Below are 128,016 nucleotides of genomic sequence, written 5' to 3'. Positions count from 1 at the left end.
TATAGAGACTAAAAGAACAATCTAGAGACAATGTGGATAGTCTTGACACCTGTCAGTGACAGCTCATGACTCATAATCTGATAACGCTCCAAATCTGTTTGAGAGCTGGATTTGATGAGGTGGTGTTGCCGTACTCTTCTCACACATTTTGTATGCGTTGCTTTTGCTTTTGACTGAGATAGTCGTTGCACAGTGAGCTTGTTTCTTGGGCTTGTCTTGTTGGGCATTCTTCTCATGGGCTCTGTTGGTGGGCTCTGGCCTTATAATGTCAATACCCCCCCGCAAACTCGAGGTGGGAGGATAATCCACACCGAGTTTGAACCTGGGAGAAAAGAAGCTGGCATGTGGCAATGACTTTGTGAAAATGTCTGCTAATTGCAGGTGTGCTGGAATGTGTTTGACGATCAGAGTACCCATAGCAACTTGTTCTCGAGCATAGTGGTAATGCGTTGCAAAGTGCTTGGACTTGGGATGCAGAACCGGATTAGCTGTGAGATGAACAACGGAGAGGTTGTCACAATAAATTTCTTGAGGCTTGTGTTGTGGTGCTCCAACTTCTTTCAACAATGAGGCAATCTATGTTAATTCTGCAGCAGTATCTGATAAAGCTCTATATTCTCCTTCTGTTGATGATCTTGAAACAGTAGGCTGCCTTTTTGCTGACCATGATATGATGTTTGATCCCAGAATTGTACAAACGCCTCTTGTTGATCTCCTTGTTTCTTTGCAGCCTGCCCAATCACTGTCGCAGTAAGCTCTAAGGATTGAGTCTGATTCTGATGTAAGATAGAGTCCCATTTGAACTGTTCCTTTTAGATACCGCAATACTCTTTTGAGCAGGTGAAAATCTGCTACTGTTGGTTGATGCATCTTCTGACAGACTAGGTTTACTGCAAACTGTATATCAGGACGAGTAATGGTCAGGTACTGTAACTTACCTGCCAAGCTCCGAAAATACGTAGGATCAGTGAATACCTCATGTTGGTGAGGCACACGATCAAGTTGCAAAGGTAATGGTGTGGGCATTGGAGCGCAGTCTAGCATTCCTGCAGTCTGCAACAAGTCCATTGCATACTTCTCTTGATTTAAAAAGAGTCCAGTGGGAGTAAACAGAGCTTGAACCCTTAAAAAGTAACTCAAAGGTCCCATATCCTTCATTCTGAACTTCTCATTGAGACCTTTTTCAACAGCCTAGCAACCAGAGTTTGATCATTCCCAGTGAGAATCATATCGTCAACATATAATAATAAGAAAAGAATACTCTTGTTTTCCTGATAAACAAAGAGAGAGGGATCACTAGTACTGCATTTGAATCCAAAATCAATCAGATATGAGCTGAACTTGTCAAACCACGCACGAGGTACCTGCTTTAGCCCGTAGATTGCTTTATGAAGCTTGCATACATAATACGGATGTATTGGATCTTCAAACCCTGGAGGTTGTTTCATATACATCGTTTCAAACAAATCTCCATGTAAGAATGCGTTTTTAACGTCTAGTTGTTTAATATCCCATCTTTCCACCACTACCAAGTGAAGAATTGCCCTTACTGTTGCAGTTCTCACTACAGGGCTGTACGTCTCCAGAAAATCGACTCCTTCCTCTTGTTCATATCCTTTGGCCACCAATCTAGCTCTTAATTTGTCTAAGGTGCCATCAGCGTTTAGCTTAGTCTTAAAGATCCATCTGCATCCCAATAAATTGACATCAGGTGGAGCAGGCTCTAAACTCCAAGTATTTGTATCATGGCAAGTATCAATTTCTTCCCCCATTGCAGCTTTCCAACCCGGATGAGCTAAGGCAGCCGCAACTGTTGTTGGTTCCATTGGGATTCCCTTAATAGCAAGTAGAACATAACGAGGATTTGGCTTGTGAATCCCTGCTTTTCCTCTTGTTACCATTGAATGTGTGTTTATTGCTTCAGGTTGTACATTCTGTTCTTTATTTGAGTTGTGATCTGAGTTATCTCCTGAGGCTAAAGTTTCTTCTTCAGAACTTGAGCTGTCACTGTGAGCATTGACTGGTGCTTGCTCTTCTTAAGAAACTGCAGTCACTGATACTGTATTGGGAACTGCAGACTGTGGGCTCAAGACAACCTGTTCTTCATGTCTGATTGATGCTTCTTGATCCTCTGAACCATCTGACTGCTGCTCAGAGTACCAAGCTGAGAGAAGATGACTGTTTGCAGCTGGTAAAAAATGCTTGTAACTATCAGAGTAAGGAAACCTTTGTTCATCAAATAGGACATGCCTACTGATATACACCCTACCTGTTGGTGGATGAAGACACCTATACCCCTTGTATTTTTCTCTGCATATGGCCTTAAATAAGGGTAGCAAGCACTTCCAAAGACCCTTAATGATGTATAGACCGGCGAGTACCACTTAATTTTTCAAAAGGACTGATGCTCTTCTCATGAACTGATGTTGGTAGAAGATTGATGAGATAATTTGCTGTAAAAAATGCCTCTACCCAGAGATTCTGTGGTAACTTACTCTGAAACAACATGGACATACCAAGTTCAACAACATGTCGATGCTTCCTTTCTGCGAGACCGTTCTGTTGCGGCGTGTGAGGACATGAAACATACTGCTTGATGCCACATTCTGCAAGATGGTTTAGGAATCGAGTGTTGACAAACTCACCCCCACCATCACTCTGAAAAATACATATTTTGTTACCAAACTGATTTTCAGCCATTTGTTGAAACTGTTTGAACATAGAGAAAGCTTCAGACTTGAGTTTAAGTGGATAAAACCAGCAAAATCTTGAATAATTATCAATGAATACAACGTAGTATCTGAAACCCTGAACTGAAACAACAGGAGCAGGACCCCAAACATCACAATGTATTCTTTCTAAAGGTCTAGTAGACTGAAAATTTGAGCTAGAGAAGGAAAGCTTGCAAGTCTTTCCCTACTGACAAGATTCACACATTGACTGAGTAGTCTTATTGAAAGAAATAGCCTTTATTGAAGAAAGATACTGAAGAACTTGATGATGTGGATGCCCCAGGCGCCTGTGCCAAACTTCATCACTTGCACTCTGTTGTCTTGATGAATAGAGAACCAGAAACTGAGGATTATCCAATTGATAGAGTCCATTACGTTTTCGGCCCTGACTGAGAATTTGGTTTGTCTGCTTGTTCTTAATATACACAGTATGTGAATCAAATGTGAATGAGCATGGATAGTCATCAGTGAGTTTGGATACGGAGAGCAATGATTTAGCAATATCTGGACAGACAAGTACATCATTAAGAGGAAGACTACCATTACTTGTTACCGTTGGAATGACTGTGGATCCAAGGTGTGTTATTGGTAGAAAAATCCCGTTACCCACCATTACGGATTCAAGACCATCATACTGTTGTGAAGCTTGAAGATTCTGAGGTGAGTTGGTGATGTGATGAGTTTCAGCTGAGTCAGCACACCATGGATTGTCAGAGTACTCCTGACTGTCAGAAACTTTCATCGCAGGAAGAGCATGGTAAGCTTTATCGACTTGAAAGGAGTGGTCAAATCGTTTGTAGCACTTGAAAGCCGGATGTCCATACTTCCCGCAGATTTGACAGGTCGGACGATTATCTTAGTAGTTTCCTCTACCACTGCTCTGGCCAAACTATTGAGAAAAACCTCTTCCCTGTGTTGAGTAGTTTTTCTTGCCTCGATAACCTCCTCTGTTTTGGCCTCCGTTTCCACGACCAGAGTATCCTCCTCTGTCAGTGTAGAAAGCTTGATGAGGAGTGACCTCTGCAGGGATTTGATACGCTTGCAGCTTATCGTCAAAGTTGGTCAATTTGTACACAACATCTTCCAAACATGGTGCAGGAATTTCATCCATTGAATCCTCAATCACAGTAGTTATGGACTCATACTCTCTGCCTAAACCATTTAACACCCCATAGATCTTTTCTTGTTTAGTGATTGGAGACCCTATCGAGTCTAACTGGTCACAAAGAGTTTTGGTTTCTGCTAGATACTGAGCTAGAGGCTTATCGCCCTTAACTAAAGTCTGAACCCTTCTTTGCAGATCTAGCCTCCTAGTTCCAGAAACTCTATTGAACTTCTTAGCAAGGAAGAACCATACCTCTTGTGAAGACCGGAGACCATAGATACTTTTCAAGATATCCTTCGACAAAGATCCAAAAAGCCAGGCCATGATGAGCTGATCAGTGAATAAACTCTGGATTGTTTGACTCTGTAACTTGATCGCTATTTCGCACCACAACTGTAGGAGGAGGTCTTGGCACAGCTCCAGTGACATAACCCAGTAAGAGTTGGCTTTTGGGAAACTGCTCAAATTGAAGTTTCCAAGAGAGATAATTCTTCTCATTGAGCTTAAGAGTAACACATTGTGAAATCGTCAAAGTAACAGGAGAAACAAAATCAAAAGGAGCCTCCATGGCTCTAATACCATGAAAGCAGAATCAACAATGGAGAAACTTTGATAACTTTAAAACTGCATTCTTATTGCTTTATTAGGTCATTGATACATATAGTGTATTTATAGAGACTAGAAGAACAATCTAGAGACAATGTGGATAGTCTTGACACCTGTCAGTGACAGCTCATGACTCATAATCTGATAACGCTCCACGCTTCCGCTGCGCAGTGAGCTTGTTTCTTGGGCTTGTCTTGTTGTTGTGCATTCTTCTCATGGGCTCTGTTGGTGGGCTCTGGCCTTATAATGTCAATATCTTTTTCATTTTGATGGACACATTTTTCATAATTCCTTGTGATTCCCATACTTCACCTCCAACCATCCAACCATGCATAAATTTTTGTGTCATTCGATTTGAAACACTCCACATATCTCGATAACCAACCGAACATATCATCCTTGAATTTCTGCTAAACCAAACACTCAATCAGTTGGTCATGTCGTGACATTATTCCTCGTCCATGCATGATCACTTGCTTATCCATAACATGTCATGCTAGTAAAGTACCATAAGCGATAAAATTTCAACTAGTCAGCATCAAAACTATGTTGAAAACTTTTAAGTCTTTTCGTTTAGAACTGATTTTCGAGGACACATCAATATGGCATATGCATATGGTGAACTTCCTGTGGTACAATTTAAAACAGTTTGACTTTAAAAATAAAGTTTTTTTTTTAGTGCCAAAACCTTATATCTTTGTTTGTTATGAAGTATTTGTGCCTAGAAGAGCATACATGGCTACATGCAATTTTTTTTTTTTTGAACTAATTTATAAATCTTCGTATCTAAAGGGAACATAAAACAATTTTTGTGCTCACGTGAATCGTTATGGGCGAAGAGATTACCGGAGCGAAAATGTAACAAATTAGAAAAAGAGGCGAAAAAAAAAAAAAAAAAAAAAAAAAAAAAAGAGGCGGCGAGACACAAGGGTAAAGTTGTCATTGTGCTCAGGAGATTATCTTAAACCCTAACTTTTTTTTTTTTTACGCTTCACCACTATAAATATAAACTCGTTTGCCCTTACGATTAAATTCTCTACTTGACCACTTTTCTTTAGCCGCATCATCCATCTTTCTTCTGCGATATTGATTACGAGAGGTTAGCTTTTCATACGATTCTTCGATCTGAATTTTCGTTCTTCGATCGATCTTGGTAGAATCAGTTTCGTTCCGTTGTCCTTTACTTCTTCTTAATCAATTCTATCGGATTTTTATTTGTTATTCACATGTATCTCTCTGATTTCATGCTCGTTCTTGATAGGATCGTGTAGATTCTTTGATTTTGTGGCTTAGCACTTCATCGGTTGAGGGAATTATCGTTCTATAGTGCAATCGCACTGCTGATTTCTTTTTTTTCTTTCTTTTCACTGCTGATTTCTTTTTATTCTAGCTTTTTTCTAAAAAAAATTCCTGTCAGTCGATCTGGTTTTGTGAATTTTCTGTTGTGTGATTGAATTGTTGTTAGATCCATATTACTGAACTTAATTCATCTATTGGTCCATCACAAACGTTTTTAATTGTCGATTTGAATTGTTATTCGGTAGTTCTGGAGCAGCATAACAATCCATTGTTTCCTTCTTCTTGATTCAAAGTTGTGGAAACTCTCTGATTGTTTGCTATTGATCTCCTTTATTACTGATTTGTATGGATTTAGCTCGCTTAGCCCAGCGGTTAGAGCACCACTAATTTTGTGGTAGAAATCGGTTCGACTCCGATAGCGGCTTTTAACAACTATAGTTTTGATTAACATGACTATCATATTGATTATACATGTCTGCTGTTTTTATTGATTCATTATGATTTGATCTTTCTGCAGATTTACTTGACAAGTAACCATGGGTAAAGAGAAGTTTCACATCAACATTGTGGTCATTGGCCACGTCGATTCTGGTAAATCGACCACCACTGGACACTTGATCTACAAGTTGGGAGGTATTGACAAGCGTGTCATTGAGAGGTTCGAGAAGGAGGCTGCTGAGATGAACAAGAGGTCTTTCAAGTACGCATGGGTTTTGGACAAACTTAAGGCTGAGAGAGAGCGTGGTATCACCATTGACATTGCTCTCTGGAAGTTCGAGACCACCAAGTACTACTGCACTGTCATTGATGCTCCTGGCCATCGTGATTTCATCAAGAACATGATCACTGGTACCTCTCAGGCCGATTGTGCTGTCCTTATCATTGACTCCACCACTGGTGGTTTTGAGGCTGGTATCTCCAAGGATGGTCAGACCCGTGAGCATGCTCTCCTTGCTTTCACCCTTGGTGTCAAGCAAATGATCTGCTGTTGTAACAAGGTAACCACATCTTTTATCTGTTCAGTTGTGATATTTGCTTCTTTTTTATCGGTTATGTTCACTAGTCTCATTAATTGGCATGTTGTTTGTAGATGGATGCCACCACCCCCAAGTACTCCAAGGCCAGGTACGATGAAATCATCAAGGAGGTGTCTTCCTACTTGAAGAAGGTTGGTTACAACCCCGACAAAATCCCGTTTGTGCCCATCTCTGGATTCGAGGGAGACAACATGATTGAGAGGTCCACCAACCTTGACTGGTACAAGGGACCAACTCTCCTTGAGGCTCTTGACCAGATCAACGAGCCCAAGAGGCCATCAGACAAGCCCCTTCGTCTCCCACTTCAGGATGTCTACAAGATTGGTGGTATTGGAACGGTGCCAGTGGGACGTGTTGAGACTGGTATGATCAAGCCTGGTATGGTCGTGACCTTTGCTCCCACAGGGTTGACCACTGAGGTCAAGTCTGTTGAGATGCACCACGAGTCTCTTCTTGAGGCACTTCCCGGTGACAATGTTGGGTTCAATGTTAAGAATGTTGCCGTGAAGGATCTTAAGAGAGGGTACGTCGCCTCCAACTCAAAGGATGACCCTGCCAAGGGAGCAGCCAACTTCACCTCCCAGGTCATCATCATGAACCACCCTGGTCAGATTGGTAACGGTTACGCCCCTGTCCTCGATTGCCACACCTCTCACATTGCAGTCAAGTTCTCTGAGATCTTGACCAAGATTGACAGGCGTTCTGGTAAGGAGATTGAGAAGGAGCCCAAGTTTTTGAAGAATGGGGATGCCGGTATGGTTAAGATGACTCCGACCAAGCCCATGGTTGTGGAGACCTTCTCTGAGTACCCACCACTAGGACGTTTTGCCGTGAGGGACATGAGGCAGACTGTTGCTGTTGGTGTCATCAAGAGTGTTGACAAGAAGGACCCAACTGGAGCCAAGGTTACCAAGGCTGCCGTCAAGAAGGGTGCGAAGTGAACTCCCATCCTCAAAACTCTATCCGCAGATGAATCAAACGACTGTTTTAGGGTTTTCACTTTAGTTTTGTATTTGGTCGCTTGTATGTGTTACAGCTTCGTTTCTTCTCCGTCAGAGCTCAATTCCCGGAACTGGGTTCTTGATCGGAGGTGGCGGGGCCACTTGGCACTCAAGCTGTCTGTTTTTTGCTTTTTGAATTGTTTTCGATTTTGAACCTTTTTGGAGATTCGTTATGTTGTCACATTCCCCCGGATATTATCATTTTCCTGTTGTGTCACTTTTGAATTTAATCTCTCATGCTCTTTTAGCTCATACTACTTCACTAATAACGTTGCCACAACAGACCATTACAACTTGATAAAAACATTGTTACCAATTATATATAGATTGTAAAGAATATTAAAATACATTGCTACATAAATAAATTGGATTGACCCATTACTCCACATATTTTTTTAAAAAATAAAACCCCAATTTCGGATCCATTGTTAGTCTAACTAGTCAAGTCCAACCAATTCATGATCGATCTCCGTGATCAAGCTATGATTATAAGCCCAATCTGATCAAGTCTGGTTGATTCATGATCAAACCCAATCCCGTGAGTCAAGTTATGCAAAACCCCCAATCTGGCCATTATCAAATCCAGAAGTTGTCTTATTTAACTGAACTTACAAGCCTTAACACTTCTCTTCATGTAGAGTTCAGTACTGTAGATACTAAGTTCCTCCGTATAATTATATATGTTAATTATGAAATATACGGATCGTTAAGTTAGGAAAGCATCGTATCTATACTAGTATTTTAAATACATTTTTAGCGGGGGACAAAATGCATTTGGATACCGTGGGTATCCACCCGTTTACAAATTTTGGTCATAAAAAGTTTGTTGGGTCGGATTATATTTAACCGAACTCATACACCGGATATTTCATATTTAATAATTTAGATATTTAAAAAAGAGAAATTGTTAAAAATGCCCCTTTTTCAATACCCCTTTTCAAAAATGTCCCCTTTGAGAGTCCATTTTTAAGTTTGCCCTCTTTTAATTTTTAATGACCATTTTACCCTTATTTAAAACAAAATTAGGTCCACAAAATACAAAATATTTTTTGGCGGGAAAAGTGATCCCGCAATTTTCCCGCCAAAACACTTGTAAAAACTTGTAAAACCTTTAAAATAACTTGTAAAATTTTCCCGTAAAAATTTTTCGCGCAAAAAAAAGTGATTCTGCAATTTTTTTGGCGGAAAAAATTTACAAGGTATTTTAAAGGTTTTACAGAGTATTTACAAGTGTTTTGTAAGGTTTTACAATGTATTTTAAAAGGTTTTACAAGGTACTTATAAGGTTTTATAAGGTATTTATAACTTCTAAAACCTTATAAAAAACTTGTAAAACCTTATAACTTATAAAACCTTATAAAATAGCTTGTAAAATCTTATAATATCTTATAAATACTTTGTAAAACCTTATAAATACCATGTAAAAAACCTTTAAAATACCTTGTAAATTTTTCCCGCCAAAAATTTTCCCGCCAAAAAATTGCGGAATCACTTTTCCTGCAAAAGAAAAATTTTGGCGGGAAAAATTTTACAAGGTATTTTATAGGTTTTACAAGTTTTACAAAATCAAAATTGTAATTTTGATGTGTGCACATTCTCATGTTTTCCTTATATATTTGTGATATCTTTTATTAAAAGAAGGGTAATTTAGTCATTTTGTACAAAAAGGGGTATTTTAAAAAATGGACAGCCAAAGGGGGCATTTTGGAAAAGGAATATTGAAAAAGGGGCATTTTTGTGAGTCTCCCCTTAAAAAATTTGATTAAGATTTAGCATTATTCTCCTATCATCTTTGTTTGATTTGTTTGTAACTGTATATAATACATAAGTAAAAAAAAAAAAATTATGCATATACTGTGATTCAAAATTTTAAAAACACATATTATCCAATTGACGAAAAATGTGTGTTCAACATTCCACATCGACTAAAATATTTAGACAATGATTCAAAATCATATCGTAAATAAGATTAACATTAATAAAATAAATGAGTTTTTTGGCGAGACATGTTTGGCGGGAAATGTTTCTGAATCAACAATAATAAAATAAATTAATAATAATTATAAACTATAAAATATGAATGTCTTAGAGAATGATACTATTTGCAAACTTTTATATATAATAAATAATTGTTAAATTTTTAAAATTACTACTTTTAGAAAACAAATCACAGGACGGGTTATATTTTGGAATGGGGTTATATAGAGGACGAGTTTGAATCAATATTTATAATATTTTAAAAATATCATTAACATGCCGTTTTAATACAGATTAAATCTTCAGTCTATTAAAATATAAATATCTTAGAGAATGATATAATTCGTAAATATATATAATAAATAATCATTAAATTTTAAAATCACTACTTTAGAAAACAAATTACGGGATATTTATGAAATTACGGGACAGATTATATTTCAGAACGGGTTTATATGGTAGAAGGGTTTGAATCAATATTTATAAAACTTTAAAACATCATTAACATGCCACTTTAATATGAGTTAAATCTTTAGTTTATTAACAATTGTCATGTGAACTCGTGGTGTACCGTTACTTAATAACAATTGAAAACTATAAAATATTTTATAAGGAGATACAATTTTGTAAAATTTTATATATACTAACTTTAAAAAATAAATCATCCCGTAGTGTACGCGGGTTAAAATCTAGTTTCGTAAATATAAATGCATTCAACTTTATGTCCAAAACGATTTTTGTAGCAGCTGTAACAAATAGATAAATTTTATCGATCACGATATGTAGTGAAGACTAGATAAGCGGATTGGGCATAATACCCGAACCCGAAGAACCGAACCGAACCCGACCCGAAAAATCTGACCCGAACCCGAACCCGAAGTTTTATTAAAATACCCGAACAGGTTCTAAACTTCACAACCCGAAAACCCGAACCCGAACCCGACCCGAACAAGTACCCGAACATATCCAAAATATAAGTACATAGTTATAATATATTAGTAATATTTATACTTGTAATAACGTAAGTGCCTAAATTATTTGGATGTTAAGATATTTTTGGGTGTTTTAGCTACTTTGAGTTAGATTGAGTTAAAATACTTGGGTTTTATAGATTTTTTGAGTATTTTTCAATACTTTGCATATAATCGGATATAAAATTTCTAATATTTTGATACTTTGGGTAAACCCGAATCCGAACCCGAAATACCCGACCTGAACCCGACCTGAACCCGAAGTTTTAAAATACGCGAACGGGTCTTACTTTTCTAAACCTGAAAAACCCGAACCTAAAAAACCCGATCCGAACGCGACCCGAATATCCGAACTAAAAGACTAAAAGCACCTCTAAGATCAATTGGAAAGGTTACATTGGATTACATACAATTATACAATTTTATCGCGTATGAAATATATCCCACTTAGTGGATATCAATTAAAAATCAATTATTTTTATGTTTTCATTTATTAAAATATTATTTTCATCCACTTAAATATAAAGAGTTAAAAAGACACTAAACTTTACACTGAAGATTTAAAACATCAAATAAAATGAAAAAATAAATTCTCTAAAACATTAATTACTATGAAAGAGAGAGAGTATAAGATGCAATTTTATCTATAAGAATATAGTTATTTTTGTCTTGGCAGTAAGCTTTAAATAATAAATAATAAAAGGGTGCAAAGTCTGTATTAATTTAATATTTTATGACAACTTATTTTAATTTGTTGATTTAGTATTTATGATGCATTTGATAATAGTTTCTTAATCTTTATGCAATTAATTAAAATCTAAAGAAACAGAGGGAGTAAATGAAAATGTAAATAGCTTTGGGCCTTTGGATACAATTGAATAAATACCATGGGATTGTGGGCTATAGAATTGTGCTCTATCAAAGTACAAATAAATATTTTCAGTTTAAATTAAAATATAGAGCCCACAGCTTTCAACAAAATGCGTTATATATCAGGACAGTAAAGAGAAATAAAACCCACTCGCATGTGTCGCGCGTAGAGCGCGTTTAGCGAAAATGCGTGGTCTATAACCCACCAAAACCGCTATTTTTAAGTAAAATACGTTTCCTTGAAAAATCCCGCGCGTGACCATATTGTTTTGGTTCTATTGTCCCCAACTCCCCATATTTCCGTCGCATTATTTAAACTTATATACCCGCACGTTGCGCAGGATTTAATTTAAAACTTTTATTTTTTGAATCAATTGAATTAAAAAAATATTATACTTTACTCATGTGCATTATTTTTCCAAAGTAGTAAAAAATTTCTCACATTTTTCACTACAATTTTTCTCGTTATCTTCGATGATTCACTCGTTATCTCCCAACATCTACTCTTTTTTCTCCTTAGCTCGTAACTATTTTCTCCTTCATATCTTTCAATACTCATTTTTTTATAAGTTTCATGATCTTTTTATTTAAGTGAACATCAGAAACAGAAATCTGGGGAGATGTTTGTTGTAATATTTTTTTGACCATATTTTGGTGCACCTAAAATTATTTTATAGACAACAAATCTCATATATGGACTCATTCCTATTCACAGACATAGAATTTCAACATAAAGTTTTGCACTTTTATCTTGACCACTTAAAAATACAAAATCCTCTTTCTATATATATATTTTAACATATATTATGATTCTAGATAGTATTTTTAATGTTGACTTTTCTAAAATATGACACTTACGAACTCATAAAAATTATTCTAATTTTAGAATACATTTATTTTATAAATATCAAAATCCTTCTTATTTCTGATAAAAATTTTCTTCAGTCTACCATTATTATTCTAATTCCAAATAGCATACTCAAATATTATTATTACACATTTTTATTATTCTATAAGATTATTTTGTTTGAATTTTGATGTTTAGGATAGTTTTTTTTGTTTTATTTCAAATCACCTTAGTTTTTTTCAATCTATGTTAATTTTTTAAACACTGACTAATATTACGGGTTTTTTTAGGTATTCATTTTTTTTAAAAACAAAGCACTACTTTTTAACTTAGAAAACATTAATAATATAGAAAATTTTAATAATTTAACTATTTATATTATATTATACTTATAAATAATAATATGTCCTAAATCCTTCTTTTGTTTTAATCGGTACTCACATTTTGAATGTCTATTTTCAAAAATGAATTGCTTTTTACTTTAAGTAAAAACCTTTAAATTTGGTATTTGTTTTTAACTATTATTTTCTTTACTCTACTAAATAATTGTAACTCTTAAAAATAATTGTTGTACCGTTAAAATATATGATAAGTTTCTTTTTTCCTATCTCTAACTATTTTAAAATATTTACTCATATGTTAAAATATAATTATCTAATTTATATTTATCCAATCTCCATTCAAAATTTTCATATTTTAAGTTGTATATTTATTTTTTTGTTTCCTCATAATATTTCATTTAATTTTTGTCAATTATTGTTTTTATTTAATGTGTGAATTAATTTTAGTTTTAATGTTTTTGTTTTAATAAATAAGATATGTGGAGCCCACAAAAATGTAAAGTATGATGACATGAATGCTGATGTTGACACCCTAGATGGAGAGAAGACTCTCTAATTATATATATAGATTTTAAAAATGGATTTACTTACCTGCTGTAAAAAAATGAAATTGACTTCACACCAAAAATAATAAATGAAATTGATTTGTAATTCTGCTTTGAATTCAATGAAATTGTTTGATGAAAAACAAACAATCATTTTAAAAACAAATGTTCTTCTTTGTGAGGTAGTATTCAATTGTTAAAAGAAGAACCGCTCTCCGTTGCTGTGGATTTTCTTGTCCCCTTCGGTTAACCACTTTGTCAAGTTGTTCTCTCATGTGATTTGGTGGTAGGCGAGTTGTTATGGTGTTAGATTCTGGTTTTACGGCTTTTGTTTCTCTTGTCTTAGTTATGTCATTTCCTTTGTGTGTTTGGGATTTGTATTTCCTAAGTTTTCCTTTTTTGGGCTTTAGTTTCCGAGGATATCCCGTTATCCGTCGGCTTAGTTTTCAGTATTGTTCAAGTCTTAACTTGCGGGATCATTTCTTGTATCGCCGTTGTTGTATCTTTTATCATGAAATATAATCTACCACTTAGACGGAAAAAAAAAAAACAAATGTTCTTATAATAGACCCATTAAAGATTTTATGCTAAGAAATATCTGATTTCTCTTAGCCAGTACCAAAGTTGAGTTCCTTCCCATTGACATGATTATTTAAGCTTCTGCAATCTCCTTCAAAAAATGATGTTTGTATATCTTTTTGCCCACAGTATTGCATTGCCATTATTAAAAGCCTGAAATTTGCTTTGTAAAGCATAGGAAGAGGTCGTTCCTATCATTCTATGCCTTGTTTTTTATTTCTATTTCAAGGGATCACGTATAAATCACCTCAAAAGACTACAATTGGACTCGGAAGAACTTTAAGCTGACATAATTATTATTAATATTACAGATAAAAATCAAAGAAATATCATTAGCCTTATAAACTGATATATTTACTGTATATTCAGAGAAATACACTGTAAAAAAAAGATGAGTTACGAAGGTTCATATTCATATGTAAAAGAACTTTTACCAACATGTTTTTTAACTAAACAAATTTTCACCGAATTTATGAAGTGCTAAGAATAGTTTAGTTTGATCCGAGTGGGGAGAAATTAAGACTGAACTAGCGAATACTATTTTTTTTTTCCCTGTCATCTAGAATTAATTAAGACTGAACTAGCGAGTACATGAGTCACTTAAATTGTGTAGTCTTCTTAAAAGATGTGTTTAACTTACGATTTACAGTTAATCAAATTCAGAGATACGCTGATAGAGAAAGTTGCAGACTTGCAGATAAACAGCAGAGAGAATGAATGATACATACAGTATACAGCGAGGGAAAATCAGACTTTGAGAAGATAATATCCGCGGGAATATCACAATATCATATAACCAAATCTTTAAAAAGGTTCATAATCAAAAAACAAAACAAAAGAACCAAACAGGACGCTTGAGTGCCAAGTAACTCCGCCACCTCCGATCAAGAACCCAGTTCCGGGAATTGAGCTCTGACGGAGAAGAAACGAAGCTGTAATAAGCGACCAAATACCAAACTAAAGTGAAAAAACTAAAATAGTCCTTGGATTCATCTGCGGATATAGTTTTGAGGCTGGGAATTCACTTCGCACCCTTCTTGACGGCAGCCTTGGTAACCTTGGCTCCGGTTGGGTCCTTCTTGTCAACACTCTTGATGACACCGACTGCAACAGTCTGCCTCATGTCCCTCACCGCAAAACGTCCAAGGGGTGGGTACTCAGAGAAGGTCTCCACAACCATGGGCTTGGTCGGAGTCATCTTAACCATACCGGCATCCCCATTCTTCAAAAACTTGGGCTCCTTCTCAATCTCCTTACCAGAACGCCTGTCAATCTTGGTCAAGATCTCAGAGAACTTGACTGCAATGTGAGAGGTGTGGCAATCGAGGACAGGGGCGTAACCGTTACCAATCTGACCAGGGTGGTTCATGATGATGACCTGGGAGGTGAAGTTGGCTGCTCCCTTGGCAGGGTCATCCTTTGAGTTGGAGGCGACGTACCCTCTCTTAAGATCCTTCACGGCAACATTCTTAACATTGAACCCAACATTGTCACCGGGAAGTGCCTCAAGAAGAGACTCGTGGTGCATCTCAACAGACTTGACCTCAGTGGTCAACCCTGTGGGAGCAAAGGTCACGACCATACCAGGCTTGATCATACCAGTCTCAACACGTCCCACTGGCACCGTTCCAATACCACCAATCTTGTAGACATCCTGAAGTGGGAGACGAAGGGGCTTGTCTGATGGCCTCTTGGGCTCGTTGATCTGGTCAAGAGCCTCAAGAAGAGTTGGTCCCTTGTACCAGTCAAGGTTGGTGGACCTCTCAATCATGTTGTCTCCCTCGAATCCAGAGATGGGCACAAACGGGATTTTGTCGGGGTTGTAACCAACCTTCTTCAAGTAGGAAGACACCTCCTTGATGATTTCATCGTACCTGGCCTTGGAGTACTTGGGGGTGGTGGCATCCATCTACAAACAACATGCCAATTAATGAGACTAGAGAACATAACCGATAAAAAAGAAGCAAATATCACAACATAACAGATAAAAGATGTGGTTACCTTGTTACAACAGCAGATCATTTGCTTGACACCAAGGGTGAAAGCAAGGAGAGCATGCTCACGGGTCTGACCATCCTTGGAGATACCAGCCTCAAAACCACCAGTGGTGGAGTCAATGATAAGGACAGCACAATCAGCCTGGGAGGTACCAGTGATCATGTTCTTGATGAAATCACGATGACCAGGAGCATCAATGACTGTGCAGTAGTACTTGGTGGTCTCAAACTTCCAGAGAGCAATGTCAATGGTGATACCACGCTCTCTCTCAGCCTTAAGTTTGTCCAAAACCCATGCGTACTTGAAGGACCTCTTGTTCATCTCAGCAGCCTCCTTCTCGAACCTCTCAATGACACGCTTGTCAATACCTCCCAACTTGTAGATCAAGTGTCCAGTGGTGGTTGATTTACCAGAATCGACGTGGCCAATGACCACGATGTTGATGTGAAACTTCTCTTTACCCATGGTTACTTGTCAAGTAAATCTGCAAAAAGAACATTCAAATATTGAAAAAGCAGTAGACATATATAATCAGTATGAAATTCACCTTTATCACAAAAAATATCATTGTAAAAAGCTGCTATCGGAGTCAAACCGATTTCTACCACAAAAAAGATTGTGGTGCTCTATCATCTGAGCTAAGCGAGCTAAATTCAAACAAATCATAATTTCAAGAGAATCTACAGCAAACAATCCGAGAATTACCTTTACTTGAAAACAAGAACAAGGGAACACTGGATTTGTTATGCTGCTCTCGATTACCCAATCACAATTCAAATCTTAATAAAGTAAATCAACAGGTCCACTCGCATAATAGATCCAAACCAACAATCAATAGAAACAATTTAAAACCTCAAAACAAGATCAATCAGAATCGGAAAAATAGTTTCAAGAACAAAATATTGTGTAGAAAAGTTGATATTCGCAATCGACAAAATCTAAAACACACAGAACAGAATATACAAAACGATAAATCACAAAGAGCATCGAATCCAGTCGGAGATACATGTAAAGAATAACAACAAACAAGAGACAAGGATCGAAATAGTTTCAGCAGACGAAAAGGAAACAGAGCGATCTAAGGGTTCGAAAACGCTTTACCTCAAAGATATTTGAAGGAAAGAGTGTAGCGGCTAGGGTGAATAAGATCGATCTATGAAATTAGCAATGAGAGTCGTTTATTTATAGCGTTGAATCGAAACAAAAGTTAGGGTTTAACATAAAATAATAACACTCCTAGAATTACAATTATGCCCCTCTTTCACCGTCAATACTCTTTGTCTTGGCCCTTGGGGCTTGGGTCGGTTGTGTTTCATGAATCCTAGTTGATATAATAGTCCAAAATTTAATTTTAATGTTGAGTGTTCGATCCAAAAGTAGACAGCGAGCTAAAGACATCTTTAAGTATGTTACAAAAATTTAATCACACCTTTAAATTAAGGCAATTCAAACAAATGGTTTAGCTACTTATCATATATATCCATGCTCTTCTCCCAAAAACTTCAATGATTGTGTAGCAAACTCAACTATCGTGGTAATTGGAACATCACTACTCTATATGACACTCTTCTCTACTAGTATTTGTTGATTTCAATGAATGTACATTCTGAAGAGGCACTTGTATCATTTATTTATTCAACACCAAATAAAAAAGAAGAATAATTAACATATATTAACCTCAAAATCTCATGACAATGGAAACGGTTTATTATAATAACAATCATAAGTGTCCCATTCCACGAGCAACCTCAAGCGAGAGCACCTTCCATGTTTAATAAGTATTCAGAAAAACTCCAGAGGACCTGAGATTGAGACCGGAGGATCTATCACTAAGCGGCTCGCCTTCCCTTCTAAGTAAAGCTGAGGTAACGTGTTGGCCTCTTTTGCAGTTACGCCTTCTGCAGTCCACAACGTAACATGTGGCCATTCGTTCTTGGAGACTACCGTCTCTCCGTCCACACATCCGACATTGGCAGTTAGAGCTGCCATCTTGTCGTTGTAGATGAGCTCCGTGAGCTCTACGGGTATCTCTCTGTTCAAGTGCTGACCATAGCTGGCTACAGCTGCTACGCCATGGCTTCTCTTGTGGGCAAGCGTCACATGAGACCGTTCAAGTTTTTCCTGTATGGTCTTTTTCTTGCCCTCTAGAAAAAATCTCATTGTTGGGTTTGCTGCGGCTAACTGATAAGAGAAAACATCTATTATTAACAAAGCCCATACATAACCTTAAGTTCTGATGCATGAGATAAAAGGAAAATATGATGTGTGCCCACTCTGTGACAAATGGGGGCAGGAACAAAAATCCGATTTGAGTTTATGAAATTTTAACCTTTAACATCAATATTCCATTTTAATTATAGTTTAAGAATTTGGTTGGTTACCTTTTCAAGAAGACTGTGAACTTGAGTAGCAGGCAAGTTGATGGCAGCGAAAACAATAGACCCATGTTTTGTTTTCTCTGAACTTGGTGGCTTGTATTCACCCTTTGCGATTTTTTTTAGCTCTTCTCGCACTAGATGAACCACAGACTCAAATGGAACCTGAAAGTTGCAAACCAGAAAACAAAGATATCATATGCACATCCCTTCTTCCTAAACTCTTTTATCATGTGCTGAAGAAACATTGAAGCAGTTACAATTCAAGCACAGATTTGTCGCTTTTTATGAGCCATCAAGGACAAAGGATTTTTTACCTGAATAGAATTGAGATACTCAGAATTCGCAACTAAAGTATCTCGTAGTTGTTTCTCCCATTTGGTCCATTCTGCTGCATATGTTCCTTTTGTCGACTCGAGTCTACAGCAAGAAAAAGTAGAAGGAAAACAGGTCAGAAGAACCCAACCGGAGCTAGAGCTAAAGAGATGAAGTAGAGAACAGCCAGAACAAGAAATATAAAACGTATGTGAGCACTCATGTGTAGGATTTCTCCAGAAACATGATCCAAGTACATCTAATCTAATCACAGGATAAAACAACTGGTGTCTTCCTTGTTAGTTTTTGCTAAATTATTACTATTGCCTTTCATTTTTTACTGTCAGAACAGACATTGTTGTTTAAATTATAACACGATGAACAAGTTTTGCCATACGATGCTCAAAATACTTCGGTTTGACATAAATTCAACAGTTCAAGTCATGTAAAATGGTAGTGTTGGTACCCACCTCCCATGTCTTCTGCTGTGGAGATTGAACAAATCTATGCCCTCCTCAAGAACTGATTTAACAGGATCAGGTAAAGGAGCCCTGTATATGCAAAAAGAAAAGTCAATAAAGTTCTTATAAACCAATTAAATATGAAGTTGCAATTTGTAGCTGTGCTAAGTTCGAGTTTGTTAGCTCGCATGTGATGTCAACAGTATACCTGTCTGATTTCAATAGTGGCATCTTGATGAGGGAGCCAAAGCGCTCAATCAATTCACTCTCAAATTCATTGCGGTTCTGAAAGTTAAAGACAGTTCAATTCAATGTGAGATCAAATCATAGATTTACTTAAAGCAAAGTTGTGGTGCATGTGATAATACCTTTCCCTCATAAAGGTGATAAAACATCAATAACACATAGCCTGCATTTGAAGATTCCTTGTCGAGCTTTCCCTAAAAATATTCATTGCATATGAAAGAAAAGATTGTAAGAGACGTAGGGTTGTGATGAAAGTTGGATGATGCAGTTGAAGATAAACTGTGTATAAGATGCAACTGTATACCGGATGGTTAACTCGTTGAAGTACCCGGAACATGAATACAGCCAAGGCATCAAGTGAATATGGATTTGTATCGGTTCCTGTGCATTCATAGAGGGCCAAAAGTAAATATCAAGTAAAAGATCACAAATAATACAGAAGATGAGGCACGGCAGTAAATTGAGAAAACAAAGCAGAACAATACTTTTTGTGTGTTGTAAGCGAAGTATAGGCAGAAAATTGAGTATCAACCTTAGACTTAAATATGAATAAAACGGGAACAAATTCAGTAAAAGATAATTAATCCTTCAACCTTTCATACTCAAAACGTTCACATGGTCATCATATCAATTAAAGGTCAAGTATTATGGAATAAATTGAATACGACCATATTAAACAGCACACAAGAAGATTGTTAACTGAAATATATCAAAGAATGGATGCATAGTTACATACCTTCAGAATCAGCAACGATTGGAACTGCAGAAGCCCTAGTTCTCCGACACATGTCTTCAATCTAATAGGGAAATACGAGAATAATATTAAAATTGAGACTTGTTAAGACACAAAATGTGGAAATATATCAGGTCAGCGACCTATTATTTATATAGATACTCTATCAAAAGTGCAAAGATTCTGATAAAAATCTACTACTAATAAGCCAAAGCCACTCTTAAAGGACCCATAGGCCATAGGTAGAGCTATTCCAAATGCTAGCTTACACGAGGAGAGGCAGAGAATCATATAAATACTCATTCCTAATAATGTGAGGTTGTAACAGATTCTCAACGTAGGATTAATTACCTGTCTCCAGACATCTTCATTTGGAGCATTTTTGTCAGCCAACATAATCGATTGTGGTTTTTTACGACGTTCATCAGCAACCTTTGGCCAATATTTTCCTGTCCAATATATAGAATATTGCATGAGATGGCATAGCAAAGTTGAGAGACCAGAGCAGTTTTGACCAAAAAACCCTACATTCTAAAATACCTTTGACAAGATCACCCATCAGAGTATGCACTGGCCTATCATCTGCAAAGCCTCCTGGGGCGTTCAATAACTCCTTACAAAGTGCAGATTTAGCACATCCAGGAATCCCTGATAACACAATAACATTGTAGAAATCAGAGGAAACAAGATTAAAGGAAATGTCAAAGCAAACAGCATATACAGAACGATATACCACCATTCTCTTTCAAACAATATGTTGCTCTCACTTCTGGTCAGAAGTAAAAAACTTGACTTTTGACTAATTTCTTATTATCTGAAATGACTAAAACAATTATCTATAATCTATTAAAAGCTGGTAACCACTACCATCAATAAGTTCAATATAAGACATTGCCACAAAAATGAAGTAAAATCAACAACCAGAGTACATGAAATAATATATAAACAATGCAAATGGAATACCTGGAAAGAACACAATTAACCCCTCATCCTTTTGGACAGCTTCCTTCACAGCTGGCTCAGGAGTAGCTGGTGTCACTCCTTCTTTTTTCACAAGATCGCCTTCTTCATCTAGATCACCGTCAACAATGGCCAAGAAGTCCTCAGTTCTAACAAGGTTCCCAGCAGCCCCTATCAAAATCTGATTCATTGGGCTCCGTTTCGCGTACTGCTCCAAGAATGGCTCAGCTTCACTTAAGTATGTTGATGAAGATAGCTGATCATTCCCACACTTTCTTCTTATGTAAGCAGCCCTGTACATTGTGAAGAGAAGAAGAGATGCTAATCCAGATTCAAAAAGCTGAAAAATTATCTAAGGCAGTAGGTTACACATTTGCTCAGGAAATAAGTTTCAACATAAATATATAAGCTTAATCTACATGAGTAGAGTAGTGTGATTCTGGTACCATTCATCAAGCATTTTGCAAAGTTCTTTCTGCTTTCCATCTGACGTACCCCAGATTTTCATTTGTCTGGATGCAGAAACAATAATAATGTTACAAAAATAAATCAAATTAAAGCTTGATCAAGTTAATGAGCATGCAGCAACTAGTCTCCCCGTTTTGTTTTACAATGCAATGCAAGTTAATCAAAATCCGGATTACCAAAAACATCACTATAACATTTGATACATCACTCTATATGTATATATTCATAGGGAGAAAGCAGCTCACCTAAGATAGTAGGTTTTGTAAGCTGCTGGCCCTTCTTTAAATAGAATTGATAGGCCATTACGGATCAAAAAGGTTCTCAACTGTAAAAAAAATGAAGACATGTCCAACATCAGGATAATAATGCAACGAAAGAGGTAGGAAATTGCAACAAATTACAAATCCCTTTAGCCTGAAGACCTTCCTGAGAAAAATTACCTTGTAGGTGAGAAACTTTAATTTGATCATTAAGTTAGCATCACCATCAGCCAAACCATCCTTTTCTCGTTGACCATCATTTTCACTGGCATCTTTGACCGCATTATCAATGCTTTTCAGAGCCATCAGATCCCTCACTTTGTTTGACTTGAACAAATTAATATCAACAAAGAAACCTAAAAAGAAAAAAGAAGATCACTAACTAATATAGTTAAACGGAAAAACAGATGCCAATGATCCATAGTATGCTACCACAACAACCAAACTTGAAACGTCCAAGAAAATTTGATTTCATAACAAAGTTATTTTACAAAGACTATGAGCTGTGGAAAGTGGAGACAAAACTATTGAACTCTAGCAAATGAATCAGAAATGGTGCCTAGTCATGGAATTTTAGACCAAAGCTAAAAAAAATAAGAAACAAACAAAAATATTTACCTCGATATAAAGGCCACAAACTAGGCATGTGCCTGAAACACGGTAAATAATATGGTTCAGTAAATAGAAATCTTCTTAGTTTGATCAAACTGAAAGACATAAGTAACTAGAGACGTCTTTAAAGATAACCTCATCTCTTTTTGGTAACGCCTAAATCCTGAATCACTGTGCACATGGACAACCAATTTATAAAATAGGTTATCAGGTGATATGTCGTCAGCTCTATGAAAATTATGGTAACACTTGAACGCGGCTGGAAGACGTTTTTCCTTCATCAAGCGTACCATTTCCTATTAAAAAAAAAATCAGTTGCTCATCAAAAACACATAAATAATGGAAACTGGTAAATATTACCACATGAAAGGACACTGCAAGTGAAAGATATACATATAACCTATAACTTCAGCGATTCGAAATAAACAAAGACACAGATCTCAAGTTACCTGTAATTTACTAGTTGAATAATCTGCAGGCTGAGATTGCAGGAATTTTGTTATAACAGATTTGTCAGCATTTTTCGGATGAGATCATCTCCGAACCAATCCACTTCACTAGGGCAAAAGCTTGGCCCAACACTCCTTAAAAGTGCTCTCATTTGCTACAGCACCACAAACAAGGAAAAAAGACCCTCTATAATGAGAAATCTTTATCAAGAGATGGCAGCTTAAAGATTCCACTTGATAAAGCTTGTCATATTAAATTTCTTTTAGAACCTGTTTCTCGTTAGATCTATGGGAAGCACATATCTCTCTTAGACTGAGTCCCAGATCAAGATTAGCTGAAATATTAAAAGCCAGGGAAATGATTTAAAAAATCTACACGGACTTGATAGAGTGGATTATCATGAAAACTAAAGTAAAAATTAAAATATGATAAGATAGTGCACCTCCATCCCAGGGTGGTGGAGGATGATCTCTCAAGACATTTTCCATATCTCTTGCACTCTGACTGCTCACTATACGCGCAACAAGACCCTCTAATATCTCACCCTGCACCTTAACATGGTCCTTTGAGGCTGCTTATTTTCATCCAAGAAATAATTCGTCGGATGAATTTAATCAAGTTCAGTTCCTTGAATAACTAATGTGAATTCTACACAAAGCAAAAGTGAATACAAAATTAAAGAAAAACATTACCTGGGACTGATATATCAGCTACTTCATCAAGAGCCCTACAGACCGAGGTTGCTATCCCTTCTTCACAGAGTGCATCAAACGCGGCGAAAAAAGAGGTCACTGATTTCCTTCATAAATTTTTCACAAAATACATGCAACCACCATTGTTAAAATTTTCATTTTCCTCACGACAAGCTGTCTAATAAAAATTCTATGGACAGTGTGTGCATCCAAACATATCAGCATATATTTCCTCCTAGTAGGACCAAAAAACCTCAAAGGTTGAGACTTCATGGATTTAGACCAGTATATGCATCAACCAGATTCTATCAGCACATTCTTACTATAGTTAGGGAAATGTATCTTTCAAGCTTTACAAGAGAAGCACTAAATTCTTAAAACGAAATATTAGCTAAAAGTATTTCAAACTCTTTCTTCGTTCTCTATTTAAATCAACAAGGCCTTAGGTAAAATAACAATTAAGGGCAAGATCACCGAAGATGATAGTAGCAATGAATAGAAAGCGGTTAAGTTACCTTGTGGAAAACAGCCAAACATGATTTGTTGGTAGACGCCATTTCCGGCAAAATGCAATTATTTCGGAAGTTGAATAGAACTTGGGCTTACCATTACCTAACTCGGTAACGGCCGTCACTACCACTGCAAGATGCGAATCAATATTTTTTTTTACTGAACAGCTTTAGCAGACTTATCTGACTTTCAATATTAAGGAACATCATATAAACAAAAAACCTCACCATAATCATCCAGTGGGCGTTGACCATGATCTCCAAGAACAGCTGTTACCAGTTCCATAGATATGCACATGCGATTTTTCTGGGAGAAAATGACTTATTGTGAGCTAGCTTTTTCTGGCAATTGATTGTGAGCTAGCTTTTTCTGGCAATTGATCAAGCCTCGAGCAATTGAGAATTTGGGTTGTTTAAAGTTCTGTCCATGGAAATACCTCAAGAAAATCATTGAACTCTACTTCTTTCTCTAGAGACTTAGTTCCCCAAGCCTCCCTGAACATCCGTGAAAGAACAAAAACACCAACCGCAGTATAACTGCAAATGAAATATTTGGTTAGCATATGAGAAAACTGATTGGTCAAAATGTTTCCTGAAATATATATGTATTACACCTTATATATGGTGTGGAATCTTATCCATAAACGTAACATCAATACCATCGGCAAGCAACAAAACTCCAGAAGGAGAAAGCATAAGATATATCGTTGGGCATGACAAACTATGAAACTAAAATGTAGAAGTAATCTATGTTCTAAGTTAAAATGAATGAAAAGGGAGTTTGGGTTTATTCATTGGGGTTTTTTCTAAAGATTTTTTGTGAAGAGCTCATCAATAATCAAGGAAATTGTAACTGAAGCTAAGAATAAATGAGCTTACATATTACCAAAACTGTTCTTTGCATATGCTCCCCCCTTGTGACCGGCGTACATAAAGAGAGAGCCTGAATGCTTAAGAGATACCTATAAAAGGTGCATTACAACAGGTCAGTAGACGGTTAAAACTTCAGAGTGCCAATAAAAAAGTATACACAAATAGAGTGTATAGACGTTAATGATACCTCTAGCGTTGCCAATCCTTTAGATACCATCTCAATCATTCTTGTTCTTATCTACCAAAACCAAGATAAGCGCAACATGAAATAAAGCAAACTAGCAATAAGTGCTACAAACGACAAGTAGTCACAGAAAGGGCACTATATAGTATACCTCTTGGTCAGTCTTTTCGTTCTCAAATTTTGGATAGAAAGTGGCTCTGATTTGAGCATGACAATAAGTTGATTTGTCGACCGAAAACTTTTCCAACAAATCACCTCCGAAAATTTTGCTCAGATTGAGACCAACTTTTGCATCTCCAGAAGAACCTGCCTGTGAGACAGACGATGTTTTACCACTAGCAGTTCCATATGACTTAGGTTTCCATACCAGATTTTGAACACTATGGTTAGTTGTAGTTTGACTCGGTAAGACTGGAACATTAGTGTTGCTTTCCTCAAGAATTAACCCACCAAATTGGTTGTTTACAGCTTCTGCAACAACGGATACGGAACGATCAGCGGCTTCAGATGGAGCATCCATCTTTGGCTTTACTTGCCACTTGTGCTCAACGTGAGCTTTCTTTTTCTGCCAACAGAAACAAAAATAGTCAAGTCCTGTATATACCCAAAAGCAACAAGAAACTCTCACAAACCAATACTTAATGCATAAAGTTTCAATGTTTAAAGAAAAAAATTCAAACTCGTTTCCAGATAATCAAAACTCCATAGTCATATCACTGCACGACAAACTAATACATTGTGAACGAAGCAATCAAAACCCAGAAAGTGCACATCTTGGAGAGAGTCATATCATATAAGAGAGGATTTAAAATTTGACAATCGCTAAATCCCGATGTATATACCCAGATTGAGGAAAACTCAAAAGAAAGTTGCAAACCTGCTTCTTAGGCATATCTGAGGATAAAAATCTGATAGAGGAGTTAAAACAGAGAGAGCGAGCTAAGGTAAGGTAAGGAGAAGATGATCGGAGAGAAAGATGAATGTTTAAAGCGAAGAGAGTTGTGTGTGGAATTAACGACATCAACACGTGGCTTAAAAAAGGTGTGAACCACGTAATAACAACGAGAGATGGCGGCGACCAAGTTAGTTCGACGTGCTTGCTGAGTCACCAACAAGCTGTGAAACCGGCGGGACGACGACGGAGTTAGTGGAAGTGTTATGGTGCGAGAAAGACCACTGTAACAAACAAAAAATCTACAACAAAATTTACGAAAACACCCAGGGGCTTAGGAGGCCTATATCTAGGGGCTAGGGCTGTTAATCTGGGCTATTTTACCCAGCCCAATTCCAGACCATCAGAAACTTGTCCACCAAAAACTCAGCCCACACAAAAACCCATTGGCAAACTTGGCTATTCTCGACCAAATTTAGGAATAAATAATTTTAAATGCAAAAGGGCATTCGGTCAAACCCGAAAAAACTGAACCGAGGAAACCGAATGTCTCGGTTCTCGGCACCGAGGATTAGAGAAGAGCAAAACCGATCAGCGAAATTATTTTGAAAATTCGGTTTCCGTTTCGGTTCGGCAAGCTAAAACCGATCGGTTATTCGGTTTTTTCCTTCTTCACTCTTTTTTCACCGTTCTGCTTCTCCTTCACCGGTCTGTTACTCTGTTCTGTTCTTCATCATGCCGCCGCGTGAAACAAACGATGAAGACGATAAACAAAAACCCTAATATTTAATATGGCTGGGCTTTCAACTTAAAATTATAAACAAACAACAATCAAAAGCCCAGCCCATATTATTATAACTATTTTTAAAAAACCCATCAAAACAAACTTACATTTAAAATTAATAAAATAGTCCAATAACTTATTAAATACATAAACCGAGTCCAATTTTTATCGAAGAAAACCTAAATCTAATAAGCCTTGTCTTCTTGCAGCCGCTTCTAGATCTAAGCCTCTCTCTCCTCCACTTGTAGTCGATTACTCTTCTTTCTCTCCTAGAACAAGACACTGCTTTGCATCAATGAGGATTTGAATTTCTAATCATCCTTCTTGGAACGTCGAGAACCAGATCCTTCAACGTCGAGAACCTCCTCAAGTCTTTAAAGGTTCCTCTTCCTTATACTATTGTTGGTTTATGATGATGATTGATAAATTTATGTTTATATTGATGGTTTATGATGATTATTGAATGGTTGTGAATCTGTGAAGATTGAAGGAGCCTTGCCATTTCAAACCATGTCGTCTTCACCGTCGGCAGCCTTGCATTTGATCGAAAAACTTAATTTTTAATGTATTTGGGTTTGTTGTAAATGTGACATTGGACTTATAATTTTCCTGAGCTTGTTATTTTAGTTGTAAATATGTTAATTGGCCCACATAAATTTTTATGTGGGCTTGTTTTTATTTTCGGTTAACCGAAAGAAAACCGAATAAACCGAAGTAAATTAAATTTCGGGACAATTCGGAAGAGATTTAAAAACCTATAACCGAACCGAATAAACCGAATACCGAATCGAATTTTTGTTCGGTTCAATTCGGCAGGATTTTGAAATAACCGAAAAACTGAGAAACCGAACCGAATTACCTGACTAAACCGAACGCCCAGGCCTAATCAAAACCATCAATTCCACACAAAAAAAAATACTATCAAAAGCCGATTTAAATTGTGGAGCCATTGATCATCTGTTAATTTGAAAACCTTCAATCAGTGTAGACAATATTACTCTTAATAAGAAGATTCAGAACATGTGATTTTAATTGAAATCGTTTCTCACTTAATTGGATGTCTCAGAAACATACCTTGTAGGTCAAAGATTACTGACTCAGTATCCAGTCAAGCAAGGGCTCTTCGACCGAGTCTCTATCTCTGAAACTCGAGAATTACGAACTCGGTCTCGGTATATTGAATCAATCCCGAGTTTCTCTGTCTATGTCTCTAGAATTTCAGTGTCTTCTAAGGTGAGAAGATGATCTATTGATCTCCGGAAAAGTCACTGCTATCGGAGAGGATGAGATAGAGCACGAGTTACACGATTTAGGGTTCTTACGAAGATTCGAAGAAGCACGACAATTTAGTTACAGAAGATTAAAAGAAACACACGATTTACTAACATGAACACGACATCGTTTAAATAAACCCATGCCCACCCGCCCACTTATCAGTATTTTATCTATTGGGCCATATTATTCCTTTCATAAAGCTGGGCTTTGAATTCTTCTAACGTTCAAGGCCCTTTTTTTTATCAATTGGTTTCTTTCTGCTCATAACACAACTTTGAAAGTTGATAAATTGTCATGTTGCAGTTGAAGACACTGAGACATAACATAATCAAGGTTCACAAGAATCTTCACAATCATTGTCATAGAACCTGTGAATCTTCGCATTCACGCATTAATGTTGAGTTCTGTGAATCAGAAAGGTATAGGATTTCGATCAGGCCAAGACTCGATCTTCTGGAAGTAATCGACAGGCACTACACCATCAATGCCTTCAGTCAAAATCACTTTGTTGTCTGAAATGTAGAATGCAATCCCATCTGGATGGATCAAAAGTACTACTAAAATGTTGAATCTTTGGAGGGCATAGCACTAGCTTTAAGACACGGAATTAAGGTCTCATACTGAAGTGAATTTAGTAAAGTCATACCTTCAAGAGCTTTCTTGTTGTCTGAGGAAGATCAAAAAATTGACGTTCCTTCTCATGCCTTAAGCAAATCATGTAAATTTGGAACAAGATTAATGTGCATATGCAATATTGCAGGAACAACAATAGGATCAAAATCTTACCACTAACCACTTCACCATCTGTTGGCAAGCCACAAGAGAAGTGAATATGCAGTCTATTCATGCGCTTTAAGCCCGATGATAAGATGGATTCCAAATTCTTCTTATAAGTTCCATGCACACACACTGCAATCACAGAAATTCAAATGAATATGAACAACCAAGCAAGACATAACAGAAGTCACAAGTATGTGTCCTACTGCTTTGTTACCCGGAGCTTCTTCTGGTGACAGGATTGGTTTAAGTAACTTCTCTGACTCAACCGTCTGCACACAAAGACAAAAAGCTAAAGCTTAAACTACAAAGCATATTGATCAAAAATAGGGAAATAAAAATCTAATCATAGTGCTACTGTGTTTAACAGAAAAAAGACATGGCAAGCGCAAATTTTGCTGCAAGTAAATGGAAAGGTCTCAACTTTTCAACACAAATTAAAGATGAAGAAGAAAATGCTGTGAATTGTTTCAAGTTCTTTTTACCGTGATCGAGTGGCCTTGGTTTGCGTCAAGAGCTCTCTATTCTCATCTATGAGGCTAAAACGTTGTTTATTGTCCCTTCTCACAGCCTTCATGTTTAACAGTCCCAAACCAAACCATCACAAACTCATCTCAAACGCAACGCTCGTTGAAAAAATCATAGTGAAACTGACCTCTCTGATTTCATCAACCGTATGTGACTTCAATTGGATATTTGCGGACGTTTTCAAATGCATCTTAAGTAAATCTTCAACATTAATAAAACCACCACCGCGCATAGTCAAGCTCAGCTCAGTAGCCATATGTCTCTCAAGATTCGAGTCCTGAACATCCATCCAAAGTAAGCTAAATCAGTACAATACATCTCAAATCAGTAATGATCGCTCGCACTTACAAGAGTCTTCCAAGTGCATCGATTTTATCATTTCCGCGGCGGCCCTGAGGTCTCCTTCGATCGTTCTCTCTCTCATAGCCTCCTCCTCCTAAGCATTAGCAAACGATTTGGATCAGAATTGCAAGAAAATAAATACAAGGAAAATTTGGGACCAAAATTTAAAAAAAAAAAAAAAACCATCTTATTCACAAATCTTGTCTCAAACACACAGAAATTGGCTATACTGGAATTATCGAATGGTAGATGAAACATCAAACATACATTAACCGAGATAACTAAAGCATCGAGGTCTTCGAGCAATATACCCAATCGGATCTCCGTCGTGATAAGCTCGCTATGATCTCAAGAAAGGAGATATTTGGAGGAGAGAAGAGGGACAATCGGAGAGAAAAATCAGCAGAGAAAGAGATTGAACCCGAAGGTTCCCAAAGAGATGGGAAGATTTGGAGCAGAGGTTCAGTCGTCGTCACACGACGTCGTTTAGTATTATTTTTTTCTAAAACTCTGCGGTGGTTTAGAACCGGTTTAATCCGGTGTAGTTGGCGATTTGTGTCTAAAAACCCCACCAAAAAAAAAACATTGAAAAAGCCGGTCAAAAAAAAACAATTTCAAAAAGCCTCCTTTACTTTTCTTTTTATTCATTACAATGACGCGTTAAAGTATAGTTTTGGACATATGAATCATCTGAAAATTCACCGTATATTACATTTTTGTGTGCTAACTAACCCTGAGTGAGGGTACTAGAGAGGGCTTTAAAGTGAAGTAGTCAAAATCTTAGCAATGATCAACATGTCCAAAGAGGATCCCACCACAACATTGATGAGTTGGTGTTGGAGTTGTCTTCAAGGAATCCCAAATCATTGCTCTCAAAGGACAATATATTATCTTGTTCTTGGTTCTGTTGGTCCATTTTATACAGTAACTCTAGTAGATTTGATCTTTGAAATTGCATATTCACAATTTCCACTTGAGATTTTGCAAGTTGTGCTTGGAGCTCACTCACTTGTCGTTGTAGATGGTATATAGCACCTGCACATCCATACACTGGATCTCTAATTCGAGCTTCGGCTTCATAGACCATGCTGTTGACCGCATCAGTTCTTTGTGATTCTGGAAGTTCCTAAAAATATAGATAAATAATCAACCATATGTTCGTTCATAAAGATAAGGATTTTCATATTTGACCAAGAGGAGTGAAAACCAATTTTCTACAAGACTTTTTGAAAGGTGAATGAAAAAGAAAATGTTGACAATGACACTATATGCAATACTTTTTTTTTTTGGTTATGTGGTGCAGCTTTCGTGAGAAGAAGTTATTGACATTATATTACATGACAAGTAAAGGGGCCAATTTTCACATGACCTATGAACCCACTTTCCGAAACAACCATGTCACTATCTTCCTAATAAGAACAAAGAAATCATTCCCATCTATATCATTAATATAGTCGGATCTTTCTTCTATTAGATCTTTCAAATATTAAAAGAGCTTATATATAATTATTACACCAATAGATAGATAGTTTAGGTACCTGCAAGAACTTAATGATGTTGCTGGCTCCAAAAACGCGGTGGGCGATAGTGAATTTGGCTGGATCCGTTGGAGGGAAGTACGGTGCCAAAACGCATCTCTCTGCGCAACGCCGCCGCAAGATTTTGCAAGCAGCGCATGGGCTGAGTACCACCCTCGGTGAAAAAGGTGGTGGAGGAGAAGAAGAAGAAGAGATGATTGGAGTGGTGGCGGCGGAAGCGTCACTTTTACTCTCCATACCAACTTAAAAATTGTGAATTATCGGGAGGGAAAATGGGAAATGGGCAAGTAGGAGTCTTTGAGAGGTGAAGTGCTTTTTGGTGGGGAAAATAGAGAAGTGTATATATATATAGGGGAGAGACACAAACTGATGTAGGGAAGGAAGTGACCACCCTGACGTCGAAAGCTCGAATTCTGACGTCAGTTGTTTTAGTTAAAATTGAAACATATTTCCACGTTACGGTGGCTACTAAATTCCTCCACGCTTTCATGTTTCAACGGTTTGCTTGACTTTGGCACAATTAAATTTCTTCTTAAACAAAAAAAAAAATCTTCTTTTCTTGATTTTTCTCCTTACGTATTATTTCTATTATATTAGTCTCTAAAAAATCATTAATAGTCCATTGGTATTCTACTCTTAGTCTTACTGATTATGAAGATTCAAAGATTCCAAAATCACTGGAAAATAAAAAAAAAACTTCTTTTCTCTTTGTATCTTTCATACTTTCATCGTTAGTTATATTGAATTGGATAAATTGCACCTGTAAAATCGTTGATTTAGATAATAAAAGAATATGAACCAAAAGATTAAAATTTTGAGAATTTTCTTACAATGTACAGTATGTAGCATGTGCCTTGTTTTTGAGATTAATTCTACAATTTGGGAGAAACCATGGTTAAAAACCTCAATTGAACTGTGTATTACGGTAGGTGGTTCGATAGGTCTTTGGAATAACTAGATATTCAATTGTAGAGTACTTGATGCTCTTCTAGATCTCTCATAGTGAAGTATGATTATCATCTGTATTCAGAGCTGACTTGTAAGTTCTACTTAAGTACACAAAAGGCCAAGTTATTTATTTTAGGTTGCCTAATTTTTGCTGAAACGTATTTTGTTTTTATTAACCATTATTCTTGGGACTCAATTTATTATATCTATTGTATAAGACTTTTCTATTTAAACGACTTATACATACACATTTTTTTCCAAATTAAATTAACCATTTTACACGTATATATATGCATGCAGAACTGCGTTAAGAGTCGTCTTTCAGAAAACAGAATTCCGAGCGGTCCCAAAAGCATCATTTATTCAAATAGAGGGTCTTCTTCACGTACCAACATTGAGAAGAAAATTTCGGAATCAAATAGAGGGAAGACACGTAGCCAGTTAGATTGCTAAACGAGTTATTGGGGGTGCTAGCTCTTGCTTTCACCTTCGACAGATTGCTCTCTTTATTTTCCTTAGAAAAAGTTGTGATGTTTACAAAAATCTCCCGAATTATATTTCTAATACTATACGTTAAATATAATGTATAGATATATAATTATATAGTAGTGGAAGCCCCCTTAGCCCATTGGTTGACCAAGGGTTGATTAATTCTTCTACACAAAAAAGTATGGGGTTCGAGTCCCGGGTATTGCGATTTATTAACAAATTTGCAGATTAATGGAGGCAAGTGTGCAAGAGATCTCCAGCAATGTACAATTATAGCCGTTCGCCAGGATTCTACGCAGAGAAGGAAGTGTCGCCAGATCGTGGATCATTGAAGGTATTCATCAAGATTACGAAGAAGGAAGTGTAGTCTGTCGTGAATCTAGTAAGGGTCGGAAGGAATTGTCAGTTATAGAATTGTCTATGTAACAGTTCTCATAATTTACAATTAATAATAAATCTAGACGACAAAAAAAAAAAATATAGTATCATCATCATATATATAGTCTTATTCATTTAATCGGTCAAATTAAAGATTTGTCGTTTGCATCGTGTACACTGGGAGATTGTTTGTTAGTCTGATTTCTCTCGATAAATAATGTAAGTCTAACAGTATCGTCATGATTATCCTCAGATCAAATCATCAATATAACTTTTCCTCCAATCATATTCTTGGGCCTTTTTAAAAAACAACTCTAGTGCAGTTAAATTCTATCAAATCGTTAAGTGATAAGATTCCACTAATGTTGGAATGGAGACAAGAAAATTGGGGTCGTTACGTGTGCATTTGAAAATTATGCTACCATAATACCATTCACTAAAACGTAAATATATATAGTAAGCAAAAAAGCATTCACTAATTAAAAAAAAAAAAAGTGAATTGTGGTATGCAACACATTTCTTGCGTTAATTTTTTTTTTCTTTCAAAATACAAGTTAATACCATCGGTCAATACAATTTTATTTTTTAAAATTCAACAAATCAAAATGGGCTCATACATTTGGTCTTTGAGAATCAATCATATCGATTAAAGAATTTGTAAGCGATTCCCTCTGGAAAGGGGAAATACATTAGAGGTTGCCAAATGTACGTACGCCAAGGGATTATTGATTACAATCATCTGCTCAAATTTAATCGTGCATTTAATCTGATGATGTAACCTAAGTTTCAATGCGTACCGAATAAATGATATATTTGACTCATTGACTTTGATTTCAACGAGTCATATATATATGCAGTATGTCTGATATTACCCCAGTTCTAAATTCAGAATTTATCCAACGATGTAAAAAAAAAAAAACATAAAAACTTCACATTTCTGATTTCTGAATAATTTCAAAGTTATCATAGAAATAAGAAAAAACGTTAAATAAGTAAAAATAAAAATACTTATCTAAGTAACTATGTATTCTTCTAAAAGTCGTCACATCTTTTTAAAAAGGGATTATTGTTGATTTCAAAATCTTTTGAAAATATTATTTTTATTAAAATCTTACGGATTTGCTATTTTTAACACTTAAAATGTACGTATTTACGATTTTTTTGGCAAAAATATGTATTTTATACTTAATATTAAATCCTAAGAACAAATAAAACCGACTAAACTCAAACATAACGGGTAAAACGCATATTAAATCACATTTTTATAGTCTGAAAAGAGACAAAATCCTCAAACTATTCAAAAAAGAGCGAAATTCACAAATGCTATTCAAAAAAATGACAAATTAGTAATTGATTTTTTAGAAAAATGTATTGGTACGTCTAGGACTAATCGTAAATATTTTTTTTTTTAACAGTATTAGTAATAATTATTCTACTGTCTTTATAATTATATCTATAGCATTACGGCATTACCTTTTTTATTGTCTCCCACACTCTCCTTTAGGCTTGGGCTTTCGGTTAACCGTTCGGTTATCGGTTAGGTCTATTCGGTTTCGATTCTTTCGGTTTCAAAATTTAGTATCCATTCGGATATTTTAAAATTTCGGTTCGGTTTCGGTTCGTCCGGTTCTTTCGGTTTTAAAATTTAGTATCCATTCGGTTATTTTGCTTAGAATATTTTCGGATATTTCGGTTATTTTTGAGTATTTTTAGATATTTTTGGATATATTTCGGCTATTTTCGAGTATTTTAACTATTTTTACATATTTTTCAAGAATTTTTGATTATTTGGTCTATAAATAACTTATTATTTGAAAATATAATTGTATTTCGGATATTTCGGTTGCCCGAAATATTTCGGTTCGGTACCGATTCGGTTATGGTTAGTTTGGTTATTAAATTTACTATCCATTCGGTTATTTTCAAAATTTCGGTTTATTTTTTTTTTTGTTTCGGTTTCGGTTCGGTGCATTCGGTTCGGATTATTGGCCTACTCTCCCTACACTCTAACTTAAGACAGCTAATTTGTTTTTTTTTTTTTTTTTTTTTTTTTTTTTTTTGATATGATGGTGTTTTTATTCTTTTGAAGCTATAGTTGCTTTGAATTTCTTTTAAGACAAAAGTAAGAAAATATTATATAAAAAGAAAAGAGACCCACACGGAATGAAGGAGGAGCTCATTAAATGTTACAGCCAATATCCCACACAAATAAATAGAACCGCTTCCACTAAATGGTGTGAATGTGTTTCACAAAAAGTCACTCCACTCTTCGCTCCAATCTCATCTTTTCTAGACCACTCAAGATTCAAGAGGGTCCTAATTGCAGATTCGGTTCATTTCAAGATACAAATAGATAAAAAGCCGGTTTAGAGAAGCGCAGAGGCAAGATCCTTCACCTAAAAAAGGAGTACTGAATAGCAATCATTTGAATAACACTCGACTTCGAGCTCTTTATTCCCCTGGCCGTGATCAAGTCTCCAAACACTTTGGTAATCATAGTGACATTATAAGCCAGAGCCATCTGTCCTCAGCTCACGACCAAGCATCGTCTGATCAACATCAATTGAATCTGCCTATTCGGACACCACATCATTTCATGCTCTTGCATGTGGTGATGGGAAAATAATTTTGGATTGGTTTATGCGTACTGAACTAAAATTTGGTAAGTTTACCATTGATCTTGTGTAAATCTCGTGGGAGCTCTTCAGTTACTACATAGGCAAATACTTCTGTTTAAAGATTTGGCTGTTTGTCTTTGTCCCTTTATATAGGCAATTAGCCAATTTATCTTCAAACTCTTAATCCAAGTGCTACTGCTATTCTATCTACAACCCCCATTCAATCCTTTTATCAAGAAGTTAACAGAAATGGAGTCGCACATCTTGAACACAAAGCTATGAGATTACTTGTATCTCATTGTTTTGTTGGGTGGAGAGCACTACAGGCTAAGCATATGTGAATGGATTTGAGGCATAAATATTGAGATAAATTAATTTTATTAAATGTCTAACCAGCAAAAGCGCAACGGATGTGTCAAATCACAACCCACCGAAAAACAAGATACGCAAATCTGAGAGTACATTAAGCAATCATATGATAAAGTTCAAATGCAATGCGACCCCTCCAGCCCCCAACCAAAAACAGCCATGACTCTCGGAGACACACACACACACACAACATACGTCACAGCTTAAGCATCAGCAAACCTGCAATCAACAGATACAAATTCAAATCACACGACTACATTAATATTTACTTTCGAATGATTAATAGATTCAAGAGAAGTACCCAAGCTCAGAAAGCTTCATGTGGGCCTCGGCATAATCAGCGAAAAAGGCATCTTCATCCTGTTCACAATGTCACAAGAAATCATGAGCTCTCTCTCTCTACCAAGTGAAGAACAGGGAAAAGAGAAAGGATGCATACAGCAGCGTATTTCTCGACTAAAGGACGGAAAACAGGGTCATCCAATAGCGCCTTGTCAGAGACAAGCTGAAGAAGGCCTTCCTTCTCTCCGCTCAAGAGTTCCCTGATCATATATAATTTTATTAATAACCATATCAGCCATTGAATCTTCCTACAAGGGAACTTGGGATACTCACTTGAAGTAAGAGTTGTCGAAGATTAGAGGGTTTGAAGTCCAGGCACCTTCGAAGCCAGACCTATCCTTGTGGCATCTTCCCTGCGGTTTCATATTTTGCAAGTATTCATCAAAATTTGTAAGATTGGGGCAAAAAATTAAGTGTTTAAGCAGTTGGAGAGAATCAAACCAGAGTGTGGGCACCAGATAAAGCGACAATGTCCTTGTCAGACAAGCCCATCTGCTTAGCAAAGACGTCTCTCAAGTGATCACAACCCTTGGTAGCATCAGGAAGACGACCCTCAGGAGGTGGCTGGGGCTTGTCCTGAAAGCAAGATATGCATGTTAGAAACGAACAATCAAGTCCCACGGTGTTTCCTCCTTCAAATTCTATCTCGTGTTTCAGTATTACAAGTATTGAGAGAACAGCTACATTATCAATCAGCCATCTCTACAAAGAAAGCAAAACACATTCTCTCGACCAAATTGAGTACATGGTAACCTTAGAGGCGGCAAACAAATCTACAGCAATGACTAACCTCTCTTCCAGGGTGGAAAGGAATTTCAGGGCCACCAGTAACTTCAACGGCCACAACACCAGCAAGCTGAATGATCAATTTCACAGAAAAAGGTCATCATGAGTAAGATTCCAAACACAGGAGTAATCAACGATGCGGTTGTTTTCTTTTCTAAAGTGATGACAGTTAACCAAATAGTTCTTTTTAAAATCTAAGATCATGTACCTGATGGAAATCAGCAAAAGAGATGGTAGGGAATTGCTCCCTGATGGGGTCCAACAACCTAAGAGCAATGTGGAGACCACTGTTGGCTCCATGAGCTTGCTCAGCATCAAACCTCATTGTTCCGAATGGACCTCCAGTCCTCGATTGACAATCGAAAGTTCCAGCAGAATGCCACCTGCAGTTTAGCCAAACAAATCAACCATGATAAGTGTTGCACATCCTAAATACTTTAGAAGAAACCAACCACACGCTGATATAGTTAGTTACTTACGCGAGTCGGACCATGATGGGTGCACAGTTCTTCTCAGCGATCAAACCTCTGAGCTTCCGCTTGCACTTCTCAATAGCTTTCTTGTAATCCTCGCTCACGGTTGGGTAGTTCTTCGTCATCTTAGCTAAACTCTAAAACCAATACACAGATATATATATGAGCCTCACTAGCAAATAAACACAGATCAAATCCAAAACACACGAAATCCAACAAAACCTATGGATAACAAGCTGATAATCATATGAATGAAAAAAAAAACCCTAAATCAATCACTATTATATAGCTAACTACATCAAATACAACACACGAGTGAGCTAAAAGACGCCAAATCTCCCAAAAATTCCACAGATTCGTAAAATTAGCCTAGAAGCCCAGCAATATCGAACCACAGAACATAAACGAGAGAGCTAACGATACTAACGCCGATCGCAGCAACAAATAGCGGAACTACTGCGATAAACACATCATTAAACTCAGATCAAGCCAAGCATAACAATGATCCGATCGATTGAAGATAAAATTGGAAGCAGAAACGACGGATCAGAGAGAGAGAGTATTTCCGTTATACCTTTTTCCGAGAAAGGATAATAAAATCTGGAAAAATGCGAGTGGCTGGCACGAGTAAGACACCAGTACTTTTTGTGAGAGCGTTGTGGAGAAGAAATGCGTAATATATAGAGTCATGAAAGAGAACGTTCTAGTAGATCTATAGATGCCGTTAGATGACGGATATCGTGTGGTCAAAATTTGCCAATATAAGCAACGGTCTTGATTAAACGCACGGCTTTAAAATGGACGTTCGGATCTTAGGGTTGGTGGTATGTAGATGGGAAAAGAATAATCTTCAATGTTATTAGGAAATAATTGTCAAGATGCTATTGGAGGAAACATGCTTCGTGTGGCGGGCCCACTACTTTGGGAAAAATATCAAAAAAAAGGGGTCGATGTTGAATTTTCTTGTGTGAATTGACGAAATTAGGCATCAGAGGACTGTTATTGCGAACACGTTGGGCAGTGGTAATTCCGTTATTTCGGCCGCTGCATGTGTGAACGCGTCTTACGCACAAGAAGATCCCAATTGGACTAAGGATATGATAAAGTCACAGCAGCGTGTTGTTAGGTTTCTCACCCATCATCCTTGATTGGCGGGTGACGGTGAGAATTTATTAGTGCAAGTCATAAACCAATGCGGTTTAGACCTAGCAACGCACGGTTTGGTTAAATGTCCGCAATTACGTCTGGTGTTTCGGAGTTTTGAATCGGTTATTAGAAAAACATTGGTTTATTTATGTTTGTAGTTTTGTACTAGGTTATGAATGTCCTCTGTTTCATGGGCTTTTGATTGGATTGTCGAAAGATTCAAGATTCGGTCTTGTGGCCTAATTTTATTCTTCTTTAACATGATATCCTTGTACTACTACTGATTTTGAAGGTTGAGCATGGTCTTAATAGTCTAGTTGTTTTTGGTTAAGGTTTGGATCATAATTGCAGAGATTGAAAAAAGCTATGTGAGAGCCTTCTAAGGGGAGAAACTGCATTGTTTCTTAGTATTTTGACTCGTAAAATGCTGAAGGTAATTTTGAACTATTCATTGATATTTTTTGTGGTTCCTGAGCCTGATTTGTTAGCTTCAGCTGCATAATTCTGTAAGAGAACTGTATGGTTTAATCACCTTCTTTTGATCTTTAATGTGTAAGGAATTAAAAGATGGGACAATCTGATCGGTAATGTTGGTTTTTGAGATGGTGAAAATGAGTTCAGAGGTGTTTTAGTTTCACACAGGCTCTGTTTACTTAGCGCACAAGAATAATCTCGCTTTCACTATGCTTTTTAGTTTTTACTATTGGTTCCTAGGGACCCATTGATCCACAAGGGGAGAGCTTTTTCTATACTATACTCTACTTCTCTTTTCATTTCTTTTGAAATTTTCTTTAACGATGCAGAAGTCAAGGTTAACCTTGTGATAATAATTCTCATTCAAATTTCAAAGTTCAACGGATCAAATAAAAAAAGATTGTCTTTATTTGGCCCACCAAAAGCAAAAGGTTCCACCATTTTCTCTCCTCTTGCTCACTGTTTTGTCTTTTTAACGGCAACAAGAGCTACTTGAGAGAATGAAACAGTCTTTAAAAACTTGTTTTCTTTTTACTACCTTAAAACTTGTCTTGATCCGAGTTCTTTCAAAGAAGAGATGGAGAAGATGGAAGATGGTGGAATCTTGACATATGATGGTAGATATGTTATGTACAATGTACTTGGTAACATTTTCGAGCTATCTTCAAAATACATTCCTCCTATTCAACCAGTCGGTCGAGGTGCCTATGGTATTGTCTGGTAAGTCTTTATCACTTTCAATCAAAAAGATACCATTCTTGAATTCAATCTTAATCTCAATTCCTTTTTCTTGATTGCAGCTGTGCTACAAACTCAGAGACAAACGAAGAGGTTGCTATAAAGAAGATAGCAAACGCGTTTGACAACAGAGTTGATGCTAAAAGAACTCTCCGAGAGATCAAACTCCTTTGCCACATGGATCATGACAACGTACTCTCTTCTTTATTATTCCCATTTCTTTTGATGTACACTCACATAGTTAACTTATTATCAGTGTTCACATTGCTACACAGGTTATCAAAATGAAAGATATAATTGAGCCACCAGAGAAAGAAAGGTTCGAAGATGTGTATATTGTTTATGAGTTGATGGATACTGATTTGCACCAGATCATTAGATCCACTCAAACTCTAACCGATGACCACTGTCAGGTGATGATCAGTGGACACATTCATAATTAGATCTTTATCGTTTTTTATCTGGTCACACATTCATAATCAGATCTTAATCGTTTTGTATCTGGTCCATTTACATAATGTTTTACTAACATTTAGCAATGTTTGATATTTTTTTTGTCTATAGTACTTCCTTTACCAAATTTTGAGAGGCCTAAAGTACATACACTCTGCAAATGTACTTCACCGCGACCTGAAACCAAGCAACTTGGTTCTGAATACAAATTGTGACCTTAAAATCTGTGATTTTGGGCTAGCAAGAACTTCGAATGAGACAGAGATAATGACTGAGTATGTTGTGACGAGATGGTACCGTGCACCTGAATTGCTTCTCAACAGCTCTGAATACACAGGAGCTATTGATATTTGGTCTGTTGGTTGTATATTCATGGAGATACTCATAAGAGAGACACTTTTCCCCGGTAAAGATTACGTTCAACAGCTGAAACTTATCACTGAGGTAAGCAAATTGAAACCTTAATCCAACTATAATTAATCATTTTGGTGTGTGTGAGTGTTAAAATGCATTTCTCTGTTTTTTGGTTTATTTTTAGCTCTTAGGGTCACCAGATGACTCGGATCTCGACTTCTTGAGAAGCGATAATGCGCGAAAGTACGTAAAACAACTCCCACATGTTCAAAAACAATCATTCAAAGAAACGTTTCCAGACATTTCCCCAATGGCTTTAGATCTTGCTGAAAAGATGCTGGTTTTCGATCCTTCCAAACGCATCACAGGTATCACGTTGTTTTATATATGTTTGGATACTATATTGCTATAAACGAAATGTGGAGTACTAACAAGATGTTTTAATTTGATAGTGGAGGAAGCACTGAAGCAGCCGTACTTGGCAAGTCTCCATGAGATCAACGAAGAACCAACGTGTCCTTCGCCTTTCAGCTTCGACTTTGAGGAGACAGCCTTGGATGAACAAGACATCAAGGAGCTTGTCTGGAGAGAGTCTTTACACTTCAAGAATAAGTAATCTCCCAAATTCTCACTCTCCCTACAATTTAAGACATTTGCAAGCTTATTTTTCTAAGTTGTGGGGGCATAGTTTACATAGCTCGTATGTGTGCATGTGTTTGTTTTGATGATGGTTGTGCAATGGGAAGAAAGTGCTTGCCCAATCAAACCCTAAGCCAATAGCAAATAATTTCATCCCGACCAACCTATACAAGACCAAGCTAATTCGACCATACTCTGCCTAAATCGATCTAATTTCACCAAATTCCTTAAAAGTCCCAAATCGATTAGCTAAATCGTTCTAAAGCATTTTTTTTTTTTTTTTGAACAAAGCAAACTTTTTTTTTTTTTTTTTGGACAAAGAAACAAAGCAAACTTTCTAATTCACAATCTATATATATAATAAGAGAGTTTTCTCTCCATCTAGAGTGTCCACATAGGCGACACATCAGCGTACACGTCATCATACATTTTTAATAGGTATAAAATGTTACCAAAAAGATTCGAACCCCTTACCCAATACATTTAATAGGTGCATTTCAAACCAAATTGCCATTTAAATCGTTTTGATTGATATCAAAATTTAAATTATATATATGACTTTATAAAACTTCCACTCAATTTATTTATTAAACGAAGAAACATTAAAAAAAATTTCACATACTTTTATATTATCATCTTTTAATAAAAGAAAATATTTTTTCATAAACAATAACATTGTTTAATATAATATAAACGGCCATTTTCAACCCCAACTATTTGGGGGCGGGTTTTTCCAACCCAAACTAAGACCTCCCGTCAATTTCTACCCAAACTCAAAACTAATTCAAATTCAAAACCTAAACTAATGAAAATTAGCCGATTTCAACACGACAGAAGACGGTGTTAGCTCGGGATTTAACGGCTGCTGAGTCAGCGATATCGTGGCATTGACGTGGCGGGAAAACAGCCATTTTCAACACCAACTATTTGGGGGCGGGTTTTTCCAACCCAAACTAAGACCCCCCGTCAATTTCTACCCAAACTCAAAACTAATTTAAATTCAAAACCCAAGCCGCTGCTATATTCATGTAATCTTGTAGTTGGGTTGTGAGAGAAAAACTATTTATATATCGAAGGTGATCTATCATTCGATAGTCCAACTGTGTATTACTTACCATGTGATGGATCTTGGGGTTGTATGATTTCTAAAACAATATGGTATTGTCTCCATTTGTGTCGAGTTGAAATTTTAATGAATGGCAGTGTGTTACCATAGCTTTAGAGTTCATGAACGTGAAAAGAGATAAAATGTCGCGAGGTGGACGACTGCATATTAGAATATGACGAATAAAATGACAGCGAAATAATTTCAAGAGAAATTGACTAAATTCAAAAAGATGTATGAACATGACATGGTCGAGATTGTATTATATTTCTCTGAATTTTTTCAACTAATTTTTTACCACGTGTTACCTAAAAATTTGTTGTTTTTTTCAAGAGAAACATTATTCTCAATAAAATCTATGTTATATATCATTTCATAAATAGGTTTATGTCATTATAGATTTATCTTTTAAAATTCAATATATATATTTATATTCAGGGCTTATATTGTTAATAGTTTATAAGTAAAATCCCGCGCATTGCGCGGGGTCACAAATCTAGTGTATATAATGCTAATAGAATGTCGAATGGTAATTTTATAGTTGTATATATCGCATAGACTATTGATAATTTGGTATTAGATAAATTGAATTGGACCAAGCAAGTCAACATCATCATTGCATATATACTTTTAAGTTTTAATAATTAAACGTGAAAACATCTCCAAATGAAACCGTATTGCTACAAAAGCCAAACACGTCTTGGTTTATGGATGCTGGTTCCAAGGAATTAATAAGCAATACCTTTGTTGAACCAAACATTTTTTATAGATTATGTTCCTTTCTAATTTAAACTCATTTCAACCCATTGTTGATTAAAAATTTGAGATATATATAAAAATCCATTTTTAATAAAAGGAATTGACTAGATTTGTGTATGCTGCCCAACACAAAGGAAAGTCCACTTTTGTGTTTATTATAAATTACTGAAATAAATCTCGAAATAATAGTATGAAATATTTCAATTATAAATCTCGTTGACAAGTCATTTTAATAAAATTACAATTAGGAGACTGACAAACCAATATCATTACAATTTTATATAAACCAACTAAATTATACTCATCGTATTAAAAGGAACCTTCATTTTATCTGTAGTTTTAAATTTAGCAAACTAATTGGCAATGGCCAAGAGGTTAAATGCCTCGTCAGACGTTGGGCCATCATGGGTTTGGAGTAAACTGAAAATGGAATATCAGTGTTAAACAAATTTCTTGATTACTAGAATAATACAAATAAACACCAAAAACTCTTTATGAGTAAAAACAAAAATCGTAAACAGTCGAATAACAAAAAATTATCTTTTGTTATCTTTTCTGTCTAAAGTTACACTGTTTTTCAACAGAGCATATAGCTTTTACTAATTTTGCCAGCAAAGGATGGTCTGTCTCATTAAAGTCATTTACGGCCTAAAAGGTCAACGTAGTTTAAATATTTTAACAAGAGTTGTTAATGTACCCTAAACCTTATAGGTAAAAGAACTGTAAATGAGAGATTAAATAATCTTTTTCTTTTTTGTCATCAGAGATTAAATAATCTTCTGCGAACAACATTGATTTTGTGTACACGTGTCGCTATCTGCTGAAACGCGTCGCAGTTAATCACTGTACTTGGAACCATAAAACAAAAAAAAGCATGTTATTAATCAATCTTTTTAAAAAAACATTCGACAACAAAGCGCGTGGAGTAAAAACGTAGGACCCAGAGTGACGTCCTTTTTGTTTTTGATAAAAACCTCTTTTTGTTTTTCTCACCTCTTTTAAAAAATTTCCAAAACGGCGAGTAATTGGCCGTCGTCACCCGTAAGGTGATTGGTGACAGCTACAAAAATGTTACAATCATCAGACTATTTTCAATCAAATAATCTCATTTATCAAAATCTAAATTAATCTACCATACCTGCCAGCCAAACAAACCATCGAGTAAAAAACGTGTTTAAAATATTTAAGACTGAAAATGACGGTCTTGTGTTTTTGTGGTGCTGCAACTAGAAGAAAGATGTAATTTATTCGTATTCATAAATCATATACATATACACATTATACTTTAGAATTTTACTGATGGTTGGTCAACATAAAAAAAATCTACTGTATTACTTCGCCTACTCCATGATCCTACAAGATTGGCCATTTTAACGAATATATAGAGATCTCTTCTTCATAAGTATTCAATTGTACAAGCATATAAAAAACACAATGTTTTAATTTAGTGACAAGACTGATCATTGGTTCAAAAACTCTCTAATGGTATGACATACCGTATCAGACCACATTAGTTCGGATAAACGGTCATATATTGGTTTGAAGATCAGTCTCTTAACTGAACTACATAGAATTCTATACAGGAACTCATGAATATTCATGATGATTGAGAAAATAGATACTGTATAAAAGAGAAGCCATTTTGAGAGAAAAAAAAAAGACTGTTAATAATATTTCGGTGATAAAAATAGTAGTATAATTTTATATATCATGATAAATGACAATCAAGTAAAAGTGATTATTTTCTGTAAGTGATAATTTTAAGTTTGGTCTAAAATCTAAGTAAAACAAATAGAATAAGATTTTCTAATATTTTTGAAAATCAAGAAAATTATATAATATATTTAAATACTAGTTTCATTATGATTTTTTTTTTTTTGGTAGGAATGGGGGAGGCAATGCCTCCCCTAATTTATTAAAAACATAAGAAAAAAGAAATTACAATCGAACACTCCGCGGCCAGGAAGACCCACGAGCATCGTCTAACAAAAAAGAAGAAACACTCTCCGGGCATGAGTCCAACAGCTGCAAGCCCAAAGGTCGATCAAATGCATAGTTCGCTAACCCATCAGCAAGATGATTAGCCTCCCTATACACATGTGATATACGGACTAACCAGTCCTTTTGAAGAAAGCCATAGCACAGTCGTACTAGGAAGGACAAAGGATGGGTATCACTTATCCCCGTCGTTAGGAACCCTACCACCGTCTCCGAATCCACTTCCAACTCCAACCTTGCAATCCGCTTGTCCCAAGCTAAGTAAAGCCCATAATATACTCCCCATAGCTCCGCTAACGGTGCCGAGCAGAAACCAATATTCAAGGTGAATCCCTGAATCCATTGGCCCTCTCCATCCCTGATAACTCCACCCGCTGTTGCCAAACCTGGATTACCGCGTGAGGCACCATCCGTGTTCAGTTTGACCCAGCCAACCGACGGAGGAAACCAACCAATCATCCTATCAACCCGTGTACTTTGCTCTGTCCCGCCATCACTTAAGCACCACGCTTGATAAACCTCTTTGGCTAGATCCCTCACAAATCGAACTCTATCCCGACACTTCCCATTTTCACCAAAAACATTCCCACACCTCCACTTCCACCCCCACCAAGATGCCATACCAAAGAGAATAGCCCACGGTGTGCCATCCCTCATTGTAACATCACTGATATTACCATTAATCCATTCAAGTAAGGACTGATCAAAGAAAACCCGCCTCTTACTCGCTGGAACAATGCGGTCCCAAATACTCGACATCGCGGGGCAATCACGTAGGACATGTAATATTGTTTCTACACCACCCTTACAAACCTGACAAATATTGATACTAGTTTCATTATGATTGTTGCTGTAAACCAATTATGATAGGAGTTTGTACTGTTGATTCGCTGTATGAAATCAAGAAGTGACATAATCCCTATTCCCTAATCAGGTTAAATCACCCAAATCCAAAAAAAAAAAAAAAAAAAAAAAAAAAAATCACCCAAATCCATAGCTCCATTAACCAAACGGTAACGCCACGTCAGATCGGCGGTGCTTGTTTCCGGACCGACGGACGATGACAAATTAAAAGTTGACCAAGCTCAAGTGCTCTTTGCCTTACGTGGCGTCTTCTGATACGTTGTCTTGAATAGTAGCCGTACGTTTCTGTTCTCCGCAGGAAGAAACATTTGTCTAGACGTGGCCGGTTTTAATTAGACGCGTGGATGTAATGTACCGTGAACCTTGTCGTAGACGATAATTGTACGTTTCTCTCTCAAAAAAAAATTAAAGAACTTTTGATTACGCGATATAAAAAAGGCGAAGAAATAAGCTTTCTCTGTTTGTCACTAAGCTCTTTCTCTCTCTCTCTTCTTATTTTTCGCAATTCTTCTTTCTTCTTCGACTTTTTTTTTTTTTTTTCTCTCTTCTCTTTGATTATTCGTGTTGGGGTTTTATCTGGGTTTCTGATTTTTCCAACGAGGAAGGAAGAAGAGAAAAGATTAAAGGGGACAAGCGAATAACTCTTTTCTCCTTCAATTTCCAATGGGTTGTTTCGGATGCAGTAAGAAATCGAGCAAACGATCGGAGACTAACAAAGATACTGTCATAAATAGAAAAATCGTCGGTGGCACTACGAGCGTCGTGAAGAGCGATAAGCGAGACGATCAGGCTCAACCCAGTTCAGGTATCGAGTGATTTTGACTAATTTCGTTGTTTATCTCTCCTCCACTAGCTCTCTTGTGTATTTGTTGAACTGTTTGGATCCGATTCTTATATTTAGGTCTTTCTGTTTATGTTACATTTAGGTGAGCCAATTCATTGAGAATTTGTATGATTTTTTCCCGGAGAATTTTGATGCATGTTTACTGTTCACCATATAATTGATGTTGGGTTTTGAATCGAGCTAGGTTTTTAGGTTTTGTCTTCTCATGGAGGAGACAAAGGTCAAAATTCAGCCTTTGGTATTGATTTGTTAACTGTGTCTGTTTTTGGTTAAGTCACATGATAACTGGTAATCGATTTTGTTGTAGATTCAACCAAAGTCAGTCCATATCGAGATGTTAACAATGAAGGAGTTGGGAAAGAAGATCAGTTATCTCTGGATGTGAAGGGTTTGAATTTGAATGATCAAGTCACAGGGAAGAAAGCACAGACTTTTACCTTTCAAGAACTTGCAGTAGCTACTGGAAACTTTAGATCGGATTGTTTTCTAGGTGAAGGAGGTTTTGGAAAAGTTTTCAAGGGAACTATAGAGAAATTGGATCAGGTACTTGCACAAAAAAAATCCTATCTTCTTTGATCAATTGGCTGTGATTTGTCATAGTTTTGAACGGTTGGTGAAACTTGGTTCTGCTAGGTTGTTGCGATCAAGCAACTTGACCGTAATGGGGTTCAAGGTATCAGGGAATTTGTTGTTGAGGTACTGACTCTAAGTCTTGCTGACCATCCGAATCTCGTGAAGCTTATTGGGTTTTGTGCTGAGGGTGATCAGAGACTATTGGTCTACGAGTACATGCCGCAAGGATCTCTTGAAGATCATCTACATGGTATGTTCTAAGATCAAAAGTCCTATCCTTTGCCTCTGTATTGTTTGTCACTCAGCTTTCCCTTTTCTCTCAAACCTCAGTACTTGCTTTGTTGTTTATCTAACTTTTACTGTTGTTTTGACTGTTTCAAGATCTCCCTTCTGGTAAAAAACCTCTTGATTGGAACACCCGGATGAAAATAGCAGCTGGTGCAGCAAGAGGTTTACAGTATCTACATGACAGAATGACGCCCCCAGTGATTTACCGAGACCTTAAATGTTCGAATATTTTGCTTGGTGAAGACTATCAACCGAAACTATCTGACTTTGGGTTGGCCAAAGTAGGACCAAGTGGGGATAAAACCCATGTCTCCACAAGGGTTATGGGAACATACGGATACTGTGCTCCTGACTACGCTATGACTGGTCAGCTCACATTTAAATCCGATATATACAGTTTTGGAGTCGTCCTTCTCGAGCTTATCACCGGAAGGAAAGCAATTGACAATACAAAAACGCGTAAAGATCAAAATTTGGTTGGATGGGTATGTTCTGTCTCTTGGCTTTGTCTCATAATAATCTTTACTGGAAAACAACACTCATTTTTTCACGGGTTTTTTAACAGGCACGACCGTTGTTCAAAGACAGGAGGAACTTCCCGAAAATGGTTGATCCATTGCTTCAGGGACAATACCCGGTTAGAGGACTTTACCAAGCACTAGCAATTTCAGCAATGTGCGTTCAAGAGCAGCCGAGTATGAGACCAGTGGTATGTGATGTAGTATCGGCTCTCAACTTCTTAGCCTCTTCGAAATACGATCCGAATAGCCCTAGCAGCAGCAGCAGGAAGAACCCTTCCTTTCACAGAGATAGAGATGATGAAGAGAAAAGACCGGACCTCGTCAAGGAAACCGAATATGAAGGATCTTCATAGGAGATCCAATAAGAGAATGGTAAAAAATCAAATCTAGTTTTGGCTTCACCAAGAAATTGGGGAAAAAATATAAAATCAACTCAGGTACATTTTTAACATCTCTTGTGGATGTAAATCTTCTTGACTCGGCTTCTTTGTACGTAGAATGTTTCTGTTCTGTAGAAAAAAAAAAAAAAACCATTTTGTTTTGGGACATATATACATATATTGAACAAAAACAAACATCTTTGGACATAAAATTCTGGTAAATGAGATTATGTATAAAAAATCGTAATGATGAATGGCAAAAGTCGTAAATATGTAAAATAAATGGGACTATGATCACTTCACATCACGTGATGCAACTTTTCCCGCGTGAACCCGTTAAGGATTTTTGCCGTTAAATAACCAAAACTAATCCAAGAAGGCTTCACAAATCTCTCTTATCTCTCTCTCTACTGGTTTTGTGATTCTTGAAAGAGAAACTACAAGATACGACAACAATGGCGGAAAGATCATTCTCTCAGCTCCCGATCTCTTCTTCTCACATTGGCAGGAAGACGCAGAACTCGCGGAGAGGGATTTTTCCGGTATCGGAGTACTGGATCCACGCAATTCCCGTGATCGTTTTTCTCTGCTTCTTCACCCTTTGGATTTTCTCCCACTCAGGTTCCTTAATTCTTTAATCTTTCTCGCTTTTTGTTTTTGGATTCAAGAACGATTTTCCCGAGAAAATGGGTCAAGAATCTTTCTGATATTTGTTTTTGATTGGGTTTATTCACAGTGAGCGTCATGAACGATGGAGAGATAATGTCGATACATCGTCTCGAGAAATCCATGGCCGTGAGAAACGAGTCTCATGTCAGTTTAGCGATTCTTGCTTCCTCTGCTGTTTCACCAGCCTCAGGTCTCGTCGTCTCTACCAATCAAAATCTGACAACTCCTCACAACGCAACCCAATCGCAGCAAAACGCAACCCAATCGCAGCAAAACGCCACTCAATCGGTGAACAAAGCAAAGCAGCCACACGCCGTCTGATCTCTGACCGGAGAAAAGTTTCTTCACGATGCGAATCTTCCTTCAGTTTCTTACTGATTTCTTTCATGAACAGAGATTTTTAGGAATTGAGATTTTTTTCTTTGTATAAGAGTGTTTTGGTGAGTTCAGATTGAAACAATAGTTTTGCATTTAGGATTGAAAATTGTTTGTGAACAATACACAGAATGTTTCCAAAAAGATCTGCATAGTCATTTGAAGAAATCTTCAGTGAGTATATCTGAATGCTAATGCTGAGGATGTTCGAGCTCACTGATCTCTCCGTCTGCGCAATTTCCGACCCAAATATACATCGTTTGGTTTCTCCGACTCGGCAATACTCTGCAACAATCCCTCCTCGGTGACTGCAAACACAAAATTTTAAGATCATGTTATTTTAAAACCAGTTTATTATCTGATCTCAGCCGGTTGTCTCTGTCAAATTTCATGTAATTCCAAAAACGAACCGGTATGACTAAATTTGATGCAAGTTGTTAATAAATGAAGCAATGTGGACTAACCTTGTGCCATCGGAGGGGATCAGGTCGCTTGAGAACGACGACTGAATCGATCTTGCCAGGCGAATCAAGCCTCCATCGGCAGCCTGGAATCCGCCTTGTCTTGTCCAAGTTGTAGTATCCAATTACTTGGCGACGTCCTTCATCATACTTAGCTGAGTTTAAGTAAAACACGAATGGTCTTTGGCACGGATGTCTCGATACTGGTCTCGTGTTAAACGCGTAACCAATGTAGTCGGCTTTGCGGAACCAGTTGAGGAATGTTCGTGAAGGCATCTCAAGCTCGCGAGGGGAAATGATGCCTCGGATTATCTGGACTACGAATCCCCATGAGACCGAAATGGACCAGAACCGGTTCTGGTCGTAGCAGATGGACTGCTGGAATATGCTGGCTGGGTCAAGAACTGCTGACGACATCAAGTGTCGGAGCGCACGTGAGCGCTTCATCTTCGGGAATATCGGCTGCACCACGTCGATATGGTGCAGCGACACCAAAGGAGCCACCGGGTGTGCACCTAATAGCCCCAATAAGTCCCCATAAACATCATACTGCATACATAAAAACACTAAAATTAGACGAATTCAATCCATATAAACCGTTCTGATCGGAACCGAAACCACACTGAAATAATGAACAAAAATCTTAAAATGGATTAAACATAAGAGGAAAATTAGAAAATGACGACACCTGGTGAAAGCCAGGTTCTTTGGTGAGGGGTACGCCGAGCTCGGTCATACAGGCTTGGATGCGATCATCACTGCCGTAGAGACCAGGATACCGTTGGATGCAACGGTCCTGCATCCGCGAGAGCTCGAGGGCTAGAGCGTAGCTAATGGCGAATCCACCGCCTCCAAATGCCATTGAATATGAGAAGAAGATGTTCTGAACGTGAGCCTCAGAGGAGCTACCAACGTAGTAGAACTGAGTGTGGTCGTACTTTGAAAGGACGTTTACCACATTGTCCACCACAAACACTGTGTCGTCGTCTCCCATCACGAACCACCGTACACCTTTTTTGCCTAGCCGTAGCGTCTCTGTCACTACCCGAGATATCCTCACTGCCGATCTGTCCCCTACCGGATGCGTGTACCTAAAACATGACATCTTGATTTGAATAAGGTTTCTTGTAAAACACTTCAGATACTGTAGAGATGGAGAGTAAAGTACCTGAAACGTGAGGTGTCTTGGGAGATTCTGATTTCGGGAAGAGGATCGTTTCGGTAAGTTCGGACTCTCTTGTCAATCCAGACTACGCCTCGAGTCTTACCAGGTCGCCACCATGATTTGATGTACTCTTTTCTTGTCTCCCACAGAACAGAGGACGCGGCGATCCCAAAAACGATGTGATCAAGCGTCGTGTTGAACATCCTTGGTCGCTGTGGGTAAAGAGCGGGGACGCGTGGAGGCACATTGTCGTCTTCTTCCTCCTCAGAAACAACAGAGGAAGAAGAGTTTGTTTTGTCGACAAGGGACAGGTGGCTATAGGTAGAAGAAGAGGGACGGCAGGTCTTGCGTCCGCCACCTCCTCCCGTGGTAGAGATGAGAAGCAAAGGGAGGAAGAAGAGGAAAATGAAGAGCCATGGCAGAGGAGATCGTAAGAAGCTTAGGTGAGAGGACCGAGCAGAGTTGCTGTGGTTTGGTGGCTGGTTTCTTGGGTGGTGATGATCTTCTAGAAGTCTGTTCTTAGGATTGCTCAGATTGGTGTTGTAGCTCGAACTGTTTCCCATGGCTAATGGGAAGAGAGAAGAAAGAGATTGATACTTACTATCTTTTGTTTTCTTTTTTGTTTTCAGTCAGATTCGGGTACATCTCTTTTTAAAAATGATAACGAAGTTTCAGTGGTAACAAGCTAAATTTAGCTAAAGAGAAAAGGTCTCTTCCGAATTTTACTGCAAGAGCATGACCATGAACCAATACTAAAACTGATAACTGAGTTCTCACATTTCACCACTTTCAACATTTAACTAGGATCATAAAAGCAAATCGAAAATTTGGATCTTTTTCTTGGCAACAAAATTGGTGCACTGAAGCAGCTAAAGGAACCACTGGTGTATCCATATCAGTGCCTTGTCTGCGAAAATTCAACAATACATTGTCAAACAAAGAAGAAACTGGAAAAAAAAATACAAAAAAAAAACTGATAATACAGTTAAAGTATTTGAGAAACCCAATAATAGTAAAAAAAGAATGAATTACCTTTCTTTTCTTGAATTGTCCTCCCCTTTTATTACGGCCAAAGCTTGGCTTTTCACCATCCTTATCCAAGAACTTGATGTCATCGTAAAAGTCTTCGGTCAGTTCAAGCAACCTGATTCAATTGAACATGAGTTCATATCATCACATAAGGACCAATCGAATATCATACACTTCAGTTTCCAACCAAAGCAAACACGTACCCGCTGCTTGATTTCAAGCGCTTCTCTCTCTTCTTATCCTCTTTACTGCGAGGTGCCCGGGTAAACAGCTCTTCTTCTGCCCGTTGTTGCCTTTCATACTGTGCCATAAACCTCTTCTGCTCATTGCTCGCAACCCCATAATAGTCCCTGATCTGTTCATATTCATTCACCCATTTAGTTCGAACATGAAATTAATCTCTACGCATATCAACTGCAAAGTAATTTCCTTCCAACCCACCTCTTCAGGCCTGTCCTCCAGATCGTCCAACACATCTTTCATGTATGTATTTCCAGTGGCTTCTCTTAATAAGTGTTTCTCTTTTCTGGCAGCATCTCTTTCCTGTTTTGACGTCTTATCATCCATAGACATAGGAGCAAATTTCGGGGGTCGATAAACATCATCCTACATTTACACAGACAAACAGGTTAATGATAATAACATGCAACATATTTCTCACAAGTGTTGGGGGGTAGTAAGGTTCACCTCTTGGTCATCCCCATTTTTGTCAGCAAGTAAGTCTGGTTTAGGCTTATAATTTGAAAGATCTTCAGATTTTTGGGCATCACCCGATCCCTTTCCATCGGATTGAGCTAGCTCTGTCACAGACCCACCGGCTGTGGTGAGCTTCTGAATCTGGTACTGAAGTTTTTTGTCTATGGGACGAATCTACACAAAAGAAAAACAGCTAAACTATTACTCCATGACTTGTTGTTGGTGGTATAAAGTGGACAAAGACAGAGATACAAACCTTTTCCAGAAACATTCGTATCTCTACAAGGCTTCTTACAACAGGATGGCCATCAATAGATAATCCTTTTGCTTTCCTTAGCAGATAATATACAATATCCTGGCAATAACTTAGAAGTAACAGATGCTTGGCCTCAAGATAACTTATCCCATCCGCTGTCGGAAAACTGTTTGCTCTTACCTACGATTTGCAAAATTAAGAAAGTCAGGATGTCATGAATGACCCATTGAATCTCTGAATGGTAACCGACATACAATAATTTGGTTAAATCCTCAAGGAGAAGCAAATTGTTCTTTTACATTAAAGTCATCAACTCTACTTATACCCAGTTGAAACAACACATGTTACAGACGAGACCAAATTGATGTTAGTAAAGTAGAATCCAATAACATGTTACCAGATTACGTACCATTGCAGTCAGAGCTTCAACTTTGCTTCTAACCCCATCTAGACCATTCTTCATATCTCTCAACACGGATGCTAGCTGTGGAGCTTCTCTGAGACATTTACAATAACAAAACGAGACGAGTTAAAACATGAGGCATATATCTAAACACACAAGTTTATTTTTTACTTTTGATTGTGAGAATTGAAGTGATTCATTGGTTATTCAAGCTATACTCTTCTTTTTTCTTGGGGCTAAAACAGAGAACAATTTCATGATGGGATAAGAATAACTCACTTCTTAATTATTCCAACAAGGACAGGTTTGGTGATCTCCTCCATGATTCTTGTTCAGAACTTGGCAGAAGATAAGTCTGTGAACAAAAATGGAAAACAAACCTAAAAGTTGAGAGACTAACCCTTCGAATTTGAATACCAGATAAAAATCCTCAGATAGATTGATAAACTAATTCATAGAAACCAACATTCACGATAACCAAAAATGCTAATCAATATTCCACAAACAGAGCGAGCAACTATCTCTCCGTGTTGACCTCGATTAATCGAGCTCAGTGGTTGTCGGTACACATAATCTAGCAGCGGAACAGACACGACGAAGTAAGAACTCACCGGAGATAGTGAAATTGACGGCTACAGAGAGCAACGTGAGAAAAGGTCACGGCGGCTAGAAAGGAAAATCAATCGAAACCCTCTCTACCGATTTCCCGACGATAAAAAGGTTTATGGAGACGCGAGATTCTTTCTCCCTCCTAACTAATTTTAGGGCCCAATTAGCTTTTGGGCCCAATTAGCACTCGGGCCCAATTATTATTATCCAATGATTTCGCGCAATTTCGGTGGTTATTCATTTTGTTAAATCAGTTTCGACAGCTTTTTTTTCTTCTTTTTTTTGTAATCGAATAATCAGATTATATTTTGTTTCGTTCTTATTTGTTCAGTCTCCTCCAGCTAATGCTTTGATTCTCCTCGGTTCAACAATAATATCACCTAAACGCCACATAAATAGCCGTATATCTTTCTCTCCCGTTTGTGTTGGTCTTAACTCTTAGGAGAAAGACAAAGCTCTGAATCAACTGACCAACTTGTGTCTTAAAAAGAAACATCAACCATAGGTTACAGGAATGTTTATATAGATACCACCAAACATTTTTCTACTGCCAGACACTACAATGACAATCACTAGACCAGCTCCAAAAGGACAAAATACCAAGTCTTCTTCAACCTCTTGCGTTATTTCTTACTCCCAAAAACTAGACACCTCTGCGAATAGACTCGAGCTTACTGCTAGGTTGCCAAAACAAGAGCCAATGGGTCACATACCATTTACCATTCTCTTCATCTCGGCTGATCTTCTAGGATCTGGTTCTTCAATCGCTCTCTCTGTAAGCACATGCTTAATGCGGCACATTGATCTCCTCACCTATAAATTGAGATGCAAACAAAAGTTGACATTCATTAAATAATAATCTTCTCCTTTGGTAATAAAGAACATAACCATTCCATGAAGAAAGGATTCATGTTTCTTCTCATAGTTTCTATCAATTTGTCAACAACTTAATTGAATAGAGAGAGTTGAATGAAGGCAACTTTGTATCATTACCTTTGGAATGCGTTCAGGGTTTGGAAACTGCATGTTCTGGGCTTGAAGCATCTGACGCTGAGTCATCAACATGTTTTTCTCTTTGAGAAGAACGTACCACAGCTTCTGAAGATCATCCCATGACTTGAGACGCAGTTCTGAAGCTTTCCAACCTCGACCTAACACCAAATCATTACACATGTTCCCCCATTAACAAAACAAAACAATCCTTAAATCCAAATATTCCATGGCATAAGAGGATAACCAAGTTAAGAAGACAAACGAACGATTAGCAGGCTTGACTACAATCCTAAGCTACATTGAATTACTTTACTTGTTCACTTAGTACATTATATGAACAATCCACAAGTAGCTAAGAGCCTGGATTTGGGAAAACAATGTAAACTAGCATTAAGCAGAGATAAGTTACCTCAAATCAGCTTTAATACACATTTGATAAATTTTGGAGTATCATAAGAATAAAGTCTACCAAAATGAAAATGACAAAAGAACGCACCGTAGACAACAGGTTTATCTTCATCCTGGCTTCTGTCAAACTCAAAGAACTCTTCGAGTGGATTTTGGGGCGTCCGAATCGCTGAGGCAGCTGCTGCAGTAGTGGACTCCGATCTCGCCGATGCAGCCGCCAAGAATCTCCTCCCGACAAATCGCGTAAGAAACATTGTAACAACAATTCCCTTTGAGCTTTCAGTTATCTAATCTGACCAACCAAAGATCATCAACAACAATTAGAAAGAGATCGAGACTGGATAACAAATTGGTAAAATGTTAATGGAATGTTGTATATAATTCTCAGGCTTCCAAAGAAGTAAGAGATCTTCTACACAGAAAATCACAATCTCTCGCAAAAGAAGAAATAAGAACTCACCGGAGATACAGAACAGAGAGCAAGTTTACGGCGACGGTGACGGCCACAGAGAATGGAAAACCCTCTCTGAACGTTTTTCCGAGAGCAACAGGTTTACGGAGACGCAACTTTTAGGGCCCAATAACTAACTCTGAGTGGTATTGAGACTATTATGGGGCCAGATTTCTTTCTCTCTTTAGGGCCCAATAAAACTGCCAAAGACGAATTATGTGTTTTTTTTTAGCAATGTTAAATCGTGAGAAATCCACGTCAGCGATCCATCTATTACTGTTAACAATGTAACAGCCATTGGATCAAATAATCAACGGTCCGTATGAGAATCACACGGATCATCTCTGTTTTATATATTAAGACATTGATTGGCAATTTCATATCGTCAAATTCGATTACTCTTCTCTCCAAATCAAATTATCTCAAGGTATCTACTTCTTCTTCTGCTTGTTGGTTTAATGTTCGATTCTCAATTCAATTGATTGCTCTGGAAAATCTAGGGTTTCTGTTGATTATCATTTGCTGAAAAAAATTTCTTTTGTTCATCTTCACAGATCTTTGGGTATCAAGTGAAAGTGTGAAGAGATGTCAGGAAGAGGAAAGGGAGGAAAAGGATTGGGAAAGGGAGGAGCGAAGAGGCATAGGAAGGTTCTGAGGGATAACATTCAAGGTATAACCAAGCCTGCCATTCGTCGTCTTGCTCGCAGAGGTGGTGTCAAGCGTATCAGTGGTCTCATCTACGAAGAGACCAGAGGTGTCCTCAAGATCTTCCTCGAGAATGTCATCCGTGACGCCGTTACCTACACTGAGCACGCCAGGAGGAAGACGGTGACTGCCATGGATGTTGTCTACGCTTTGAAGAGGCAAGGACGCACTCTCTACGGTTTCGGCGGTTAATCTGGAGATTAGCAAGTTTGGGAATTTCTTGTTTCTGAGATGTGTGTTTTAGGTTTGATTAGTCAAAAAGTAAATCCAGGAGTTAGTTCGTTTTTTTCTTCTTGTTGTTGTTGTTGTTAGCCAATGTGATGTACTAGTTCAAAATCTTTGCAAACTTTCTGCTAAGAAAATCTAATGCGAGTGATCCATTTGTTCTTTTTCTTTGTCTCTCCCTCTTCGGATTTGGCACTAAACAAAATGTTTGTTGAAAGCAATCAGCTAACTCTAATTCTCCATCTTCTATGGGAAGCAGCTGCAAATTCTTTCAAGCCAAACTAGCGTCGAATCTGCTATGAGTTCATTTTGCAAGATGTTCTATGGTATCATAGACTTGGAAGCAGTCAGTTTTATTGCAGAAAATGTATCCAGCAGAGGATACGGATTTCTCTCACAGGGAAAAAAGAGATTGATTGTGTATCTCTCATCTGATAGAAATTTTACCCAAAATAAATTGTCCATTAATCATTCTTCCAACGAAAACCCAAATTGGTCGACCATAAAAGTTTACAAGTATAAAGACTCAAGGTTTGGTTGAAACATTCATCTTTCTATTACGGGCTGTGTTGGAATACCCTTGTGGCCATGTCCATGAACCAAAGTTAGAAACATTTTTTCATCAAACCAAAAATTATCGTTTAGAGAATTAAACTGCAAGGCTGAGTAAAGCAACAAAGTTAATTTCAGCTAAAACTAACAGTCTAATAATAATGCCTTTTGAATTATTTTCTTACTCCTCCTTTTGCTTAGCGGAGCGAGTGCGGGGTGAGTAGCGGTAGCCACTGGTGCACCTTCCTACAAACTTGAGCACTTCATCTATCAAAATCACCGGCAGAGACACAGCCAGCACTAGCAGCCATTCGTTCAAGCTCAGCGGCACAATACCAAACACTTGAGCCAAGAATGGGACGTACAATATCACAAAGTGGAGCCCGAATGAGACCGCCATTGCCAGGAGCAACCACGGGTTCACCCACGGCGGCATTGTTACCAGGCTGCCGTCTTCTGAGAGTGCATTCAGAGAGTTGAACATTTCAATGGCCACCAACACCGAGAGGGAGAGTGTAGATGCTTTGATTTTACCCTGCTGGAAGTACTCGCATGGGTTTGAGTCGAATGAGAAAGTCTGAGAGCCTGCTGTGAAAGGAGACACTTTGAAGCCTTCCCACGAAGAGCATTGGTCCCAGTGTGCAAGCTGTGAATAACTCACAAGGCTGTGGCCATCTTGGCTCAAGTCTATTCCCATGAAGCTGTTGTGAGTGTACCATATGATGAATACCCCCACCGTTGCTACTCCCACATACATACCAATCACCTGTAGGTAGGTACCCATAATAGTCAGTTAGAAAAAGCCCCAGAAGATGAACAAGTGATACAAATCGGTTTTTGAATACCATGTAGCGGAAGAGGATCCAGGCAGTTATAAGAGAGTCATCACTCCTACGAGGAGGCTTCTTCATGATGTCTTTGTCAGGGGGATTGAATCCCAGAGCCGTAGCTGGAGGACCGTCTGTTACAAGATTCACCCACAGAAGCTGAACCGGGATCATGCCTTCTGGGATTCCCAGAGCAGCTGTCAAGAATATCGATGCAACCTCGCCGATGTTGGAAGAGATCATGTACCTTTTATTCATTCATCATAGTCAGATTAATATTTATAACTCAAGCCACCAATGCAAAGATGGGTATATATATCTACGTAATATTGAAAGACTCACCTGATGAAGGCCTTCATGTTGTTATAGATGGACCTGCCTTCACCAACAGCTGCAACAATGGTGCTGAAATTATCATCTGCCAACACCATGTCAGATGCCTCCTTTGCTACCTACAAAATGCCCAGAGCTCTAGAAAGCTGATAGAGTTATTATCATCCGTGGTTGAAGATGAGAGAAGAGACACAATACCTCTGTGCCGGAAATGCCCATAGCCACACCAATATCAGCCAACTTCAGGGCAGGAGCATCATTGACTCCATCTCCAGTCATGGCAACTACTTCTCCATCTTCTTTAAGTAACCTGACAATCTCTTGTTTGTGTTTTGGTTCAGCCCTTGAGAACAAGAGCCCTCCAGTCTGTCTTAGATGATTCTTCTGATCTTGAACATCCATAAATTCTTTTCCTGTCAAGCTTCTCGAGGAAATATCTTCATCTGCTTCAAATACGCCAATTTCACGGCAGATTGCTTCCGCTGTGCTCTTGTTGTCTCCGGTGATGACCATGACCCGAATACCTGCTGTTCTGCAGTCTGCAATGGCTTGGCGCACCTCTTTCCTCGGAGGATCCTTCAATCATTGAAAAGGTAGAGCATGAATAACTATTAATGAGGAAGCAGAAAGAGCAAAAAATATCATGGTGACCGTGACTCACCCTTAAACCTACAAAGCCAGCGAATGTTAGATTGGACTCGATAGAAAAATAATTGGACGGGTTGAGAAGTTGCTGGTGAGCAGGATGGTCTTCACTGCCATCGTAAGTGGTAAAATCGGATGGAACATCTGAGTACGCAAATCCAAGACATCTTAATGCACTTAAGGACATATCACGTAGGCTTTGTAAAATAAGATCCCTTGAGTATTGGTCAAGTTCTTGAACAGAATCATCAAGTAACTGAATACGTGTACTCCTTTCCAATACATTTTCTACCGCACCCTGAAAAATTCAAAATCAGTCAATTAGATGCTGAAAAAGGGGAACATTGTTTTCTCGACTAATAATATGCATCCATGAGAACCAAAGAACATTAGAACAAGCCACATAATCGTAGACATTCTAAATGATGAAAAACAGACCTTGACCAGTAGCAGTTTCTTTCCTGAGCTGGAATCCACCATAACTCCCATTGATTTCCGATCGCGGTCAAACTCAAGAGTGGCAATCCGTTGCTCTAGTTCACTCCATAGCCGACTACAACCTTCAATAATGTTAAAAAGGTACAATACATGAGTTTAGAATCTGTAAAAATCTACAAACATGAGTCACAACTATGATTCAGAATACATACTTAAGACATCGTCATTTGACGGAACTTTATTCAATCCTTCAGGAAATCCCATTTTCTCAACCAAAACCTGCTCAAGGAAACAAACACCAATAGAAATTGGAGGACAACGAACAGAATAGGTCTTTTTAGTCAATTTAGTTAAGAAAAGAAAGGTGCAAGCTAGTGTAGTAGACTGTTTTACCTTCAAAGCTGCCTCAGTAGGCATTCCCCTAGACACAAATTGCTGCTCAGATTGCTCAACACCAGCATCGTTGCAAATGGCAGCAATTTTGGCAATCATCTGAAGATTTGCATCCATCCGACCTGTTGGCCAATCTTCAATCTTTCCATCTCGAGGATCAAACGAGGTCCCCTCAACATTGAAAGATCGAAGAGTTCCGATCCTCGAACCCATAGCGACGAGCTTTGAAACAGCCATCTGATTGGTTGTCAGAGTTCCAGTTTTATCAGAGCATATCACGGTGGTGCATCCAAGAGTCTCCACACTGGGTAACTTCCTAACCAGAGCATTCTTCTGAGCCATCTTCCTTGTACCAAGAGCCAAACATGTGGTGATAACTGCTGGCAGACCTTCTGGAATAGCAGCAACCGCCAAAGCTACAGCAATCTCAAAGTAATATGTGCACTTCTCGAAGGAGAACTTAAAGTTTCTGGGCCAGCCATCAACATACTCCCATGACAGAAAGTATTTGACATTGATGAGCCACACTAACGCGCAAATTAACCCAATGATCATAGTCAGAACTTCCCCAAACTCGTTAAGTTTTTTCTTCAGAGGGGTATCTTCCTCATGTTGTGCAGCTTCCTGGATCTGTGAGTGAACCCTTCCAATCTCAGTATTCATCCCAGTGTCTGTAACTAAGCATATGCAGTTCCCATTCACAACAGTGGTTCCTGCAAACACCATGCATTTCTTTCCTTGAATATCAGCATTCTCATCCACATGCTTGGTGGTTTTGCTCACTGCCTCACTCTCTCCTGTTAAGGAACCTTGCTCGACCCTCAGAGTTGAGCTGATCAAAGCAACCACACGCATATCAGCAGGCACCTTATCACCAACCCTCAGTTCCACAATGTCACCAGGAACAAGCTCCTTAGCAGGCAAACTGGAAACCTTAGTCCCATCACGCATGACAGTCGCTTGCTGAGACTGAATCTCCTTCAAAGCTTCCAATGCCTTCTCAGCATTAGTTTCTTGCCAGATCCCAACAATGGCATTAACAATCAAGATGAGAAAAATAACAAGCGGCTCAACAAATGCGGTGATACCCATCTCACCACCTTCGTCGCCATCAAAGAAGGCCAAGACAAAGGAAATAACGGCAGCCGCCAAAAGAATACGAACCAATGTATCATTAAACTGCTCCAAAATCAACTTAAAAATAGAAGTACCCTCAGGCTTCTCTAACTCATTCAAACCATAGATCTGATGCCGCTTCAACACCTCATCAGTACTCAACCCTTTCTCACGACTAACACCGAAATGCTCTTCGCATTCCGCAACATCTTTAGCCCAAGCAGGAAACGTATCCGAATTTACGGGTGTAGAATTTAAGCTTTCCTTCTCCACAAGGTCTTCTGATCCTTTCCCCATGAATTCCCACTCGTAGCAAAACAGATTCGTCAAATTCTCCCGGAAAATCGCCAAAGCTTAAGGTTCGACTGCAACTATTAAAAAAAAAAAGTAAATTATTTTGAGAACGAAAATATCCATGATAGATCCTCTGAATTACTGAGAAATTATAAAAACTTCACTCTAAGAAACTAAATAATTAAACTGAAACATCATCATCATTATCATCTCAAACAAACTATGAAGGATGAAGACTGGATCGACGAATCTAAAGAGAGAATCTCAGTCCCAGACTAAAATTCAAAGATGAGCTTAAATTTAGATCTGAATCAAAAGAACGATTACATGGTAGGAGAAAATCGCAATCAAGGAAACAATCAATGGAGTTGAAGATTGTGGAAGTAACATACCAAAGCAAATCCGCGGGGCTAGAGAGAAAGAAACTTCCCGCTGCAAGCTATCGCAGGGACGTTCTCTGACGTCTCTCTGATAAATTCTCTTTTTATTAAAACTGGTGATTCAAAAAGATGCTGTTGAAGCCCAATGGTCCACTATTTCAGTATGAGTTCTACTACTACTCATGCTAATATGGGTCTTCTTCTTTGGGCCTATAAATTTTATTAGACATATATATTGTCATGAATTTGTTATCCACAATCGAGAAATTAGTCTTGGTCCGAAACGTTTTGGTTAAAATGTTTATAAATAAAATAAGTTAATTTGATATAAAACCGGATGATGGCAAAATCTCAAGATTGTCGATACCATTTTTTTTGTGCTCAAGTCGTTTCTATACAGTTTCATTTTATTGTTTAGTCGTGATTATAAGTCGTACATAACATAACAGAACAAATTGTCGGGTATAGTCTCTAGTATTTTTATCAAATATTCTACGACGCAGCTTAGAATGTCTGAATTTAGAAAAAGAAATGGTGAATGTTATGTAACAACTGAATACAAAATTATTAGTAATAAATAATTACAAGTTATTAAAAATCATCCACATTCTCCGTGCCAATACACGATCGGATCAAACAAGCCGAAGCCGTGACCATAACCGCCGCGAAAATCGAAGGCACAAACAAATCAAAACGTGATCTCTTCACCATGTTAGCCGGCACGCATATACTCTCCCCTGCAAAGTCCATCGGAATCTTCACAAACCCATCTCCTCCTCCGCAAGAAGACGAAACCGTCGACACAAACGCCATCTCCGGAGCAAACGAAGCGACCGCAACAGTAAACATGAGAAGCACCGTCCACGTGGCAGCCTGAGCGATGACCGGCCAACGGTCAGAGACTCTCCGGAGAAACGGCTCCATTAACGACGGAAGACGGTGATACATCTCGATCAGAAGAAACGGGGTTGTTTTAGCGTGGATCAAAAGAAATTAGGTGTTGCTTGCGAGAAAACGAAAAGATTGTGAGATCGATGAGCAAAACCAACGCTTGTTTGATTGGTGCGGTTTATATGTGTGTGTTTGGAAACGGAAATGAAAATGGAAAGGCTGCTTCTTTGCACGTTTAACTAACTACTCTTCTTTCTCATAGTCATAGAAACACACACACACAGTTATTAATTACGTAGTTGCCCTTCCCTTTGAACTCTTCTCTTCTCTTATCTTTGCCCTTCCTTTCCGGGTCTTCTCCTTCCCCCTTTGACACTCCCACGTTTTCAGCAATAACAATTTTTGTTTAATTAAAGGCTGTATTATTTGGTTGTTCAGAAATTTCAGACTCGTTCCAGAAGAAATTTTATTATATGATTATGGAGTAATGACAGTGATTTATGCTTTATCTTGGTTCACCAAAAACCCATCACTGAATTTAAGTGGGTTCACCTAAATCTGATGCTTATAGCCTGCTTGTGACACGACGATTACGATAGGTGAACTCAACAACTAATCTTCTATTTATCCATTTAAATGTCTCCAATCATATCAAAATTGGACTCTGTTCGTTAAGGAATGTAAGAAAGCAACAGCATTGACGCAATTACTCTGTTCGTGTAATAAACACTAACTAATGCACCAAAGACACATTTCCAACATCTTCAATTGTAAAATTGAAAAGAAAAAACATTATAATATATAATTCATCATTGAAATTCATAAAAAGGAACAATCATCTCTTCCTCCTAGTTTACAGAGCCACAAAATACGAACTTTAAGCAGAGAAGCATCTAATTTCCTAGATAGTACTAAAAACCAAACCGAAATTGAAATCCCTGAAAACCCTAACCGGGTCTCTTCAAGAGCTAGTAAACTTGGTCACCGCCTTGGTACCTTCAGAGACAGCGTGTTTAGCGAGTTCACCGGGGAGGACGAGTCTAACAGCCGTCTGGATCTCGCGAGATGTGATTGTCGGCTTCTTGTTGTACCTTGCGAGCTTCGAAGATTCCTGAGCTAGCTTCTCGAAGATGTCGTTGATGAAGCTGTTCATAATCCCCATGGCTTTGCTCGAAATCCCGATATCTGGATGAACTTGCTTCAACACCTTGAAGATGTAGATCTTGTAGGTTTCGATGTTTTTCTTCGATCGCTTCTTCTTTTTGTCGCCGGCCTCCTTCGTCGGTGGCAATTTCTTCCCCGCCTTGGGTTTCTTCTCCGCCGGAGCTTTTTCGGCGGCCTTGTTCTCTTCCACCGGTTTCTCAGCCGCGGGTTTTTTCTCGGCGGGCTTCTTCTCGGCTCTTGGTGCCATGGTGAATTTTGTTTCTGATTTTCACGGGAAAAGGAAGTTGAAGTAGTTTAGTGGTGAATGGTGATGATAGGTTTCTCGAGGCTTTTAGACTTTATAGAGAAGGAGCAAACGTAGTTTATTGGATTAGAATTTTTCACGAGGATCATTGACGTGTATATTAACCCTTCGTTAGATTGATCGTTTCTCAAATTAGATCTGACGGCTGAGAGATACGGCTTGAATGGTCGTGACGAAGAAGCCCATTGGGCCTTAAATGGAGCTTAAAACGCAGCGCATAACACATTTCATTTGCTTTCTTTTATTTTCTCTAGTATAAAAGGTGATAAGAAAACCCTAGCACACCTTCTCTTCTTCCTCTATTTGCTTTTCTCCGTCACTGAGTGCCCCAGCCTCTAGAGCTCCCAATCTTACGGTACAATTGTCTTCGCTATACTTTCTCAGAGTCTGATCTGCATAGAGAATATTCATAAGTGAGCTATAGCTGCTAATAGGTCTTGAATTTAGGATCTTAAGAGCATTTTTTGGTTGATGTGGTGAACTTAGGAACGCTTGCGAATTAGTCAGTCTTAGCTTTGTTTTTGTCTGTGTGTGAATTTTGTGGAGTTTAACCAAGAGACCCTTTGTTTCAATTTCCTTAAGTGATTTCATTTTACATGTTCAAAGCTTGATTTATTCCCATTGAAATCAATTTCATGATGCGTAATTCTGTGCATTTGTGTCATGAACTACTTTCAGTAAGATCGTTTTTGTTTTGAACCAAGATCAGAAGCTAAGATTCTAAGTGCTTTGTAGATTTTGTTGCGTTAGTTATTTGACTTTTTTTTTGTAACTCAAGCTCTTGTTTCTTGTTGGACTTGTTTAGTAGAGGATTGAGCTTAAGGCAAGATGGTGAGAATCAGTGTTCTTAACGATGCTCTCAAGAGCATGTACAATGCTGAGAAACGAGGCAAGAGGCAGGTCATGATCAGGCCTTCCTCAAAAGTGATTATCAAGTTTCTGATTGTCATGCAGAAGCACGGTATGATTTTCCCACTAGTTTTTATATATAGAGATCCCTAGGTGTTGTTCCTTTAACTGTGTGGTTACCAATCAAATGCAGGTTACATCGGCGAGTTTGAGTATGTCGATGACCACAGATCTGGCAAGATCGTTGTTGAGTTAAATGGAAGGTTGAACAAGTGTGGTGTTATCAGCCCACGTTTTGATGTTGGTGTCAAGGAGATTGAAGGTTGGACTGCCCGTTTACTGCCTTCTAGACAGGTTCGCTCTTCTTATACACTTTTCTAGTTACAGTGGCCTTAGAAACTATAAGATCAAGCTTTGGAAATGTCGTAGAATCACTCTGCATACATCACTGTTAGTAGTTTGTCTCAAAATTTAAGGCTCGTGAATGGTATTAATGCTACTGAATTGTGCAGTTTGGGTACATCGTGCTGACTACATCTGCTGGCATTATGGACCATGAAGAAGCCAGAAGGAAGAATGTAGGAGGCAAGGTTCTCGGCTTCTTCTATTGAAGTTTTATTTATGGGGAAAGAGATTTTCATTGAGTTATTTTTAACTTTTGTCCTCCATTTTCTCTAAAACTACCTTTGTCTTTCTTTCGAATTTTGTGATAACTTTGATGGATAGTTTTTAAATTACTCCTTTTGGTTTGGAGCCCTAAAAGATTGATTTGAATCTTGAATTATTCCAAAAGTCTCTTACCTTCTCTTTTCACCTGCAACAAATCTCTAAGATGCGGACATACATCATATAGATATTTTTTTTGAATTAAGAACTCATGTATGTAGTATTAGTTCTAATATACAAAATCATGAACGTGATGTTGTGTTCACTTATGCAATGACCAAATTCTTTGTTTACCTATCTATACAGTGCGGCTTAAAGCAAACGATACGATTTAGACCAGCTGAAGTACGGAAACCCTCAACATCATTAGAAATCTTATACCTGATTATGTATGACATAGAATCATTTAGAAGTTATTAAAAGTCAATTGTTAAATTTTGTTAACCGAAGAAACCTTCTACATAAACTGTAGAGGAAATTACAACAACGGATCGATTAATACAATTTTGCGGGAAAGTATAGATATTTAAGACACAAAAACTGTCGAATCATCATCAAGAAACGTGAAAACAAAAAAAGAACTCTTCAAGAACAGCAAGAAACAAGAACACTGCCAAAGGAACATAGTTGCCCAATTTCTAATTCTAGTTTTCTCCCATAAAATGGATCACACCTTATTAGAAAATGGTCTACGGATCACACTTCCCTCTCCGGCCAAATCTTGACCGCCATCTCATCTCTCTCCGTTGCCGGGAGCTCGAAAGTACCTTCATGTGTTTAGATATGTAAGAGAAAAGAGGGAGAGAGGAAGGTTTGATAAGGAGCATCCATAGTTGATGGCCTTTACGACCTCATCAAAGGAGAAGCCAAGTGAGAGAGACGTTTCATTTTGGGTTTATAGACCAAAAAGGTGGTCATTTGAGAGAGTATCTTCGAAAGCATATGCTTTGAACCATTAACTAAGCTGACCTGAGACCCATTATTACTACTTTTGATTTTCTTCTGTTTTTTTTTTTCCCTCTTTTGTTAGAATATTAAAGTCGACATAAATAATTAAGGCCAGTAACATGGGTTGCTTCCAACTGTTGGATCTGTCAATTTGACGAGGTTACCAAAACTGGTTCAGTTTTGTTATTTACTTGGGAATTAGGTTATGTTGGTAGGCTCTTCACCGAACACAACGTTTCCATTTTCTGAAACAACACTTTCATGTTCAAAAGTTTATAGATAATTAAAATATTTACATACAGTTCAAAGATTTAAAAAAAAACACTTTAAGCAATTAACATTCTACCATTAGCTGTCCTGGTTTTTATTATGAGAATGTTTGTACCATGTGGCGGTCGACTATCACTTTATTTGTGACCTTGTACAATTAAAGTTCTTTTCAGTTTCAGATGTATTCTTCTCTGTATATAAAACGTGCGTATGCTCTTACCAAGTCATTGTCTCAAGCTAGTGGAAGAGACACGTTACTAATCTTAGAGTTGTTCTGATTTGTATTTTTTATCGTTTTAAAGCAATTTTTTGTGTTTGTGTTTACATGAAAAGAAATTAACATTCCACCAACCATCAATTATGCAAGTGCTATTGTTCTGATTTGTATTTTTTTATCGTTTTAAAGCAATTTTTGTGTCTGTGTTTACATGAAAAGAAATTAACATTCCACCAACAATAAATTATGCAAGTGCTATTAAATACAAGAATTAGGTCGGTTGTCTAATGCAGATGGGACTTGCAGCCATTTTGTAATTAACTAATTATGGTACTAATAGGATGGATTTGTAATTAAAACTTAATATATGTTCCGAGTAGCCATTCAAGTGGCTGTAGTTTAGTGGTAAGAATTCCACGTTGTGGCCGTGGAGACCTGGGCTCGAATCCCAGCAGCCACAATTGATTTTTTTTCCTTTTTCAATTTTTGTTTTGCATGGGCATGTGATTGGCTTTCTGCTAAAAAGCCCCTTAACAAATGACATTGATGGGCCTAAGTCTTAAGCGTTAGAAATAGCCAAAATTAAACACATATTTATTAACCATGTTAAACTAATCCTTAACATAAATCTTTCAACTTATCCTTCACGTTGCTCGTTGGATTAAATAAAATTTTACAACAGTCTGGATTAAATAAATATTACTGGATAATCCTTAAAAAGAATAAGAAAATAAATATATGATCAGCGATTACCTTAGATAAAAACGTACGATAACATTAGATAAGATTTTTGAATTCATCCCTTAATCTTATCTTAAAGGTAACAAAAAAGGAAAACATAATCTAAAAATCAGCAAACTGGAAAGAAATATGGTGATATATTGAGAAAATATTTATAACAAATATTCTAATGATTCGATTTGACCAATAATATAGCATTTTTAGTAGTATTATTGAAATGTCTTAATAGTATATGAAAAAAACGAAGAACGTGATGGATAAACAGAATTATCTTCTGCCAAAGGCATCTTTATTTGGTAGTCAAAATAAATAAATTATAGAAACGAAATAAATTAATAAGATCGTGGGCATAAAGAAATGGATAAAATTTGGATTAAAAACACTAATAAATGAGAATTATCCAGAAGTAAATCGTAACGCAATCAAAACGCTTTGTTATCGCCGAATCAGTCTCTTTTGTTAGTAACGGATTCACCCTAAGCCTCTCCTATATATATATATATACGTCTCTCGCATCTCTTTCACATCACACATCAGAATTTACTACTCCTTTACCAAAACCTTTTGTTCTTTACTCTTTTCCATCGTCGAGAAAAAATGGAGTTGGATCTTTCACCGAAGCTGCCGAAGAAGGTTTACGGAGGAGATGGTGGATCTTACTTTGCGTGGTGCCCAGAAGAGTTGCCGATGCTCAAACAGGGTAACATTGGAGCCGCTAAGCTTGCTCTTGAGAAGCATGGCTTCGCTATCCCTCGTTACTCTGATTCCTCCAAGGTCGCTTATGTTCTTCAAGGTTCGTTTTTTTCCTGATTTTCTTCGAAAGTTGTCGACTTTAATGCGATCCATGTGTTTTTGTATAATGGGTTTGATCGATTTCATATCTCTGCTTCGATCAAGTTTTTTCTTTTGAGGGTTTTTGATCTTTTCTATGTTCTGATCTTTTGTTTCTTCAAAAGTTGTCAACTTTATGGTGATTCATGCAAATTGACTACTCTGATTTGGTTTATTGTGATGCTGATTCTGTGATCTATTAAGCTGATCTTATTCTTGTATGATTCTGAAAAATCTGTAGAAAGTGAAAAATATGATAGTCAAATAGATCACGACTACTGTGTGCAGGAAAAAAGTTGTCTTTTGCTGTTTTTGTTTTGCTTAATCACGTCTTAATCGTTGATTTGATCAACCTCGCGTGTAAGGAATTGAAAGCTTGTTTATTTGACTTTTTCAAATTCTGTTTCAGGATCTGGAACTGCTGGAATTGTTCTCCCAGAGCAGGAGGAGAAGGTGATCGCAATCAAGCAAGGCGATTCGATTGCTCTTCCCTTTGGTGTGGTCACATGGTGGTTCAACAACGAGGATGCTGAGCTTGTTATCCTCTTCCTTGGTGAAACCCACAAGGGTCACAAAGCAGGACAGTTCACTGAGTTCTATCTCACTGGCTCAAATGGTATCTTCACTGGTTTCTCCACTGAGTTTGTAAGCAGAGCCTGGGACCTTGATGAGAACACCGTGAAGAAACTTGTTGGTTCTCAAACCGGTAATGGTATTGTGAAGCTTGATGCGAGCGTCAAGATGCCACAGCCCAAGAAGGAGCACCGTGATGGGTTTGTCTTGAACTGTTTGGAGGCTCCTCTTGATGTTGATATCAAGGATGGAGGCAGAGTCGTTGTCTTGAACACCAAGAACCTTCCTTTGGTTGGAGAGGTTGGGTTTGGAGCTGATCTTGTGAGGATTGATGGACATTCCATGTGTTCGCCTGGTTTCTCTTGTGACTCTGCTCTTCAGGTGACTTACATTGTGGGTGGAAGTGGAAGAGTCCAGGTGGTTGGTGCTGATGGGAAAAGAGTTCTTGAGACCCATATCAAAGCTGGTTCTCTCTTCATTGTTCCAAGGTTCTTTGTGGTTTCTAAGATTGCTGATTCTGATGGCATGTCTTGGTTCTCCATTGTCACCACTCCTGAGTAAGAACTTTTCTCTGCACTTTACTTTTTGAGTTTTGAAATTGAAAGAAACTAATATGTTTGAAACTTTGTTTCTGTGTGTTTGTAGTCCGATCTTCACACATTTGGCCGGAAAAACATCAGTGTGGAAAGCTTTGTCGCCTGAGGTTTTGCAGGCGGCGTTCAATGTGGCTCCGGAGGTGGAGAAGTCCTTCCGATCAAAGAGGACTTCAGACGCCATTTTCTTCCCTCCATCCAACTGAAGAAGTAGCAGAAATGAGAACAAGAACCAGCTTTTATCTTTTATCGTTTATCTTTGTTGCTTTCCCTCAGAGATTTTTGAGGGTTTCTTTTCTTGTGATTCAAGGAATATTCTTAGTCTAGTGTTTTTAGTGGTTCGATTCTCTTCCTGGACCGGTTCTTGTTCTCTTTGTTAAAAAATAAAACGAAACCAACATTTCATAAATTTTTATTAGTCTTCCTTGCTTTTAAGCTTTTGAGAAAATTGAATCAGAAGAAGTTCGTCTTCCTTCAAATAAAGATTTGATTAAATATTAAAAATTTGACAAGTTGAATTCTCACTTTCATACTAAACTTGAAAATTATGATGGTTCAAAAAGAGAAACAAGAAAACGTTCAGTGTGGAAAAATATGTGAAAACGGCCAAGTCTTTTTTTTTGTATTGTTACTATGTTATCAGTTTATCAAACGATCTATATATATGAAAACGAACACTACTGTATTGAAGTAGGTTCATATAACGATGACATGATAAACATTATAACATGTGATTTTGATAATTGTACCATTAAGAATTATTTTGTAAATATTAAAAACTTTGACAAACGGGAACAGGTACTCCACAAGCTTCTAAAACTTGTTTAGCAGATGTCATATATGGAGCAACCAATGGGCTTTTCCAGTACTCACAAAAACACGACTGCTTTTCTTTCAATTTTGTGCAACATTCTGTCGACGGTGGGCTTCCGCCTTGTACTGCTGGCAGGCATGCTATAAGATCAGTCACGACACATGGCTCTTTCTCCTCTGCTTTAGTCGGAGTTAGGGAGGACAGAACAAACGCGATGAAAACTAATGTAGTGAACTTCATCTTCATGTCTTGTACCTTAGTATCTCCTTCTATCTAATTTCTAATCTTTTATTTTTGCTTGGGAAATGTTTGAAATATTGATTATGAGATTTGTTTAAGGATGGTGAAGCTATATATATAGATATGGAGTAATGTTTTGCAATAGGCAAGTGTGTGTTTTCTGTCTTTTTGATTAAACTTTTAGAGCAATTCATATCTACATGTGACACATATTATTGGAATTAAACTATCAAAATTTGAAAGCATTGCCTTTTATATAAGATATCTACTAAAATTTTTGTCCAAATATACCTTATTTTGGTAGATTGGTCAAATAGGTTTTTTAAAAAATCAAAACCCAACTTTACCCTCATTTTCTCTCAAAATTAATTTAAAATTGATTTATAAAATAAAACTTCCTAATTTATTTACAAAAATTAAATAGAAATCTAAAAAGTCAAAATCGGTTACAATTACGGGTTCGTGTCTTTGGTTCTTGGTTTATTGGCTTACAATTTGAACCCGTATGGTGTGGCTGTGAATCCTTATGAGATTAACATAATGGGCACGAAACAAAACTTTATTTTGATCAAGTTCTTAAGTAGCGTGGCTAGTGGGAGCCCTAAACCTAACACGAAGAAGAACTCATCTCTCTTGTGTGCTTGCTTCACAAGTAACGGTAACAACGTTTAGGAAGCAAGTTTCAGCCTCTGTCTGCTTGGGAACAAGACAAGGGCACTATGTGCTGGTGATTAGAGCTCATGATAGTAGTGGTCGTGGTAGTACGTTGGTAACGCCACCGTCATCTCCGGCGGTGAAGGACGGTGGCGGAGGGAAATTAAGCCGGTGGAAATTGGCGGTTGGAAATGTGATTGGGTCAATGATTGGAGCGTTTCTGTTACGGTTATTGGTGGTGGGGATGGTAGTGAAAGGGAAGAAGAAAACGATGAGAGAGGAGATGGAGAGGAGAGCTTATGAAGAAGAAGCACTTTCGGTTTCAATGGTGGGTCATGTTAGAGCTAATCCTAATGCTTCAAGAACAAGAACGGTTCCAAGATTTGACAATACTAGGTACAGTAAGTCAGTAACAAGTAACAACAATCGTAAATTAGGTAGATCGTCCTTCTTGATATAATATTTTCCATTTCTAGTGTTAATTGAACCTCTCTTTTTTCTATTTATGTTAGATTGTAAGTTGTAAGATTTCATTATTTAGGAGATAATATGTGGAATTAACTGTATTGAAAATGTCGGTTTAAATTGTTTTGGGCTAGTTGGTTAATTACATACATTTTGAAATCGAAAGTGATGGCTTAGCTTAGGGTTTAGAAACATTTTGGTTTTAACTTTTTCTAAAAAAATATAGATAACGATTTCTGAATTATGTAGATCATAATCTAAACAATTAATATCCATATAAAACGTAATCTACAATAAATATTTAGTTTTCTTTTCTGAAAATTTACTTTCTATATTTAAAAAATTCTAAAATTTTCAGAAAACCAAATCTACAATATAGTAGAATTTACATTCTAAAAGAAGATTACAAATTCTAACGATGGCAGAAGATGTAGTAATTAGTATAATAGGTATTCAAAAAGATTTAGAACATAGAGTAGAGCGTAGAATGCATGTTCTAAATATTTTAGATATATGATTTTCGGACTTCTAAAATTTTTAGAACAAAAAACTAGTCTAAAATTCGTAGAATATGTATAAAAATGTAGAATACACACTCTAACTTTCGCAGAACTCTAGAAAACATGTTGTAACAAAATTAGACGAAACCTTATCTATCAAAAAATCAATTTTTTTCCAATCAAATCTAAAAAATTTCACTTCAAATCATCTATACTCTTGTATATCTACCTATTCTTGTGATTAGTTTTTTTAAAAAATGTTTAAAATAGGGTGTAGGGGTAGTTTGGTCAAAAGTGACAATTTTACCAAAAAAGTATATACGGACAAAAAAATTTAGTAGATATCTTTTTTTTTTCAATTTTCCCAATATTTATTTATAATGAAATAAAATCCATCAATTGACATGTAATATATTCATTTTGGATATGTACAAATGATATCAAATCTATGAAATTCTTCAAAGATTTAATTATAAATAGAACAAAAATAAATAACAATATCTGCAAATCTATAGTACTACAAAAAAAAAGGAGAAAATGATTTTTATACATACTTACAGTTTGGTTTAGGTTAACCGGGTTTTGGTTTAAAATTGTGGTTAACCGGTGATTATTTAGAGTCTGGGACATGACAATGGATGGGATGCTAGTTGGAGGTGTAAAACTGGACCACTGGTGCCGCGCCTCTCCAACATTTGAGAAGGAGTACTCCATCATCAACGCATGTTTTCAAGGTTTATGCGCCTCTCGTTTGATTCTAACCTTTTTCATGTACTCGTTTTCTAGTTTCAATTCTGTTTAAATTTGCTATCGTTTTTTTTCTTTTTTGGACCGATTTTTTGTTAAAAGCAAAAATTCATTTCTTGTAAAGTTTTATATCTGTATACTAGATTACCATCTGCAATGTCTCCGAATTCAAACAGATACCACACACGGATGTACAATTTCTCGTTAGGATCTATGTATGAGCCTTTTAACTAGAGAGTACGCACAAGGCCTTATCAAATTCATACGATTTTCCACCAAACGTGAAGTTAACGAGTATTTTTAAAACAATATATATAACTCAAAACGAACACCATACTGAATCAAGTTAAACCATCATCACATTATAGACTCTCAATGATCAACATTAATTGTTACAACATGATTTTGATAACTTCAGTTTTAACATTGATAATTATTTTATAAACATTTTAAAATTCAACACCTAGGATAAGGCATACCACAAGCCGCAAAGACTTTTCTAGCGGGTTCAAGATACTTCTCAATCGATGGGTTTGCCATGTAATCACATAGACATGACTGTTGTATTTTTAAGTTTTTGCAACATTCCGTTGATGGTGGGCTTGGGGTTTCTAACGCTGGTTGGCATACTTGGAGATCTGTCTCGATGCAAGCTACTTTCTCCTCTTCCCTCGAAACTCTAATCGCTTTGGTCGGAACCAGAGACGACATGACAAAGGCGATGACCACTAATGCAGTGATGAACTTCATGTCTTATAACTTTAGCAACTTCCACAACCTAATTCTAGTTCTTCTTCTCTTTTTTTTATTTTTTTTGCTTAGAAAACGTTTGAGATCTTTTTTTTTTATTGTGAGATGTGTAAGGATGGGAAAGTTATATAGATAGAGTAATGTTCTTCAATAGGCAAGTGCGCTTTTAGGAAGTGAATTTTCTCTTTTTTAATTTAAATTTTAGAGCATTTCATACCTATGTGACACATATTTTCTTGTAATTCAAAAAAATTTACATGTTTATACACATTAAGATTTTGTTAATTTTTAGCACATATAATTTCTTCCAAATTTTGATATGAAACAATGATGACTTGCTAAGAAGAATTCTCCTAAATTAAAGTTCCAAAGCAGTCTCCTTAATTTGGTTATCATGTTGATTGATTTTAGGGCTTATTTAGTTAGCGTTACTTTTAAGGAATTCATAACGATAGGGCTGATTCCTCTGTAAAGGCAACAAGTAAATTCAGTCTAAAAGATCCTCTTTCTAAAATTTCAGAAGAAATTGATTTACACTTTCGCTATGCACCAAAGACAACAGACTTGTGATTTAGAATCCGTGTTCAGGAGAACCAAGTGAATCCAACCCACGAATTCGTACAAGATCAACTATGCATGCTCTCGACTACAATAACAAATCCTCCTGTTACAAAATCTCGAGGATGGAACGGCGATGTATCATACTTTAAACTGAGTACCAAGTCTATGACTTTTACCTCTAATTCGTGGGATTTTGTTAGTAAAACTAGAGATTGGTTCATACCACGGAGTAGGAGTCGGAGTCGTGACATGTCGTATATGTGAATTGTGAATGGGAAATACTTACTAGGTTTCTTTTAGTCAAGATGGGCATATAATCATTTCTTGCTCACCTATGTTGAATTATATACCTAGTGATTAACTCTTCTTTTCTATATGTTAGTTGATATGTTTGTTTTTGTTTTTACTAATGTATATAAGAAAAATGTTCATTTTATTGAATCATCTGAATAACCATGACATGACAAACTCCCAATTATAAACATTATCAAATATGATTTTGATAATTATAATATTATGAACAATTAGAAAAAGGTATACCACAAGCCGCTATGAGTCTTTTAGCATTTCCAATATACTGACTAATCGATGGACTTATCACGTAAGCACACAAACACGACTGCTGTTCTTTTAGCTTTCCGCAACATTCTTCTGACGGTGGGCTTCCAGCTATTATCGCCGGCTTGCATATTTGGAACTTTGCAAAATCGCATGCCGCTTTCACCTCTTTCCCCGAAATCATTGTTTTGGTCAGAACCAGAGACGACAAAACGAAGGCGATGAATACTAATGTAGTGAACTTCATATCTTGTAAGCTTCGTAGCTCCTTTTTATATAATTCTATTCCGATTGCTTGAATATCTTTGAGATTTTAATTATGAGATGTTCAAAGGAATAAAAGATGGTGAAGCTATATATAGAAGATATTAAGGGATGGAGTAATGTTTTGCAATAGGCCACTGTGTTTTGTTTTTTTGTTTTTGTTTTTTGTAAAAGCAGATGTGATTTTTAGCTAGTGTCTTTTGTCTTTTTGATTTTTACTAACTTATATCTGTGTGATACAATATTTTTATGTAACTGTGTAAACACGTATTTAGATTTGTGTCACATGTTAGAATTTTCTTGAAAATATAACTAAATAAAATTACATAGATTATGATAAACTATCAAACTTTTAAAACAAATCAGTTTTTATTAATTGTAAATATTTCTTTCTGTATATTGAATTTGTACAATACTAATTTATATAGAAAATATGATATGAAAAAATGTTAATAAAACTTTGCAAATCTTCAAACATTAACTTTAATTAATGAAATAATAATTGTAAAGTGAATAAATAATTTTTTTAAAAAAATGGAAACATATTTGCAAATCTTCAAATACTTTCGCAAATTTCTCAAATATTAGTGCACACTTTTACAAACGACAAACTTTATGATAGACAATAAAAAAAAAAAAAAAACAATGCCATTTACTTACATTCTTTGTAAATATTCAATTATAAATATTTGGATTGTACAATAATAATTTAGATATAAGTTTGATATGAAACAATGTTTTAAAATTTTGAAAATCTTCAAACATTAATTGTAAATAAGAAAATAAGTTGTGTAACAAAAAGAAGAAAAATATATGCCAAGACCGTTGGTTTAGGTTAACCTGGTTATTGATTTAGATTTGAATAACCGGTCTTCAGAGCACTTCCATCAATGGTGTCTCCATGAGACATCCATAATAAAAATAAATCAAAAATAAATAAAAATAAATTTTTAATCAAAAAAGCTGAGACACTTTGAGACAAGTTTCTCATTTGAGACATTTTGAGACACTCTCTCTCTCATACACATGTCACTCTTATATTGGTTTAACAATTTTTTTTTAAAATTCAATTACTCTAAGATTTATAATATCAATTAAATAGTTATAAGTTACTATTTTTTATTTTTTATTTTTCTACAATTCATAAATAAAATTATCTATATATCAAGTTCCATTATACCAAAGTTTAAACTATTTATTAATATAATTTTTAATTGATATTAGTTAAGTTTAAATTAATATTTTTAGTTAATAAAATATTATAATATTAGAATCTATATGGCAAAAGTTTGTCGCATCCTCAAGTGAAGAGTAAAACATATATTATCTATTTTGGTTTTGTATGTTTTTATTTGCATTTTAATTTATGTTATCATGGTTTTATATGTAATTTTGTGTTTAATTTATATATCTTTATTATGGTTTTATATGTTACTTAAAATTCAATTTATGTTTAATTGTGGTTTTAAAAATAATAGTCTCTTTAGTATATTATTTATAATTAATGTTTTAAAAATTATTAATAATCATTATATTATTTACTTCAAAAAAAATATAATTATTTTGTTTGAATGACTATATTTAAGATATAATTTGATATGTTTAAAAATATTATTGAAAAATTAAATTTAATATAAAATATAAATATTATATTGATGAGACACCCATAGAGATATCTCACTAATAGAAGTAGAATTTTAGTGTGAGTTTCTATAAATAAAGTAAACATAAAAATATTAATATTATATTGGTGAGACACTCTGTGGATGTCTACCATTGGAGATGCTCTTAGAATCTGGGTGGTGAAAACGAACCGGTAACAATTAAAGATCTTTTCCAGTCATGAATCACATTCGGGTGGTGAGATGTAAAACATGCACCTTTTAAACATAGGAGAAGGAGAAAAATCATGGAGGCTTGTTTCCGAGATTTATTCGCCTCTTAGGATTCTTACAAGTTCTATTCTACACCTTCCTCTTCTTGTACCTCATTTTTTCGGTTTTTCGATTCATTTGGAATTCGCATGTTTTGAGTGCAAAAAGACTCTGGTTGGCATATAAACATGTGAGACAAAATTTCTTAGTCCTTTATTAATGATACTTCACCTCATTAGTTTTGAATTCGGGAGTGTGATGTTTGAAATTTAATCATGTACGCTTAAGGTGTTCGAAGGTTTGCAACAAATTGATAGAAATTAGGAATATCTTGTATTTAATTTGATTAGATATAATATATTATTAGATTATAATTAAGGGTAAATCCCTCTAATCATGTTTCTGTACTCTATATATTCTGCTAAGTAAATATTTACTCAAATCAATTTTTGAGTTTTGAATTTTACATGTTTGCGCCTTTGGCTTTCTTCAAGGTATCACTCATGATTTCTTTGATAAAACTTCAGTTTTTTGGACATGGTTGAACGGTATATATGGAACTGTTAGATGATCTACACCGTATAGTTCTTCTATACATGTCCAGGTTATAAGAATAGGAAGATTATATTGAGTCATGTTAAATCATGACAACATATTTATAGATTCCAATGATCAACATTAATATTATTACATATGATTTTGATAAATTTTACATTAATGACTAATTTATAAATATTCAAAACTTCAACATTTAGGATAAGGTATTTTACAAGCCGCTAAGACTTTTTTACCAGCTGTAATATATGGACTAAACTGTGGGTTTTGCAAGTAATCACAAAAACATGAATGTTGTTCTTTCAATTTTCTGCAACATTCTGTTGATGGTGGGCTTTCGTTTGTTACCGCTGGTAGGCATGGTTGCAATTTTGTTACGATGCATGCCTCTTTCCTCTCGTCCCACGAAACTTTAACAATCCCTCCGTATATTGGAGCCACCGACGATAGAACAAAGACAATGAATGCTAAAGTTGTGAATTTCATGTCTTTTAATTTTAATAACTCTTATCAACCTGTAGTTTTTTGTTTTTCTTAGAAAATATATGTTTGAGATTTTGATGATGAGATGTTTTTGAGGAAGGTGGAGCTATATATATAGATATAGAGTAATGTTTTGCAATAAGCCAAATATAGGCAGTCTTTTGGGTTAAATTTCAGTGCATTTTATATTTATGTGACACATAATTATTTTCAATATAATCTATAAGAAAGAAATCATGTCTAAAACAAGTATTTAGATTTTGTTACATGTTAAAATTTCTTTTAATAAAGTTACAAATATTATAATTAAACTATCCAAAATTTGAAAGCAAATCATTTATAGAAATTGGAAATATGTAAATTATAAACCATCAATGAACACCTAACTTTGGATATGAAAAATTATTTCAAATTATCAAAGATTTATTATAAAAAATAAAACAATATTTGTAAAGTGAAAAAACAAAAGGAAGAAAAATATCTGTAAATCAGCTTTTGTTGGTTTAGGGTTTACCGGTGTGCGGTTTTTAGATTGGGATAAACCGGGATTCAGGGTCTGGGTTGTGAAAACGAACCGGAGGCTAAATGAATTGTTCTTTTCCAATTTGGGGCAGTGGAGGTGTAACAATGGCGCCTCTCAAACATCTGGAGAAGGAAAATCCAATCATCGACGCCTGTTTCCGAGATTTCTGTGCCTCTCATGGAATTCTAACAGGTTCTGTTCTACATCTTCTATTCTTCTACTTCGTTTTCTCGTATCGATTTCCATTGTTTGCCTGCAAAAAACGACTGTGGTTGGCATATGAACATGAGAAACACAATGGCTTAGTCCAATTAGTGTAAGTTTACTTTAAAAAGCTTCTAATTTCAGTTTTCGAAGAGCTCGTATTCTGGAATCTGGATAGTGTGCTGTTTGATCGTTTATGCATTAAGTGTTCGACGAATTGCCTCTTTTTTTTTTTTTTTTTTTTTTCTATTCTGGGTTCTAGTAATGAATTGGATTTTTGCATACACTATACAAATCATGAATCGAGTTTGCTTCTAAGTGGATTCCTTTTTCTATGTTTGTGTTGATGGCTTTTCTCATCTATTAAAATTGCAGTTGAGGATTTCCTTCTTCATGATCTCTACCAACTTGCTGCATTTTCTGAACGACATACAAATGCAGATAGATTGAAAGAGGTTAGCTTTTACTTAAGGTTACTGTCGATTTGCTCAATTCAATTCTTGAGGTTTGACTGTGTGTGCTCAAAGGTACATGTTTTCCTTTGGATTCTTCAGGGTATCACTCTCATGCTTTCTTTGATAGAACTTCAGTGTCGGCCATGGTTGAATGGTTTAGAACTGTTGGAGGATCTACAGCGTAATAAACATGCTCTCTCCACCGGAGACAAAGGTACGGACTCATTGCTTCAAGGTGGATTCCGTGAGGGTCAGCTGACAGAACTTGTTGGACCTTCCTCTTCTGGTAAAACACAAGTATGTGTTTTCTGTTAGCCATTTCATTATTCATGTTTTTGTCTTGTGTGTGAAAAAAACATTATTCATAGAAGAAAGTGTTGTCTTTGCTTAGGCTTTTTTGCGCTCTCTTTAATTTGTGTGAGTTCTCATGAATGAATAGTTTTGCATGCAAGCTGCTGCGAGTGTGGCAGAGAATCATCTTGGTAGAGTCTTGTATTTAGACACAGGAAACTCTTTTTCTGCCCGACGTATTGGTCAATTTATCTGCTCCAGTTCGGATGCTGCTCTAGGACAGGTTGATTTACTGACAATTCTTGTCCCCTAGCGTATGACTCAGTTCTTTAGTCAATCACCAATCATCGATTCTTCATCTTTTTAATCTTATGGACAAGAAACGTATATGTGCAGACAGTCATGAGCAGAATATCATGTCACACGGTCTATGACATCTATACAATGTTTGATACGCTGCAAGGTCTAGAGGTTACTTTGAGGTCGCAGGTATTAAGCTAGCTAGAAGATGCATTTTCCTCAATGTCACTTTAATGTCTATATTCTCAGTGTTAACCATGAGTTATCTATCTCTTTCACGTGCAGATGAATGTGACTGAGTACAGGCTACGGTTGTTAGTTGTTGATTCAATCTCTTCTCTGTTAACCCCAATCCTTGGAGGCAGTGGCTCACAGGGTACATGTCCTTGTATGCCCATCACTTTTTCTTCACCTAAATGGTCAACCGTTGAGCTGGTGATTATGAAGAAGGACTCAGAAATTTGGTGTGTGCAGGACGCGCTTTGATGGTGGCAATTGGATATTTGCTTAAGAAGCTGGCACATGAACATAGCATCGCTATACTGGTATTAATGAAATTTCAGGCCATTAAGTGTGTCATTGTTCTTTATAGTTAAGTTATTTTTTGTCTCTCCTTTTGTATTGAAGATGACGAATCACACGGTGGGGGCTGGAGGAGAAGGTGGTAAAACCAAACCAGCTCTTGGGGAAACATGGAAAAGCATCCCACACGTGAGACTTATGCTATCACGTGACCAAAAGAACAGCAACTGCACCATCTCCATCTTAAAACACACCTCCATGGTACTTTGCTCACCAAACAAATGTTACCCATCTCCTAGTTCAGATTCGTCTAGTTAAATTTTACAGTTTCTGTGCGTATTTGTTTTCCTTATAGCCTTCAGGCCAGACTGTGAAGACATTGACTCGCAAGGAGAATCAACAATGTTTATAAACCTCATTGGCTATCTACGCCCATCATCTGGATCTGCAAGAAGAGAACCACCCATAAATGAGGATAGAAACAATGATCAGATGGATTCTTGTTTTGGTTTTCAAATGTAGAACTATACTGTAACAACGGAAACATGGAAGGAGTCGATAGCGTTTTTTTTCAAGATAAAATATGTAATGCTAAAATTTATTTACCAAATGTGTAGAAGGAGAAGGACCCATATTTATTTGATAATAACACAGGAAATTAATAAAATATGAATATTAAAGCTTTTTTGACAAAATAAAATAAAAAAGCTTTATTCCGAGTTTTGCATATTTAAGCTGAAACAGAGCAAAGGAAGAAGACGAAGAGAACCCGATGCGTAGAAGACTATCTTCCGTTCTAATCAACAATCACTGCATCGCGTCCCAACGCCATTACCACACATCTCGACCTGAGAAACCCACAAAGAAAGCCACCAGCCATGAACCAACTCACAAATTCACCAGGAAGCCATGGGAGGAGGTTCCATTTCTCACCGATCTCAAAGAAATTGAAGACCCAGAGGAAGCTCTTTCTCTCTTCCACCAATACCAGGAAATGGGTTTCCGACACGACTACCCATCTTACTCTTCTCTCATCTACAAGCTTGCAAAGTCCCGTAACTTCGACGCTGTCGATCAAATTCTCCGCCTTGTTCGCTATCGAAACGTCCGGTGCAGAGAATCCCTTTTCATGGCATTGATTCAGCATTACGGGAAAGCCGGTTGGGTGGATAAAGCCGTCGATGTTTTCCACAAACTGACCTCCTTTGATTGTGTTCGTACGATTCAGTCTCTGAACACTCTCATCAACGTTCTGGTCGATAACGGCGAGTTGGAAAAGGCAAAAAGCTTTTTCGACGGAGCAAAGGATATGCGTTTGCGTCCCAATTCGGTCTCTTTCAATATATTGATCAAAGGGTTTCTTGATAAATGCGATTGGGAAGCTGCATGTAAGGTGTTCGACGAAATGCTTGAGATGGAAGTGCAACCGAGTGTTGTGACATACAATAGCCTGATTGGATTCTTATGCCGAAATAACGATATGGGTAAGGCGACGAGCTTGCTTGAAGATATGATTAAGAAAAGAATACGCCCCAATGCTGTGACATTTGGGTTGTTAATGAAAGGTTTATGTTGTAACGGAGAGTACAATGAAGCAAAGAAGTTGATGTTTGATATGGAGTATCGTGGGTGTAAACCGGGTCTCGTTAACTACGGGGTTTTAATGAGTGACCTTGGAAAGAGAGGGAAAATCGATGAGGCAAAGATTCTACTCGGCGAGATGAAGAAAAGACGGATCAAACCAGATTTTGTCATCTATAATATTCTGGTAAACCATCTTTGCACTGAGGGTAGAGTCCCCGAGGCTTATAGAACACTGACGGAAATGCAGATGAAAGGTTGTAAACCAAATGCAGCTACATATCGTATGATTGTTGATGGGTTTTGTCGTATTGGGGATTTTGATTCAGGGTTGAATGTTTTGAATGCAATGCTTGCAAGCAGACACTCTCCCACACCTGCAACGTTTGTACGTATGGTTTCTGGGCTGATAAAAGGCGGTAACTTGGACCATGCTTGCTTTGTGTTAGAGGTGATGGGAAAGAAAAAATTAAGCTTTGGATATAGTGCTTGGCAAAATCTACTTTGTGATCTCTGCATCAAGGATGGAGGAGCTTATTGTGAGGCTTTGTCAGAAGCTATTTCCACCTAAGCATTAAATGTAAGATTCTCATACTTATCTATTCCTGTCAGTTAAAATGTTACAGGGTTGAATTTCTTCTTGATTCAAGAAAATTGCTGAGGGGGAAATTTGCAGGATAAGAGACCTATAATGTTAGATCTTTGGTTAATTCACACATTGGAAACATTCAAGATCTTGTGGTGAAGTTATAGCTGAAGTTTTCTGGCTTTTTTTCTTTTATTTATGTTTCTTCTCTAAACCGAACCACCCATATAATGGAAAAGTTGTCAGTATGTCACCTACTCTGTTTCATCAACTACATCTTCTTATATCACCAACATAGCTTCATTTTATATATAAATGCTCTTCTAGAATCAACCTATATAAGCACACGAGAATTAGAAACAATTCAACTCAAATTCAAATTAACAATCTTAGTCTCTGATCTTTCTCCTTGTCAATGGCAGGCTACAAAGTACTCGTATTCCTGATATTAGCTCTCGCCATTACTTTTGTCTCAGCTGGTCGGCTTCTTGATGAAGAAGAAGATATTGGGTTGGTCCCTTTGCCTACCACAAGTCCTGGTCCTTTACCAACGGTTGGTTTAGGCCCCTTTCCCTCTGCTAATTCAGGTTCTGCAACTGGTATCGCTTCAGGTACAGGTCCAGCCTCAGGTGGTTCAGGTCCCTTGACTACCAATACTGGCCCCGGACCTCTACCAACCACTGCTTCTAGTGCTTTACCGGTTGCTAGTTCTGGTCCCTTGCCTACTATAGGCTCTGGTCCTCTACCAACCACTGGTTCAGGTCCCTTACTGGGTGCTAGTTCGGGTATCTTGCCTAGTGCAGGTTCAGGGCCTTTGCCTACTGTTGGTTCAGGTGCTGCAGCTACGGGTCTGGGCGCAGGTGCCGGGTCAGTGATTGGTGGTTCAGTTCCCGACAACACTTTGGTTTTCTTCATGCATGATATACTCGGCGGCTCAAATCCGACAGCCAGGGCTGTGACTGGAGTCGTTGCAAACGCAGCCCTCAGTGGCCAAATTCCATTCGCCAAGCCCAACGGCGCAAACCTTCCTGTTAGTAACGGTGTTCCAACAGACAATAACAACAATGGAATCCTGAACAACAACAACGTCCCGCTCCTCGTCGGGCTTGGCGGAACCACTTCCAACATTCTACAGAACAATGGAAACAACATGTTGAACGGTCTCCCCGTGGCTAACGGCGGCCAGCTCCCATCGGGTTCGTCTCTTCAGATGCTCATGTTTGGGACACTGACGGTGATGGACAACGAACTAACCGAAGGGCACGAACTCGGGTCCGGTCTGCTGGGTAAAGCCCAAGGCTTCTATGTGGCAAGTGCCATTGATGGAACCAGCCAGACTATGGCTTTCACGGCTATGTTTGAGAGTGGTGGATATGAAGATAGCATCAGTTTCTTCGGTGTGCATAGAACAGCTGCATCCGAATCTCATCTTGGGGTCATGGGTGGTACTGGTAAGTATGTGAATGCGAGAGGCTACTCCATCGTCAAGACTTTTACGGGTTCCTCCGGGACCCAGCAGCAGCAGCCGCACCAGTTCACAGATGGGCTTGAGACTGTTCTGGAGTGTACCGTTTATCTTTCTTACTAGTTTTTATTTTCCTCTTCTCTTTATGTTTTTTTTGTCATCCTGAATTGTAAGAAAACGTGAACACCTATTAATTTGACAACAAATCCCTCGTTAATTCCAACTTGTACTCTTAAAGAACAAAAACAGAGGAAAAAGTTATTTGCCACTATCCATTTAACAAACTATACCTCTAAATTAAGAATTTCAAAAGACAATGATGAATACATGCATATGTGTTTTATCCATACAACTTCACACAACCTATAAATTTCAGTCTAAATTTAACACAAACAATTTGTTGTACCAAAATCAGACTATACAGCTATTAGCCTTTTACTAGCCCGATCGATAATAGATTTTCGTATTTGAAAACAAAATGAGAGAAATATACGGAAGACCAGCGTGTACATTTTGACGAACTTGGACCCAACGGCTCCAACAACAAAAACAATCACCGGAACAACAAACCAGAGATGCTAAATAAATACCCCAACACCTTAAGACGCATTTCTTCAAACCCAAGAAACGATGGTGCTCTTGAAACCATCTGCCTTAACAAAATCCTCTAAGCTCGGGCCGCAACAGCAACAAGGCTTCTCTGAGTCTCTAATCGGCGATAGTGTGGAGGCAGCTGACGCCTTCATATGCCAATGGGTTACTCCGCACCTTTACGACTCTTCTTCTTCTTCATGCAGCCTCTCTTCCCTCTTCTCCGCTCAAAACCGCCTAGAAGGCAGACGCTTCCTCGAGGTTCTCGGCAGGTTACAATACGCCATTCAGAGTACCGTTGCTATGAATCCGGACTCCGCTAAACTCGCTCAAGGGCAGGATTTGATGCGGAAAGCTATGAAGCATTTGGAGAAGGAGTTTTACCGGGTTTTGAAATCGAATCGCCGCATTCTGAGTCCAGAATCCGTCTCTGGTTGGTCATCTGAATCCAACACACCTTCGAGATCAAGTGGAACCGCTTCGGATTCTTCATCAGATGGAGAGCTTGATTCCGAATCTTCATCGGAATTAGGTAACGACAGAGGAGGAAATTCTGAAGCTATTGTGGATCTGAAGATGATAGCAAATTGCATGATCTCTTCTGGTTACGAGAAGGATTGTGTTAAAATCTACAAGAAGTTTCGAAAAAAGATCATCGTCGACGCATTGTCTCATCTAGGGTTCGAGAAGCTAACCTCTACGCAGATGCAGAAACTGGAATGGGAGATTCTGGAGAAGAAGATCAAAATATGGGTGAGGGTTGCGAGAGTAGCAATCAACACTCTGTTCAACGGCGAACGAATCCTTTCCGATCACATTTTCTCCTCCGCCGTCGCTGAATCTTGCTTCGTGGAGATTACGCTACAGAGCGCGTTAAACCTCTTCATCTTCTCACTAACCGTAGCTAAATCCAGAAAAACTGCAGAGAAAATATTCCCTACGCTTGACGTTTACCAGACGATCTTGCATCTGATTCCCAAAATCGATCAGATCTTCAGCTACGATTCAACCGCTGCCGTTAGATTACAGGCGAATGAATCTCTAGAGAAACTATCGGAATCGGTGAATGCGATGATGACGGAGTTTCAATCGTCGATTACGAAAGAATCGTCGAAATCGGCGATATCTGGTGGCGGAGTTCACCAGCTCACGAGGTATGTGATGAACTTCATCGTCTTCCTCGCAGACTACAGCGATTCTCTCGCTACAATTCTCAAGGAGTCATCGTTACCTTTACCGGAGGATTACTTCAGCAGCAGCGGCGAAGAAAATCCAGGATCCGGTGGTCGGTCTCCGATGGCGGCGAGACTCGCGTGGTTGATTCTCGTCTTGCTCTGCAAAGTCGACGCCAAATCTCGGCTCTACAACGACTCGGCTCTCTCGTATCTCTTCCTCGCCAACAACCTCCATTACGTTGTGACCAAGGTCCGTACATCGAACCTCAGAGTCGTACTCGGAGACGATTGGGTAGCGAATCACGAGGTTAAAGTGAGTCAGTACCTCGAGAAATACGAGAAAATGGCGTGGGGAGACGTGATTACGTCGATCCCCAGAGATTCAACGGCGGAGACGGAGAGAGAGGAGTCTCTGAGACGGTTCAACGAGGCGTTCGAAGAGGCTTACAAGAAGCACAAGACTTGGGTCGTACCCGACCCGAACCTGAGAGGCGAGATCCAAGCCTCCGTAGCGAGAAAGCTCATGCCCGGGTATACGGGTTTCTATAAGAAATACCCGGTCGGGTCATGTGAGATTGTCAGATTTACCCCTGAAGATCTTAATAATTACATAACCGACCTGTATATTGGTTTAGAAAGATCCGTGCCCGTATCCAAAACTAAGAAGTATATGGTTAGCCAAAGCCATGCGACGGATTTGAAGTAATAGCTCTATGGCAACGAATCATAGCCGCCTGGTCCTAGGCTAAAAAATCCAAACCAATTTTAGGCTTTAAGAGTTCAAATTATAGGACCCTAGATATAAAAGGCCACATTCCATTTGCTATTTCCAGATGAGTGTGTGTACTTGTGCTCGCTTGAGTTTTATTGAATATTGATCTCATCTTCTTGTACGTGTTTGTTCACACCCATAACGTGTAGTTTTAAGCAAATGGCTGGTTTAAAAGAATTTCGTTACTTCGTTAATGTTATGGTATGGGTGTGGACCGTGTGGTCAAACACGCACTTTGATGTTAACATGGTTTAGCCATGCGGCGGATTTGAATTAAGTATATTTGTTGAAATAAACATATTTTTACTAAAAGGAAAAGGAAAATTTACTGAAAGCAAAATTTATGAAAATAGTACTGTTGAGATTGAGTTCTTGATTAAACCTGCAAAAGAGAAAAGCTTCAAGTGAGAAGAAGATGAAGAAGAAAAGAGAAGATGCAAAAGCAAAGCAAAAGGAGAAGAAGTTGTCGAAGAAGAAGAGTCAACAGAAGAGAAGAGAAAGTCAAAGATGAGGCTATTGGGCTGGAGTGAAGCCCACATAGTAATTGTGTGTTTTGGTTTGTAAATGGGCCGTTAGTAGAGTTGAGCCCAGATTATGTGTGTATGGTGTGCTTATAAATAATTAAGCTAAGCTAGAGTAGCTAAATGAGAGTGGTTGTAGTCTAAGGTAAGGTTGCTTGTAAACTAGAGCCTAGAAGAATGGCCTAGTAGAAGTTGTTATGTCTAGAGTCCAAGTAGAAGCATGGTGCAAGTGTGTGTAGTAACTAGTAAGTAGAAGTAAAACTAGTATAAGAGTGTGTGTGTGATGTTGTGTAATGTTATCCTCGTAATCCAATCAATTATCAATGTAGAAGATTATAGTAAAATGGTTTTTGTTCTTTCTCTCTAAAGACAATGAAACCGTAAATGAGTGTGAAAGATAGAGAGATTGTGAGAATTTCAACATGGTATCAGAGCCTACTTGTTCTTGGAGCCTGTCCAAGGAAGAAGAAGCTGTGAGGAAGATGGAGACAGCCATCAACAAAGAAGAAAGCTGGCCGTAAGAAGAAGACGGCAAAGATGAAGAGATGATGCAGCCCAAGAAGCTGCTGTAAGTGAGACGGCAAAGAAGCCGTGGAAGAAGAAGAAGAAGAGAGTGAGACCTTGAGTGGACCTGAGCTCAAGGCAAGAGATTTAAATCTTGAGTGGATCTGTGCTCAAGACAAAAGAAGAGAAGAGCCTGCACAAGAAAGAGAAGTGTAAGGCTGAGGGAAAAGAAGAGCAAAGCTGAGATTATGTCGGAAAAGAAGAGAAGGAAAGAGATGTGGTGACAAGAAAGAGCACCACCAACCTACACAAACTCTTTCCCACCGTACCTTAGAGAAGGAGGGCTTCAGGTGCATCCAAGTAGACGTGGAGATCTTCTGGAAGAAGCAATGAAGACAACGGTGTGGAGATGGTGTTGTGAAAGGTGATGAATTCAATCCTTGTTCGACATTGTCTTGGTGAAGCTCAAATATGCTCGATGAAGTGGAGATTCCATGCGATTCTTCAGCTGAAACGAGGAGAAAGAAGAAACCTTGGTTAAAAATACCAAGAGGATTCGGAACTAGAGAGGAGATGCCTGCAGCAGAAGAAGCTGAGGCAAAGAAGGAAGAAGGCACCAATGTAAGCTTGGTTGCAACCTCCAAGATGAAATGTAGACTATGTAGTCTTGCGTCAAAGAGGAAGCAACTAAGGTGGCAGCAATGGTGTCGAGAAGCTCCAATCCGTGACTAGGGTTGAAATCTGAGTGGATCAAAACCTGAAAACGAGAAGGAGAATCCAAGGTTAGAATAACCAAAGTGGTGGTGAAGGATCAAACAAACCAAGTCGGAGAATGCCGAGGTTGATGATTCAAGAAACCAATCAAGCTAGGGTTAAGAAAACTGAGGTGGAGATTCAAAGAGCCAAACAATCTAAGGCAAAGAAAGCAAGGATGAGACTCATGGAGAAACCTAAGAGACTACGGTAAGAGAAGCCGGGTGATGGTGCCAGAGTCAAAAGTCCAAGGCTAAATGCTAAGGTGATGGTTCGGAGAATGAAAAAAAAGAGAACAAGGCTGGTGATCACAGTTGAGACCAAGCAAAGAAGAAGCTCACCACAGTGGGAGCTGAAGCCGGTTGCAATGTCAGCCGAGCAAGAGACATGACGAGTGGTCATGGTCTCATGGAGAAGAAATTTAATGAGAACGTGAGAAGAGCTCACGAAGGAGAAAACTTGGAGGAGACATGGAAGGCTCATGGCAAAGAGTTGAAGTGTTTCCTGCAAAGAAAAGTTTTTGGTCAGGAATTGATCAAAGAAAACAGAGGAGATTGCAAAGAGAATGAGCCAAGAGATGGCAAAAATATTCGCAACAAAAATGGAAAGAAAAGGGTTGGATCCATGGGGATTCAGCTTAAGAGGGAAAGCCAACATACGGAGAAAGTGGTGGTTGAAGACGCGGCGGAGACTTTCACCGTGACGGTGACTGGTGATCTGTGAGAGTTGTGACCTCTAGCTGTCGTTGGAGAAGCTATGCACCACGATAGAGAAAGAAGCTCTATTAAAGGAATAGAAGCAAGAAGGAGATGCTCGCCGAAGAAGAGAAGAGAGGCGATCTATCGAAGAAGAAGAAGCCATGGGATTGAAAGCCCTAAAATTGAAATTGGGGATTTAATCGAAGAACTCAAGAGGGAGTGTTGAGATTGAGTTCTTGATTAAACCTGCAAAAGAGAAAAGCTTCAAGTGAGAAGAAGATGAAGAAGAAAAGAGAAGATGCAAAAGCAAAGCAAAAGGAGAAGAAGTTGTCGAAGAAGAAGAGTCAACAGAAGAGAAGAGAAAGTCAAAGATGAGGCTATTGGGCTGGAGTGAAGCCCACATAGTAATTGTGTGTTTTGGTTTGTAAATGGGCCGTTAGTAGAGTTGAGCCCAGATTATGTGTGTATGGTGTGCTTATAAATAATTAAGCTAAGCTAGAGTAGCTAAATGAGAGTGGTTGTAGTCTAAGGTAAGGTTGCTTGTAAACTAGAGCCTAGAAGAATGGCCTAGTAGAAGTTGTTATGTCTAGAGTCCAAGTAGAAGCATGGTGCAAGTGTGTGTAGTAACTAGTAAGTAGAAGTAAAACTAGTATAAGAGTGTGTGTGTGATGTTGTGTAATGTTATCCTCGTAATCCAATCAATTATCAATGTAGAAGATTATAGTAAAATGGTTTTTGTTCTTTCTCTCTAAAGACAATGAAACCGTAAATGAGTGTGAAAGATAGAGAGATTGTGAGAATTTCAACAAGTACAGTTGACTTTAAAATATAAAATAAAAATAAATCATGATAGAGGACCGACAAAATAATATGGCTCGTTGCTAAAAAAGGCCATGATTCGCCGCAGGGAAATAAAAAGAATTGTGGTTGGAAGTTAAGTAGTTAGATGAACAAGTCTTTAATGATGTTGGATTTATTTTAGTATTCCGTATGCTAACATAGGAGACGTATACCAGTTTTTTCCCACGATATTATCTGCCATTGTCTTAAATTTTTCAGTGGCAACATGCATGTTAATTTAAATTCTGATAAAAAAATCAAAAACATGTTATGTTAACATCTCATTATAAAAAGTGACTCAATTCAGAGTTAACATCTCAACATGCATACTGCTTCTTTTTGTCCATGTTTTGCCTGCATAAAAAATATTACCATCCCATATCTCACTGTCTTACAACAAAGCTAGTAGTAATTATTGTATTTGGCCTACGATCTAGGTTTGAAAGAAATGTTCTTAACACACGTACACTTAATTTGAAAGCCGTTTATCAAAAAAACACACAATATATATATAAAAAAAAAAAAAAAAATTTTAGACAATATACAAGGACATTTAATCACTAAGCTAGCCACAATGAAAGAGACATATGATTAATAATTCAATCACACGCAAATGATGAACCAGTGTCATCTCCCCATTTGCTAGAAATCGAATTGACAAGTTTGGTTTATTTGGATAATTTCAAGAAAAGTCAAAACTTATAAAATGAAGTGACCAGCTAACTAAAAACACCGGCAAACATTAATTCCTCCATTATTAGAACTAACCTCAAAACTACTCTTAATTAACGCTTTCGCAAAGTGTTTGCATGCAATCCTCTCGACCATTTTTATAAAGCAAGTTGACACGCAGTAAAACGCGTGATCGTTATTGACATATATATATATATATATAGTGCGTCCAAATAAATTCAAATATGTGTATAAAATAATACTCCCTCCGTTTCGTTTTAGTTGTCGTTTAAGGTTTTTGCATATAAATTAAGAAAATCATTAAATTTTTTGTTTTACCCTTTATTAATATATTTTATAATTTTTTCATTGGTCAAAACATTAGAACATTAATGACAAAACATTAATTTTCACCAAACATTTGCATTGAAAACCTAAAACGACAACTATTATGAAACAAAATTTTAATCCTAAAACGACAACTAAACTGAAACGAGCTAGTAAGTCTTGTAGAATTAAAAGAGATGGTTATGAATTTAAATCGATCAATTAAGTAAGAGAAAAAGTAAATGACGTAGTCGCACGCGGATAGTGTGAATAAGCGTTACGTTGATGGCTTTGTAGTAAAAGAGAGATACGTAATTAGGTTGGTGGAAGTTGAGATGAGAGCTATCATCACAACACTCTCACTTATATCCAAAAAAGTTTCTTAAACCTGTATATTGCTTCTTTATACTCACATTCTCACCAAATCTCTTTATTGCTCTTTCATCTACAACCTCAAATCTTTTATATACCATATAATAAAACATATGAATTAATTTTGATACCCAATATATCTAAACTTAAAAACTTTGGTCCAACAAACGTCAATCGATACAGTCGTGTGTTTAGCTTATGAAATCCTATTTGACATCATGAATTTGTGGAAATAATTAATTTTGATATTAAATAAATGATTCTTTTTTTTTACGGACGATCTTTAAATAAGTGAAGATGAACACTAATTTTAATTAGAAATGTCTTTAATATAGTTAATGTCACAAAAAAGTATAATATAATTAATTTCACAGAAAAGTCAGAAGTTCAGAACAACGTACCAAATTTTTCCGCGTGTATTAAACTTAATAAATAGACACAGGCGAAGTCTTAGCATTGTACTACTAATACACATCCACATCAATGTGTCATCTTTGATGTATGACACAAGTTAGCATGACAATCAGTGTTTGAGTATTGGTGGTTTAAATGGAATGTTTGAGAATCGAATACAATTGGCGGTCTGCTAATGGCCAGAATATCCCCAAATAAATCGCATTTCTTGGTGCAAACTTTTACTTTGCCAGTCCTAACTTTTTACTACCCAAACTCCAATCTCTACTAGGTTATTCTGTTATTTCATTAATAGCTTTCACATCAAAATTACATTAATATTTGAACCGCCAGATACTCGAAGTTATTTTCTATTTACTGTTATAATCAATCTATTTATTTCTAGTTTTGAAGTCCATAAAAGAGCACCGCTTTTCCGCATCATTCAAGTTCACATATATACTTTTCTACATATCGGATATACAGTTCTTGAATGTCCTCCTAGTAACCCCATACATTATATCTATCCACAATAACTCGTTGGTGCATGTGTGTGTAAAACTTCCTGACTTTATCAATAAATACTTAAATAGACAGGCCAAGTCCTCGTCCACTTTCTACACCAAACATCAATGTGCCATCTTATTGTTTCAAGTTTCTTACCATAAATTTTGTCCTTGCATGTAACTTTTCCAATTAAATTTAAGTCTCCTTAATTTATTAACCCCGGAGAATTTACCAAATGATATTGACATAATCTATTGGACGGAATGAGTTGTCAAAAAATGAGAGCTGTCTTTTCCTGCTCCACTGTCCTCTTATATATCCCACAACACTCTTGGCTGCATTTTTATATCACTTCTCTCTTGAACTCCAATAAAAACAATAATGGATCTTCTTGTTATGCTCTCCTCTCTTCTCATCTCCTATCTCATCTTCAAGATCTGGAAACACATAGACTCCAAGAGAGATCAAAACTGCTACATCTTGGACTACCAATGTCACAAACCTTCCGATGATCGCATGGTGAGCACTCAATTCAGCGGTGATGTCATCCTTCGAAACAAACACCTTCGTCTCAACGAGTACAAGTTCCTCCTCAAAGCCATCGTTAGTTCCGGTATTGGAGAGCAAACTTACGCACCAAGGCTCTTCTTCGAGGGCCGTGAACAGCGTCCTACGCTACAAGATGGGATCTCGGAGATGGAAGAGTTTTACATAGACACAATTGAGAAAGTCCTTGAGAGAAACAAAATCTCTCCTTCGGAGATTGACATCCTCGTAGTCAACGTCTCAATGCTCAATTCAACGCCTTCACTATCTGCAAGAATCATTAAACATTACAAAATGAGAGAGGACATCAAAGTCTTCAACTTGACGGCGATGGGATGTAGCGCCAGTGTTATCTCTATAGATATTGTCAAAAACATCTTCAAAACATACAAGAACAAGCTTGCTCTTGTCGTGACCTCCGAGTCACTTAGTCCTAACTGGTACAGCGGAAACAACCGGTCGATGATACTTGCCAACTGCTTGTTCCGCTCCGGTGGCTGCGCTGTTCTCTTGACGAACAAGCGAAGTCAGAGCAGGAGAGCCATGTTCAAGCTAAGGTGTTTGGTAAGGACGCACCATGGAGCCAGAGACGATTCATACAGCGCTTGTGTCCAAAAAGAAGACGAGCTAGGCCATATCGGTGTCCACTTAGACAAGACTCTTCCAAAAGCGGCGACTCGTGCTTTCATCGACAACCTCAAAGTCATCACTCCCAAGATTCTTCCCGTAACCGAGCTCTTAAGGTTTATGTTGTGTCTTCTTCTCAAGAAGCTTCGTAGCAACCCTAGCAAAGGCTCAACGAACGTGACTCAGGCAGCTCCAAAGGCAGGGATTAAAGCAGGGATTAACTTCAAGACCGGTATTGACCATTTCTGCATTCACACTGGAGGTAAAGCGGTTATCGACGCAATCGGTTACAGCCTCGACTTAAACGAGTACGATCTAGAACCGGCGAGGATGACGCTACACCGGTTTGGGAACACGTCAGCGAGTAGCTTGTGGTATGTTCTGGGATATATGGAGGCAAAGAAGAGGCTGAAGAGAGGAGATAGAGTGTTCATGATCAGCTTTGGGGCAGGTTTCAAGTGCAATAGTTGCGTTTGGGAAGTTGTGAGAGATCTTACTGTTGGGGAATCTCTGGGGAATGTGTGGAATCATTGCATTGATCAGTACCCACCAAAATCGATTTTGAATCCATTTTTTGAGAAGTATGGTTGGATTCATGAAGAAGAAGATCCTGATACTTTCAAGATGCCTGAAGGATTTATGTGATGTTTTCTTCGAATCATTAAATGTAAACATATACAGCTACTTCAAAACTGCAAATCCACACAAAGGTGACTATATAGTTTATTTTCATTTTTTAAAAAAAATTTGGATTCTGAATTGCTACATTTTACTTCTTTTTTTTCTAATTGGATGGGAAAGAAAATATGAATGACAAAAGATACTGCGATATAAACGTGAAAATTTCTTTTTTTTTTTAATAAATAATTTTTTTGGGTGTAATAATCTATTTATTGTATTCCTTTGGTAAATAATAATACCCCGAAAATTTTAATATTATGCTTGCTGTGACATATTTAGTTACTAACTAGAGCTTGTCACGCTACATGTTCATGCCACTTTAGTTGTTAAAATAGAACATTATCGTTTGTATCTTTTTTTCTTGCAACGTCTTGTAATTTGTTTTATTCATCTTAAAAATTACGGTGTATTATTGTATTAAGCAAGTTTATTAAGGTTTTTGTTTCTTTTGGATTTTACTTTTTTTTGGTTAAAATGTAAAATGAAAAAGGATTTTGCTATGAAAAAATATGGAAATTACAGTGAAATAAGTGGACATTTATATGAGAGATAATAAATCAGTGTTCATGATTATGAAAACTGTCTTAATCTGTGCTCGACAGCTGTTGCATATATGCATTTTGACTGTTTTATGAAAATTAAAAGATTATGTGTCAGCATTCGATTGGTGGGAAAAAAAGAAAGGAAAAGAGAGTTGATTTGGTAGGATGTACATTAAATTCGCATTGATTTCACCACCCGATTCAGGTCCCATATATTCACCAAAATAATTAATGTTTTTCACAGGTCAGCTTAATTAATCAAATAATCCAGCCGCCACAGTTATCTAAACCAATGATGATTTTATCAGTACACTAAAATTTATATTATTTCATTTCAAACCTAAAATTAGCAAAATTAAAATTGCTTTCTTCAGTTGATGCTTACTACTTGTAGATCGTTTTCTTTATTTTTTTCAGCTGTTAGAATAGGAAAATATTGTTTCGGTTTGGATTTCACTATCATAATCTAAATTTAACGGTCCACAACAATTTTGACCCCAAAAAGGGATCCACAATAATAATTAATCCGTAATCCCAAAATTATCTTTAAAAATTGCTTTCACACATATTTAACAAATTGATCTGATAAAACTTATTATATCATGCCGTCTATCGTCATTCTAGAATAAACCACATTTGAAGCAGCAGAGCAGTCAAATAGAGATAATGCACCATGTCCTGTTGATTGTAACCAAAAAATTTCTTGGATTGGCTATATATTTATTATATATAACATGGTGGTCAATAAGTGACTGAATTTTTGAGAATTAGAAGACTAAGGTTACAGAAATAAGAGAATAGTGACAGAAGATTTTAGAGAATTGCACAGACCTGATGATGTATACCATTACCAATAACATAAAAGCAGCATATTTAAGTGGTTATAATGAATTAATGGTGTCTAGCTACTTGTAGGCTTCTTTATTTGCTCTGTTTGTCACTCACTTTTACTATCCAATTGTCTTTGTTTTTTTTTTTAAATGAATTTCTATTTATTGCGCCGAACCAAAACCATTTATTATTTGAGGTGGCGCCGTGGCGGAGAAGTTTACATTATTTATTTGGGTCGCAGTCTCGCAGACTTCTGTTATCTAACGTTTCTGAAATTTAATGTTAGTTTTTCTTTTAGTATTGATTAGAGCAAATGATAAATCACTCATTTTAATGGAGTTTTGGAATGGATTGGTGAAAGAGCATGACAAAATTTTAATGAGTAATGTGAATACTTAATGTCATATACAATAATTCAGTTTTAAATATTTACATATTTATCTACGTATACATTCTTTCAAATATCACCATAACTAGAACTGAATTCAAAATTTTCTTTATGGGCTGAAGTCTAAACTGTTCCACCTTTCTGCAACAATTGGATTTCATTACTCGTCACACACTCTTCACCAAATATTATTCTGAGGGAGTTTTGTTTTGATAAATGTTGATGACATTATCGCAAGCAATATCGATACAAAAAAAGAAAAAATGAAGAGACATGTAACAACTAAAAAAAGCTAAAGCGCACACGAGTGTGAAAGGTCAAGCGAGTGGATAGTACCAGCAAAAATGAGCGATTAGAAACTTATTAGCATAAACTGTTTTAAATTTTATTTTTAATCGCCAAACCACTAATATATAGAAACGATCATACATCAAAGCTAAGAAACGAATCTACTTTACTTTCTATCTTTTAAACCAAACAATTTTAAAATAATAAGTAGAGATTAAAAAGAAGAAAACATTTTATAAGCTTGAAGGGTGTCATGATCACTACCTTTCAAGAAAGTTGCACAAATATTTATGTTATAGATTCGTTTTCGTTCATTGGCTGATGGATTCACATACAAAAGTGATCGACGTTGCTCTACATGTGCCTCTCATGTCCAAATTCCATTTTCTTATAAACCTTTATTAATCTTGTTTCTTCCACTTTCTTCTCTCTTTCTACTTCTCTTATAGTCTTTAACAAGAGCACCAAGCTTTTTTTTTGTCATTACATTTTATCGTATATATTCAAAGTATCATCCACAAGAGCTATCTCACTGTAATATATTCAAAGTACATTTTCTTGTATATATTCAAAGCTTCTTCATTGGAGAAGACCGACCATTCGAGCGAGACCTGGTATGATCAATCATTCTTCTTTTTTCTTTTGCTGCTTCATAGATGTTAAATCGAAGGTTTTGCTTTTATATTTTCCGCATGAATTGGATTTTTTTTCTTGGAGATGAAACGTATTTCGATCAAACTTTGATGTTATTCAAAAAACTAAAATGTTTTTATCGTTACCTATGATGATCATCGTAGGCCAATAATAGTAAATAATCTGGGTGAAGGATATGAGAGGTAGAAAATCGAGCTCAAAGATTGTCTGCATAACCATAATCAGAATGTGCAGTTTATAATCTGTTTTTTTTTTTTTTTTTGCCTTGTAGAAAGAGATTGATTGATCGCTTCATGGAATTATTTTGAGATAAGAGGTTCTTAGGGTTTTGTGGTTGTATCCAACGATGGAAGGGGAAGAAGACACCAAGGCGGGTTCTGGCGTGCCATCAAAGAAAATGGCGAAACAGCTAACCGGAAAACGCGAAGACACTCTGCTTCATTCAGCCGTGAGAAGCGGAAACAAAGACAAAGTTGTTGAGATTCTTATGAAAACCAGAGAGTCTGAGTTGAATGAGCTGTTGGGGAAACAAAACCAATCAGGCGAAACCGCACTCTATGTTGCAGCAGAGTATGGTTACGTAGATATTGTCAAGGAGATGATCAACTGCTATGATCTTGCTCTCGTTGAGATCAAAGCAAGGAACGGATTTGATGCTTTCCACATTGCTGCAAAGCAAGGAGATCTCGGTACGTCTTAAACCCTTTGAAAATCGCCATTTAAAACCAGTCGATTGCATCTTGAAGGATTAGCTTTTTCGGACTTTTACAGATGTGTTGAAGGTTTTAGCAGAGGCTCATTCAGAGCTAGCGATGACTGTGGATCTATCGAATACAACAGCATTGCACACAGCGGCAACACAAGGACACACTGAAGTGGTTAACTTTCTGTTGGAATTGGGAAGCAGCCTTGCTGGAATTGCCAAGAGCAACGGTAAGACGGCCCTGCACTCTGCATCAAGGAACGGGCATGTCAAAGTCATTAAGGCTCTCTTGGCATCCGAACCCGCGATCGCAATAAGGATGGACAAGAAGGGCCAAACAGCCCTTCACATGGCGGTTAAAGGAACAAATGTTGAGGTCGTGGAGGAGCTTATCAAAGCGGATAGGTCTTCTATCAATATAGCCGACACGAAGGGAAACACAGCGTTGCACATTGCAGCCCGAAAAGGCAGATCTCAGATTGTTAAGTTGCTATTAGCCAACAACATGACAGACACAAAAGCTGTTAACCGATCAGGCGAAACCGCACTTGACACAGCAGAGAAAATTGGGAATCCAGAAGTGGCTCTTATCTTACAGAAACATGGTGTTCCCAGCGCCAAAACCATTAAGCCATCTGGGCCTAACCCTGCTCGGGAGCTGAAACAAACCGTAAGCGATATCAAGCATGAGGTTCACAACCAGCTTGAGCACACACGTCTGACCAGAAAACGTGTTCAAGGAATTGCCAAACAGCTTAACAAAATGCACACAGAAGGTCTTAACAATGCAATAAACTCGACTACTGTTGTAGCTGTTCTTATTGCTACGGTTGCTTTTGCAGCAATTTTCACTGTCCCGGGGCAGTATGTAGAAGACACAAGTAAAATTCCAGATGGACATTCCCTTGGGGAGGCGAATATTGCATCGACGACTCCGTTCATAATATTCTTCATCTTTGATTCGATCGCACTCTTCATCTCCTTAGCGGTCGTGGTGGTTCAGACATCAGTGGTGGTAATAGAGAGCAAGGCCAAGAAACAGATGATGGCTGTGATAAACAAACTCATGTGGCTTGCCTGTGTTCTCATCTCTGTTGCCTTTTTGGCTTTGTCGTTTGTTGTTGTTGGTGAAGAAGAGAAGTGGTTAGCCATTGGGGTGACTGCTATTGGGGCAACTATAATGATCACGACGTTAGGGACGATGTGCTACTGGATAATACAGCACAAGATCGAAGCTGCCAATTTAAGAAACATTAGAAGATCCTCCAACAGTAAATCTGGACCCTGGGGGATTCCCCAGCTTACGGATTCTGATATTCTCCAGAACGAGTGTAAGAAAATGTACGCAATCTGACTTTGACGATACTCGATCCGTTTTCACATTTATGTACACGGCAAGAACTTGATGTACCTTTTTCTGACTTGATTCAATGAGTTGATCCGGGTGAGGCACTGGTATTGAGGAGTTACCTGAGATGCTTTGAACAGGAGAAATCAAATAAGGATTAGAGCAGAAAGGAAGAGAGTAACATTACTGTAACACCGATTCTGAATGGGGGGGAGAAATATGCATTGTTTAATCTATAGCTTGAAGAAATTTCAGCTATATATGAACAACAAAAGTTGCCAGGAGTTAAATAAACCAAAAATCTAAAATCCGAGAAAGATACATGTTGGATACTGGTTCCTGTTCTATGGATTTCCTAACCAATGGATACTTTGGTAGGAAAGTTACATTATAATACTGAAGGCGGCATAGTTTACACTCAATGTTGAGAATCTTGAGATAGGGATGGTCTTTTTTCCAGCATCTCGTAATAGAGAACAAAATTTTCCTGCAAAGAGATAATTTTTGGGTATTCTTCAGAGGCCAAATGAAGAAAGATACAATCGATGAGCAGAACTTGGATGTACTCACCTTTTGAACGATCTCAAATGAGTTTGGATCAAAACAGTGATATGATCCTCTTTCATACACATTTGTTTTCACGAGAGGTTCCCCGATTCTAATGAACCACAACCTGTGTTCTTTGTGGTAGAACCAACCCCTATTGTAACTGCAAAACAATAAGAGTTATGCAGCTTTCTTCTTCAGTGCATTGCAATCTGATACCAAACCAGGAAATTAAGACAGAAACCCATTTTCAAGTCATGGAGAAGAAAGATGGAATCAAAAGTTGATGTTTATCTTGCATATTCCCTTTCTTCTTCAAATGTGAAGACAAATTCATCTTGAATTTATATTCCAAGTTCAATGAAAATTGTGAATTAAAAACTCCTAAGAAGTATTTTCATCTTTACAATACTAGAGAAACAAAAAAAATATATTATGATGAAAAGGACATACAGTTCATTTGCCGCATATAGTTGCGCCTCATCTTTCGGCATGCTGCACGACAAAAATCGTTATGGTTCTTTTGACAAGAGAGTGAATCAACAATAAGTAGTTTCAATTCCAAAGACATATACCTATAGAATACGTAAAACAATGTTTCTACCAATAATTTTGCAAAGAGCCCTTGCTGCATCCACCAAAAAAATATAATAATTAAAAACAGGTAATGATAAGAAAACACAACCCCAGACGGACAAGTGAATGATGGTACTGATTAGAGAGTAGAGTGAATTACATGTAGAGGTGGAGGATTTTTTGCGTAGTAACACTGCGGTACACTGAATTCTGGATCACCTTTAGAGGGTTCATTGGACCAAGGCGAGCCAAAAGTCTTATGAAGATTTTCTGTTGAGTTCAAATTTAACCCCAGTGTTGTCAGATCAATACCAAGGGCCAAAGACGTCAAGTCAGGGTCGCTCAACTTTATCACACTGAGCAAACCGAGCAAGCCAAACCGATCAGGATTTGACTGTGTCGCCTGCATTGGTTTTAATCCCCCATCTCTGAAAGGTTGGCTAACAGCTGACATCTGCTGCAAGCGATACTGGGATGTGTTCTGTTGTTGCTGATATTGCTGGATGAGCTGCTGGTCATAAGTACCCATCCCAGTGACAGAATTTCCAGAATTCATAGATCTTAATCCAATAACCGGAGGTCCACCAGTCTGAAACCAATAAAATATACTTTAGAAAGCACAGTAATGTTGGTTTCATGAAATTAAACCTCAAATGATCTCAGCCTGTTTTCAAATATTACAGACTAAACCGTACCTGCGAGTGGTAAGACGGATGCGAAGATGAGAAGATGTCAGACCCATGTAAGGAAACACCACTACTACTCACAACTTGAGCATGTTGTTGCTGTTGTTGAGGACGGTGTGATGCATATGCTCCACCTAAGTTAAACCCACCAGACCTTCCCATCTGCAGGTAGCCGCACTAGAGGATAAGGTAAATGTTTTGAGGAAAAGTTTCAATGGAAGAGAACTAAACCCAATGACATTTTAAGACAAGCTGATACTCACAGATAATTGTTGAGATTGCATCATTAAAACTGAGTTCTCATGGAGTTGTTCTTTATGATGCAAATCCATTGGATAATCAGCATTACTACCTGTAATAAACCGATCAATCTTATCATGACTATACATTAATTCGAAATCTGTTTATACGGACAACAAATAAACTAAATGCAGACACCATGAACGTGTTGGAAAATTTAATAGGCGAACTCTGTACTAGTTTTTTGATGAGAATCAAAGATGGTAACATCACAATGGATCATGAAGATGATTAGTAATTCTGCTGGGTTTGATCAGAAAATCACTCTCTAATCTCTCAACACCAAATATTATGCCAATGTGGAAGGTGGATGGTTCCTTTTGGGGTGTGAATGTCAAATTCCATAATGCACACAAATAGGACATAAATTGAGAAAAAGTTGCAGATCAAAAGGAGGACCTTTATATCCTGGCAATGCTGGAAAATCTTCACTTTGGATGCTGAACTCTTGGTTTTGCTGAACTATAGGGCTGATTCCAAGCCCTTGTTTCAATCGAGACCCTAAGAAGTTTCAGAAAAGGGCGGAGTATAGTTTTGCTTCAAACCGATAAAAGAGAGAAGATAGAATTAAAGGGTTTTTATTACTTACCCAATTGTCCTTGACCGCCGGCAGAGGTGGGGCGGCTTGTGAGCTGAGGAAAATCATTATTAATATCAAACGGAGAAGTGTCGTTGGAGTTCATATCATTCAGCAACCCCATAGAGCTTAGACTGTTCATTGCTTGAACATGATTTTGGGAAAGTCCTCCAGCTGAAGGGTAAGAATTTCCTAGCATCGAAAGAACCTGCGGAGATCCTGAAGAGAAAGGAAAGAATATAAGAGTTTACAGTTTTCATAAACGATGAGACGAAACGCGAATTTTGGAAAAATATGAGGTTATTTATTTGGTTACTGGGGATAACTGGTGTGGAAATCCAAACAAAATCATGTGTTATTGGATCATTGATTGTAAAATCTTTGTCAAAATCATATGTTATTCGATTAATGATTTCTAAATACTAGTTGAAATCCGGTGTTATTTATTTAATGATAAAGGGTTTGACATCATGTTTACTAACGGATATGTAAATCAACTAGAACCATACAAATGACTTATTTCAACAAACAGCAGAAAAGGATATAAATCATGAAGTACCTTGTGGCAAGATCCCACCCATCATGCGATTTTGTCCAATATTTCCGGATCCGCTATTTACTGCCAGATTTAGCCGTGAACCAAGACTCGGAATCGATAATCCTCCACCAGAGCTCAAAGTCCTACCCATTGTGCCTCCACCAACCATATTCCCCATAGAACTCGTCATTCGAGAACCTGCATTTCCCAAAATTGGAGAAACTCCCAATCCTGGTACAGTAAACCAATTACCAATGGTAGTAGAGGTAGGAATAATTCAGGAATAGAACTACCATAACCGATTAGTGTTACTACTGAATTAAGGTTTCCAAGAGTATTTATACCTCCTCTATTAGTGAGTCCTGAGTGTCCATGGGAGCTACCGTGAGATATCTGCAAATAAGAATCCAAAAGCAAACTTTTAAGCAGAGCCAAAACAAGGATTCATTTTTGCATTATATTTCGAATACCAACACATAAGCATGACTGCACCTGAGAGAGTGCAACCGGAATATTACTGGATGCAAATCTTCCATTCGAAATACTTCCATTTTGTTGTTGGACACCAGCAGAAGGAACACCGTTTAGACTTGAATTTCTCGATCCAAGACTTCCCGCCAAGTTGGGAACATTAAAGTTTCCATGAATATTATGAAGGCCTTGAATAGATCCTATAAAAAGAAAACAACCAATATAAGTTCAGAAGAATTACGACAGAAATAGCGCGGGAAACGTCTACCCACCAGCATGATGGAAAGCTGGAGAAGCTGCCCCAGACTGACCGGAGAAAGAAGAAGTAAACGTTCTCCCTGAACCGTCTGACAAATTCGAGGTAGACCCGTTTATTGAGGACTGAGGATATCATTGAAACTATCACTAGTCAGAAGGATTGATAAACATTACATATCCTAGAAGCTACATTGAAAATATTGCAACACACTGATATAATGTGGCAGTAGTACATTAAGTAAACTTGACATTTGCAGATATTATTCAACTCCACAAGCAAAAGTTCATAAGCAAACCAAGCAGGAACCCTTCAGTGAGCTCAGGACGACTGAGAGATTGCACTCGTAAATGGTTTAATTAGCCTGAAACGAAGGATTAGATGGTGAGACAAGTAAATACATGGAAAGGGATAAACTTTGAATACATCACAGAACTATAAAGAGTAAAACTTCGACGCATCTGAATCATATACACTACAAACAATCAAAACCCTTTCAAGAACTGGATTGAACAGTCTAATGCCAGTAACCAGATTAAGGGTTCAAGAGAAAGATTAACCATTGCGAAATCGGCAAAGAAGGATGCCCCAAAATAAACAAAAACCCTAAAGCATTCAGATTTATTATCCTGTCTGCAGTCAAACGAATAAGAACCTGATAAGAATATGGACTCAAAGGATGAACAAAGAAACTCAATCTTGAAGCTCCAAGGATCGAAATTCTCCAAGGTGGAGAAGAATTCGGAGAGAAAAATCTGATCTTTTTGTAGAACTGACCGTTTTAGTCGAATATGTTTTGGACCCGTCCTCGGAGGCGAACAAATTAAAGGGACCTTTTTTTCTCTACATTAATTTCAGGGTTTATTAGTAATTAAATATGTTTATAAGGTAAACTATCAATAATTATAGTAACTAGGAATTAGGTTTAAGGTAAATTGTCAATAATTATAGTAACTAGGAATTAGGTTAAATAACTATAGTCAATGTTAAAAACTATAATCTACATATACATTTTTATAGTACTTTTTTGCTTTAATTCTTTTGGATCCGGGTTTGACCCGGGTTTTAGTCTATTCGGATCTTGGATTAGCAATTTAAGGGATGTTGTCTTAATTTCAAACTAATAAATGAAGCCATGTTGTCTTAATATCTTTCATATTAATGACCCTAATAAATAGCCGATTTTAATGGAAAATCGTTTTCATATTTATGCTCATAATAAATGTCCAGATTTTAACAATATATACATATATTATGAAATTATAAAGAAAAAACGTATTTATTTTTTTAACAGTATATATATATATATATATATATTATGTTAATAAATTTGTTTAATATTTTAATAATAAGCTATGTCATTTTTCTTTTACAATAACAGATTAAATATAGGCAATTGCCCATTTAAATTGCAATAAATTTAAAATCAAAATAACAATCTATATATATATTTTTGCAGGGGTTTTTTGCTTTTAATAATTTGGATCCGGGTTTTACTCGGTTTTATTATATCCGTATCTTGGATAAGACATTTAAGGAAATCTAAAAAAAACCGTCATTAATGTAGATAATTACACATATATTTCGGTATAAGCATATTCCAAAAATCTCTCCTAAATCAAAGATGTTACGTTCAAAAATTGTTGCCAAAAATCTCTACCATTGGCTGTCATCCCAACTAATTACTCATAATTATCTTTCCTATATTTCTTTTTTTTTTCGAGATTTGCAAGAAAATTACTCAATTCCAAAAATAAAAGATTTTGAAGATATTGTTACTTGATCAGCAAGATTTTAGGAACTCACTCACCCAAAACCCTATAGTATTCTCAAAACAATATAAATACCTTTCATTAGTCTAATAAAAACTCACCAGTTTTACAGAAAATGTGAAATCGCAGACGTGATGCAATCTGTACGGACTCCGGGAAGAGCTAGGAGACAGTGGTGAACCGGGATCTAAACCTCGCCGACGATGTGAAGATGGTGACGAGGAGGAGATCGTAATTCTTTAGGTTTCGATTGGCAAAACAAGACGATCGGCGATCCAAAGCTCCACCGCCTGAAACGCAACATCGAATTGATCACACCGAATATCTTCAGATTTCGGATATGCTTTTCCGGTGGTAGCTTCAAAATACACGCCGAGAACTCCTTGATACGCTACACGGAGAGTAGATCCATGCGTTTTGCTGTAGCTTTGAAGAAACAAGGCTCAGATCGACGGAGCCGTTACTGTGACCGTTAACGACGGAGTTTGAACTTTCCGTTTCTAAGTTTTTCATTTTGGGTATATGAGAGAGTTGAATAAAAACAATTTGGGCTCTGTAGGTCTTTACAAAATTGGTAGACATGATTCTTTGTTATTGGGTTCTAATACTCTATGTGTTTATTTTTTCATTATGTGAACTAATGAAAGTTGCATACTTAATTTTTTTTTCATGGCAGTTCTAAACATATTATTTTTAATATTTGTGATTATATAACAATAATAGGTTAGTGTTAATTACATGGATCATTAAGGTTTGAATAGTGATAAAATAATTAGAAAATACAAATAAAATAACAAGGCCGGTGCAAAACTATTAATTCAGACCTTAATTATCGGATCAGTTCAAGCTTTAACCCATGTCTTTTTTCTGAAATTGCTAAAAATAAGTAATGTTCTCAAATAAATTCAAATATCAAATCTTCATAAATACATTAAATACATAAGATTTAAAATTATGGAGCAATCTTTTCTAATTAAATTCAAAAATTTCTAATTCAAAAATTTCTAATTGATATATTTAAATTTTTTGGCTTTTGTTTGCCCATTTAGCTATGGTTTTTGAGTTTTTATAAAATAGTCTTAAATATTACGGGACGAATTGTATGACACAGGTTTGGTTAGGATTGATATTAATATAAATTTAAAATATCACTAATATATCGCTATAACACATATTAAATCCTCATTTTATTATTTAAAATTTAGCATACGGTATACCGCGGGTAAAATTAGTATAAGACGGGTTAAATCAGCATCTTATTCAAAATCATACAATTGAATCTATTGTTTTTATACTACGTCTATCTATAAAATTTCAATTTTTGTAATAAAATTTCGTCTCACGGTGTATTATACATTTAAATTAAACAAAAAAATAGTATATATCTATAGAGTATCTTAAAACAAAATTTAATAAATTTTTCTAATAAAAATATAGACCCGCGGTGTACCGCGGGTTAACATCTAGTTAAAATATAAAAAAAATACAGTATACAATTTAATTTTTTTCACTAAAACTTGATCCTCCTCAGTTTGGTACATCTCTTTGTCAAATAGGATTTGATTATCATACCATATGAGACAAGTTGCAATCTAGTTTCAAGATCTTGGGACCAAAAGATACTTATCAAGTAACCAAAGTAGTAAGCTAAGTACGAAAGCTATCACTGCAGATTTTGCACATGAATATGTGGGTTATGAAGACATAAAGGCAAACAAAAATAGAAAAGAGATCAAAATGTTGCATCTGTCTTATTCAGTATGACATCTTACAAGAAGAAGGATGCTTTGTTGTTCAATATAGTTACATCATTTTCAATGATTTGGTAAAGATAACCGAAAGAATGCGGTTTAATATATCTAATGTGCTTCAAGATTCCGAGGATGTATATTTGAGAATAGCAGCGTCGATCCTCTCCTTGTCTCTAGTCGCAAATGATTCTAAGAGAACTCCGTTTTTGTAGAAGTGGAAGAGAGGAACCGCCTGTAAGATTGTAGTATATCAAACTCACGATTCGGTTTTTTAGTGTTGTTAGCGACCAAAATTCTAAAGAGGGATTACCTTGATACGGAGCCTTTCTGCGACTTCAGATTGTTCATCATATTCATCTACCACCTGCAAATAGCATTTGAGCTATTAATGGACTTTTTCACTACTTCTCGCTTGTTTGAATCGAAGATGAGAAATCAAATACTCACATTATGCTTAAGGAAGATAACAGGAGCTTCTTGGTCACCAGATTGCTTGCACAGTTTTGAGAAGCCCTGCTCTATGTATTTACAACTCCCACAAGCAGTGCGATAAAAATCAACCACGACCAGAGAATTAGTTTCTTTCGACTTTTCAAGGACTCTAAGCAATTCATCATCGGTCTTGAACTCAGTGACACACTCCACAGGACATAGATCATCGTTTTCATCAGATAACTCCACTACGTTTTCCTGACTTAAGCTTTTTGCTCTCCCATGCTGAAACGTACAACCCATTGCAATGTTTATACTCATGGATGAAGACTCAGCTCTTGGAAACGACAACCTGACTCCACCGCTGTGCCAGACCCATCTACAGTTTCCAACAGTTATACCTCCCCTACTAGAGAGTCCTGAGTATCCAAGAGAGCTACAGTGATATATCTGCAAATGAGAATCAAAAATGAAAATTGAGAGGGAGAGCCAAAGAAAGGGGTCATTTTTGCATTATTTTCTAAAAATAAACGTTCTCCCTGAACAGTCTGATAAATTTGAGGACTGGAACTACCACTAGTCAGAGGAATGATAGACATGAATAAATCCTAGAAGCTAGATTGGTAATACTGCAACACATTGATATAAAGGATATGTGGCAGTACATTAAGAAGACTTGACATTTGCAGATATTATTCAACTCCACAAACAATAGTCAGTCTCATAAGCAAACCAAGCAGGGACCCTTTAAGTGAACTCAGGCCTGAAAGATAGCTCCCGTAAATGGTTGATTGGCCTGAAACGAAGGATTCAATGGTGAGGCATGAAATAGCCAAAACAGATATATGACATGTAAAGGCAACAACTTTGAATCCGAGTACAACACAGAATTATAAACAGTACAACTTCAACGCATCTGAAGCATAAATTTCAAGCAAAATCTAAACCCTTTCACCAACTAGATGGGAATTAAGACAAAACTGGAATGAACATTCTAATGTCAGCAATCAGATTGAGGATTCAATTGAAAGATCAACCATCCCCAAAATCGGCAAAAAGACAAAACCCTAAAGCAATCAGATTTGTAATCTACAGCCAAACGAAGCAGGACCTGTCAACGCTATGGACCCAAAGGATGAAACCAAAAAAAAAAAAAAAACAATCTTGAAACTCCAAGGATCGAAATTTCGAAACAAAGTTGCGTTCTTTTGTAGTACTAACCGTTTTTCTCGAGATTTGCTTGGACCGTCCTACTTGGGACGGAACTCGGAAGCCAGACGAACTTGGTATCGATTTTGTCAGCCATGCCAAAGAGCCAAAGACCACCACATGACATACAAATTTTGACTTTTTTTTATTTATCGTGTTGACCTATTTTCAACCACAAATCCAAATTTCGTATCTTAGTTAGATTAGATAGGCCCATGCAACAAATGGCGCTACTGCGACGTTAAATACTTTATTTTCAATAAATAATTATATAATTAGAAGTAGAATATAATTTGTGTAGAATATATATTCATTATTTTCTTGGGCAATGTATCTAATAAGAATTCTATTTTCGGAGATAAATATTCAGTTTAGTATGTATATGTTTGTTGTGTTTGTACACAGAGATAACACTAAAGATAAATCTTATCTCCTTAATTAAGATAAAGATAAATGTAAATAATATTTTAAAGATTAGTGTAAATATTTTAATTATCTTCAAATAAAAATGATCTTCTACATCTTTTTTTTTCTTGTTTTTTTATATCGACAGATATTCCAATGTCAAAAAAAAAAAGAAAAAAAAAATCAATTTCATTGTAATCAAACTCATCACCAAACCAAGTTTTGAAATTTGTTAATCAAATTTTATTATTGAGTTTGATACTGTCCTTACAATTCAAGATTCGTAAAAGAGCAGTAATTCAATATATGTACACATCGCAAATTCAAAGCCATAAATAGAATTTACAATTCAAGATTCGTAAATGAGCAGTAATTCAATATGTACACATCGCAAATTCAAAGCCATAACACAGAATTAAGTGATTAACTAATAAAAAATTCACACAAAATAAATCTTTGAGCTCCCAACGAGGTATTGATAGCGATGATATGTTTAGACATGATCCTCTGCTTTAGAAGTCTGGTTTTCCAATGACCCATTAGTTTTTTCAGTAGCACTACCTTTATACAACAACAAAAATGTATTAGCAGGTTATTTATTAATAACTTAACTAATCTATTGTGAATGTAGTAAGTTACCTTCTTCAGTACTTTTTTTTGTTTTGTGTCTGATACATAAAACTATAAAAAAACATATAACACCGACGATCGCAATGAAAACCACAACTGCTGCGATGATGATTCCGATAAAGACTCCAAGTGCAACATTCAATGGTCCTATTTTAAAGCTCTTATGTTTCTTTGTCAAACCTGCAATTTTATCAAGTTTGTTTATTATATCAAAATTAATGTACTTAAAAGAATATATATGATCGAAACAGAATAACATGAAGCTATCAGCATCGATCCAGTGCTCCTATTTTCTTACTCTTTTCTTTCTTCTTCGAACCTGCAATTTAATTAAGTTTGTATACTGTATCAAAACTAATGTACTAAAAAGAATATCTGGTCGAAACATAATAAAATTAAATTAAGCAATTTTCCTTTAGTTTAGGAAACCTTTTGTTTTACTTTTGCTTGGAGGGCTCTTTGAAGCTGATTTGTTCACAACCGTTCTGGCTAGAAGACGACCTTTTACTATATCTTCAACAACGACCATCGATGATTCTTGATCACTCGTAGCCATGACATATGAATCATCGTCTTGTCTAAAACAGAGAGAAAGCAGAAGAACAATATGTTTGTATTCAGTTGCAGCAATATGAAAAACAAGTGAAAACAAATAAAGAAGGATTTAGAGATGTTCTTACTTTGAGACAGCATCTCTCAAAGTACGAGGAGAATATCCACAAGTTAAAGAGAGAGACACAAATACGAGGAGGACGATGAGTACAAGATTAGAAGCCATTGAAGTCGTCTGCCTTGTGTTTTGTCTATATGGAAAATATACGAATAAACATGAGATAATACTCTACTATGTATAGTAATTTCTCTATTTGCATATTTGCGTCTGCTCACCTTTTTTATTACCAACTGATAATTGGATAACTCGAATAGTTGTTGGATGTGCTTTGTGGACCGATCGGTAGGCTGTCTTTTTTTTTTTTCTTGATTATTATAGCTTTAGGCTGTCTCGTTTGACTAGAAAAACTCCTCTAATTTTAAAATGTAAGGATTTTTTTTTTTTTTTTTTAATACTTCAAGTAGCTAGTAACAGATTTCCAGTAAAAAAAAAAAAAAAACGAACTTTCAATTTCTACAACAATAATGCAAAAACAAATCTAATAATTTACACAAACTATTTTTTTAAGAGTTTGACAATACCAATAAGTTTAGGTCATTAAGGTCCTGTAGTCTTATCGGAGAGGAGATATATAATAGTATTCGATTCCTGATTAAATTGATTGTTGTATTTAAAGGTGTATTGGATTAAGATTTTTGATGAGTTTGATCTTTTTAAAAAATCTTTTTTTATTCAATTGATGATTAATAGTTATCTTCTTCTTCTTCTTCTTTTTTAGTTATCTTCTCAAATCTGATGTTATTGAATATATAATCTACTTACATTTTAGTGTAATGTTTAAAGAAGTTTTTGAAATGCATGTGAAACTTTATATATGTACATATTTAGTTAAAAGAAGTAGACTAAATTGACACCTATCAATCTTCTTTCTAAAATCTAACTTCTTGGATGTGGTTGTGGAATTCTTAAAAACAAATATCAAAATCTTCTGTTACTGGATATAAAATTATTTATAACTAACACGTAATAATTTAAAATCCCCCATTATTTCAATTATTGGATAAGTTCTAATTAAAAAAAAATTAAAGATAATAAAGTATTTAGTTACACAAGCTTTTGAAACTATGTGTAATGTAAGGACGACAACAGCAGAGACGATCATCATATCATCTATAGCAAAACAAAAAATAAAGAAAGAAATCAAGAGAAAGATTATCAGATCGAACGAGTTCAATTATTGTATATTTGTATCAAACATTTCTTTTTCTTTTTGGTATCAAACATTGGTGTCACCATTTGAAAGCTTTCCTGCTGGAGCACCCATGGTCATGGCAACTGTTTTCGTCTTCTCATCCATTCCATAGCCCTTCCCTTTAGCTCCCACTTGTCCTATTAAATTTTATACACTCTTCAGACTATTTCAATAAATAAAAAATGATTGGACGACAAAAATAATTACATACACTCTTCATATTTTTAATATATTCTTTAGACTTTAGTTATCCTAATTAATCTCGATAACCACTACGATATTAAACTATTTATGACCACACGTCGTCCGTTGCATGTTCTAACTCGTGTAGAATTAGTGTTTAAATTTTCCGGACAGATCCGAGTCCGACCAATAATTCGGCCCAATTATGTAATCATCAGGCCCAAATACAAAGTCAATGATCTGACAAAACCCCGCAATCCAGCCGGTTTACGAGTAATTAAAAGAGTGATTGAAATTATTTGTTTGGTTGGAAATTGGAATTGTAACGTTGTATCATATTACCTGGAGAGGAGTTAACAATAGCTGCGTTGATGGCCTTTTGTCTTCGGACGCAGAAAAACCAGATTCCAATGGCGACAAAAATAAAAAAGAAGAGACCAAAGGATAGGTCTATAATCGTCACGAAACCGTTGTTTGCACCGTTGCCTCCACCACCAGTAGTTTCACAATCAAGAGTGATCCTACCAAACTTGTCTGCATTGTCCAAATTTCGTTGCGCTTGTTCGTCGTGCAAGTCTTCCCAGGTGGGAGATGAACCACCACACCCCGGTTCCCCTAATTTGTGAACGTAAGTTAATTTTTAATCAAGTGAACTCATTTTCAGTTCTATGCCACATATTATAGGGTACAAATGCATATATTGTTTGGTAGATGTATCAAAGTGATAAGAGTAATACCGTTGATGGATCCAACAATTGCTATCAAAGCAAAGAGAAGTATAACAAGAAGGGTACGGAGCGAGAACATAGTTAGGTCTAGAAAATATGATAAATGATCAGTATTCTTACGTTAACCGGAGAATTTGTATGTGTATATCTATATATAGAAAACAATTTAATGTAAAGTGTGCATAATGGGCTGCAAGTCATTGTTGGTGTCGGATCCCGCACCAGAAGTCCGAGACCAACCAAAGATTGCCACGTAGTCAAGATAATGGCCCATAAGGGATAAAGCCCATTGGACCCATGAGCCGAAGGAACGGTCGAGGTGGTTGTCACCACCTCGAGAATTCGAAGTGGCTGCACTGAGACACGAGTTCGGTGTGAAAGAAGCGGGCAAGTCGGTTTGGGGACGCTTGGGCCAGAAAGGCGAGGCCCATGAAGATCAGAGTCAACTCAAATTCAAACGTTGAGCATTAAAGTCAAAGAATCAAAACGGACACATTTAAGAGGGAATAATTGTACTTAATTATTCATTTTAATGTCAATTCTCTATGTATAAATATAAAGGCCAATGACCATGTAAAGGGATCTTCCTCTCAAGAAAGAAATATTATAGCAATTTTTGTAACAATTCACAAGCTTTTACACATTCATTTTTGTCCCTCAAGAATAATCTTTCCCACTTAATAAAATACTTGAGTGTGTGAATCCGACATCCACATTTTGGCGCCGTCTGTGGGGATAGATTAGGATTCTTGAGTGGTCAGATTTTTCCTTTATCACATTTCCGAGATAAGCAACAATGTCCGGAGGAGACGCCGTTGAGACATCATTGGCTGAAACCCTCAAAGCTATGCAGCAAACCATGTCGGACATATCACAAAAGTTCTCGGATGTGGAAAAGGCCGTCGATACGTTGCAAACATCCCAGGTATCTCTTAGTCAAAACGTCAATACTATACAAACTCGTGTTCGCTCTTTAAGTGCAGGAAACCCGGTGGGAATCCGAAGAGGGATATTCAACTCGCCAAGTTCCGCTGCACGAAATGAAACCAGCGGACAAACAACCCCCGGTGCTACTAATAATGTAGCTCAGACGTTGGAGGAAGAGACGCAACTCGGGGATGAAGAACAACTTGCAGCTCAGTATGAGCAGGAGAACCTCGACCAGTTCGAGACCATGAGGAAGGTTAGCCAGGAATTAAAAGAAATGAAATCAAAATTTCATCAAGCTACAAGTTCAGAGCCAGACATCAATCGAGTCATTGAAGAAGCTAGGCGAACACCTTTCATCTCGCGAATTGCGAGTTTGAGGATCAAAGATTCCCGGAAACTCAAATTGGATCCTTACAGCGGATTGGAGGATCCAAAAAGCTATCTCGCAGCTTTTCTGATCGCTGCAGGAAGAGTCGAATTGGATGAAGCTGATGAAGACGCAGGCTATTGCAAGCTGTTTTCGGAGAATCTATGTGGCCAAGCTCTAATGTGGTTCACCCAATTAGAGCCGGGTTCGATCAGCAATTTCGACGAATTATCAGCCGTATTCTTAAAGCAATACTCCATCCTTATGATAAAAGCGTTTCGGATGCCGATCTTTGGAACTTAACGCAAGGATCTAATGAGTCACTTCGAGTTTTCATCACCAAATTCAAAGGAGTGCTGTCAAAACTCCCAAGAATCTCACAGCAATCAGCTTTATCTGCCTTACGAAAAGGATTGCGACATGATTCAAGGTTTAAAGAAGACTTAATACTTCATAAACCAGACACAATTCAGGATGCACTCTTCCGCGCGAACAACTGGATGGAGGTAGAGGACGAAAAAGAAAGTTTTGCCAAAAGGAATAAACAAGAAAAGTCCGCAATCACCGTCCCTACCAGGAAGTTCGAGCCTAGGGAGAGCAAGGGACCAAAGATGTTTGGGTCGCAACCCTTCAACAATACCGTCGGGAAGCAATTCCAAGGGAAAGGAAGATCAAACACTTGGGTCCGTGATGAAAGTCTATATTGCGACATTCATAAAGTAACCGGACATTTAACCAAGGATTGCAGCGTTCTTAAAAAGCATCTCGCAGAACTTTGGGCTAGCGGTGATCTTTCTAAATTCGATATAAAAGATTTTGTGAAGGAATACCACGAAGCAAAGGAAAACTCCAAAGATCAAGATTCCAAAAGACCAAGGTTATCCAACGAGGAAGAACAAAGAAGATCGAAGGGTAAGATCAATGTGATTCTAGGAGGTTCCAGATTTTGCGGAGATTCAATAAGTTCCATCAAAAAGCATAGACGAAATATCTTACTCAAAGCAAGCTTGAGCGAAGAAATTGATTTTCAAGGTGCCTCAATATCATTTAACGAAGAAGAAACGCGGCATCTCGAAAGACCGCATGATGATGCTCTAGTCATTACTCTTGATGTCGCTAACTTCGAAGTGTCAAGGATCCTTATAGATACAGGCAGTTCGGTCGACTTGATTTTTTTAAGTACTCTAGAAAAAATGGGAATCAGCCGAGGAGACATAGTAGGACCCCCATCTCCGTTAGTTGCGTTCACAAGCGAGTCAGCCATGTCTCTCGGAACAATCAAGCTACCGGTCCTTGCCAAGAAGGTATCGAAGATCGTGGACTTCGTTGTCTTCGATAAGCCCGCAGCTTACAACATTATCCTCGGGACTCCCTGGATTTACCGAATGAAAGCAGTCCCCTCTACATATCATCAATGTATCAAATTTCCAACATCAAATGGGTTGGAAACAATTCGGGGAGATCAAGAAGCTTCACGAACGTGTTACTTAGCTAGCCACCGTTTGAAGATCCAATAGCAATTAACAAAGCCCGCAAAAGAAGGACTAAGGCAAAAATTTCCTAGTGGGCAGGAAAAAGAGGATGTGGTAGTCGAAGTGGTATTGGAAGAAGACAAACCAGATCGGAAAGTTCGAATTGGAGCAACTTTGACTGGTCAAATAAAAGAAGCTTTGATCGAACTCTTAAGGAAAAACAAAGCATCATTTGCATGGTCAGCAGCGGACATGCCTGGCATAAATCCGAGTGTAATTTGTCATGAACTAAACGTAGATCCAAGCTTCAAACCGGTGAAACAAAAAAGAAGAAAACTCGGAGTGGAGCGAGCCAGAATAGTAAATGACGAAGTAGATAAACTTTTGAAGATAGGATCCATAAGAGAAGTGCAATACCCGGAATGGATAGCAAACACTGTCGTTGTCAAGAAAAAGAATGGGAAAGATAGGGTTTGCATCGATTTTACAGACTTGAATAAAGCATGTCCCAAAGATAGTTTCCCGCTCCCGCATATAGATCGACTTGTGGAGTCCACCGCTGGAAATGAGCTGTTAACGTTCATGGACGCCTTCTCGGGTTATAATCAGATAATGATGAACCCCGAAGATCAAGAAAAGACATCATTTATCACAGATAGAGGTATCTACTGTTACAAGGTAATGCCTTTTAGTTTGAAAAATGCAGGAGCAACTTACCAACGGTTGGTGAACAAAATGTTTCACAATCACCTCGGGAAGACTATGGAAGTCTACATAGATGATATGTTGGTTAAATCGTTGAAGAAAGAAGATCATGTTAAACATTTGGAGGAATGTTTTGATATTCTCAATAAATATCAAATGAAGCTGAACCCGGCGAAGTGCACATTTGGAGTCCCATCCGGAGAATTTCTTGGCTATATCGTGACAGAAAGAGGGATTGAAGCCAATCCAAATCAAATTAACGCCTTTCTAAACATGCCATCTCCAAGAAACTTCAAAGAAGTACAACGATTGACTGGGCGGATTGCGGCTTTGAATCGTTTTATCTCGAGGTCAACAGATAAGTCGTTGCCTTTCTACCAAATTCTAAAAGGGAACAAAGGATTCCTTTGGGATGAGAAGTGTGAAGAAGCTTTTGGGCAGCTTAAGGCATACTTAACCACTCCGCCTATACTGTCCAAACCGGAAGTGGACGAAAAACTTTATTTGTACGTATCAGTTTCAAACCACGCGGTTAGTGGAGTCTTGGTTCGGGAAGACCGTGGAGAGCAGAAGCCAATTTACTACGTGAGCAAGTCAATGACGGATCCGGAAACCAGGTACACAATGATGGAAAAGCTTGCACTCGCGGTGGTAACTTCGGCTCGGAAGCTGCGTCCATATTTTCAGTCCCATCCGGTTGAAGTATTGACTAACCAACCACTCCGAACAATACTTCATAGTCCAAGTCAGTCCGGACGTTTGGCGAAATGGGCGGTGGAATTAAGCGAGTACGACATAGAGTTCAAAAGCCGAATCAGTATGAAGGCTCAGGTCTTAGCAGACTTCCTGACCGAACTACCAATACCTGGAACGATAGAGCAACCGGAGAACCAAATTTGGAAATTACACGTAGACGGGTCTTCAACAAAACAAGGATCTGGAGTGGGAATCAAGTTGGAATCTCCAACATCAGAAATTCTAGAACAATCATTCCGATTGTTATTCAATGCTTCCAACAACGAGGCAGAATACGAAGCCCTTATTGCCGGACTTCGACTAGCACAAGGACTTGGAGCTAAGGAAATATTGGCTTATTGCGATTCGCAATTAGTAGTTAACCAATTTAATGGAGACTATGAAGCCAGAGATTCAAGAATGGAAGCGTACCTCGAAGTGGTGAAGGATTTATCTAAAAATTTTTCGAAATTCGAATTAATCCGCATACCTCGGGGAGAGAATACAACTGCGGATGCACTTGCCGCATTGGCGTCAACATCAGATCCCGAGTTAAAGAGAGTTATTCCAGTGGAATGCATTTCGGAGCGAAGCATTCAAGACAGCAAAGAGACCCTCGTCATTACAAGATCTCGAGCAGCGGCACGCGACCGCGGCGAACCAGATATCGAACCGCCTTCAAACAAACGAAGGAAGTCAAAGGGATCAAATACATCTAACAAGGAACCCGTTGTCTTAGCTGAAGAAGTGATTCCAGAAACGATGTTAGAAACCGAGCCATTAATCGAGGAGAATATTCTTGAACCAAACGAACATCCCGAACCAGAGCCACGGATATTTCACAAAGTTGACCAAATTCCGGCTAAAGACTGGGGGGCTGACTGGAGGGAGCCAATAAAGCACTACATCATGACAGGTGAGCTCCCAAAGAATAAATGGCAGGCCAGGAAAATGAAAGTCGTTAGCGCGAAATTTTGTCTGTCAAAGGATGCGTTGTATAGACGAGGTGTCAGTGACCCTTACCTATTATGCATTTTTGGGCCCGAAGTCGAAATCGTCATGAGCGAGGTGCACGAAGGATTATGTGGGAGTCATTCATTAGGAAGAGCTATGGCTTTTAAAATTAAAAGAATGGGGTATTTTTGGCCCACTATGATCACAGATTGTGTTAAGTTCGCCCAAAGATGCAAGCGCTGCCAGCTCCATGCACCATTGATCCATCAACCGTCGGAATTATTCTCCTCCATTTCCGCCCCATACCCGTTTATGAGGTGGTCAATGGACATCATTGGACCATTGCACAAATCAACTCGAGGTGTACAGTACCTTTTAGTCCTTACGGACTACTTTTCGAAATGGATTGAAGCTGAGGCGTATGTTGGTATCAAGGATTCGGCGGTGAAGACCTTTATTTGGAAAAACATTATATGTCGACATGGAGTTCCGTACGAAATAGTCACTGATAATGGACCACAATTCATTTCACACGAGTTTGATGCCTTTTGTGCGGACTGGGGAATCAAAGTTAGTTATTCTACTCCACGATATCCGCAAGGAAACGGACAAGCTGAAGCCGCGAACAAGACAATATTAAGCAATCTCAAGAAACGCTTAAGTCATCTAAAGGGAGGATGGTATGAAGAACTCCAACCCATCCTGTGGGCCTATCGTACAAACCCTAGGCGACCTACAGGAGAAACTCCATTCTCTTTGGTTTATGGCATGGAGGCGGTAGTACCAGCTGAACTCAATGTGCCCGGACTTCGTCGAACAGAAGCACCGTTAAATGAGGAAGAAAATTCAGCAATGCTTAACGATTCACTAGATACCATAAATGAAAGGCGTGATCAAGCTCTAATTCGGATCCAGAATTACCAACAGGCAGCAGCCCGGTATTACAATTCAAAGGTTAAAAGTAGGCCGTTCTTCGTGGGAGATTACGTATTAAGGCGCGTCTTTGACAACAAAAAAGAAGAAGGTGCCGGAAAACTCGGTATTAATTGGGAAGGACCTTACATTATTACCGAGGTGGTTCGAAACGGTGTTTACAGGTTGAAAGATTTAGAAGACAATCCAGTCAAGCGACCTTGGAATGTGATCAACCTAAAGAAATTTTATGTTTAAAGCTACATGCATTGTTTATGTACATGAACTACGGTGTGGCTTGATCCCGAAATGGGTACGTAGGCAGCTCGGAAACGAGTTCAGCTATTAATAAAAATTTGTTTTATTTCTTTATTAAAGGAAAAAGGTTCGATTGTGCGAACAAGTGAAGCAAATAAAGGTTCGACTATGCGAACATACAAGAGATTGGAAATAGAGCGTTATTTAAAAGACGGAATGCCCCTCATCGTACATTTCGGACTATGAAAACCTTGTTGACGAGCAGAACACTTCAACTCCTTGACCAGCAAGATCGAGGACTGGCATCATGCAATCCGGAATGCGAGCAAAGTCTGAAATTCCAAGCTCAATCCACTCTCCGGGGTGAGATTCAAGGATGTGAAGATCTCTTGACACCGTAGTAAGCCTGCGTTGCATCCGGTTAATCCTCTTCCGAAGTCTCCTCTTTTCCGACATAAGCTTCCGGTGTTGAAGCTCGAGTGCCTCTATGAACGCCGTCGCTGTTCCTTGGTCTCTGATTGGGAGATCCCTGATCAAACCACATGGGGCTCGGATCTGGGATCTCAAGAAGCCGCGAAGTGGAGGAGGCTGCATGCTTGGCTCATTTGGAACATCTTCGTTTATCATTCCGATTCTGGAGAAGTCGGGCATAGATTCTGAACAGCGAAGATTGAACTCCATACCTACTAAAATGAAAAGAATGGTGAGTAAAGGGAAATTGAGACAACAATTTATAGGAACGTCATATCCCTAACAAGCTGCGGATTCTATCCAAGGAATGGAGTGATTCACGGAGGGATTTATGCCCTCGAACAGATCCTGCATTAAAAGGCGCATCTCCGAGAGTATTTGAAAAGAAAGGAAAGTCGCAAATATTTCCATAAATAAAAAGGGGCCGAAGCCCATTACGAGTTTAAAAAAAAAAAAAAGAAGTGAAGAAGTTAAAGAACATTTATGGGAGAGGCTCAGGAACAGGCTCCTTCATCGCCGGTTTAGTCTTCGAAGTGGACGCCTTGTTCTTGGCATCCACTTCGGAACGATCCCGAACGCGTTTCCGACAGTTGCTGGCCTCCTCCTCCAAATCGTCTTCCTCTTCACTGTCAGATGGAACGGCGCAGACAGGGGCGTTCACGGGACCCGGGACTCCTTTAGCGCGGAGATACATCCGAAGCATCTTCGGGATCTCAGCGACGGAGTCGAAGTTCCGCCACTCCCATTGAAAGGGATCACTCTCCAAGGCCCGTATCTTCCTCTCCACTCGAGCAATGCGAGTCTCGAGTGTTTGCCTTTTAAGGCCCAGCCGTTGCCTCTCTTCACACAAGCGACGGTGCTTGTCGACAACCTAGCATAAAGATGAATGAATAAGATGAAACAAAAAGTTTTTAAGTCAAAAACTTTAAATATTTACCTTGTCGATAAAGTCGCAAGCCTCTTTCTTCTCCTTTGAAGGAAAGTGAAAAACGGCGTGAGGGAAGAGAACGCCGGCCGGTTCAAAGCCGTCGCCGGACAAGAAAAGTGGGCTGCCGGGATCAATGGGGGCTACTGTTTCGTTTTCCATTCTCGAAATATTTCTCAAGTAAGATTCTAAAATCATGTTTAAATAAAGCTTAGAAGTAGGTAAGCCTTTATTTATAATGAATTAGGGTTTGTCTTGGAACCATAAATCCAATAATGGTAGCGTGTCCGAGTGGTTTAAACCATTTTTGGAAATCGAGAAAAGCAGTTATCGCATTAAAGACGAGCCGTTTTCCTTACTTATAAGAAGGGAAAGTGCAACCGTCGCATTAACTACAAAAGTTTCTAAGGCCCAAGCCCAATAAGTTTATCGAGTTGACTAAACCCGAAGTGGGGAACTCGCTTTAAGCCGAGCTCAGTTCTCGCATTCTAAAGAGAAAGGTCTGATCAACCTAAAAATCTCAAAAGCATAACCACAAGGCCACAAAAGGTTAAAAGCGGACTTTGCAAACCCGCGTATAAATTTAACCAAACCCCCTTGGGTCACAACCTAGAAAGGTTTAAAAGCCTCCTCAGGCAAATATCTTGTTCAAAAGAAAATAATAAAGCCTCCTTAGGCAAAGACAAGTTCGAAATTAAGTCTTAAAATTAAAGGGACAATTCCCAATTTAGTCTTAAAATAATAAAGCCTCCTTAGGCAAAGACAGTCGAAGCCTCATTCGCCTCCTTGGCAGCCGCTTGGTCAGATGAAACTCCTGATCCACTCTCCACGGTACAACCAACCTCCGGAGTGACCTCCGGTACCATAGGAACTACGGGCGGGACAGCGTCTTCCGTCTCACTTGAGCCTAGGAATAATAATTCCAGTCAATCAAAGGTACAAGGTAAGAAAAGGTAATAAATATCAGGAGCCAAGCATTACCTGCCCAGTCTAGACCTGATTCACTTATAGGAGGCGATTCAGTGAAGAATTCCTCGAAGTCCTGAGGGTTGAAGGTCGAAGTAGGAAGAGCTACCAAGCGACTCCGCTTTTCAGAAAGATTAGCCGACAGTTCGGTTCTCTCTTGCTCCTCGGAGAAATCTGTGTCATGGATTTGATCCAGCAGGATCAGGTTGCTCTCGTGCTCCTTGATGTCTGATTCAAAACCAGACCTAGCCTTCTCAGTCTGCATGAATCGGATGGCCCCTTGGATCAACTCCATCCCGCGTCCCTTAACCTCTTTTCTGGCTTTTGATGCCGACCTCGCCAACTCGGAGTCACGCAATTTGGCAATCGCCTTGTACTTCGCGTTAAGCTCGATGAGTTGGTTGTTCAGGGAATCAGCGTTTGATTCGGACTCTCGAAGCCTACCCTGGACACCAGAAAACTCTTCCTGGAGCTTGAAGTTCTGGTCGTACTGACCCTGCAGCTCCCCCTTTATCTGCGCAAGCTCGGATGTTAAACTGTCGACCTTGTCCTCCAGATCATGCTTGGAGCCGGCAGAAGAACTGAGTTCAGCCTCAAGGGCAGAGAGTTTCTTTTTCCACATGTCAATCTCCTTCTCCCGTCCAATGACCAACCCTTCGTAATGTTCGATCATGTCGTTAAATTCGCTATGAGCCTGGTATTATACATGAACCCGGGATGGCGAGTCAGTTTGCAGAATGGCGTAGCAAAAAAAAAAAAAAAACGAAACTAACCCGAGATGAGTGATGCGCGTGAAGCAAATAGCGTTCACGAATCGCAGGGCGCCATTTGTCGAAGTTTGGCAAGATCGAACCCGATCGGGTCTTGAAGCATCGGAAGACGCTGCCCTCTTTCTCCATAGCTGCGAAGAAAGAAGAGTTGTAAAAATCGAAATCTTAATGGAAATAAAAAAAACGTTGAAGACTGTATGAATCACCGAACCTGAAAGCGATTTGACTTGAGGGACAAGAGCAGGTTTTAACCTCGAGGAAGCATCTCGAGACTCAGAATCCCCCTTTTTCGGAGACGCACTCCGGGCAGTCTTTCCACTATCAGGCTGAGAAGAGGAAGACATATCAACCGGTCGTGGAGGACCCATTGGTTCAGGAGGAGGGGATGATCGAGGTGAGCGGTCAGTCCGGGCCCTTGACTTTTCCCTCCGCGGGGAAGAATCACTGCGAGAGGACTTGTCTCTCTTCCGGCGAACCAAGTTCTTAATTGGTTCGTTACTAAAATCATCTCGGGGAGGACGAGGTGAGTCACGGCGAGGAGATTGATCCCTCCGAGGAGAACGTGAGTCGCGACGATCGCGACGAGGAGTTAATCTGAAGGAAGCGACAGATCGAGCTCCCTCGGTGCTGTCATCATCAACCAGCAAGGTCCTACTGTAGTCCTTCTTGTCTATAGAAGTCGCGAGAAACTTTTTCTTCTCCTCGCAAGCCTCAGCCATCGGCTTGGAAAGCAACTTACGCTTGGCCGCAAGGGCCCGAGATGACATTCCCTGAGTTGAGGGAGGAGGCGGAATCTGGTGAAGATGACCAGGTGGACTCATCCTGAGTCTGTGGTTAGCTTCTAGGAATCGTTCAATAGTGAAAGAATTCCAAAGGGTTTCCCCTTCAAGAATTATTTTGAAGAATTCGATGAACTCTTCAGATGGGAGAGTGGAGGCGACGAAAGCTGCGAAATGAAACAACGGTGTTAGTCAATAAAGATAAAGAAACAACCGGGAAAGATACGGGCGACCTAATCACTACCGGGTTTCGCAGACCACTTCGAAGGGAGAAAATCTGCAAGATTTCCAATCGAAGCGGGAGTTTTCTTAATCAGAAACCAAGGATGATGCCAATTTTCATCCTTGTTCGGAAGATGTGAAATGATGTTCCTGTTGGCATTAGGATATGCTGAGAAATACCCCGTTTTCTTCGATGAACTTCTCACGCTTAGAAGCTCATTTAGTTCAGTAACTCCGACAACGTAACCGGCCTCCGCCGCGATTGTTATAATTCCAAGAATAGTACGGAGGAGATTGGGGGTTAATTGAGGAAGAGCGATTTCAAGAGCCGCTAGGTATAGAACTAGGGCTTCAGGAAGAGGAAAGGTCAGCCCGCAACCCTTGAAATAAATCTCGTACACACAGAAGTAACCATCGCGATGGTTCTCTGGGGATTCTGTGGGGGAAGCTATTTGTGCTTCCGCCATGATTTCCGGCGGAATCCGGCAAAGCTCTCTCAACCGCTCGAGGGATTGAAGAGTACAAGTGGACCTATAGTGCGGACCGGCAATATCATCAGAGCGGGTGCACTCATCATTGCTAGAACGCCTCTCATCGAAAGACGGAGACTCGGGTCTATCAGAATCGGAAGTCATTGGGAAGAAGGAAAAAATTCAAGATCCGGCGAAGAGGGGTTTTTGTGAGGAAACAAAGAGAGAGGTTCCGATTAAAGTACAAAAGAAAAAGAAGAGAGTAATGGTGAAAAGAAGTTACCTCAAGCTAATGATGAAACCGCCTCGGAAGTTGTGTGGGAAGTGGGAAGGTTTTTTCCCGTTTTAATAGTAATTAATCAATATACGGTCATAATGATGACAGATGTCACTGGGTTAAAAATGGCTAGTGCCGAAATTAAAGGAGTGATGAGATTTTCGGCGGGAAATCAGAAAGATTCTCGAGCGCAATCTTTGGCCACTTGAGCATTTAAAGTCCTCCGAATTGGAATAGCACTTCGAAGAACTTGGGGGGCTAATTGTTGGTGTCGGATCCCGCACCAGAAGTCCGAGACCAACCAAAGATTGCCACGTAGTCAAGATAATGGCCCATAAGGGATAAAGCCCATTGGACCCATGAGCCGAAGGAACGGTCGAGGTGGTTGTCACCACCTCGAGAATTCGAAGTGGCTGCACTGAGACACGAGTTCGGTGTGAAAGAAGCGGGCAAGTCGGTTTGGGGACGCTTGGGCCAGAAAGGCGAGGCCCATGAAGATCAGAGTCAACTCAAATTCAAACGTTGAGCATTAAAGTCAAAGAATCAAAACGGACACATTTAAGAGGGAATAATTGTACTTAATTATTCATTTTAATGTCAATTCTCTATGTATAAATATAAAGGCCAATGGCCATGTAAAGGGATCTTCCTCTCAAGAAAGAAATATTATAGCAATTTTTGTAACAATTCACAAGCTTTTACACATTCATTTTTGTCCCTCAAGAATAATCTTTCCCACTTAATAAAATACTTGAGTGTGTGAATCCGACATCCACAGTCATCAACTTCCCGTATTTTATCCATTCTAAAGCTTGATCCAACTAAGAGTTTATACATATTTAAACTTTTGTGTGATAAATAACGCTTTGTAGAACTAGTCCAATATACGGTACTCTTTTCGGATGAAATTCTTAAGAAAGGCAAGATGAGATTTTGATTTATGAAGTAGTCCAATATATATATATATATATATATATATATATATATGTTGTGAAGTTTTGATGTTTAGAGTCTTTAGTATTGCGTGTAAAGATGTATTGTTTGTTGAGTACCTAAATGATATGTACTCATTGAACAAGTTGTATAAGCTCACGACTCCGAAGAACTATAGATTAAGAAGTTGTGTGTTTTTCGTTATACAAATGCATATTGGAATAATGGGATGCAAGTTATCAACTTTGCCTATTTTATTCCTTCTAAAATATATAATCCACCTACACACTTCGTCTATATACTTAGAATTTTGTATGATGATTTTATAGTTTTCAATATAGATTCAGTCCAAAAATTAATATTTATAATACTATAGTCCAAAAAAGGAATCAAATATAAGTGAATGAGATATAAAAAGTAAAAGAAATAAATTTTGTCTTGCTCATTCTTCAGCATAAAAACAGAGAGATATTTTTCTTCAAAATTTCTCTATTTTTACTAGTATATTCAAGATTAATAGATATTACCAAAATATAGATAGTTGCTTTATTTGACATCTTATCTCTCTAAGTAGGCAACATATACACTTTTCTATTAAGTTCAACTTAAAAATTTATTATTTAACTACTATATTTGTCATTCAACTTGGCAAATGAGGAAGATAATACTTTTTTCAAACTAGATTTCTGACTTTCCATTTAAAGGTCAGATTCAATGTGAAAAGCAACTAGCTATTCATCCTTTAACCAATGAAATTTGACCACGTGTCATTATTGGCGTGGCGGAGCCAGTCCCATGTGATCGCCGTGTCCACGTGACGTGGCAGATCCCATCGACGTTGGAATCTTATTTGCTTCTCCGAAAGCAAATATTCGCACATTTAATGTACATCTACACTTGATAAAATCTTATTTAAAATTGTCAGATCATCCCCGACATATAATATATTCACACTTATAGTCCCTTAAGTAACAGTCACAAAACGAGGGACTTTACAAAAAGGCAAAAAGAAAAGGACTTAACTGCAATATCTTATCAGATCGTGTTGCCGTCACTTTCCTGGAAAGATACAAGCCATTAAACTCTAAAAGAATATAAATATAAACAAATAATATTATTCAACATTGAATATATATATATATATATATATATGTAAAGGCTTCCTTATAGAAGTAGAAGAAGAAGAAGAGAAGTATCTGGAGAGAGGCGTGCAATTTCCGCATCGAAGAAACAGTACGGAGTTTTATTCCCTCCGATTCTGGTGAGTTTTTTTTTTTTTTTTTTTTTTGCGATCTCGTAGTCTGTGTTCTTCGCTTTCTCGGAATTTGAGTGTTTTGGATTCTTCGCATGTTATCTGTTGCTTTGACATTGATCTCTGATTTGTTTTTATGCGGCCACTCGTAAATTCTCAGATTTTTCAAATCTGATCGTTTACTATTCAATTTCAGTCTCTCAATCTCTATTTCCTCATAGTGTAACTTGAAGCTTACAATTAGAATGTTCTTCTGGGTGTAATACACTCTTGATGATTTGATCTCTTTGATAGTGGAAGATAATGGGGAAAGGAGGTGAAGATTGCGGGAATAAGCAAACTAATAGTTCTGATACTTTTCCTGCTTGGGCTAAAGATGTTGCGGAATGTGAGGAGAAGTTTGGTGTTAGTCGTGAGAAAGGGTTGGGTACTGATGAGGTGTTGAAGCGGCATCAGATCTATGGTTTGAATGAGTTAGAAAAGCCCGAGGGAACTTCTATCTTTAAGTTGATTTTGGAGCAGTTTAATGATACATTGGTTCGTATTCTTTTGGCGGCTGCTGTTATTTCCTTTGTCTTGGCCTTCTTTGATGGCGACGAAGGTGGTGAGATGGGTATCACCGCATTTGTTGAGCCGCTTGTTATTTTTCTCATCTTGATTGTTAATGCCATTGTTGGGATCTGGCAAGAAACTAATGCTGAGAAGGCATTGGAAGCTTTGAAGGAGATTCAGTCTCAGCAAGCGACTGTCATGCGTGATGGGACTAAGGTTTCCAGTTTGCCTGCAAAGGAGCTTGTTCCTGGTGACATTGTGGAACTGAGGGTTGGTGATAAGGTACCTGCTGATATGCGTGTGGTTGCTTTGATCAGCTCAACCTTGAGAGTCGAGCAGGGGTCCTTGACAGGAGAGAGTGAGGCAGTGAGCAAAACCACCAAGCATGTGGATGAGAATGCCGATATTCAAGGAAAGAAATGCATGGTATTTGCAGGAACCACTGTTGTGAATGGGAACTGTATATGCTTAGTTACAGATACTGGGATGAATACTGAGATTGGAAGGGTTCACTCACAGATCCAGGAAGCTGCACAACACGAGGAAGATACCCCTCTGAAGAAAAAACTTAACGAGTTTGGGGAAGTTCTGACTATGATCATTGGGTTAATTTGCGCGTTAGTGTGGCTCATCAATGTCAAATACTTTCTGTCATGGGAGTATGTTGATGGCTGGCCCAGAAACTTTAAGTTCTCCTTCGAGAAGTGCACATACTACTTTGAGATTGCTGTTGCATTGGCGGTTGCTGCAATTCCTGAAGGTCTGCCAGCAGTTATTACCACATGTTTGGCTCTTGGCACTAGGAAGATGGCTCAGAAGAATGCTCTGGTTAGGAAGCTACCCAGTGTGGAGACTCTTGGATGCACCACCGTGATATGCTCTGACAAAACTGGAACTCTTACAACCAATCAGATGGCTGTTTCAAAGCTTGTTGCTATGGGTTCTAGGATTGGAACCCTTCGATCTTTCAATGTTGAGGGGACCTCGTTTGATCCTCGAGATGGGAAGATTGAAGATTGGCCAACAGGTCGGATGGATGCAAATCTTCAGATGATTGCCAAAATTGCTGCCATTTGCAACGATGCTAGTGTTGAGCAATCAGAGCAGCAATTTGTGTCTAGGGGAATGCCTACTGAGGCAGCTTTGAAGGTAAAACAGTCTACTACACTAGCTTGCACCTTTCTCTTCTTAACAAAATTGACTAAAAACACTTCTTCTGGTCGTATTCCTTAATTGTTTTTTCTTTTTATTGGTGTGTTTATTTGAACAGGTTTTGGTTGAGAAAATGGGATTCCCCCAAGGATTGAATGAAACTTCATCCGATGGCGATGTCTTACGTATGTATTCTGAACTATATCTGTTACTTATGTTTATACAGTTTTACAGATGCTAACCTCCTGCACTTTTCCTTTTTCTAACATTATTGAAGGTTGTTGTCGGCTGTGGAGTGAACTAGAGCAACGAATTGCCACCCTTGAGTTCGACCGTGACCGGAAATCAATGGGAGTTATGGTGGATTCGAGCTCAGGAAAGAAGCTGCTACTGGTCAAGGTCTGTTTTTTTTTTATCATTGATCATATCCTGCCTCCTGACTCCTGTGGTCGAGCTTGGGAAATCAAGTGGCTTCTGCTTTGGTTCTTGTATGTTATTAGTCGAGAAAACCTTTGTCCCCTCCTTTTCAGCACCTAAGAGACCAATTTTGAAATTATGCAGGGTGCGGTAGAAAATGTATTGGAAAGGAGTACACGTATTCAGCTACTTGATGGTTCCATTCGAGAGCTTGACCAATACTCAAGGGATCTTATTTTACAAAGCCTACATGATA

At 37.7% G+C, this 128,016-nt stretch overlaps 33 protein-coding genes, 2 long non-coding RNA genes, 1 other non-coding gene and 1 pseudogene across 56 annotated transcripts in view; 17 read left to right on the top strand and 20 right to left on the bottom strand.

The window, feature by feature from the left end:
• The first annotated feature begins 5,442 nt into the window (after positions 1 to 5,442).
• LOC9325739 (elongation factor 1-alpha 1) lies at positions 5,443 to 8,010 on the top strand. The gene is made up of 3 exons (XM_021015179.1): positions 5,443 to 5,542; positions 6,260 to 6,740; positions 6,833 to 8,010. Exons 2-3 carry the CDS (start codon positions 6,279 to 6,281, stop codon positions 7,718 to 7,720), a joined length of 1,350 nt encoding a protein of 449 aa, XP_020870838.1. The 5' UTR covers positions 5,443 to 5,542; positions 6,260 to 6,278; the 3' UTR covers positions 7,721 to 8,010.
• A 6,632-nt stretch (positions 8,011 to 14,642) lies between these two features.
• Positions 14,643 to 17,110, bottom strand: LOC9325738 (elongation factor 1-alpha 1). Its single transcript, XM_002889628.2, has 3 exons — positions 17,010 to 17,110; positions 15,912 to 16,392; positions 14,643 to 15,819 (listed from the first exon to the last, which is right to left on the bottom strand). The coding sequence occupies exons 2-3, from the start codon at positions 16,371 to 16,373 to the stop codon at positions 14,932 to 14,934; spliced, it is 1,350 nt and encodes a 449-aa protein (XP_002889674.1). The 5' UTR covers positions 16,374 to 16,392; positions 17,010 to 17,110; the 3' UTR covers positions 14,643 to 14,931.
• Positions 17,111 to 17,554: 444 nt separating this feature from the next.
• Positions 17,555 to 26,172, bottom strand: LOC9325737 (tRNA ligase 1). Its single transcript, XM_021012125.1, is given in 28 exon segments — positions 17,555 to 18,089; positions 18,290 to 18,448; positions 18,601 to 18,703; positions 19,069 to 19,149; positions 19,268 to 19,344; positions 19,428 to 19,499; positions 19,610 to 19,686; positions 20,042 to 20,102; positions 20,390 to 20,487; positions 20,579 to 20,686; positions 21,002 to 21,291; positions 21,445 to 21,510; positions 21,712 to 21,791; positions 21,907 to 22,082; positions 22,345 to 22,376; positions 22,474 to 22,634; positions 22,788 to 22,873; positions 22,876 to 22,942; positions 23,058 to 23,122; positions 23,231 to 23,359; positions 23,481 to 23,587; positions 23,996 to 24,119; positions 24,218 to 24,296; positions 24,427 to 24,526; positions 24,869 to 24,951; positions 25,050 to 25,100; positions 25,198 to 25,611; positions 25,924 to 26,172. Coding segments are annotated over 28 exon segments (3,489 nt in total). The 5' UTR covers positions 26,068 to 26,172; the 3' UTR covers positions 17,555 to 17,690.
• Positions 26,173 to 26,287: 115 nt separating this feature from the next.
• On the top strand, positions 26,288 to 27,364 carry LOC110224814. Its single transcript, XR_002329298.1, has 2 exons — positions 26,288 to 27,102; positions 27,206 to 27,364. It is a non-coding gene; the product is annotated as an uncharacterized LOC110224814 (long non-coding RNA).
• Positions 27,365 to 28,209: 845 nt separating this feature from the next.
• LOC9325736 (tRNA 2'-phosphotransferase 1) lies at positions 28,210 to 29,671 on the bottom strand (the record flags this gene model as incomplete). Its single annotated transcript, XM_021013357.1, is given in 9 exon segments — positions 28,210 to 28,533; positions 28,644 to 28,665; positions 28,667 to 28,701; positions 28,784 to 28,906; positions 28,992 to 29,046; positions 29,260 to 29,285; positions 29,288 to 29,345; positions 29,430 to 29,579; positions 29,651 to 29,671. Coding segments are annotated over 9 exon segments (615 nt in total), but the record flags the coding sequence as incomplete, so codon positions are not given.
• Positions 28,539 to 31,892, bottom strand: LOC9325735 (LOB domain-containing protein 1). Of its 3 annotated transcripts, none has more exons than XM_021012127.1 (8): positions 31,183 to 31,892; positions 29,912 to 30,770; positions 29,651 to 29,738; positions 29,430 to 29,579; positions 29,260 to 29,345; positions 28,981 to 29,046; positions 28,784 to 28,906; positions 28,539 to 28,701 (listed from the first exon to the last, which is right to left on the bottom strand). In XM_021012127.1, exons 1-2 carry the CDS (start codon positions 31,417 to 31,419, stop codon positions 30,435 to 30,437), a joined length of 573 nt encoding a protein of 190 aa, XP_020867786.1. In that variant the 5' UTR covers positions 31,420 to 31,892; the 3' UTR covers positions 28,539 to 28,701; positions 28,784 to 28,906; positions 28,981 to 29,046; positions 29,260 to 29,345; positions 29,430 to 29,579; positions 29,651 to 29,738; positions 29,912 to 30,434. The 3 variants fall into 3 exon arrangements, with proteins under 3 accessions (XP_020867786.1, XP_020867787.1, XP_020867785.1); XM_021012128.1 differs by having other exon boundaries at positions 28,791 to 28,906; XM_021012126.1 differs by having other exon boundaries at positions 28,539 to 28,906; positions 28,992 to 29,046.
• A 4,082-nt stretch (positions 31,893 to 35,974) lies between these two features.
• Positions 35,975 to 38,427, bottom strand: LOC9328486 (L-ascorbate peroxidase 1, cytosolic). 2 transcript variants are annotated; one of them, XM_021011752.1, is made up of 9 exons: positions 38,160 to 38,427; positions 37,592 to 37,722; positions 37,321 to 37,495; positions 37,117 to 37,182; positions 36,768 to 36,902; positions 36,600 to 36,679; positions 36,424 to 36,526; positions 36,286 to 36,344; positions 35,975 to 36,203 (listed from the first exon to the last, which is right to left on the bottom strand). In XM_021011752.1, exons 2-9 carry the CDS (start codon positions 37,708 to 37,710, stop codon positions 36,188 to 36,190), a joined length of 753 nt encoding a protein of 250 aa, XP_020867411.1. In that variant the 5' UTR covers positions 37,711 to 37,722; positions 38,160 to 38,427; the 3' UTR covers positions 35,975 to 36,187. The 2 variants fall into 2 exon arrangements, with proteins under 2 accessions (XP_020867411.1, XP_020867412.1); XM_021011753.1 differs by lacking the exon at positions 38,160 to 38,427 and adding an exon at positions 38,013 to 38,092.
• Positions 38,428 to 38,493: 66 nt separating this feature from the next.
• On the top strand, positions 38,494 to 41,516 carry LOC9328485 (mitogen-activated protein kinase 13). 4 transcript variants are annotated; one of them, XM_021011750.1, is made up of 7 exons: positions 38,494 to 39,164; positions 39,535 to 39,925; positions 40,006 to 40,135; positions 40,219 to 40,356; positions 40,508 to 40,840; positions 40,935 to 41,118; positions 41,203 to 41,516. In XM_021011750.1, exons 2-7 carry the CDS (start codon positions 39,783 to 39,785, stop codon positions 41,364 to 41,366), a joined length of 1,092 nt encoding a protein of 363 aa, XP_020867409.1. In that variant the 5' UTR covers positions 38,494 to 39,164; positions 39,535 to 39,782; the 3' UTR covers positions 41,367 to 41,516. The 4 variants fall into 4 exon arrangements, with proteins under 4 accessions (XP_020867409.1, XP_020867408.1, XP_020867407.1 ...); XM_021011749.1 differs by having other exon boundaries at positions 39,299 to 39,925; XM_021011748.1 differs by having other exon boundaries at positions 39,289 to 39,925.
• Positions 41,517 to 46,579: 5,063 nt separating this feature from the next.
• LOC9328484 (probable serine/threonine-protein kinase PBL5) lies at positions 46,580 to 48,871 on the top strand. Its single transcript, XM_021013046.1, has 5 exons — positions 46,580 to 46,920; positions 47,267 to 47,502; positions 47,593 to 47,782; positions 47,914 to 48,305; positions 48,386 to 48,871. The coding sequence occupies exons 1-5, from the start codon at positions 46,779 to 46,781 to the stop codon at positions 48,692 to 48,694; spliced, it is 1,269 nt and encodes a 422-aa protein (XP_020868705.1). The 5' UTR covers positions 46,580 to 46,778; the 3' UTR covers positions 48,695 to 48,871.
• A 103-nt stretch (positions 48,872 to 48,974) lies between these two features.
• Positions 48,975 to 49,981, top strand: LOC9325734. Its single transcript, XM_021013050.1, has 2 exons — positions 48,975 to 49,342; positions 49,458 to 49,981. The coding sequence occupies exons 1-2, from the start codon at positions 49,177 to 49,179 to the stop codon at positions 49,709 to 49,711; spliced, it is 420 nt and encodes a 139-aa protein (XP_020868709.1). The 5' UTR covers positions 48,975 to 49,176; the 3' UTR covers positions 49,712 to 49,981.
• On the bottom strand, positions 49,854 to 51,990 carry LOC9325733. Its single transcript, XM_021013045.1, has 4 exons — positions 51,395 to 51,990; positions 50,915 to 51,317; positions 50,230 to 50,775; positions 49,854 to 50,073 (listed from the first exon to the last, which is right to left on the bottom strand). The coding sequence occupies exons 1-4, from the start codon at positions 51,952 to 51,954 to the stop codon at positions 49,957 to 49,959; spliced, it is 1,626 nt and encodes a 541-aa protein (XP_020868704.1). The 5' UTR covers positions 51,955 to 51,990; the 3' UTR covers positions 49,854 to 49,956.
• A 91-nt stretch (positions 51,991 to 52,081) lies between these two features.
• LOC9325732 (neuroguidin) lies at positions 52,082 to 54,511 on the bottom strand. The gene is made up of 9 exons (XM_002889622.2): positions 54,387 to 54,511; positions 54,055 to 54,130; positions 53,782 to 53,869; positions 53,373 to 53,552; positions 53,108 to 53,290; positions 52,862 to 53,026; positions 52,624 to 52,775; positions 52,424 to 52,535; positions 52,082 to 52,298 (listed from the first exon to the last, which is right to left on the bottom strand). The coding sequence occupies exons 2-9, from the start codon at positions 54,096 to 54,098 to the stop codon at positions 52,287 to 52,289; spliced, it is 936 nt and encodes a 311-aa protein (XP_002889668.1). The 5' UTR covers positions 54,099 to 54,130; positions 54,387 to 54,511; the 3' UTR covers positions 52,082 to 52,286.
• Positions 54,512 to 54,838: 327 nt separating this feature from the next.
• LOC9328483 (39S ribosomal protein L47, mitochondrial) lies at positions 54,839 to 56,443 on the bottom strand. 2 transcript variants are annotated; one of them, XM_021013047.1, is made up of 4 exons: positions 56,246 to 56,443; positions 55,874 to 56,077; positions 55,378 to 55,535; positions 54,839 to 55,197 (listed from the first exon to the last, which is right to left on the bottom strand). In XM_021013047.1, the coding sequence occupies exons 2-4, from the start codon at positions 56,037 to 56,039 to the stop codon at positions 55,090 to 55,092; spliced, it is 432 nt and encodes a 143-aa protein (XP_020868706.1). In that variant the 5' UTR covers positions 56,040 to 56,077; positions 56,246 to 56,443; the 3' UTR covers positions 54,839 to 55,089. The 2 variants fall into 2 exon arrangements, with proteins under 2 accessions (XP_020868706.1, XP_020868707.1); XM_021013048.1 differs by having other exon boundaries at positions 55,874 to 56,072; positions 56,246 to 56,354.
• A 127-nt stretch (positions 56,444 to 56,570) lies between these two features.
• LOC9325731 (histone H4) lies at positions 56,571 to 57,330 on the top strand. Its single transcript, XM_021013051.1, has 2 exons — positions 56,571 to 56,663; positions 56,791 to 57,330. The coding sequence occupies exon 2, from the start codon at positions 56,822 to 56,824 to the stop codon at positions 57,131 to 57,133; it is 312 nt and encodes a 103-aa protein (XP_020868710.1). The 5' UTR covers positions 56,571 to 56,663; positions 56,791 to 56,821; the 3' UTR covers positions 57,134 to 57,330.
• A 293-nt stretch (positions 57,331 to 57,623) lies between these two features.
• LOC9325730 (calcium-transporting ATPase 1, endoplasmic reticulum-type) lies at positions 57,624 to 62,262 on the bottom strand. Of its 3 annotated transcripts, none has more exons than XM_021013042.1 (9): positions 62,157 to 62,262; positions 60,355 to 61,841; positions 60,174 to 60,240; positions 59,962 to 60,083; positions 59,540 to 59,821; positions 59,077 to 59,454; positions 58,888 to 58,997; positions 58,564 to 58,792; positions 57,624 to 58,484 (listed from the first exon to the last, which is right to left on the bottom strand). In XM_021013042.1, the coding sequence occupies exons 2-9, from the start codon at positions 61,765 to 61,767 to the stop codon at positions 57,900 to 57,902; spliced, it is 3,186 nt and encodes a 1,061-aa protein (XP_020868701.1). In that variant the 5' UTR covers positions 61,768 to 61,841; positions 62,157 to 62,262; the 3' UTR covers positions 57,624 to 57,899. The 3 variants fall into 3 exon arrangements, with proteins under 3 accessions (XP_020868701.1, XP_020868703.1, XP_020868702.1); XM_021013044.1 differs by having other exon boundaries at positions 60,355 to 61,835; positions 62,157 to 62,238; XM_021013043.1 differs by lacking the exon at positions 62,157 to 62,262 and adding an exon at positions 62,092 to 62,115.
• Positions 62,263 to 62,644: 382 nt separating this feature from the next.
• Positions 62,645 to 63,404, bottom strand: LOC9325729. The gene has a single exon (XM_021013734.1). The coding sequence runs from the start codon at positions 63,090 to 63,092 to the stop codon at positions 62,736 to 62,738; it is 357 nt and encodes a 118-aa protein (XP_020869393.1). The 5' UTR covers positions 63,093 to 63,404; the 3' UTR covers positions 62,645 to 62,735.
• A 407-nt stretch (positions 63,405 to 63,811) lies between these two features.
• Positions 63,812 to 64,600, bottom strand: LOC9328482 (histone H2B.1). Its single transcript, XM_021012879.1, has one exon. It carries the CDS (start codon positions 64,444 to 64,446, stop codon positions 63,997 to 63,999), a length of 450 nt encoding a protein of 149 aa, XP_020868538.1. The 5' UTR covers positions 64,447 to 64,600; the 3' UTR covers positions 63,812 to 63,996.
• Positions 64,601 to 64,691: 91 nt separating this feature from the next.
• Positions 64,692 to 66,128, top strand: LOC9328481 (40S ribosomal protein S15a-1). Of its 3 annotated transcripts, none has more exons than XM_021012880.1 (4): positions 64,692 to 64,858; positions 65,309 to 65,464; positions 65,546 to 65,706; positions 65,865 to 66,128. In XM_021012880.1, the coding sequence occupies exons 2-4, from the start codon at positions 65,332 to 65,334 to the stop codon at positions 65,961 to 65,963; spliced, it is 393 nt and encodes a 130-aa protein (XP_020868539.1). In that variant the 5' UTR covers positions 64,692 to 64,858; positions 65,309 to 65,331; the 3' UTR covers positions 65,964 to 66,128. The 3 variants fall into 3 exon arrangements, with proteins under 3 accessions (XP_020868539.1, XP_002892419.1, XP_020868540.1); XM_002892373.2 differs by having other exon boundaries at positions 64,757 to 64,858; positions 65,312 to 65,464; XM_021012881.1 differs by having other exon boundaries at positions 64,839 to 64,916.
• A 1,713-nt stretch (positions 66,129 to 67,841) lies between these two features.
• On the top strand, positions 67,842 to 67,913 carry TRNAH-GUG. Its single transcript has one exon. It is a non-coding gene; the product is annotated as a tRNA-His (tRNA).
• Positions 67,914 to 68,712: 799 nt separating this feature from the next.
• On the top strand, positions 68,713 to 70,609 carry LOC9325728 (glutelin type-B 5). Its single transcript, XM_002892372.2, has 3 exons — positions 68,713 to 68,987; positions 69,435 to 70,155; positions 70,244 to 70,609. Exons 1-3 carry the CDS (start codon positions 68,792 to 68,794, stop codon positions 70,395 to 70,397), a joined length of 1,071 nt encoding a protein of 356 aa, XP_002892418.1. The 5' UTR covers positions 68,713 to 68,791; the 3' UTR covers positions 70,398 to 70,609.
• A 195-nt stretch (positions 70,610 to 70,804) lies between these two features.
• On the bottom strand, positions 70,805 to 71,492 carry LOC9328480 (non-specific lipid-transfer protein 2P). The gene has a single exon (XM_002889617.2). It carries the CDS (start codon positions 71,249 to 71,251, stop codon positions 70,964 to 70,966), a length of 288 nt encoding a protein of 95 aa, XP_002889663.1. The 5' UTR covers positions 71,252 to 71,492; the 3' UTR covers positions 70,805 to 70,963.
• On the top strand, positions 71,250 to 72,359 carry LOC9325727 (annotated as a pseudogene).
• Positions 72,360 to 73,926: 1,567 nt separating this feature from the next.
• On the bottom strand, positions 73,927 to 75,262 carry LOC9325726 (non-specific lipid-transfer protein 2). Its single transcript, XM_021011131.1, has one exon. The coding sequence runs from the start codon at positions 74,359 to 74,361 to the stop codon at positions 74,068 to 74,070; it is 294 nt and encodes a 97-aa protein (XP_020866790.1). The 5' UTR covers positions 74,362 to 75,262; the 3' UTR covers positions 73,927 to 74,067.
• A 72-nt stretch (positions 75,263 to 75,334) lies between these two features.
• On the bottom strand, positions 75,335 to 75,824 carry LOC9325725 (non-specific lipid-transfer protein 2P). The gene has a single exon (XM_002889615.2). It carries the CDS (start codon positions 75,725 to 75,727, stop codon positions 75,437 to 75,439), a length of 291 nt encoding a protein of 96 aa, XP_002889661.1. The 5' UTR covers positions 75,728 to 75,824; the 3' UTR covers positions 75,335 to 75,436.
• Positions 75,825 to 78,260: 2,436 nt separating this feature from the next.
• LOC9328479 (non-specific lipid-transfer protein 2) lies at positions 78,261 to 78,764 on the bottom strand. The gene has a single exon (XM_002889614.2). It carries the CDS (start codon positions 78,657 to 78,659, stop codon positions 78,363 to 78,365), a length of 297 nt encoding a protein of 98 aa, XP_002889660.1. The 5' UTR covers positions 78,660 to 78,764; the 3' UTR covers positions 78,261 to 78,362.
• A 435-nt stretch (positions 78,765 to 79,199) lies between these two features.
• Positions 79,200 to 81,556, top strand: LOC110225267 (DNA repair protein RAD51 homolog 4). Of its 2 annotated transcripts, XM_021014572.1 has the most exons (9): positions 79,200 to 79,371; positions 79,759 to 79,838; positions 79,938 to 80,135; positions 80,278 to 80,412; positions 80,526 to 80,618; positions 80,715 to 80,805; positions 80,904 to 80,974; positions 81,057 to 81,212; positions 81,307 to 81,556. In XM_021014572.1, the coding sequence occupies exons 1-9, from the start codon at positions 79,242 to 79,244 to the stop codon at positions 81,361 to 81,363; spliced, it is 1,011 nt and encodes a 336-aa protein (XP_020870231.1). In that variant the 5' UTR covers positions 79,200 to 79,241; the 3' UTR covers positions 81,364 to 81,556. The 2 variants fall into 2 exon arrangements, 1 of the variants encoding a protein (XP_020870231.1); XR_002329661.1 differs by lacking the exon at positions 81,307 to 81,556 and having other exon boundaries at positions 79,226 to 79,371; positions 80,715 to 80,817; positions 81,057 to 81,079.
• A 146-nt stretch (positions 81,557 to 81,702) lies between these two features.
• Positions 81,703 to 83,634, top strand: LOC110224127 (pentatricopeptide repeat-containing protein At1g07740, mitochondrial). Of its 2 annotated transcripts, none has more exons than XM_021014569.1 (2): positions 81,703 to 83,112; positions 83,541 to 83,634. In XM_021014569.1, the coding sequence occupies exon 1, from the start codon at positions 81,724 to 81,726 to the stop codon at positions 83,101 to 83,103; it is 1,380 nt and encodes a 459-aa protein (XP_020870228.1). In that variant the 5' UTR covers positions 81,703 to 81,723; the 3' UTR covers positions 83,104 to 83,112; positions 83,541 to 83,634. The 2 variants fall into 2 exon arrangements, with proteins under 2 accessions (XP_020870228.1, XP_020870229.1); XM_021014570.1 differs by lacking the exon at positions 83,541 to 83,634 and adding an exon at positions 83,209 to 83,272.
• LOC9328478 (dirigent protein 25) lies at positions 83,448 to 84,806 on the top strand. The gene has a single exon (XM_021014571.1). The coding sequence runs from the start codon at positions 83,534 to 83,536 to the stop codon at positions 84,704 to 84,706; it is 1,173 nt and encodes a 390-aa protein (XP_020870230.1). The 5' UTR covers positions 83,448 to 83,533; the 3' UTR covers positions 84,707 to 84,806.
• A 368-nt stretch (positions 84,807 to 85,174) lies between these two features.
• On the top strand, positions 85,175 to 87,494 carry LOC9328477 (exocyst complex component EXO70A1). The gene has a single exon (XM_002892369.2). The coding sequence runs from the start codon at positions 85,214 to 85,216 to the stop codon at positions 87,053 to 87,055; it is 1,842 nt and encodes a 613-aa protein (XP_002892415.1). The 5' UTR covers positions 85,175 to 85,213; the 3' UTR covers positions 87,056 to 87,494.
• LOC110225268 lies at positions 87,489 to 90,411 on the bottom strand. 5 transcript variants are annotated; one of them, XR_002329666.1, is made up of 6 exons: positions 89,559 to 90,411; positions 89,241 to 89,403; positions 88,476 to 88,903; positions 88,263 to 88,339; positions 88,082 to 88,094; positions 87,489 to 87,503 (listed from the first exon to the last, which is right to left on the bottom strand). It is a non-coding gene; the product is annotated as an uncharacterized LOC110225268 (long non-coding RNA). The 5 variants fall into 5 exon arrangements; XR_002329665.1 differs by lacking the exon at positions 87,489 to 87,503 and having other exon boundaries at positions 87,942 to 88,094; XR_002329663.1 differs by lacking the exons at positions 87,489 to 87,503; positions 88,082 to 88,094 and having other exon boundaries at positions 88,103 to 88,339; positions 88,476 to 88,654; positions 88,764 to 88,903; positions 89,559 to 90,408.
• A 2,470-nt stretch (positions 90,412 to 92,881) lies between these two features.
• LOC9325724 (3-ketoacyl-CoA synthase 3) lies at positions 92,882 to 94,817 on the top strand. Its single transcript, XM_021014568.1, has one exon. It carries the CDS (start codon positions 93,090 to 93,092, stop codon positions 94,524 to 94,526), a length of 1,437 nt encoding a protein of 478 aa, XP_020870227.1. The 5' UTR covers positions 92,882 to 93,089; the 3' UTR covers positions 94,527 to 94,817.
• A 716-nt stretch (positions 94,818 to 95,533) lies between these two features.
• On the top strand, positions 95,534 to 99,426 carry LOC110224957 (ankyrin repeat-containing protein At5g02620). Its single transcript, XM_021013079.1, has 3 exons — positions 95,534 to 97,225; positions 97,537 to 97,954; positions 98,037 to 99,426. The coding sequence occupies exons 2-3, from the start codon at positions 97,612 to 97,614 to the stop codon at positions 99,320 to 99,322; spliced, it is 1,629 nt and encodes a 542-aa protein (XP_020868738.1). The 5' UTR covers positions 95,534 to 97,225; positions 97,537 to 97,611; the 3' UTR covers positions 99,323 to 99,426.
• Positions 99,427 to 99,517: 91 nt separating this feature from the next.
• Positions 99,518 to 104,069, bottom strand: LOC9325723 (probable NOT transcription complex subunit VIP2). 2 transcript variants are annotated; one of them, XM_021013078.1, is made up of 15 exons: positions 103,922 to 104,069; positions 103,502 to 103,630; positions 103,283 to 103,391; positions 103,032 to 103,210; positions 102,884 to 102,932; positions 102,561 to 102,770; positions 102,014 to 102,220; positions 101,824 to 101,925; positions 101,388 to 101,476; positions 101,134 to 101,301; positions 100,599 to 101,027; positions 100,438 to 100,490; positions 100,316 to 100,357; positions 99,887 to 100,025; positions 99,518 to 99,803 (listed from the first exon to the last, which is right to left on the bottom strand). In XM_021013078.1, the coding sequence occupies exons 2-15, from the start codon at positions 103,517 to 103,519 to the stop codon at positions 99,735 to 99,737; spliced, it is 1,863 nt and encodes a 620-aa protein (XP_020868737.1). In that variant the 5' UTR covers positions 103,520 to 103,630; positions 103,922 to 104,069; the 3' UTR covers positions 99,518 to 99,734. The 2 variants fall into 2 exon arrangements, with proteins under 2 accessions (XP_020868737.1, XP_002889659.1); XM_002889613.2 differs by having other exon boundaries at positions 101,134 to 101,286.
• A 2,657-nt stretch (positions 104,070 to 106,726) lies between these two features.
• LOC9325721 (thioredoxin-like 4, chloroplastic) lies at positions 106,727 to 108,558 on the bottom strand. Its single transcript, XM_002889611.2, has 5 exons — positions 108,443 to 108,558; positions 107,887 to 108,017; positions 107,237 to 107,671; positions 107,100 to 107,153; positions 106,727 to 107,021 (listed from the first exon to the last, which is right to left on the bottom strand). Exons 2-5 carry the CDS (start codon positions 107,902 to 107,904, stop codon positions 106,908 to 106,910), a joined length of 621 nt encoding a protein of 206 aa, XP_002889657.1. The 5' UTR covers positions 107,905 to 108,017; positions 108,443 to 108,558; the 3' UTR covers positions 106,727 to 106,907.
• Positions 108,559 to 109,124: 566 nt separating this feature from the next.
• LOC9325720 lies at positions 109,125 to 110,321 on the bottom strand. Of its 3 annotated transcripts, XM_021014579.1 has the most exons (5): positions 110,146 to 110,321; positions 109,895 to 110,043; positions 109,764 to 109,784; positions 109,475 to 109,645; positions 109,125 to 109,396 (listed from the first exon to the last, which is right to left on the bottom strand). In XM_021014579.1, the coding sequence occupies exons 1-5, from the start codon at positions 110,241 to 110,243 to the stop codon at positions 109,329 to 109,331; spliced, it is 507 nt and encodes a 168-aa protein (XP_020870238.1). In that variant the 5' UTR covers positions 110,244 to 110,321; the 3' UTR covers positions 109,125 to 109,328. The 3 variants fall into 3 exon arrangements, with proteins under 3 accessions (XP_020870238.1, XP_020870239.1, XP_002889656.1); XM_021014580.1 differs by lacking the exon at positions 109,764 to 109,784; XM_002889610.2 differs by lacking the exon at positions 109,764 to 109,784 and having other exon boundaries at positions 109,907 to 110,043.
• An 801-nt stretch (positions 110,322 to 111,122) lies between these two features.
• On the bottom strand, positions 111,123 to 112,725 carry LOC9328476. The gene is made up of 3 exons (XM_021014926.1): positions 112,251 to 112,725; positions 111,856 to 112,128; positions 111,123 to 111,467 (listed from the first exon to the last, which is right to left on the bottom strand). Exons 1-3 carry the CDS (start codon positions 112,318 to 112,320, stop codon positions 111,355 to 111,357), a joined length of 456 nt encoding a protein of 151 aa, XP_020870585.1. The 5' UTR covers positions 112,321 to 112,725; the 3' UTR covers positions 111,123 to 111,354.
• A 12,769-nt stretch (positions 112,726 to 125,494) lies between these two features.
• LOC9325719 (calcium-transporting ATPase 4, endoplasmic reticulum-type) overlaps positions 125,495 to 128,016 on the top strand; it is a 4,591-nt gene continuing 2,069 nt past the window's right edge. Inside the window, exons 1-5 of the mRNA XM_002892367.2 lie at positions 125,495 to 125,648; positions 125,934 to 127,340; positions 127,462 to 127,528; positions 127,621 to 127,742; positions 127,905 to 128,016. The exon at positions 127,905 to 128,016 is cut by the window's right edge and continues 170 nt beyond it. Coding sequence (XP_002892413.1) covers positions 125,943 to 127,340; positions 127,462 to 127,528; positions 127,621 to 127,742; positions 127,905 to 128,016 — 1,699 coding nt within the window. The 5' untranslated portion in view covers positions 125,495 to 125,648; positions 125,934 to 125,942. The remainder of the gene's footprint in view (positions 125,649 to 125,933; positions 127,341 to 127,461; positions 127,529 to 127,620; positions 127,743 to 127,904) is intronic.

Source organism: Arabidopsis lyrata (genome assembly GCF_000004255.2).
Source record: "Arabidopsis lyrata subsp. lyrata unplaced genomic scaffold ARALYscaffold_1, whole genome shotgun sequence".
NCBI classification, from domain to species: Eukaryota; Viridiplantae; Streptophyta; class Magnoliopsida; order Brassicales; family Brassicaceae; genus Arabidopsis; species Arabidopsis lyrata.
This window is presented reverse-complemented; position numbering and strand designations above follow the sequence as displayed.

Bases quoted from the DNA above. Each gene is read 5' to 3' on its own strand.
- LOC9325735 (XM_021012127.1), bottom strand. From the start codon at position 31,419: ATGGAGAGTAAAAGTGACGCTTCCGCCGCCACCACTCCAATCATCTCT. The intron at 30,771-31,182 runs GTACCTAAACTA...CTATATTTTTAG, and splicing joins ACATCATTAAGTTCTTGCAG to GAACTTCCAGAATCACAAAG.
- LOC9328484 (XM_021013046.1), top strand. From the start codon at position 46,779: ATGGGTTGTTTCGGATGCAGTAAGAAATCGAGCAAACGATCGGAGACT. The intron at 46,921-47,266 runs GTATCGAGTGAT...ATTTTGTTGTAG, and splicing joins TCAGGCTCAACCCAGTTCAG to ATTCAACCAAAGTCAGTCCA. The intron at 47,783-47,913 runs GTATGTTCTAAG...GACTGTTTCAAG, and splicing joins TCTTGAAGATCATCTACATG to ATCTCCCTTCTGGTAAAAAA.
- LOC9328478 (XM_021014571.1), top strand. From the start codon at position 83,534: ATGGCAGGCTACAAAGTACTCGTATTCCTGATATTAGCTCTCGCCATT.
- LOC9325731 (XM_021013051.1), top strand. From the start codon at position 56,822: ATGTCAGGAAGAGGAAAGGGAGGAAAAGGATTGGGAAAGGGAGGAGCG.
- LOC9328483 (XM_021013047.1), bottom strand. From the start codon at position 56,039: ATGTTTCTTACGCGATTTGTCGGGAGGAGATTCTTGGCGGCTGCATCG. The intron at 55,536-55,873 runs GTGCGTTCTTTT...ATTTGGTGTTAG, and splicing joins AGATAAACCTGTTGTCTACG to GTCGAGGTTGGAAAGCTTCA. The intron at 55,198-55,377 runs GTAATGATACAA...CTCAATTTATAG, and splicing joins ACCCTGAACGCATTCCAAAG to GTGAGGAGATCAATGTGCCG.
- LOC9325738 (XM_002889628.2), bottom strand. From the start codon at position 16,373: ATGGGTAAAGAGAAGTTTCACATCAACATCGTGGTCATTGGCCACGTC. The intron at 15,820-15,911 runs GTAACCACATCT...TGTTGTTTGTAG, and splicing joins TGATCTGCTGTTGTAACAAG to ATGGATGCCACCACCCCCAA.
- LOC9325728 (XM_002892372.2), top strand. From the start codon at position 68,792: ATGGAGTTGGATCTTTCACCGAAGCTGCCGAAGAAGGTTTACGGAGGA. The intron at 68,988-69,434 runs GTTCGTTTTTTT...ATTCTGTTTCAG, and splicing joins GGTCGCTTATGTTCTTCAAG to GATCTGGAACTGCTGGAATT. The intron at 70,156-70,243 runs GTAAGAACTTTT...GTGTGTTTGTAG, and splicing joins TCCATTGTCACCACTCCTGA to TCCGATCTTCACACATTTGG.
- LOC9328485 (XM_021011750.1), top strand. From the start codon at position 39,783: ATGGAGAAGATGGAAGATGGTGGAATCTTGACATATGATGGTAGATAT. The intron at 39,926-40,005 runs GTAAGTCTTTAT...TCTTGATTGCAG, and splicing joins GGTGCCTATGGTATTGTCTG to CTGTGCTACAAACTCAGAGA. The intron at 40,136-40,218 runs GTACTCTCTTCT...ATTGCTACACAG, and splicing joins GCCACATGGATCATGACAAC to GTTATCAAAATGAAAGATAT.
- LOC9325725 (XM_002889615.2), bottom strand. From the start codon at position 75,727: ATGAAGTTCACTACATTAGTATTCATCGCCTTCGTTTTGTCGTCTCTG.
- LOC110224127 (XM_021014569.1), top strand. From the start codon at position 81,724: ATGCGTAGAAGACTATCTTCCGTTCTAATCAACAATCACTGCATCGCG.
- LOC9325730 (XM_021013042.1), bottom strand. From the start codon at position 61,767: ATGGGGAAAGGATCAGAAGACCTTGTGGAGAAGGAAAGCTTAAATTCT. The intron at 58,998-59,076 runs GTATTGTGTCTC...GGCATTTTGTAG, and splicing joins TGGGCATTTCCGGCACAGAG to GTAGCAAAGGAGGCATCTGA. The intron at 58,793-58,887 runs GTGAGTCTTTCA...AATGAATAAAAG, and splicing joins AACATGAAGGCCTTCATCAG to GTACATGATCTCTTCCAACA.
- LOC9325739 (XM_021015179.1), top strand. From the start codon at position 6,279: ATGGGTAAAGAGAAGTTTCACATCAACATTGTGGTCATTGGCCACGTC. The intron at 6,741-6,832 runs GTAACCACATCT...TGTTGTTTGTAG, and splicing joins TGATCTGCTGTTGTAACAAG to ATGGATGCCACCACCCCCAA.
- LOC9328476 (XM_021014926.1), bottom strand. From the start codon at position 112,320: ATGTTCTCGCTCCGTACCCTTCTTGTTATACTTCTCTTTGCTTTGATA. The intron at 112,129-112,250 runs GTATTACTCTTA...TTCACAAATTAG, and splicing joins AATTGTTGGATCCATCAACG to GGGAACCGGGGTGTGGTGGT. The intron at 111,468-111,855 runs GTAATATGATAC...AAAATTTAATAG, and splicing joins TATTGTTAACTCCTCTCCAG to GACAAGTGGGAGCTAAAGGG.
- LOC9325724 (XM_021014568.1), top strand. From the start codon at position 93,090: ATGGATCTTCTTGTTATGCTCTCCTCTCTTCTCATCTCCTATCTCATC.
- LOC9325720 (XM_021014579.1), bottom strand. From the start codon at position 110,243: ATGGCTTCTAATCTTGTACTCATCGTCCTCCTCGTATTTGTGTCTCTC. The intron at 110,044-110,145 runs GTAAGAACATCT...TCTCTGTTTTAG, and splicing joins TTGAGAGATGCTGTCTCAAA to ACAAGACGATGATTCATATG. The intron at 109,646-109,763 runs GTAAGAAAATAG...ATAAAATTGCAG, and splicing joins TTCGAAGAAGAAAGAAAAGA to GTTTGACAAAGAAACATAAG.
- LOC9325733 (XM_021013045.1), bottom strand. From the start codon at position 51,954: ATGGGAAACAGTTCGAGCTACAACACCAATCTGAGCAATCCTAAGAAC. The intron at 50,776-50,914 runs GTGTCGTCATTT...TTATGTATGCAG, and splicing joins AAGAACCTGGCTTTCACCAG to TATGATGTTTATGGGGACTT. The intron at 50,074-50,229 runs GTTAGTCCACAT...TTGTGTTTGCAG, and splicing joins ATCCCCTCCGATGGCACAAG to TCACCGAGGAGGGATTGTTG.
- LOC9328481 (XM_021012880.1), top strand. From the start codon at position 65,332: ATGGTGAGAATCAGTGTTCTTAACGATGCTCTCAAGAGCATGTACAAT. The intron at 65,465-65,545 runs GTATGATTTTCC...AATCAAATGCAG, and splicing joins GATTGTCATGCAGAAGCACG to GTTACATCGGCGAGTTTGAG. The intron at 65,707-65,864 runs GTTCGCTCTTCT...TGAATTGTGCAG, and splicing joins GTTTACTGCCTTCTAGACAG to TTTGGGTACATCGTGCTGAC.
- LOC9328482 (XM_021012879.1), bottom strand. From the start codon at position 64,446: ATGGCACCAAGAGCCGAGAAGAAGCCCGCCGAGAAAAAACCCGCGGCT.
- LOC9325729 (XM_021013734.1), bottom strand. From the start codon at position 63,092: ATGTATCACCGTCTTCCGTCGTTAATGGAGCCGTTTCTCCGGAGAGTC.
- LOC110225267 (XM_021014572.1), top strand. From the start codon at position 79,242: ATGAATTGTTCTTTTCCAATTTGGGGCAGTGGAGGTGTAACAATGGCG. The intron at 79,372-79,758 runs GTTCTGTTCTAC...TTAAAATTGCAG, and splicing joins CTCTCATGGAATTCTAACAG to TTGAGGATTTCCTTCTTCAT. The intron at 79,839-79,937 runs GTTAGCTTTTAC...TGGATTCTTCAG, and splicing joins ATGCAGATAGATTGAAAGAG to GGTATCACTCTCATGCTTTC.
- LOC9328479 (XM_002889614.2), bottom strand. From the start codon at position 78,659: ATGAAATTCACAACTTTAGCATTCATTGTCTTTGTTCTATCGTCGGTG.
- LOC9325723 (XM_021013078.1), bottom strand. The intron at 102,771-102,883 runs GTATAAATACTC...TTACTGTACCAG, and splicing joins AGGACTCACTAATAGAGGAG to GATTGGGAGTTTCTCCAATT. The intron at 101,477-101,823 runs GTCCTCCTTTTG...GGTTTATTACAG, and splicing joins AGCATTGCCAGGATATAAAG to GTAGTAATGCTGATTATCCA.
- LOC110224957 (XM_021013079.1), top strand. From the start codon at position 97,612: ATGGAAGGGGAAGAAGACACCAAGGCGGGTTCTGGCGTGCCATCAAAG. The intron at 97,955-98,036 runs GTACGTCTTAAA...GGACTTTTACAG, and splicing joins TGCAAAGCAAGGAGATCTCG to ATGTGTTGAAGGTTTTAGCA.
- LOC9328486 (XM_021011752.1), bottom strand. From the start codon at position 37,710: ATGACGAAGAACTACCCAACCGTGAGCGAGGATTACAAGAAAGCTATT. The intron at 36,680-36,767 runs GTTTGATTCTCT...ATGAAACCGCAG, and splicing joins TATCTGGTGCCCACACTCTG to GGAAGATGCCACAAGGATAG. The intron at 36,527-36,599 runs GTGAGTATCCCA...ATATATGATCAG, and splicing joins TTCGACAACTCTTACTTCAA to GGAACTCTTGAGCGGAGAGA.
- LOC9328477 (XM_002892369.2), top strand. From the start codon at position 85,214: ATGGTGCTCTTGAAACCATCTGCCTTAACAAAATCCTCTAAGCTCGGG.
- LOC9325734 (XM_021013050.1), top strand. From the start codon at position 49,177: ATGGCGGAAAGATCATTCTCTCAGCTCCCGATCTCTTCTTCTCACATT. The intron at 49,343-49,457 runs GTTCCTTAATTC...GTTTATTCACAG, and splicing joins TTGGATTTTCTCCCACTCAG to TGAGCGTCATGAACGATGGA.
- LOC9325721 (XM_002889611.2), bottom strand. The intron at 107,154-107,236 runs GTGAGTATTTGA...TGCTATTTGCAG, and splicing joins TTATCTTCCTTAAGCATAAT to GTGGTAGATGAATATGATGA. The intron at 107,022-107,099 runs GTAATCCCTCTT...ACAATCTTACAG, and splicing joins CAGAAAGGCTCCGTATCAAG to GCGGTTCCTCTCTTCCACTT.
- LOC9325726 (XM_021011131.1), bottom strand. From the start codon at position 74,361: ATGAAGTTCATCACTGCATTAGTGGTCATCGCCTTTGTCATGTCGTCT.
- LOC9328480 (XM_002889617.2), bottom strand. From the start codon at position 71,251: ATGAAGATGAAGTTCACTACATTAGTTTTCATCGCGTTTGTTCTGTCC.
- LOC9325732 (XM_002889622.2), bottom strand. From the start codon at position 54,098: ATGGAGGAGATCACCAAACCTGTCCTTGTTGGAATAATTAAGAA. The intron at 53,553-53,781 runs GTACGTAATCTG...TGCAAATCGTAG, and splicing joins TTGAAGCTCTGACTGCAATG to GTAAGAGCAAACAGTTTTCC. The intron at 53,291-53,372 runs GTTTGTATCTCT...TCTTTTGTGTAG, and splicing joins TACGAATGTTTCTGGAAAAG to ATTCGTCCCATAGACAAAAA.